Source organism: Vipera ursinii, assembly GCF_947247035.1.
Source record: "Vipera ursinii genome assembly, chromosome: 10".
NCBI lineage: Eukaryota > Metazoa > Chordata > Lepidosauria > Squamata > Viperidae > Vipera > Vipera ursinii.
This window is the reverse complement of record NC_139520.1, coordinates 19,577,619-19,703,015: the sequence shown is the minus strand read 5'-3', so window position 1 is coordinate 19,703,015 and position 125,397 is coordinate 19,577,619. Positions and strand designations below refer to the sequence as shown.

Genomic DNA, 125,397 nt, shown 5'->3' with positions numbered 1-125,397 from the left:
GGAATTTAAGTACAGTTTGCAACAACAACTACTATTAATGGCTAACGATCCTTCTCCTCTTTCCTATTAGCTTCTCTTATTATCACTTTGCTGTGTGTATGATTTATGATTGTATTTCATGATTTATTACTTTGTGGTTTGCTTGTACGCGGAGAACTTCTGCACCAGAGACAAATTCCTTGTAGGTCCAATCACACTTGGCCAATAAAGAATATTCTGTCTTCTACTGATCACATTCAATGTATGAATCTGCACATCAGCAGATGTTTTCCAACATTTGTAAAAACAAAACAAAACAAAAAAAACCAGATGGACAGGTTTGTCTGTCTGGGCTTGGAACAAGTCCTTTTGAGGTCACTATTGACACAATGCAATGTTTAGAATGACGATGCTATTGATAGTCACCATTATTTGTAGCTACATTTTTTCTTCCTCTCTCTTCTGTTTGTCCTGGTTACATCCCCCAGTTCTTTCAGCATCCATGGTACAATATTCTACAGTCATTTGCTCAAGAGAGAATGCCTTGCACTGTCTTTAACCAGGTTTGTTAAAATTAGTGCCAAATGTAATTTTTTTTCCTTCTGAATTCTTTCCACCAATTGTTATTCAATTTGACAAAGGACAATTGGTTGTTAGCTGTTGTTGTTTTTTAAAGGGCAATGGAAACTACTGTGAAAACACATTTAGCTGTGAGATGGTGAAGGATTGTGTGAACTGCTGGTCTTTATTTTATCTCTCGGGTGGGCCTGCAGCCTCTCTAGCTTACACATCACCCCAGGGAAGAAGAAAATATTAAAAGAAAACGCTCTTGTGGTTATTTGGTCCCTCCCCCCACTTGAGGAGGAAAATGGAGAGCTAAGAAGGCTGCAGGTGTGATGGAAAGAAGCGCGGCAAGCAAAGAAAAAACACCCATCCTTTCTGAGAACAATGTTAAAAAGCTAAGAAATTGCAAGCAAAGTTTTTGCTCAACATTGATAAGCATGGCTGCCATCTAGATACGATAGAGAATGGTGAAAATTGTGAGAATGGTGAGCAGTCCTTGCAATGAATTAACAGGTACAGTATTCACGTTCAACAGTCTTCTAATGAATCTCAAAGCCCTATATAATCCTCCTTCCTTCCTTCCTTCCTTCCTTCCTTCCTTCCTTCCTTCCTTCCTTCCTTCCTTCCTTCCTCCCTCCCTCCCTCCCTCCCTCCCTCCCTCCCTTTCTTATATACCTTCCTTCCTCCCTTACACTCCTTCCTTCTTTCCTTCTCCCTTCCCTCCCTCCTTCCCTCCCTCCCTCTGTCTCCTCCCTCCCTCCCTCTTCCTTCCTTACATACCTGCCTTCCTCCTTCCCTTACACTCCTTCCTTCTTTCTTTCCTTCTTCACTCCCTCTCTTCCTCCCTCCCTCCCTCCCTCTCCTTCCTTCCTTCCTTCCTTGTTTTCAAATGAGGGGAAGGGGAAAGGATTGCATTTTTAGGAACACTGTTTGATGTGGAAAGAAAAAAAACAAAGAACCGCAACCGAAAGTGTAGACAGGGTCTGCCTTGAGACCACCTCTTATGCTGCTCATAACAAATCAATCATTGTTTTAGCCCCGAGTGGGACGATTTGCTTTCACTTAGACACCCAGGAACATCAATTGCTGTTTACAAAAGGACAACTTGCAGAGTTTATTGATACAGAAGATATTCTTTATTGTTATTATATATATATATATATATATATATATATATATATATATATATATATATATATATATATATATATTTCTTCATAGTGCATATTTCAAGGTAAACTTAAATAAGACTTTGAAACACAGTATTTGCAGTGCACAGCTTGAAAACGAAGCCAGACATAACCCATTTATCTTCAGGGATTCACAGGACAAGGGGACATGGGGGGAGGGGAAGACAAATATTTTGATACTCAAAAACATGACCGAACATTCTGGATATAGTCAACCGGTGCAAGCATCACACTTAATGTCCATAAATAAGAAAGAAAAGAAGCTATTTCTGTCTATATATACTTTGGAAAGAAGGGTTTCCACGTCATGAAGGGAGAGGCTGTGGTGGTAATAGTGTGAAATAATAAAATGCTGCTTTCAGACACCCCAAAATATGAATTGGGATGGATTTATAAAAGGGAAGTGCTGTTGAGCCATCTGCAGAAAACCAAAGTCAATAAAAGAAAGTGCGAATTGAAGATACTTGGTTAAGCATGCTCGGATTGCATTTTTTAGTGGCGTGTGAGCTCTTACTCACCTCCGGACTGAATTTAGGTTTATTTGAAAAGAAATCAGAGGCTATTGCAAGAGAAATCTCTGTTTCTGCAAACTCTTCTTTACCCATTTACCCTGATTTCCACCTCTCACATTAGTGGCTGTCTTTTTGCCCCAATGAATCTACTTCCAAATCTCATCCACCTCCTCAAGGTGAAAATCTACAGTGTCCTTCTTCTTAAAATAAAGAATTTGATATATGCCATATATCAATTTGACAGATAAAGATTGGGCTCCTGTGGTTCAGTTCATAGAGAATCACAGCCTGGTGTGTGTTTTGTGCACGCGGGTGGAAAACTAGACCAGCATGACACCTGAATTCTCTCCACCCATTTTACGACTACAAACAATTTTCGACAATAAGCTTACACGGGGAGAATACTTTTCGGGCATCTTGAGATTATAGCATACACCCACACAAAGACTATCTATCTGGTTAAGGCAGCTTTGGAAAACATTGCACAGTGCTGTCAATACAAACAGGTTATTCTCCTTTTATTACACTACACCAAGAATCAAAAGACAGTCCATTCCTCCAAACTAAATTTACCCTGGCAGGATTCAATTTAGAAAGGAGGGACAGATTTTATTTTATTTTTATTTTTTTATCGGAACATATTTTTCCTTCATTTGTTTTACAATCTACATTTCCCCCCACCCACCCACCCACCCACCCACATTTTATGAAAAAGAACAGAAAACAGACTTTGAAAAGATTGATATACACAGATGTACCCTTACTTACCCTTTGGTTATTTTTTTTTTAAAAAGGCATTACAAATCAAGGATAAGGAAACCAAAGAAACACAAATAGTAAAGTTTTCTTTGTAAGGCAACCTTGAAAAATGTCAGCTGAGATAGAGGGGACTTCTGTTAACCATTACGTCAACACCCAGCTTCTAGCTATTAGCTTTGGGATAGTTTTGGATGGTGGTGGCATCTATCTCTGAAAGATGCATGCTAGCATAGAAAACCCTTGTCATAAAACTTTAAAACACAAAACAAAACCCTGTGATTTGGATTTACCCTTTCTCCAATTAACAGCCACTGAAAGTTGCTAAATTTTTAACTTTACTCTTTCCGGCTCCTCTGAAAGTTAATTAGAATTTAGCTATACTACTTGACGGCATAAATTACTAAAATATGGTTATGGTACCAGACTGATCAGCGTGTCTGTTAAAAAAAAAGGAATCCATTCTGTGGATTCTTTATTTGGCACAAATATGAACAAAACATAGCTAGAGGATGGGACTGCTCTGAAGCTATTCATTCATTCAATCAATCAATCAATCAATCAATCAGACATTGCAAGTGGCAAGAGTTTGAAATTGAATTTCCTTGTAGGCTTTTCTTAAGGAAAACACTGTATTTGGTATCTGAATAAAGTTGCCTAATCTATGCAATAAATCTACGCAAGAAGTTTGCCCAATCTGCTTGAACAACAGAAGAAATGTCTTCATGATGGAAATTAATTTGACGGTTGGGAACCTTCTTACAACAGTGCAAGCTTTTCCCTTGCCCCAGAGACTTTGAAGCGCGTGGGAAAGTTTTTCCATTAGAAATCTGACTCAGGACTTCTCCACTGAACCAGGTTTGTCCAAGATTGTCCCACCAGCTTGATGGGTGGATAATCAGTTGGTGACCATGTCTGGGTGAACCTCCTTATCCAGCAGTTTTTCCTGTTATTTTCCCCCTTGACTAAAGAAACATAATCATTTCTTTTCTTTTGAACATTCCAAATATCTTCTTGATGTTGTTTTTTCCCTCTCTCTCTCTCTCTCTCTCTGTCTGCTCCCAGTAAAATGGCCTCTGAGCAAAAGTAGACATCTCCAGTCTTTGCTGCTGGCATTAGCAAGCATTGTCCTTTTTTTTTTTTTAAACCAGGAGCACGTTTAGCTTGTTGAAAATTAATCGTTGCATTTTTCGTTATTGTTAAATGGAAAAAAATAATAATTCACAAAATCAAGCTATCAAGAAAGTTCATCTGGGGGAGAAAAAAAGCATGAATTATTAAGGGCTTGAGTGGAAGATGAATCTTCGCCCGTAGAAATTTGGAATTAATAATCTGAATCAGCCTGCTAGCCAGTCAGTTAACAAACAAGGATGACCCAGAGTTCAATCACTGATTTCTCAGATATTCCCAACTATGTTTTACAACATATGGACTTTTCCTGTCAAATTCACAGTTATCATATGGATATCCAGTGTTGAAGCTGCGAAGAGAAGCAGGGAAAAAATTAGCTGAAAAACATGGTTGCTAATGCTTCTGGGATTTTACAATGAATACATTTAATTAGTTCATTTATTTTATACCAAGATCTAGCATTACCAGCCATGTTAGATACAGTTGAGCAGCAAATACATGAATTGATGGAACAGTCTTTACCTTTGTTGACTGAAATCTGGAGAAAGCAGAGAACTTCAGATTTTTGAAATACTAGAAAATACTTGTAGCTCGGGTTTTAGATCTGGGCAGCGGTTTGATCTCCAAGCTTGTTTCAATATAGTTTCTGAACGTTTTGTTAACAAACTAGGTAACACCAGGAGCAGGATTTTCTTGTCCTGTTCTCCTTAGCGTATAAATGTCTTGCGATCTTCAGATGTCTTTAGTTCTGGGCATTCACGTTTCTCAGAAAAAAAGGTACCCACAAATATTTGCAACGCAGATGTACAAGCCACCCTAAATTAAAGCCTTGCTGCATCCTCTAGGGCAGGGGTAGACAACCTTGGCTCTTTTATGACTCATGGACTTCAACTCCCAGAATTCCTGAGCCAGCCATGCTGGCTCAGGAATTCTGGGAGTTGAAGTCCATGAGTCATAAAAGAGTCAAGGTTGCCTACCCCTGCTCTAGGGCAAAGGAGCACAACTTTGTATGGGCAAAGTGGCCTGAACAGTGCTTCTGAGAATGGACCCTCAAGAGCCACAGTTGAAGCCAAGCCCAGAACTAAAAATCAGTTCCACTGTAATTTAATTTAAAAAAAAAAAGTTTCAGAGCAACGTTCTCCTTCTCTCCCAGTAAGCACTACAGTTGGATTGCTACCTCCAAGTACACAATCCAAACCAGGGTTGTGGAAGGTCTTACAATCTTCACATTGCACATATACATGGACATGGCCGAAAGCCAAACGGACCCTCTTTCCCCAGTTCTATCCCTCCAACCCACCAGAACTGGGAGGCAGGGAATGTTAAGAGACCCTTCTCTTTAGGAGGTGTGTCTAGTGGGACCAAGAAGAAGGGAAGCCTTCTCTATAATGGCTTCCTCCCTGTGGAACATCATCTCTGCAGAGATAAGATTGGTCTCTACTGTGCACTCTTTTCTCAAGGCCCTGAAGACATGGCTTTGCCAGTGGGCTCGAGGACACCAGAGTGGCATGGATCCCATCAAAGGGTTGATTGGAATGTTGTCCCAAGGAGATAAGGATTCATTGGGGTATTTTTATTGGGGTTTTATTTCTGCCAGGCCCCCCAGAGTCCTAGTGAGTGACTTGGGCAGTCAAAAACATTTTCTTAATGAGAAGGATCAATCAATAAAAGAGTGCATGGATATTTTGCCCCGGGTTTTACATGCTAAGGAACTGAGAAGACAAGAATACGTACCTTAAACTGTCTCACATTTCCTTGAGCTACTAGATGCTGCTCGTTGTGAGGGGTGACGCAGTACGCTATTTTCTAACAAAAAACAGAAAGGGGGGGGAAGGTGTTTTAAGGAAATTGAACCCGATACTTTCATGATGGAATGAATGCTATATAGGTCAAGGAATATCTGGGGATAGATGATGAAGATTCATAGGAAGAAACTTTCAAATTCCTTGAAAGCAAGGAAGGAGTTTCAGAAATAAGCTAAAGCATAACCTCAGGAAATATGTGATTTCCCCACCCCCCACCCCTTCCCCGCCCCCAAAATAATTTGCTCAGGAAACTTGCAGTCTCATGATGCAATCCAATTTTTTTTTCTTGGCCCAAATCTATTCTTACAAAGGAAGAGGACCTGTAGGCCTTCTCAGGCAAAAATTTACACCACTGTCTCGTACTTCCACCTTTCTGAAAAACAATGAATCCCTGTTTGGATCACATCAGAGTAAACCATTCAGGATAACTCAGAATTTGGAGCTGAGTATGAATGGCCTCTGCCATCAGAAATAGTAAGAGAAAAAACATCCTCTGTAAGTTTTAATCTGTTTTATAATAGGGTACGTGGGAATCTAAAAATCCCCAAAGGTTGATACCTTACTGAAAAGTAGAAATAAAACAAAAGAATGGATCTGTGATCACTTGAATTTAATGTCTTTCTAGAATTTAGAGTGCAAGGTTTTTCCAATGGCAGTGACAAGAAAATTATTGTGATCACCCATCTTAATTCTGGGCAATCTAGAACTGGTAATTGGGATGGGGGATGTGCAGAGCAATTGTGAGGTATATCAAGAGGAGGCAGGTTTTTACCACAGAATAAACATTTCTGCAAAAAATGGTTCTGCAGAAACAAAGCTGCAAACTGTTTTGCCGCTTCCTCCTTCTCCTTCCCCCGTTTCCCTTCCTCCTCTTCCTCCTCCTCCTGTATCTTTTTTTTTAAATCCCATTTATATCCCGCCCTTCTCCAAAGACTCAGGGCGGCTTACAATTTAAGCACAAACCAATGTGCTTAGCAATATCTTCTCCTCCTGCCCTCCTCCTTCCCTTCCTCTTCTTCTATCTCCTCCTCCTCCATCATCATCATCATCATCATCATCATCATCATCATCATCATCATTATCATCATCATCATCATCAAAACTAAGGGTTCCTGTAGGGTACCAGACTCTGGAGTAATGTCCAGTATTTTATCCCTGTAGCACCACTGAGAAGCAGCACGCCTCCAGAGACCACTTCCTTAATTTAATCTGAACCCCTGCAGTTGTGTTGATGCCAGGGAAAAGCCATTGGGAAATACAATTTTTGATTTTCTGCCTCATGTCTACTTTGTCCCTTAATAGATCTGGGGTGGCTTAGCTTCTAAATGTCCAGAAGACGAAATACAGAAGAGTTCCAAATCCTTTTCTTGAAATGCAAAATTACTTTTAACGCGGCTTCCAAAAGGTCAGCTATCTATGAAGCATTTGTGGAATTAAAGAAAGCAAACTCTTAGCTTAACGCTGGCAATTTTCATTTCACAAAGAACATTTCCATGACATTTCATAGCTCGACCACTCACTTGTTGAAAGGTCCCTGGTGTCCTTAGTAAATTTGTAGAGGATGTATGCAGGCACAAGGATCATGGAAGATGATGCAATGGCCCATCCAACAGAATTGGCCCAGGCAGGGAAGGTGTATTGGTCATTAGGTCAATGATTTGGAATTTATGATACTCACTAAGATTACAAACTATAAGGGGGGAAAAAGCAGGAGGAGGATGTAAACAAAAATTAACTTCATTTGAATCACAGGTGAGATGGAAAGAGATTCACATCAGATTCCTGTTGCATAAAAGAAAAAGAGTCAACATTTTTCTGTTTATCACTACTTTTTAGATGGTTGAGCTGGCAGATAGATGGTAGATAGATAGATAGATAGATAGATAGATAGATAGATAGATAGATAGATAGATGATAGATAGATAGATGATAGATAGATAGATAGATAGATAGATAGATAGATAGATAGATAGATAATAGATGATAGATAATAGATGATGATGATGATGGTAGAGAGAGTAGAGTAGATAGAGAGATAGAGAGATTATCATGAATAGATGATAGATGGGAAGAAGAAGAAGAAGAAGAAGAAGAAGAAGAAGAAGAAGAAGAAGAAGAAGAAGAAGAAGAAGAGGAGGAGGAGGAGGAGGAGGAGGAGGAGGAGGAGGAGGAGGAGGAGGAGGAGAGACAGTGGGGATAGAGAGTTGATAAATTAGAGAGTGAGGTGATAGTTACTAGATAGATAGATAGATGATAGATAGATAGATAGATAGATAGATAGATAGATAGATAGATAGATAGATAGATAGATAGATAGGATAGATAGATAGACAGACAGACAGACAGACAGACAGACAGACAGACAGACACAGACAGAGCAGCAATAGCTAAGCGGTGCCATTACAGACATTACAAACATATTTTATTTTAATCCTTAAATAAATAAATGAGTGAGTGAGTGACATACAGAGACACTTTCCTCCTATCCTTTTAGAATCTGTGTCTTATTCCCAAATTCAAGCACCATTTTTCTTTCAGAATTCTAGGAGATTCTTCAAGCCCGCTCAGCTTCTCTACTTTATCAAAGCCTTTGCATCTACTTAAAATCAAAACAAGTCACACCACTGGACGGGAGGGCAGCCCTTCCCATTTAATATTGAGTGCCAAGTCCAATTATGTTGGACAAAAAGGCCCAAAGTGTTTTGATCTGCCTGTAATGTTAGTTATTTGACCCATCACTCAAATATCAAGTTAAAGATGTTAACCGTGGAAGAAACGGTTTTAGTAGCAATGCTCTGTAGTTGTTTTTTTTTTTCTAATCTCCTTTCTAATGGAATAAAAACTGAAATTTACAACCAGGTTTCCCTGAAATAGGTGACTTTATTTTAATGATTTTTTTGTAGAAAGACGATGGATTAAGATTACTTTAATATGAAAAAAGGAGCTTAGCTGAACACTACTGTTTTGACTTGGGAGCCTCATGGACCTTCATGAGCAAAGGGTGAGGATGAAAACCTGATTCTACCTCTTTCCAATATTCCCATCCATCCGGAACATTCCCAAATGCACTGTTGCTACAAATATGATGCTGCAGCATCCTACCATTATGGGAAGAGACGGTTGACTTGGAACAATCCCATATATACTGATGAAATCAGCGTATATTTTGTGCGCGGTTTTTTCCCCAACATCTTTCCATGTGCACTGAAAATGGCATCTGATCAGGACGTTTGTATCATTTTAAAGATGTAAAGGCTATCAAAAAGATTCCTGTTAGGAATCCGAATATTCTCCAAGCATCCAAATTTCAATTCGTAGAACTTTCAGCAATGGCCATTCAAGCTGATGGACTATTTCATGGAGTTGAAGCCTGCAGACCTCTGGAGATCACCAGAATTAGATAACCGTCAGTTATCAATAGACATTAAAATGGAGATGTTTGGGAATTCAGATTCTCTACTAAATTCTATATTTCTGTGGATTTCCAAAGTGTAGTGTGCCTTTGGAGTTACTCCCATAAATCTAAATTTCTTTTATTGCTGTTCTCTTGGGATGAGAGAAAAATCGGAAAGGACTGCATTTTACGTTTTTAAACCAAGATTTGAATGATTTATCTGAATATTCCAGTGTAGTTTCCCAACAAAAAGTAACCTATATTATTCATGATAATATTATACAAATTTGCAGTCTATCCTAGGAATTTCTTTACAAGGGCTCTACGTTAGAGGCTATAACGTGGAAAAATGCATGTATCTGAAGGAATGTCCCTCAAGCAATGTTAGGGGATGACTTCAATTCCTCCAATTTGGCACATTTTTGAAGTCCTCCAGTTGTCGTGCCCATTTTGTGAGAAGAGAAGCCCAGCCCAACCGGAAGCATCGCAGATAAAAAGCCGAAGATAAATAAAGTACAGAAACATTTCCAAGAAACAAGAAAGCACCATACCAGTAAAAAAGCAGGGCTCACAAATTTCCAACACAATCGCCAGTAGATGCCCGGCTTAAAACCCAGCATTCGCTGGATGTCTTCGCTGAATCTGTCCACACCTGAAGATTGACCACAAGGGTTGAAGAAAAATTTAAAAAAAAAAAAACCACTTTCAGATGTTTTCAAAACATTCCAAGCCAAGTTGCCCCCAACATCTACAGGCTTAGGCATCTGTGCTTCCTGCACCTGGATTTCAGCTTCTTCGCTTCGCCGGCATCCTGCCGTAAAATGCAAGGGAGGGGGAGAAGGAATTTGGGGAAGTAAAGGTCGGGCATGGGAATGGGAGGACAAGCAGAGGAGGGGAGGGACATGCTGACAAGAACCAGGGGTGTCTAACCGGAATGAGCCAGCTGCCAAGGACATATGGCCTGGGAACAGAGTGCCAAACTACATTGTGAGGTGCCAAACCTCAAAGCAGTTCTCAAAAGATCCAAAAGGAAAACTCCTGGATACTGGTGAACTGGTCAAGGGGGGAAAGCCAGGGAAAGTGGGGAAAGAGTCACCTTTGCCTGGGAATACCCGGATCTAGCTCTACTTTGGCTGCAACCACTTATCTTTAGTAAAAGAACCTGAGACTTCAGCCAAATGGAGCCGAGGGTCTTTCTTTCCTAAATGTCTAAGCCCAGCCAGGTCGGTACAGGGCTGAGCCAGTGGAATTAAACTTCCCAGAAGTCCTCCTTGCTAACAACAGAGGAAGAAGGCTTAAGCTGTAGAGTCTGAAGTGTGTCTGGAGAGCCAAACAAGCTGTCAAGTGAGGGAAGGAGAAAACTGAAGCTAACTTTCCTAGCTGAGTCTCAGATGCCCTGCAATTACAGCCATTTACCCAACAAGATAGGAACAGCATAATTGAAGGTCTCATGAAAACCTCAGCTCCCAGTCTCCGAGGTTGCCAGTAACAGGCTTTTATCATTCACAACTTGGCAGGAACAGGAGTGATTAAGGAGCCATTTCCCCCAGGTTTGCCTTGCGGGCGGTTTTGTAAACCCTGCAAATCGCAAGTCATAATGAATACGGCCACTACAATCTAGGTTATCCAAGTGTGTTTATTTCAATTTGCAGAAGGCCTCAGGTGGCCTGAGTTATGGCTTATGTACACATCAGGAAAGTCATGTCTGCCTCTGGGTGGATTAATCTACCAATGCCTCTTTTATACCAGGGGTATACGTTTCGGTCCAGAGACTGTTGACATACAGAAGCCATTCTGAAGGCAAAAGATTATTGTCAGATGTTGAGTGGTCATTTCTCCCTAAAACTGAAATGAAGAAGACTATGCAGTGAAGAGAAGCCCTTCCTGGCAGTCCTTAACTTATGACTGGTTGCTTAGTGACTATTTGAAGTTATGTGAATATTTGTAGCTTAGGGTTGAAATGAGGAGTCTCTGAGCTTGGTGGCTTTCTTGCGGATGTTTCATTAATCAAACTAGGTAACGTCATCTGTGCTGAGGCTCTGATGAAGTTATCTAGTTTGGGTAATGAAAGCACCTGCCAAAAGCCACCAAGCTCAGAGAGCACCAAGCACCCTCAACTGCATCCATCCATGTGACCTTGGATGGATCCTCAACCATACCTCAGATGTATCTTCCTTCTGAGGGAGTCGTGGGGAAGCTTTCTCTGCAGGACAGTTTAAACCCAGCTTTGGGGCAGACTCACTGTTTGTCTGTAGTCGTCAAATAAAAGAGCTAAACTTGCTCTTCTCACCACTCACCATAAAACCAGGAGACGCCGATGGCTTCCACCAAAACAGCAAACAAGATGGAGGTCCCAGCAGCATAAGTGTCCAGCAGAGTCAGAATATAGATCCCCCCCTAAATGACAAGAAGGAAACAGCTTGTAAAAATAAATTGACTATAATTTCAAAAACAAAGTGGAATGCTCCAAGCTTGGGCCAGTTAGAAATTGCATTCCCCAGTTCCTGAAATGTATAAGCACCCATTATAACACTTAGGAGGCAAACAAGAGGTTAGTTCAAATTAAGACACACACACACACACACACAATTTTGCACCAACGTTTATCAAATGCACAAAGAGGAAGAAAGGCTTATTTATAGAATCATTCAATTTATCTGTTTAACACCGTCCTAAGGTGTTAAAACTTAAGGAAGCTATATACATAAAGCATCAGTGAGATAAAATCATTAAACTACAAGCAAATCAATTCCTACAAGGTAAGAACATTCAACATAAAATGCATGCTAGATAGGTAATAGATCGCCACACTGACAGGTGGAGAAGAAAGGAGAAAAACAGGTAGGAAAAGGCATCCGTATTCCCTACACATCTCAAAATGATAAAATGCACATTAGGAAGAAGAACATTGTAGAAAAAGTGAGCACCAGCAACTCAGACAAGCCTAAGGCTAACTTAGATGCTGTGCATCAAACCCATTTTAACTATTGATCAAGCCATTTGAACTGGACCTTGCATACTTAGCACACCTGTATGGGGGTCCCTGGTGCTCTCTAAGTTTTGTGGTTTCCTTGCAGATGTTTTATTACCCAATTAGGTATCATAATTAATGCTACTGGTAGAAGGGAAGAGGCAACCACAGATAATCTTAACCAGTTGAGTAATGAAACATCTGCAAGAAAATCACCAAGCTTATAGAGGACCATGGAGAAGGAAGGGAAAGAAGGCAGGAAGGCAGGAAGGCAGGAAGGAAGGAAGAAAGGAAGGAAGGAAGGGATATTACACATAACGTTGCCAGTTGGGTAATGAAACATCTGCAAGAAAATTACCAAGCTCAGAGAGGACCATGAAGAAGGAAGGAAGGAAGGAAGGAAGGAAGGAAGGAAGGAAGGAAGGAAGGAAGGAAGGAAGGAAGGAAGGAAGGAAGGAAGGAAGGAAGAAAGGAAGGAAGGGATATTACACATAATGTTGCCAGTTGGCTAATGAAACATCTGCAAGAAAACAATATTTGTTTTCAGAGAGCACCAAGGATCCCACAGTTCAACCCTGAGCTACAACTATTCTCTTCTATTGTTACTAACACACCTCCAGCTCCATTTCACTTCATTTGATTGGCAAAGGAATGCCTTCCAAACAGTGCACTTACATTTGATACGCACAAGAGAGAAAGGAGGAAAGTGCTAATGCAGACAAGAAGCGTGAAAAGCTTTCTGTTTCTCTTCAGGATCTCGAAATCATCCGCCAAGCCGGTAATGACGGCTTCCATGCCACCCATCTAAGTTTGGGAGAAAGAGAAGAGACACATCTCATCTAAAGTTGGCAACCTAAGAAAGGTTTGGCTGGAACAAACCAACATTCACCTACTGTGTCATTCAGTTTTAATGCTGGCTAGTCAGAGTACCAAGATGGCCTGTGGAATGTCTCTAAAGGGACTTCGTTAGGGTTGGTTAAAACAATAAAAACGGCAGCCTGAATACTGTGATAGAAGTTCTGGATATGTATATATAGTGCACATCCACACACACAAAAACAGAGTTTCAACTACACCATTTAGCTATATTCTGCAAATCCTCCCTCTCCTGTCTCTTTAATTCTAGAATTTAAAGAGTTCAGAACTGAAATATTTCCAGAAGGAAAAATAAAGAAAGAGCAATGAATAGCAGTAGCACTAGCACTTAGACTTATATACCGCTTCACTGTGCTTCACAGCCCTCTCAAAGCAGTTTACAGAGTCAGCCTATGTTCCCCCAACAATCTGGGTCCTCATTTTACTGAACTTGGAAGGGTGGAAAGCTGTGTCAACCGTGAGCCGGTCAGGATCGAACTGCTGGCAGTGGGCAGTGAGTTAGCCTGCAATACTGCATTCTAATCAGTGTGCCACCACACAGAATACTTACAGAGCTGTCTATGCCCAGGCTAAGCAGCATTATAAAAAACACAATTGCCCAAAAAGTTGATCCGTTGAGGGTTGAAATGGCTTCTGGATAAAGGATGAAAACCAGCCCAGCTCCTAAAAAAAACAAGAAAATTTGGGTTTCCTGATTTTGATAAACTTAAGATATTAAAACATGCATTTTTAAGCTCTATGCACTTTAATCAGTGTAAATGTACAAACTTAAGATATTAAAACATGCATTTTTAAGCTCTATGCACTTTAATCAGTGTAAATGTACATGACCATTCCACACCATCTTTTCTCCTTGCCTTGATCTGACCGAATAGCGCATAATATCCTTTGTTGTAATACTGGTGACTGGTCCATAGGTGTCACTATGCTCCACCCTTCCAAAAGGTCACTGCCCTGAAATCTCTCACTCTCTCTCTAAATCCAGTTTGGAATCGGATTTTGCTTTGTTTTCTTTTGCGTCTTTTTTTAAAAAAGAAAAAGAAAGAAAACATAGACTTAAGACCCACAAGCAAGATTCTCAGAAATTTAATTCAGAGGACAAGTATCTCTTCAACCTTTTCGGAGACGTCTAGTTCATCTCAGTAGGCACTCTTCTTATATCACAAAGAGAAAAGAAGAGATGAGCCATGGATAATGCAGGATATTGTATGGGAAACCATTCATTGAACAGACGGGGTTGTATGGAAGAAACCTCCTTACCTTCCGTAGCCACATCGTTAATGCTGACTTTGTATATATGAGCCATGTAGCCCAAGATAGAAAAAATGGCAAAACCAGAGATGAAGCTGGTGACACAGTTGATTGTACTAGTCATCAGTGCATCCCTAGGAGAAACAAACATTTGAGTTGGGGGGTGGGGGGAAGGGGACAATAAAGAAAAGGCATTTTTAATATTTTTAAATTAAAAAAAAGCTGGATTCAGTGACATTTTTGTAGACCCAGAAGCAAAACTGAAATAGATGAATCTGCTACACGTTTCTCCCTTTTTCCTCCCCACATTTACCTAGCATTTTAGGGACCAACCAGATTTTACGACATCATATGTGAACAGGAGTTTAATTCTGGATTAGTTTGCCAAGCAATATTCAAAACACGGGGCTAAAGAAAAAGCGAGAATTGTGAGTGAAGCGAGGAACAAGTAAGATCTGGGATGAAATATTGTTTTTGTTTTTATTTGATTTGATTTATTTGATTTTGTTTCACTTCATTTACTTTGATTTCAGATTGTAGTTTTGAATCCGAATTTAAAAAAAAACCCAGATCCATTAGAAAAAAGTACCTTGGTTTAACTAGACTCACCCTCCATTTGGAACAGACCTGATTAAACAACTAAAGACCCAATCTTTGCCCTTGTCTCGGAAGCAAACATTGTTTTCCAGGGTTAAAGAGAAATAAATATTTCCGAAAGAGAGCAAATTACTCTGTTTGGCAAGGAGAGAGAAACGCTAGCAAAATGCCAGAAGGCACACTGAACGATCACCAAACAAGTTAACACAACTGGGAAAACGGCCTTAAGGGAATGTCATCCTTCTTTTCATTTAGATCTCGGGTGAAGTTGCCTTTTCATTTGGTGGGTGTGTTTTAAAATGTTGCATGGTAAATTTGCTCCGATTGCAGGATAAAAGCAATTATGCCGGAAATGTTTCATTTCTCTCTCCTTTCCCCCCCTCCCACCCCCACCAGCGTGCATCCTAGTGATTGGCTACAATTAATGGCAATCTATAATTCCAAAGGCAGATGGCTGTCATTTGGATAAGCATGTGTGATTAGAAGTGTCACGACTATTGCATGATGCACATTGAAAGAGACCCAAGCAAATTCTAATGGAAAGCAAGCTATCAGGATGCTAAAATGAAAACATGGATTCAGTTCTGCATAACAAGTGCAGGAGCTGGTTTCTGGTTTCATAAACCCATGTTTGAATGAAGAGATGGCTCGCGTGCCCACCCACCCTAACCCTAACCCTAACACTTTTCCCCCATTTTTTTTAATGTGATGGAAAATAAATGGCTTATGATCCCTCTTCTTGGGGCGATCTTTGGGGCTCGACGTTTTGGTGGAACAGTGTTCTTCAAATCTCATAGTTATGGGGTGTGTGAAGGGGAATGTGTCTAATCAATCAGATAATAGTAGAACAGAGTTGGAAGGAACGCTTTCATCATTTCACCCCTTTGCTCTAACCATCGAATCTCCATTCAGTGGTTAGAGCATCTCCATTCAAGGTGGTATGGGTCATCATTTAATAACTGGAGGCATAGAACACAGAATAATAGGATTGGAGGTCTTCTAGTCCAGGCCCCTGCTGAGGCAAGAGTCCCTATACCATTCCAGACAAATGGCTGTCCAGTCTCTTCTTAAAAGCCTCCAGTGATGGAGCCCTCACAACTTTTGGAGGCAAGTCATTCCACAGATTAATTGTTCTCACTGTCAGGAACTTTTTCCTTAGTTTTAGGTTGGGTTCTCTCCTTGATTAGTTTCCATCCATGGTTTTGTATCCTTTCCATCCTCAAGTAGTCTACAGTCTTCCCATCTTCTTTTGCTTCCATGAAATCCCAATGCGTGGCATTGTGAGAAAGGTCCTCCCATGAGGCTTCTTTAGAACAGAAATGGTGAACAAGGATGATGATATTATCCATCAAATATTCCAGTATTTGAGGGGCTGCCACAAAGAAGAGGGGGTCAAATTATTCTCCAAAGCATCAGAGGGCAGGACAAGAAACAATGGTTGGAAACTGATCAAAGAGAGAAGCAACCTGGAATTAAGAAGAAACTTCTTGACAGTGAGGACAATTAACCAGTGGAACAGCTTTGCCTCCAGAAATCGTGGGTGTCTCCATCACTGGAGGTTTTTAAGAAGAGGCTAGACAGTCACTTGTCTGAGATGGTATAGGTTCTCCTGCTCGGGTAGGAGGCTGGACTAGAAGACCTCCAAGGTCCCTTCCAGCTCCACTCTATTCTATCCATTCAGTCAAGTCCATTGGTGATTCTATGGGTCAGGCCTCTCCACTTCTTCCAATCTTGCACTCCTTCTTTTGAGTTGTTCTACGCCCTGGCTGGTATCGGCTTTGATGGTGTCCAGCTACTGTGTTCTTTGGCAGTCTGCTTTCCCCTTTGGTGCACCCTTATTTTCTAGGTGATGTCTCCTTGTATGAAAATAGCTTTTTTTTAAAAAAAAACCCAATAGAAAGATGAAAGACCCGCCCAAAGTTAAACCAGCACAACAACTTACCTGTAACAATTGTTGTGGAATTCATTGTAGCTTGCAAAGGCAATTAAGACACCAAATCCAGCTCCTAAGGAGTAAAATATCTGGGTAGCAGCATCAATCCATACCTAGATCAAGAGAATTGTGAACGTATTTTTAAGGAGCTTGTTTCTTGGTTAAGAGGCAAGAAGAATGGACAAGAATACAGGTTTGTCCTGGACTTACAACCATTTGTTTAGCAACTGGTTGAGGTTACAATGGAACTGGGAAAAAAGGGATGTGTGACTGGTCCTCACAATTACAACCACCGTAGCATTCCCACGGTCATGTGATCAAAATTCAGGTTTTTGGCAACCGGTATGTATTCATGACGCCTGTGGCATCCTGGGGTCACGTGATCTGCAACCTTCCCTGCCAATTTCCAACAAGCAAAGTCAATGGGGGGGGAGGCTTAACTGCTGTGTGATTCACTTAACAACCGCAGTAATTTGCTTAAGAACTGTGGCCCAAAAAAGGGTCAGAAAATAAGGTGTGAATCATTTAATTGCCGCCTTGCTTGTCCTTGCTTATTCTGCTCCCAGCTGGGATCGTAAGTTGAGGACTGCCTGGTTCAGAAATCTCCGAAATTATGGCGAAGATTTTTTTCACCGCCAGCCGTGTGCGGCAGCAGCCAAAAAAGCTAATGTAATCCTGGGTTGTATAAACAGAGGCATAGAATCAAGATCACATGAAGTATTATTACTGTTTTATAAAACCCTAGTGAGGCCACACCTGGAATACTGCAGCCAGAGTTTGGAAAAAGTTCAGAGAAGAGCAACATAGATGATCAAAGGCCTGAAGACTAAAACGTACGAAGAACGGCTACAGGACTTGGGTTTGGCTAGTCTAAAGAAAAGAAGAAATAGGGGAGACATGATATCAGTGTTCCAGTATTTGAGGGGCTACCACAAGGAAGAGGGGGGGTCACATTATTCCCCAAAACACTAGAGGGAAGGATGAGAAACAATGGTTGGAAACTGATCAAAGAGAGAAGCAACCTGGAATTAAGGAGAAACTTCCTGACAGTGAGGACAATCAACCAGTGGAACAGCTTGCCACCAGAAATCGTGGAGGCTCCATCACTGGAGATTTTCAAGAGGAGACTGGACATTCACCTGTCTAAGATGGTATAGGTTCTGCTGCTTGAGCCGGGGGCTGGACTAGAAGACCTCCAAGGCCCCTTCCAGCTCTATTCTATTCTAAACTTTGGATTTATCCCTTCATCTGGAGAAAGTCTAATTCTTCTGTCACCAATCCATCATTGTTCATCCATTCTCAGCAGGAAAAATATCACATTATTGTTTCATCTTTATCCTCTGCAGTCTGAACCTTTACATTAACCCCATGAAGAAATCTTCTCTGCTGATCATGTACACCAGAACGTTCCCCTCCTCAACTCTTTACTCTGCACAAATGCTATTTATTGACTTCACCAGTGAGTTGTCCTGCCCAGGGTGACTATCCCAAACTATTTCTAGTTAACTAAATATTTTTACAAGGAGTGCCAGCCAGCCAGTCGGTCTCTCCTCTTAGCTCCAGCGTCGCCTTGCTACAAATATTGCTCTGGCACAGGGCTGGTGTGTGATGCTTGCTTGCACATAATAAATTATAGATTTACAGTCGAGGGAAAAGAAAACAATTGGAGATCATCCACAGACGCCCAGATGTTTGCAGGAAGCTCCTTCTGGAGAACAATGGCACAAAGCCACTTCCTGATTTGAGAAGCAATGGCTCCTCCTTCTTCTGAAGAAGAAGACATTCAGTGTCAAACATCAGACTTCTGCTCCACTAATGTTCATTTCCTGCTGGAGATTCAGTGGAAATATAACCCCCCTTCTACAGAATCCATTGTCAATTGCTTACTTCAGATACCTTCAAGCGTACAATGTCCGTTCCTAACCACACAACAAGATGTGGGATGCGATGTCACAAGGCGAGCTCCCTCTTTCATACTTGGGTTACAACATTGCACACAAGAACCTAAAGGCTAGGCTTTCCATCGCAATATTGTGAAGTGTGTTTCATCATTTCGCCCCTTTGCTCTAACCATGGAATGGGCTCCTGTCCAATCAAGATGTTATGGGTCATCATTGAACAACTTCAAGCAACTGAAGACATAGAACATAGAATAATAGGCTTAGAGGTCTTCTAGTTCAACCTCCTGCTCAAGCAGGAGATCTCATACCATTCCAGACAAGTGGCTGTCCGGTTTCTTGTTGGAAACCTCCAGTGATGAAGCACCCACAACATCTTGAGGCAAATCATTCCATCAATTAATTGTTCCTACTGTCAGGAAATTTCTCCTTAGTTCTAGGTTGACTCTCTTTTTGATAAGTTTCCACCCTTTACTTCTTGTCATCCCCTCAGGTGCTTTGGAGAATAGGTTGACCGCCTCTTCTCTGTGATAGCTCCTTAAGTCTTGGAAGTCTCTTTCATTTTTACCCTTAGTCTTTCTCTTCATTAGACTAGACAATAAGGTAGCCTGAGAAATTATTATCCAAACTAGAATCGGAGAGGTTCATATTTTAATCCATACTGTCCTTTGAACATTTGGTCTCTTCATGAGAATCGTAACTACAATCATCTCTGGAGTGGGAATTTAATAACTGAGAGAGAGCAGAAAGTTGGAGGGTAGAACACTTACTTGAGCTTCTCTCAATCGTCCAAAATCAATGTTGAGATAAGCCTTGATTCCCTCATAAGCACCCGGCAAAGTTAACCCATGGATTAGCAGTACAGACAGCACAACGTAAGGCAATGTAGCAGTTATCCATACAACCTGTAAGATCAACACATTAAAACAAAAGGATCCATCTGTCAACAGTAAATGTTGATTAAAAATGCAAGTCTCTATTAGGAACACAGAAAGCTGTTATCTCTTGAACCAGATTATTTGTTTTACCTTGTCTAATATGGCTGATAGGGGAGTCTCCATGGCTTCCAGAAAGAAAATATATCTTCCATAATTTATTCTGCATTACATCTAACATAACACATCATTCACACCCCTTGAATAATCTCTGGTACAGAGTTACCATATCTGGGATACCAAAGTCCTAATCTTCACTTCAAAGCTGTTAAGAACAGCCTTCCACCATTGACCTCTGTGGAGATCCTCAACCATCTGGGTTATGATTGTCAAAAAGGTACTTTTTCCAAAAGGCAACATGGACTTTCTTGGTTTTCTTTGAAAGCATCTTGCTTCTCATCGAAGATGCTTCTTCAATTCTAACTGAAGAACAGTTAAAACTAAAGAAGCTTCTTGGATGAGAAGCAAAATGTTTTTGAAGATAAAAACCAAGAAAGGCCCAAATGCCTTTTGTGAAAAGCATCTTTGGGGCTACCACCGTTGAGTGTTCACCTGGACTTTGGCAGCCCTGATCTGGTAATCCTAATTTATTAGGAAAATATCTACCACTGGTATTACTGCGTTACGATAATTCCATACCGCTCCAGCTATCCAAATGGAATCACAAGAGTACATGAAAGTTTTAAATAAAAAACGAACATTGTCCTACCTTTCCAGAGGTCTTCACACCTTTCCACAGGCTAAAAAACAGGATTATCACTACCACCAAGAGACACAACACCAGCTGCCACCGTGGCTGGCCGATTTCATGAATCCCGTGGCTAATTTGCAAAACTCTCCGCCTAGCCAAAGAAAGACAGAAGAGGAAGAATTAGGTCATCTAATATGGCGGGGAATGTGGCTGCCTGTCCCTCTTCTCCTGCGGAGGTATCACCTACTTTAACTGGGATGAGCAAAACCATTTCCAGAATCAGGGCTTCCCTTTTTGAGAGAAACAGAAAATAAAAGAGCAGAAATGTGATATATCTTCCTGTTGATTTGGGTACCAGTCCCAAAGTTTCCAAAGAGGAGGAAATTTCTCCAAGGAGCTTAGGATGGTTGACACGTTGATTTAGATGCTACAAAGATCGCCAGGGTGCGTTGTGAAGCACTAGAACACACCCAGGAGATTTGCTTAATGCAGAACTTTTAAGGCAACAGAAGCCAAACTTTCTGTATAGGTATCTTCTCCCACAGGGATTCTCTTCAGTTAAGGAAGTTAAGCATGACCTTTTGTGGGAAACTGCCATTAAAGAGTCTCAAAGGTGCTTTTCCAAAAGGCAACTGGATTTCCTTGGGGTTTTTTCAGTGGTGGGATTCAGCCGGCTTGCACCACTTCGGCAGAACCGGTAGCTCATTTTTTTGTTGCCCAGGCCCAAAATGGACTTCCGGAAGCAGCATCCACAGAGACAACCGGTTGTTCACCTATTTGAGTCCCACCACTGGTTTGGTTTTTTTTTCCTTGAAAACATTTTGCTTCTCATCCAAGAAGTTTCTTCAGCTCTTCACTGAAGAAGAAGCAGCTTCTTGGATGAGAAGCAAAACGTTTTCAAGAGGAAAAAAAACAACAATAAATTCCAGTTGCCTTTTGGAAAGGTGCGTTTGGGATAACCATGAGCTGGAACGATTGAGGACCTCCATAGGAATTTGCCATTGAGAAGATGCTATTCCTGGCCAGTCTTAAATCCTACACAGGGATCTTGAGCAGAAGACCTCTTGCCCCCCCCCCAATAATCTTTGTTGTGTGGCGTTGCTTATGAGGATCTCTTGAGGGTAGACAAAATCCTCCAGCATTTCTAGAGATATAACAGGGTTCTTTCAAGAATACATCAGAATGATGTAGTCTTGACAAACAAGACTTTGTTATCGGAGGTAGAAGGGCTGGTCTCTTATTGTCTCCCCGTGGTGGGTTCTCTTTTTCTTTGTGACCAATATTGAAAGCCTACCCTTTTAGGAAGTGAAGCCTAAACAGGAAGCAGAATTTAAAAGAACATGACGTGCCTGCGTGGGTTGGACCGCCTTTGTTTTTCCCACCATGGTCTTTAGGATGGAGCCAGAAATAATAAACCTAGACACTCAGAGAAGGGCAGAGGTCTACAGATCCCAGGCATCCATTTAGCAAGGTCAGACCTTGAGGTCAAAATATTCCCAAAGATCATCTTCATCCTTCTGGATCCCTCCGAGAAGGCATGACGCAAACTATGGAGCACCACTAGGTGGGTAAGTTTGAATGACAAACTGTATAGGTGCATTCATTTTTATTCCCTGATATGTTATTTCTTCTCATTCTGTTATTTTTGGATGGCTCCCCCTCTCTCTCTTTGCAACCTCTCTTCCACTCTCAATGCTCTCTCTTTCTTCTAAATTTCAATTTCAGAAAGGGATCCATAAAGTGTGGCAAACAAACAAAGCATTGTTATAAAGAAGAAATAAGCAAAAATCTAAACTGGATAAAGCAAGCCAGCCAGAAGTGACGTAAGACCAAAGAAACACACAAATGCATCGGTAGATATAAATACGTTTGTTTTGAAGTTTCTCAGACAGTCTCCTTCCCCCCCCCCCGTGAAAAAGTTGCTAGGGTTGTTGAGTTGCCCTTTCTTCTGGGGTACCCGGACTGACTTTATGGCTGAGAGATGTGACTTGGGGAGTTGCTTTGTGTTACACAACACTGACTTTCAGAATCCAGCTGGGAACATTTCATTGTGATGTCTCCCCTTGGGGATTTAATGGAAGTGTGGGAAGCCACAAGGATTAGATAGTCGAGCTCCACAAATCTCTCCCACACTATTTCTGTAATTAAATAGATGAAACTTACGGCAACGTTTCTCAATCTTGAAGTGTGGATTTCAACTCCCAGAATTCCCCAGCCAGCTACCAGGGATCTTATAGTCATTCCCCAGAAAAGAATGAACATCTTTTCAGGGTTTCCTGCCTGGGCAGGGGGGCTGGACTAGATGACCTCCAAGATCCCTTCCAACTACTACTACTACTACTACTACTACTACTATTGTTGTTGTTGTTATTATTATTATTATTATTATTATTATTATTATTATTATCATTATTATTATTATTATTATTAATCTTCCTTCTAGAAAACACAACCTCTGCCAATATGCAGGTTGTCTTTTACTTACGACCATAGCCAACCTCCAAATTTCTGTTGCCAAGTGAGACAGTTGTTAAATGAACTTTGCCCCATTTTATGACCTTTCTTGCCACGGTTGTTAAGTGAACCACTGCAGGGGTTACGTTCGTAACACGGTTGCTAAGTGAATCTGGCTTCCCCCATTGCCGTTGCTTGTCAGGAGGTCACAAAAGGGGATCAGATGACCTCACGGCAACTGTCATAAATATAGGTCAGCTGCCAAGCATCTGAATGTTGATCACGTGACCACGGGAGAGGCTGCAACGGTCGCAAGTGTGGAAAACGGTCCCAAGTCCCTTTTTTCAGTGCCGTTATAACTTGGAAGGGTGAATAAATGAACTGTTGTAAGTTGAGAACTATTGGAAGCCACAGACTTACTCGTAAAATTCAGCCGCGGGAGTATTCTTGAGCTTGGAGCTAATGTTGAAAAAGTCAGAGTTATTGACTTTAGGGTCTGTGCAGTTGGGGGTATTCCAGTGATTATTACAATGATTCCAAGGAAGCTCCCCCATCGAGAAGGAGGCAAACAGGTAATAGAGAGACCAGGCAATAATGACGTTGTAGTAGAAGCCAACGTAGAGTGCTATGAGGATCACAGCATAGCCCACACCTGAAGACAAAGGGAAAAAGAGATTATACATGAAGTCGGTCACTGAACTTCGTTGGGATCGTCTCCTTCGTGAAGATTAGAAAGAAATATCATTGGTCTCTGGCACCTGGCACAAATCTGGCACAAAGCTATGGGGGTTTGGTGTAGGGAACAGGATGGCTTCCCTTTTAGCACTGATGATGTTCCCTAGTTGGGTCGTGAAATGTTTGCAAGGAAACCACCAAGCTCAGACAGCACTGAGGACCCCGAAGTCCTTTCCTCCTCCTCCTCCTCCTCCTCCTCCTCCTCCTCCTCCTCCTCTTCCTCCTCCTCCTCCTCCTCCTCCTCCTCCTCCTCCTCCTCCTCCTCCTCCTCCTCCTCCTCCTCCTCCTCCTCCCTGCAAAGCCCAGTCCCTTCTAACACTGATGACATTACATAGCTGGGTCATGAAATGTTTGCAAGAAAACCACCAAGCTTAGACAGCACTGAGGACCCCACAGTCTTTTCTTTCCCTCCTCCTCCTCCTCCTCCTCCTCCACAAACCCCTGCCCTCCTAGCACTTAGGAGGTTCCCCAGTTGGGCCGTGAAATGTTTGCAAGAAAACCACCAAGCTCAGAGAGCATCCTGAGCTACCAAGATTCTCCGATTGGTACGTAAATAAATGCTGAGATCTCCCTGAACCCAACCATGAACAGATAGGTGAAACATCCTCAGTACCCCAGGTAGGCTGAAGACTGGACTTACCTTTAAACAACGGGCAGATTTTCCATACCGTAGCAGCCCCTTCCCTGTTATATTGGCCTAAAGCAAGTTCCATATAAAACAAAGGCATTCCTGCAATGATGAGGAAAAGGCAGTAAGGGATGAGGAAGGCACCTGGAAAGACAAAAATGCATAGAGATAAAAGGGCTGCTGGCTTGCATTCTTACACATTAAGCTCTTTTTTTTGTTTTCCAGAGGAGGATTGCATTAAAGAACTTGGCTGGATTTTCTTTGTTTGGGTTGTTCTTAAACTCATCTTAGACCACAAAGAAACAGAGAAAGGAAGAAAATTTAGAGCATCATGTTTTGTTTTTTTCTAGACCTAACCTCTTCATCATTCCCCACCTCTATAAGACAGACTTTGGTGGTCTTTCACAGCGTTCTGCCGTTCCTCCAATGTATGGGAGGAGGAGGAGGAGGAGGAGGAGGAGGAATAAGAAAGAATTCCCATCAGTCTAACAATGGAGACAGGCAAAACACTCTACTCCAAAGATACTAGAGCCACAGGAAATACTAACTTCAGGGTGAGGGAATGAAGGATCTTTTGTGGCTATAGGTCACATGTCCCAGGTTGGCTGGGGACAGTGATATGGAGCAAGACATTCTCTGCAGATGGATTGAATGTGACTGTCAGTGGAAAACCTGCCACTTTTCCCAGGTGTGCCCTTAAGCTCCAGCACCACACGTCCAAGATCTTACAAGCTAGTCCAAGATACTCCAAATTCAGCCCAGAGTATCCTTGTTTCCCAGTTCTCTTCCTCTACCCAAGTATAAACTCAGTGTTGTCCTTTCGTGACTATTCAGTGATGTTTGCTAAGCTTTGTGCAGTCAGACAAAATTCAATTAAATGTGCAGTCTATAGGATATGAACTTTGCTAAGCTCTCTCTCTCTCTCTCTCTCTCTCTCTCTCTCTCTCTCTCTCTCTCTCTGTGTGTGTGTGTGTGTGTGTGTGTGTGTGTGTGTGTGTGTTTGTGTGTGTGTGTGTTTAATTGTACAGCTGTACTGGAGTGATAGCTCCAGCACTGAATTGAGTGAATTTATCAGCAGCAGCCCTGGGAAAGCAAATGCATTTCTCCATCTGGATACAGCTAATTAAAATATCAAAGTGTAGCTACAGCTAATGGGAGATGTTCAAGTTCAAAGAAAATAAATCTGGGAGGGAAGGAAGGAAGGAAGGAAGGAAGGAAGGAAGGAAGGAAGGAAGGAAGGAAGGAAGGAAGGAAGGAAGGAAGTCTGCAGGATGTCAACCCCCCCCCCCCAAAAGGAACAACCAGATGAAAACTCTAAGAAAGTACTGATGGCCATTGTGGCTTATTTATATATTGAAAAACTTCTGTCTTTTAAAGTTCTTTCCTGATTTTTATTCAAAAGCAGCAGACTTTTCCACGCGAGCTTTTAAAAAATCAACTAATTCACATCTACATCTTCAGAGGCCCCAAGAAGTTGGACTTGGTTGATCTCACAAAGCTAAGCAGAGTTAGACCAGGTTAGTCTTTGATGGGTGGCCACCAAGATATTCCACTTTTGTTTCCCAGGTTTGAAAAGTATCAAGTAAAGGAAGTTCTGGTCACCATAATACAAACAAAGATGTTGAGGCCCTAGAAAGAGTGCAGAGAAGAGCAACAAAGATGATCAGAGGTGTAGAGGATGAATTGTACGATGAACAGCTAAGGAAACTAGGTATGTTTAGACTTGGAGGAGACCTGATAGCATCTTCCAATACTTGAAGGGCTGTCACAGGGAAGAGGGAGTTGATTTGTTCTCTAAAGCATCTGAGGGCAGGAGGAGAAATAATGGGTGGAAGCTTAAAAGAGGGAGATCCAGTCTGCAACTAAGGAGAAATTTCTGACAGTAAGAACAATTATTATTTTTTAATTTTTATTTTAATTCCATTTATATCCCGCCCTTCTCCAAAGACTCAGGGCGGCTTACAAGCTTAGCAGTAGCCTTCATTCTATGTACATGCCTGCTTATTAGGGCTTTCACACACACCCCAAGCGGCATTATTACAAAGTCAGCTTAATTGCCCCCAACAATCTGGGTCCTCATTTTACCTACCTGGGAAGGACGGAAGGCTGAGTCAACCTTGAGCCTGGTGGGACTTGAACCTGCACTAATTTCAGGCAGCTGGTGTTACTTAAGGAGGCATTAGCCCACTGCTCCACCAAGGCTCCTTAGCCACTGAAACAGCTTGTTTCGAGAAGTTGTGGGTGCTCCATCACTGGAGGTTTTCGAAAATAGACTGGCCAACCCTTTGTCCAGGATGGTATAAGGACACCTGCCTTGGATAGTGGGTTGGACTAGAAAACCTCCATGGTCCCTTCCAGCCCTATGATTCTATATCTCTTAGACATCTTGTATGTCTAAGGTACACTAATTTAATATCCTATTTCGCTTCCTTGATTCACACTCCTACAATCTCCGCATTAGAAACAGGTCTTGCAAAGATGCAAATTACACCCAGCTGCTTTGCTTTGATCCCACAATCTCCCTCATGTGTTTTGCCCAGCGCTTCCTCCTCTTGTTATTCCAAACCACGTGACTGGACATCAAAGCATTCATTTGTGAGCTCTAACCTGAAAAAGCAAAACTGTGCACAAAGAGAGAGTTTTCCTCCACACCTCAACATTTGGGAAGAGCGCTTGGGGACTTCCCCAAAAAAGAGAACACAAACATTCATTTGTTCTTTCTCCAGCTTAAATTCATATTTTTTGTGTGTGTGAAGAGAGAAGAGGCAGCTTTCAAGATTTCGTAGGCTTCAGCGATGGCTGAACATCTGGCCAAATCTAAGAAATATTATGAATATTTCTTACCTTTGAACTAAGCCATGATTTTTTTTTAAATCACAGGAATGTGAATAAGGTACATATATATATACTGTATATCACTAAACCATAAACAAACCACATTGGTTATCTCTATACAGGAACTAAGCCAGATCCAAAACAAGCCAGGAGCGAGTGGTTTCCAAGTGATGGAGGAACTGCTTTTAATTATGATCGATAGACTGTTTACTTTGGGAAGGCGAAATCTGAATGCTTTGCCTCTAAGCAATGTTTCATCTTTTTCTCAGAGTTGTAAAAGAACATTGCTAGTTATCTGAAGCATCTCTTTTAACAGAGCAACCAAGTTGTTGAGTAGCTTGGACTTTTTCGATCACCGGATGCATAAATATTTATTTGGGGAAAAGATTCGGTGCTCCACCTTGTGGCCTGAAGCTCTACACATATGCAAGATGTATATGGGTAGACATAGGCTCCCACAGTTATTCTAGCAGCCCATTATCAGCGGTGGGATTCAAATATGTGAACAACCGGTTCTCTGTGTGGATGCCACTTCCGGAAGTCCATTCTGAGCCTGGGCAACAAAAAATTAGCTACCAGCTCTGCCGAACTGGTGCGAACCGGCTGAACCCCACCACTGCCCATTATAGGTACATGTTGCACGCAGAGAGCAAAAGGTCCTTTGATATTCTCCAGCAGTGGTGATTCCAACACACCTGAAGGATTCTAGATCGGGGGGGGGAAGCCATTTCATAAAATAAACGTCAATAAACTGATTGGAGTTTGATGTTCCTCCCTTTCTCTTCTTCACATATGTATGTACTGTTGTGGAACAGTGTTGTATTTAAAGTCAAAAACTTCAGTCCCAGACCAGCCTCAGCAGACAAGGCATACTGTAAACGGAGTCTTCAAGGAAAGAATTCCTGAGTTAAAGAGATACTAAGATTGTCCCTTTGTGTAACTAGATATCTAGAAGTAGGTCCCATTGAACAGAACATGACTTCTTAATTAAGAATAATTGGTTTTCACTGAACCTGACTCTGTAGTTGTGGTCTGATACACACAGACAAAGACACAAACACACACACATACAGTACACACAAATATATATATAAGACACATACATACACAGAGAAACATATATACACACACACATAAAGACATACACACATACACACATACATACATACATACATACATACATGTGGCTGGGTATGGGTGTGTGGGTGCAGAGGTTCAGGTTCAGAGAAAGCAAACAATATCTATCCATTAGATCCCAACTAAATAACAGGAGATTCCCCAGATGTTGTGCAATTGGCAAAACATCAGAAACAAATCCGGTTGTATCAACAGCTAACACCAGGGGATCTCTACAACAGGGGTCCCCAGCCCCTGGTCCGTGAACCAGTACCAGGTCGTAGCATGCCAGCAACTGGTCTGCACAAATAAGCAAAGCCCCATCCACAGGATGCAGGCAACACACAAAATCACATACCCTGCGATCCACGGAAAAACCTCTCTCCACGGAACCGGTCCCTGGTGCCCAAAAGGTTGGGGGCCTCTGCTCTACAACTCTAAAGTTGCCATCAAACGTTTGAGAACACAAATGTCTTTTTTTGGCACATACACACAAAACCTGCATTTTTTTTAGGTTTAGTTTCAAGGTTTGCCCAGCTAATCAGTCAACGTGCATCTACATTTTGCAAAGTTTTCAGTGCTAGCTACCAATTTCTCAAATCTGTGTTCCGCTTCATTTGCGATCAATGTTCCTTATTACCTATGTTCGATTATCCCCAGCCAACTAAGCCATCCAAGCACCATAAAATAGAAGCCTGCCTAATCTTCTCTGTTGGCCAAACTTTCTGGTCCACCAACAGAGAGCAGGTGCACAACTAGGTCTACAGATGGTGTCCCTTCAGGTAGCTTGTGGATGAAAGCCTGTCAACAGGAGGTTCAATCTCCTAGGGCAGGGGTAGGCAACCTTGGCTCTTTTATGACTTGTGGAGCATGGCTCAGCTTGGAAACCTCTCCTTTTCTCCTCAGCATGGCTGGCTCAGGAATTCTGGGAGTTGAAGTCCACGAGTCATAAAGCGGCCTAGGCCTAGGGGTAGGCAACCTTGGCTCTTTTATGACTCGTGGACTTCAACTCCCAGAATTCCTGAGCCAGCATGGCTCAGCTTGGAAACCTCTCCTTTTCCTCAGCATGGCTGGCTCAGGAATTCTGGGAGTTGAAGTCCACGGGTCACAAAAGAGCCAAGGTTGCCTACCCCTGCTCTGGGGCAGCGGCTCCCAGCCTTTTCTATACCCCACACTCCTAGAATGCTTCTGATATATTCTCGCACCCCTTACAAAAGTTCAAAATAACGGCAATGAATTATGCATATTCACTAGAATTTTGAAAACCCAGGGTTTTGCACCCCCTGGAATATCATCTCGCACCTCCAGGGTGTGCGAGCACGTCCAGTTGGGAACCCCTGCTCTAGAGTTTGGCCCTGTCTCTACTTGTGCTTTTCCAAAGACTTTCCCATCTTTGCCCTCAGTCGCGAGACTGTAGCTCTCATCCATCTCCAGACCATTTCTGGAACCACCTTAAGAGACCGCAAAGTGGCTCCAGAGTCCACGTCTCTCTTCAAGCGGGCATGATTTCAGCAGAACTTTAAAACTGCATCGCTGTTCCTCTCACCTCTCTTGGAGGCGAGGTCACATGACTTGGCGTCCATGTGATCAGAAGGTGGACCTATCTGGGTGAACTGGAAGACATGGACTCGGACCTTCTTCTAGTGGCAAGCTCCCCCAAATCTGCTTTCTCCACGAGGACTTTGTCTCCTGAGCTCCTTTCATGCCCATCACCTTCCCCAGATCGTTTAAGGACCACCTTCTCTCCAAGCTTGAGGATACAGCAGAGGAGAACACACCGAGCTCCACTCTTGGATTGGAGGAGAAGATGGAATGCATTAAGGAAAAGAACTGTGAAATGGTTGGGGTCAGAAGCCCACATCCCCCGCTGCTATGCCTAGAAAAGGAGGCAAAAGATGGAAAGAAGGCAAGGCTGGCTGATTTGTCCATGCCTCCAGTTGTGCCACTTTCAGTCACTTCTTCCCATCCTTGAAATAAACTATCTGGTGGCTCAGGAGTCTCTCTCTCTCTCTCTCTCTCTCTCTCTCTCTCTCTCTCTCTCTCTCTCTCTCTCTCTCTCTCTCTCTCTCTCTCTCTCTCTTGCTCTCGCTCTCTTTCTCAATCTTTTGCTGTGCTTTTCTTTCTCTATATCTTTTGCTCTCTTTCTCTTTTTGCCTTTCTTTATCTCTCTTTCCCTCTCTCTCTCTCTCTCTCTTTCCCTCTCAATCTTTTGCTCTCTCTCTCTCTCTCTCTCAATCTTTTTGCCTTTCTTTATCTCTCTTTCCCTCTCTCTCTCTCTCTCTCTTTCCCTCTCAATCTTTTGCTCTCTCTCTCTCTCTCTCTCTCAATCTTTTTGCCTTTCTTTATCTCTCTTTCCCTCTCTCTCTCTCTCTCTCTCTCTCTCCCTCTCTCTCTCTCTCTCTCTCTCTCTCTCTGATTTGACAAGTTTCCACCTCCTTCTGTGTTGGTGTCTTCCTATTTGCTCCTTTATTTCAACTTATTTTAACTTGGGATGTATCCGTATGTAGTATGGCAAAACCAACCCAGAAAATCCTAGGCAGAATCTGAAAGTCAAACCAACTCTAGTTTTCCTGCAGAACCTGGATTGGAGAATGACCTCCCCACTTGCTGGTGACCCACCTAAAAGGTTTGGCTGCAAAGCCAGATGAGACAACCCCATCACCTTGTCTATCAACAGTGGCACCTCTAGAAACCTCGACCATTCTGTTTGGCCATGGTGACTCAGAACAGATGCCAAAGAAGGAAAGTCAGATTTAGCAATAGGGACATCGCTCTTTATACCAATCGTTCATTCTGGAACAATTCAAGGAGAAGCTAACCACAGGCAAAGTCCTTAGGAGGGACAAACCTATGGAGAGGGGCCAGGCTTAACGTGAGCGTACATGAGAACACAGGAAGGAACATCAGAAACTGTATTACCAAACACTAGTCCGTTTAGTCTGCATTTTCTACATCGATAAATAAAATGTACTAAAACTCCAGGATTTCAGAAGGAAGACATGCATAGAGTTCTCTTTGGAGAACATGGGGTTTTCTGAAGCCACTGTGGTGAACTAAATCCCTCGATCTTCTACTACAGCTGTAGTAACTAGCAAAATCCAGTTTCTTCTTAACCAAAGGACTACTCCAAGCTTTTTTTTTTAATACCAGTCTTTATTTTCCAAGTGGTTGTGCACTTGAAAACAAACAAACAACCTGGTTGCTGTATAACCTTGAACTGGGGAAGGGGTGTGTGTGTGTGTTTGTGTGTGTGTGTGTGTGTGTGTGTTTGTGTGTATGTGTGTGTATGTGTGTGTGTTCATTGCTGGAGCCCAACTTCCCCAACCCAGCAATTTCCAACCAACCCCAAATTTGATCCAGGCTGGCTGGAAAACTTGAGAATTGCATCTGGATGGTGCAAGATGGATGTTGTTCTAACTCACTTTCTGGAGTGATTGTGCTGAGGGTGGCCCAAAGAACTTAATGCTTTCTTAGAAGATGACTACAATGTTCTCTCCCCAGGCCACAGAAGAAGGAAGTGTCTTTAAGCAGAGTCTACAAAGCTTACCACATTCACCAAATTCATGCCAGATTACAATATGGAAGCAGTTAGGATCACAATCCTCCCTCCGCTTCCCTTCTGGGACAAAGCTACTTTTGAACACAGTTCAACACTTCGGGGCAAACCAGCCGAAACAAACTTGGTTGCTTCTGTTGCCACCAAAGTAGAAGACCACTCAAAATTTGGACTGCACAAAAAAAGCAGTCCAAAAATACAAAAAAAGTGCACCAGGAGGCCTGCGAGGGGGAGAGAAGCGGCTGAGTGGCAATTATTGGAGCTTCTATGCTCTGTAGCAGTCTATCACCATCTCTGCATCCATTTCAAGAGGAGTCGAGCTGGCCAGAGCAGGAAGTGTGCAAAATTGCCTTTGATCTGAGCTTTGTTTTGTGGTTTGCAAAAGAAGCTGGGAAGGAAATCAGAAATAAAGTCTAGCTGAGCTTTTAAATTTGTCCTGATGAGGTAGGTTATGAGTTTAGAGCCGGTAGCGATCGAAACCATGAAATCCTTGTGGATTTCTGTTCTTGGAAGCAAAGTTCCTTCCAACCAGGGCGCCATCTCTGGATCTTCAGCCCAGAGGAGAAAAGTCACAACTGGAAACTATAACTTTCTTCAAAGCCTCCTGCTGGCATATCCCTCCCAAGGAGAGTGGGATCTGCCCCCCCCCCAGGTGTGCCAAACACACCCACACACACCCGTCTTCCTAAACCAAGAACACCAAGAGCCAAAGTGGAATCTTCCCTTGCGCTTCCTTCCGTCTTCCCACTGAGGGGGAGACGATGGGCTATACTGACAGGTTTGGGGGGGGTGGGGGAAAGGCAGCAGATCAGGTCTCTCCCCTCACTCCCTCCCCACTGGCTGAACTCGGCTGTCTTCTGACTTACCTCCTCCGTTTTTGTAGCAGAGGTAAGGGAAGCGCCAGACGTTGGCCAGGTCCACCGAGAAGCCCACCACGGAGAGCAGAAAGTCGATCTTCTTGCCCCAAGTCTCGCGCTCCTGAAGCGAGGCGCCGGGCGAGCTATAGCCGGGACCGGCGTGGTCCAGGAGGTGGCTGCTGGTGTATTGCACCCCGTTCTGCTCCTTCACCAGAAGGAGCTCCACGTCTTTCTTGGCAGGAGGCGACGGCGGCAGTGGCACCGGAGAAGGCGCCCCGGCCGAGCCGCGCTCCTCCGGCTGGACCAGGGGCTTGATCATCTTCACTCTGGAGGTGCGACGGGGGTGGGGTGGGGGGGGGAAAGAGAGCAACTCAGCGGAGAAGAGCGGGCGATCGAGCGAGCCAGCGATCCAGGAGGCTGGGGAGCCGCTGCTCCGGACACCCCCTCCTCCAAGAGACGCGCCGCCAAAGGGAGGAGGGCGCAGGGCCAGCAGAAGCTTCGGGCCAGAGGAGCGCCCGCCCCGCAGGTCCGCCGCCCCCCCACCCGAGACCACCACCCGACCCCGGGGAGGGGGCTTCCCGGGGGAGGGGGGGCTTTCCAGGTCGGTCACTTCTTTCTCCCCAAAATGAAGAGGCGAGGCGGAGCTGACCCCCCTTCTTCTGCTCTTAGCCGAGACAGAAGGTCCTTCAGACTTTGGGGGGGGGGTAGGGACTCGAGACCGCGCTATCCTGATCTAACACAGCGTTTCCCAACCTTAGGAACTTGAAGATGCGTGGACTTCAACTCCCAGAATTCCCCAGCCAGCATAGAATTCTGGGAGTTGAAGTCCACGCATCTTCAAGTTCCTAAGGTTGGGAAACGCTGATCTAACACACACACACACACACACACACACACACACCCCGTTGCTCAATCTCAGCAGCGGACTCCCTTCGCCCCTGGGTCCGAAGGAGGCGAGCCTGGCTCTGGGTCTTCGTGGCACTTAAAACTTCGGCGCGCCGGACCGTCAAAGGCAAACTTTTTGGCAAAGTAACTCGAGTTGGTAAATTCTCCAGGGCTGCAGGAAGGTGTGTGTGTGTGGGGAGGGGGGGGGAAATGCGGGATTTCACTTTCGGCGGGAGGCTTGTATGGCCAAATTGCTACAATCCGATTCGTAATCTAGAATTTAGGTGTGGCTTTTAAGCCACCTCTGGACTTAATTCTGCCAGCCTGCCAGGTGTGTTGGCGTTGTTCCATTCTCTCCTAGACAGAATCTGTCCGGCAGAAATTCACAGAGTGCCTAAATTTGCAATTGTATAATGAAATAATTTCCCAATCTGAGCTGTAAAATATCGTTCACATGTTTTCTATATATACAAGTCAGAAAACAATACAAGATAAGAACCCAAATAGCTCCAGATTCACCTGGATCAAGGGCAAGAAACAGTGAAACCAACTTTACTGATATATATTTTTTAAAGTGCATTCCTGCATTCCTTAAAGTCAGTGTAGTCATTAGATTTCTTTCTTTCTTTCTTTCTTTCTTTCTTTCTTTCTTTCTTTCTTTCTTTCTTTCTTTCTTTCTTTCTTTCTCTTTCTTTCTCTTTCTTTCTTTCTTTCTTTCTACCATCAGGTTTAATGATGGATGCAAAGCGTTTTTCCCACTAAAATTATTTTTTTAAACCTAAAGGTTATCTCAACAGGATCAATTTTTTGCCTTACCGGACAATTATGATGATCAAGACTCAAGCATCACATCACTCCAGGGCTTGGTGTAAATCTTTTCATTATATATCTATAGATATAGTTAGATATAGCTGTAGATGTAGATATAGATATATAGATATATAAATATATAGATATAGATGTAGCTTTTGGAGTGATCAGAATGTGGTTTAGGATGTTACCCAGGTTTCACTTGCAAATAAACTACTCTGAATTTCATCTTCTTTTCTTTCCTGTGAATCAGTTAGGGACAGGCTGGCTAAGGTGTCTTTAGTAACTGCACACACACAGAGGTGTGCAATCCAGAAATGCCTAAGAGACTAAAACAAGCTGCAAACCCTTGTGAAAAATTACGACTAAGGTCGTTTTTATAGAAATGTTGGCAGTCCAGCTGGCTGTGAGCTGAAAACTGTTCCTCAATTGCTCACACCTGTGTGTGCAAATACACACACAGAAACACCCAACCACTGCCTGTGGTTTCGGCCACCCTCTGATCTCTTCCGCCTGTTCTTACTGAGAACTTTCTTGTTGGCGTCACCAACAAGATCCCAAGCTGATCCCAACCTCACTTACCTTTCCTGAGGACACCAAAGAGAAATCTTTACCAAAGACTCACCGTTAAGTCTGTTCCGCTTTTTTCAGGAGATGCTAAAGAATTGGTCCATTCCCCCAGTTGGAGATGGGGGAGGCAGAAAGCAGAAGGATGCTTCCTTGCTGAAAGGTTTTCTTCTTCGTCTTCCTCAGGACCAGGAAGAGACTGTAGGCAAGGCACCGTAGGAGCATTTTAAACCTCTCCCCATGATTGAATTACTGGATTGATAAAGCTTCACAGATGTTCTGCCCTGCAGCAAAGCTTCTTCCAAAGAAGGTTTTAGCCTTGGGCAGCTGATTCTCTTCTCAGCTTCTCCTGAAGGCCGCCGCTACATCTGATTTTCAAGGCATGGGAAGAAGAAAGAAGGGGGAAGGAAAAAAAAAACCTTGGCTTCTAGACTTCTTGAATTCTTCCCTTGGTTTCTTTCGGTTAGGAGTTGAATCTCTCTGCTTTGTTTTCCCCTGAGCTTCTGGGTGGGAGAACACAGCAGGCTGGTAAATGTAATATCAGCTGCCCCCTGAAGGTACAAAAAAAAAGTCCTCAATTGGATTTGCTCCCACCCACCCACCCCCAAAGTAGGCTTAATCTTGAATCTGTCAGGACCACATTGCCCTTAATCGGGTTTGACAAGAGTTTCATTTGTTGGCTTATTTACGTATTTACATTTAGGGGCAGAGATTTAAAGAGCGACCAACTTCAACCAACTCTGGGCACTTTTCCCAAGAAAAAGCCAGGAGAATAAAATAAAGTGAATAATAGATGCTATGCACTCAGTCTGGGGGGGGGTTGGGGAAAAAGGGGGGAAAAGAATCATACAAAACAGGAGAAAAATTTGTGCCCAGTCTGCTAGGCAGCCTGGGAGAAGATCTGAGTCTTTTGTGACTTCCTAAGTATCTTTATGGGGGGGACCCTTTGTTATTGTTTTTTTTTAATTAAATGTTGTTTGCTGCTTCTTATGAAATGGGTAGCCATATAAATGTGATAGATGGATGGACGGATGGATAGACAGACAGACATATAAGAAAGAGAGAGATAATACTTGGATGATAGATAGATAGATAGATAGATAGATAGATAGATAGATAGATAGATAGATAGATAGATAGATAGATAGATAGATAGATCTGATGGATGGATGGATGGATGGATGGATGGATGGATGGATGGATGGATGGATGGATGGGATGGATGGGATGGATGGGATGGATGGATGATAATACATAATAATGGATGATAGACAGGTAGGTGGAGATAGATAGATAGATAGATAGATAGATAGATAGATAGATAGATGATAGATAGATGATAGATAGATAGTTGGTGCCATTTAGCATTGCCCACAAAGTCATCTTGCTTTACTAGAGAGACAATGCTACAGGTTGTAAAGCTTCCTGAACAGCAAATCAACCTGGGTGATTCTCAGTGGTGTCAATGATTTATGTTCCATTTACATGTATAGAATGGGAACAAGGAACTTTTTTTTTCTTTTTCCAAAACTTAATATAACAGCTCAGGGCTATTGCAATTATTCTAAGCTCTTTCTTCTCACCGCTTCAAGATTGACCACAATTTGAATGTGGGTCATTATGATTCATCTTTAACTGCTTAGAAGGGATTGACAACTTAAGACTGTACAAAGAGTACACAGTTGCGAGAGGGAAAATGGAGAGACCTTAATCTCTTGGCCAACTCACAACTCCCTTGTTTTTTGATCGTCCTACCCCAATGCTTCTCCTCAGGAACATATTGATGATGAAACCCTTGGAAGTCTTCACAGCACCACCCCAAAACTCAACCATAACCATTTCCAGAATCTGCAATATGCCTTTGTGTCTTCCATCTCTACAACGTGCTGTCTCTTTACTCGGACGAATGAGCTTGAAACAATTGAAAACAATTCCATAATTTTGGATGCTCAAAGGCTGAAAGATCAAATAAAATCCCAACAGGGAAACAGATCCAAGAAATCATTTTAATCTAACAAGACCTGCTGCATTGTTCTGCAAACATTAAATGCCAGGGGTGATAAAGTCAACTGGCTTTTGGCTAGAAAGGTAGCAGCTGTTTAAACACTAATTCTTAAGAGTTAGAAGAAGCTTTAAAATGAATGAGACCCCCCTCCATTTGATACAAATAGCAGATGATAAGAAATGATGTTTCCTTGGGATGGAATTTTTACCATTTGCACCAAAAAAAAAATCAGGCTGGATAGATAGATAGATAGATAGATAGATAGATAGATAGATAGATAGATAGATAGATAGATAGATAGATAGATAGAAGAATAGAGATGATGGATGGATGGATGGATGGATGGATGGATGGATGGATGGATAGATGGAAGATAGGTAGGTAGGTAGGTAGGTAGATAGATAGATAGATAGATAGATAGATAGATAGAGATAGATAGATAGATAGATAGATAGATAGATAGATAGATAGATAGATAGATAATTATTTAACTCTATTTATGCATTTGGAGCAGAACAAAACTGAGATCAGTGCTAAGAAATATGGACCTCCTTGCAAACATCTCCAGTGGACTATGAGCTATGCAAACCTCTGGAGATTTGGACTGAAACTTCATTGAATTTCCAAATCAAACGTTAAGCCCTTGTCTGTCCTATTTATAATGCCTGAACATGTGTTAACAATGGGAGTAAAACATGAATGTTGGGCACTTGACTTTTTCCTGAATTAGAGTGAGGGTAGAAATACAGTGCTAACAAATTGCAGAGATCCAAGTTATTTGGGGGGGGGAAAGGCGATTTGGCTGCAAGTGATGAATTTTACCCTCCTCTATCAAGGATTGGTGCAGAGATTGTTTCCTGGGGGGAAAAACATCAACAGAAGGGATCTATTAAGGCATGACATCAAGTCTTGTAAGATGGGGGAAGATGGCTTGGTTTCAGCCCAACCTCTTTGGCGTAACTTTTCTTTTTTAAAAGAAGTTGGTGTCGTTTTGTCAAAAAGACGTGCATAATGGAAAACACAGCCCTTGGCTGACAATGATGTTTGTGGTATGAGGATCTTTGCTGTCATCCATATTTTGACTCTTGGCTGAAGGACAAGGTTCTTGATGAAAGAAGGGGGGGGGGGACTCAGAATGCTGCGTAGCTTCCCTGAATTTCCTACAGTCTATTTTTTTTTCTAACTCAACATGGACATTTTGCACCATGAATCCTTCATCAAACTGAGATGATTTATCATTTTCTCTTCCTGGATCCTCCTCTTTAAAGCAGGACCGAATTGTTTCTCCTGCATTTTTGAAACTGCTCTTCCACTCCCTGGAAATAAAATGATTTTTTATTTTATTTTTGCTCTTTGTTATTTTGTCGGTGTGTGGTTTCTCTCTCTGGCTGCTCAGCTTCTTGGTGTTCTATCATTCATGACCTTTCAAAGAAAAGCTTCAGTGAGGTTTTTCAGGTCACCCCAGGAACCAGAAAGAGCCACCTGACACTGTGCAAAGTGAGGGAGAAGCTTGCAATGGAGGAATACCAGTTTTTTTCCCATCACTTGGAGTAGAAAAGTAGGAACCAAGCAGTAAATTTGGTTCTTCACACATTGACATTCAGAAGAAGACCTTGTAGAGAAGCTTTCCTAACTTGGTAACTTTAAGATGTGTAGATTTCAGCTCTCAAAATGTTGGCTGGGAATCCTGCGAGATGAAGTCCACACATCTTAAAGTTGCCATGTTTTTAAAAATATTGCTTTAGGAGTTCCAAGAGTAGGTTCATCTATAAAGAAGTATGTTTCATAGAAAAAGGAAGGAAGGAAGGAAGGAAGGAAGGAAGGAAGGAAGGAAGGAAGGAAGGAAGGAAGGAAGGAAGGTTGGTTGGTTGTGGGGATTTGAAAGTCTTTGGCTGTTGAACAACAAAAATCAGTATGAAAGAATCAAGTTGTTATTGCAAAATACAGAGTTGGAACAAAGTCAAGCTGAACAGTTTAAGAAGGGAATGAGAGTAGATAGGAAAGCAATTTCATGTTTCTGATTCTGTGGTTGTGTGTCTCTGTGATGGAATCAAGGCAACAAGAAGGATGATTGATTGGGTAGTAAAGTTCTGGATGAAAGTGAAAAGACCACTCTTCTTTGGCCAAGGGCCATATTCCATTGGGTTCATTTATTGGGGTCTCCATGCAAGTCATGGGTGGAGACGAAGCAACAGGGGAATAGAGGCAGAGCCAAAGGTTGGTGAGATCACCTGTTCCCTCTCCTCTTTGACATCTCCAGCTTCTGATCTTTGCCATGTCATTTTTTTCCTGAAACAGGGAAGACACCTTTGCTGCTTCCACTGGCCTGCACTCCATCCTTGCTTTCAACGTTGAGTTGAAGGGGAGACGCTGCCCACCTTCAAAACTAAAGACAGAACAAATTGTTGTATTGTGCTGGCAAAGCCCAGATGCTCTTCTCCTCAGCTGTAGCCATGCCAGTCATATCTGTCTCCTGGAGAGCAGCAAGTAAATTGTTTCTCCTCAGGTTGATTGAATTAAGCCCATCAAGGCTGAGAAAGAAGCTGGAAATACCCCATCCAAGGTTATGATGAGTAAGCCATTCGTCAACTCGGGCTAGGACCAATATTTTAATAACATTTGATTATTTCTAAACAGGCGTCTTGACTCTCCTTGGTGATTGGTGGGGGGCTGTGGCCAAATGAAGGGAGTGCAATTGAATTAGAGATGCTTTATAGGTTTCAGGTGGACAACTCTGTCCTTAGGGCTGATGGGGAACCAGGATACTACCCTTTTGGGAAATACACAGAGGATTGAGGAGGAGTACAGCTGAGCCAAAGAAATTTTGGTTTATGTTAGATTAAGGTGGATGGATGATCAGAAAAAGAGTTAGAAGGAAAAGTCATTGCAAATGTAGTGGACCTAAGAAATGAGCATTTTCAGTACAACAAGGAAGAGTCCTGAGTTTTTTTCCAAACTCTCAACATCTTTTTTGTGATATGGTGACCAGAATTGGCTGCAGTATTCCAGGTGTGGTCTTACTAGGGCTTTGTAAAGCGGTACTAGTGCTTCTTGTAATCTTGATTCTATGCCTCTGTTTATACAACCCTGGATTTTATTAGCTTATTTGGCTGCTGCTGGTTCGTGGTCAAGTGATCGTCCACTAGGACTCCAAGGTCCCTCTCACAGATGCTGGTTTTAAGCCAGGTCTTGCCCAGTCTGTATTTGTGCCTTTGATTTTTCCTGCCTAAATGTAAGACTTTGCTTGTTATGGTGAGCAATCCCAAATGCAGCAGTGAGTGGGACGGTTGGGGTTTGAGCTGTGTTCTCCGCTTCTCCAGGAAAAGCGGAGATATAGCGAAGAACAATCTTAAGATTGATCTTAAGGTGGATTATCTGCCCTGTACACATCCGATTCTGTGCCATCAAGTCATTTATGACTCTTAGTGATCACATAGATTTTCTTCATGATGATTTGTCTCTTAGTCTTCAAGTCTTCTATTGTAAAGGTAAAGGTAAAGGTTCCCCCGCACATGCGTGCTAGTCGTTTCCGACTCTAGGGGCCGGTGCTCATCTCCGTTTCAAAGCCGAAGAGCCAGCGCTTGTCCGAGGACGTCTCCGTGGTCATGTGGCCGGCACGACTAGACGCCAAAGGCACACGGAACGCTGTTACCTTCCCACCGTAGTGGTCCCTATTTTCCTACTTGCATTTTGACGTGCTTTCGAACTGCTAGGTTGGCAGAAGCTGGGACGAGTAACAGGTGCTCACTCTGCTACGCGGCACTCGGGATTCGACCTGCCAAACTGCCAACCTTCTGATCGACAAGCTCAGCATCCTAACCCACTGAGCCACCGCGTACCTTCTATTGTACTGATATTAAAAAAAAAAAATCTGGGAAACTAACAGATGCAATTCCTGATAAATGGCCACGAGAGGGCAATGGTGCCTTACTTCTCTTAAGCATTCAGTCCCATATTCTGCTGATGGGGGATAATTAAATCAATTCCTTTAAGATAGATGCAGGATATTTCATTCTCCATCATGACATCGGGCCTAAAAGCTTCTAGTTCAGGGATGAGAATCTTCTGGGCCACATTAATTACATCAACATCAAGATGCAACTTGCATTCAGTTGGCTTTTCCCTTTGCACCTTGCCGAAAGTTGCAGAAAGCAGAGGTTTATGACTCAGCCCATGATAATTTATTGGCTAATTGATTATTTCTTAAATAGCTTCGGGTGATAAATGAAGCTGGCTCGCAGAGTTTTAGACGGGTAGTAAAACTACTTATCTAGTCTTGGCTGGTTTCAGAAGATAAGCAGGATAAAGGCTGCTAAGTACTTTACAGCAGGAGATCTCACAGCTGATGGCTAAACTGGGAAACTAAACTTTTTTTTTAAGAAGACAAATATGGTAGTAGTGACTCACTTCTATAATGGTTTGGAAATGTGAATTTTTTTAAAAAAAGTACTGTGCAGTCCAGTATTTCTCGATTATCTCTTTCTCAGATGGCGTGTCTTCATTTTTCCAATATCGAGCAAATACAATTCTTGCTGCTGTTAATATATGCAACATTAAATATATACACTTTCTTTATCATATTTTCCTGATAATATACCTAATAAAAATAGTTCTGGTTTAAAGTCTACATATTTTGTTAGCATCTTTTCTAACCAAGTATGAATTTTTGTCCAAATGTTTTGGGGTTTTTTTGCTTTTGGTCACGTCCGCCAAAGATGAGAGCACGTGCCTGGTTTTTGATTGCAGTTCCAACAGTTATTAGAGATATTCTTAAGCATTTTTGCTAATCTCGCTAATCTTACCAGTTAATCCTTCTCTTTGATAAGCTAGACATACCTGGTTCCCTTAACTCTTCTTCATATGACTCCTCATCATTATTCATTGTCAGTTTTCAAAAGTCCAAGCTGCAGCTCGCAGAAGTATGGTCTTTGAATGAAATGTGTTAGAAAAGGTGTTTCTGATTTGGGTGTTAGTGAATGGCAGACCTTTTCCCTCCCAATTTCATCTCAGCGTCAGTTGTTCTGGAACAGAATCAGCACAAATGCAATACAAGTAGCAAAGTAAAGCTTGCAAGTATGTATCCGAATTATCAGCCCAAATGCTGGAGGTGCTGAAGATGCAACATATTTTCACATATGGTGGACTTGTAAAAAGGTTAAGGCCTTTTGGATAAAAATTTGGTGGAACATGCAACAGATTTGCAAGCAAAGGATAAAGTTTTGTCCGCAACTTTTTTTGTTGGGTATAATTACAGATGCTACGGTTGTGGACATTAAGTTGATGTTGAACCTAATTACAGCAGCAAGACTCTTAATAGGTCAATATTGGAAGAAGGAGGAACTGCCGACTATAGAAGAATGGACTTTAAAGGTTTCTGACCTGGCAGAGATGGCGAAGATCTCGGCTTATTTGAAAGATCACTCGCAAGAACGTTATATTATGGAGTGGAGAAAATGGATTGAGTATATCCAGAACAAATATGGGACTAAAAAGTTTCATGTAGCATTTGAATAAGTCTTCCTTTCTTTTTTCTTTTTTATATTTAATATTAATAGTGCTTGTAGTTATCCTATATGAGCTAGAGAGCAATAGATTTTAGAGTTTATGGTTGTTAGCAAATGGATGTTTATGATTGTTTTTTTTTGTTTTTATACCTTGTACTTAGCTCTGGGAAGTGGGGGGGGAGGGGGAGGGGTAGGGAGGGATGGGTAGGGGAGGGGGAGGGGGGATTGTTAAAGATAAAATGTATGTTAAAACTTTTCAATAAAAAAGTAGCAAAGCATTTCCCCAACTTTATTTATTGAAAAATACTTCTCGACATACAGTACACGAATGCATGCATTCCGAAAGCAAAATGTTGCTTTACTCGGTCTGGCTTCCCACCAAGATTTGGATTTAATAAAAAGGAATCCTTCTGCAGCTTAAATAAATGTATAGGTTAGGCTTTTTGAGAGTCAGTCTTCTTTTTTATCTGAAATGTTTAAATGCTCGTCTTCAGTCGGTAGGGGGCAGACTTTGTTCCTTGGCACCGGAGTTGTTTCAGAAGAAGGTAGAGAACTTGGGCTGACAGGGCTGACTTCCCCGGAAGCGAATTCCGCCTCTGTCAACAGCTGGCAGCGTTGCAGCTCAAGATACGTTGTAAACAGCTTGGCATATTCAGGATGCTTCTCGGCGAAATCCTTGAACTCTTCTAAAAAATAATAAAGGAACGAACAACACTATTTAAAACATGAGGGCTGGTCTGAGGTTCACACTAAACCAGGAGAAGGCAACACGTGGGGCAAACCAGCTAGGAATCACAGTTGAGCCAAGTCAACTTTATTGTGAGGCTACGTTGACGGAACTTTGCAGGTCTGAAAAATAAAATCCTTCCCCCATCTCCTTGACAGCTGAAAAAACTAGGAAGGGTCTCTTGCCCTGCCAGTTATACAGCTGTGGGCTATGCTGCCTCTTATCTAGCTTAATGAAAAAAGGACCAGGGGTGACACAATAGCCGTGTTCCAATATCTAAGGGGCTGCCCCAAAGAAAAGGGGGTGTCAATCTATTCTCCAAAGCACCTGAAGGCAGGAGAAGAAGCAATGGATGGAAACTAATCAAGGAGAGAAGCAACCTAGAACTAAGGAGAAACTTCCTGACAACGAGGACAATTAATCAATGGAATAACTGGCTTCCAGAAGTTGTGGGTGTTCCATCAGGGAGGATTTTGAGAAGAGATGGGAAAACCATTTGCCTGAAATGGTATAAGTTTTCCTGCCTGAGCCGGGGATTGGACTTCCAAGGTCCCTTCCAACTCTGGTATTCTGTTATCTGATTGTTCCCTTTGCAGCATCTCTTCACCCAAGTTCTTTCCCTCATCACGCCATTACATCACACCCCAAAGTCTCCTCCCAATGGTACTCCCGAAACTTGATTTCCTTAATTCCCACTTGGCCTCCTTACCATAGGAGAGTTTGTTAGAGTGATCAGCATCAATCTCCTTGAAGAGGTTCGAAACATCAAGGTCAGGAAGACCAAGTGATGAACGGATAATTTGGGCGAATTCGTCTTCTGTTATGCTGCCATCTTCATCAATGTCGAAAAGCTGGAGGATAAAGGAGAAGAAGAAAAGGGATTTGACGGGTCTGTTGGGAAGGAGGATAAAGCTCAGACATCTCCAAGTCAACCTTTGAATGCCTGGAAAACTCTTCCCAGATTTCTTCTAAAGCCATCACAGGAATGGCATTCTGTCCACCCCTTTGGAAGACTCTGCTATTCACCTTGGGGTGGTGGAAGACTTGGGTCCCATAAGGACCGCCTTCCCTGCTATTAACTGCTCACTACTTTAGAGTCGCGTAGCCCCATTCTCAGAAGAACACCTAATACCACCCAAATCATGGCTTCCCCTCCAGAAATCAGGAAGAGCATCTTTTCCGATCAGAAGACAGCAGTGTTAACACATGTAGCAGTGCCAAGGGACAACAACGTCAGGAAGGAGGAAAAGCTGGAGAAGTAACAGAACCTGAAGGAGGAACTAAAGAGGATCTGGGAAATCAAGGCCAATTTGGTCCCAGAGGGCAGGAGCACTCAGGACTGTGTCTCCTAAGCTGGGAGATTGGATCCAATAGATCCCAGGAACACCTTCAGGACTTTCTATCCAGAAGAGTGCAGGGCTGGAAACAGCTAATACACAGTCTAGAACCCTCCAATTCCCAGGATCCTGGTAGAGGATCCCAGATGGAGGAAGACACAGACCACCTTAGGACTGAGAACGGAAATAAATAAATATATGGCACACCGTTTTGTGAAGCTTTCTCCTAATGAGATCTAGATAATGAAAGTTTATATTTGTTAGTCGAAAAGGACGCTGTCATCCCCTTTGGAGTGCTTTAGACCAGGGGTCTCGAAACTCGGCAACTTTAAGACTGGTGGATTCCCCAGCCAACCATTCTGAGAGTTGAAATCCACAAGTCTTACAGTTGCCAAGTTTGGAGACCCCTGCTATAGACTAACAAGGTTGCTCTCACCCAATCTTTCCCAGGGATGATCTGACTGGTGGCCGGGCTCTGCACAGAATCTCTCCACCCACAGATATGCTCTACCTGTAATTACAGATCTGTGCTGCACCTGGAGTCCTCAGGTAAGTGGATTTACCTGAAATGCCATCTGGATTGTCTGCTCCGTGTTGGCAGGATTACACAGGATGGACAAACCAATCACGTATTCTCGGAAGTCTATGGTCCCATCGCCGTTCTGAACAAAACACAACAGTCGCAAACGTCGTTGAAGTTACTCAGTGATGCTGGCGTGTCTCTTTCCCACACCCGTTTGGTTGATGCCCTTCAAAACATCCATTGCAACAAGAAAGCAATCTTGACTTGTTGACTTCCATTTTCTCCCGTTCTACTAATTGTGGTTGGCCAAAGGTTTCTAGCTTCCCTAAATGGTTCCACCATTTATCTTGACTCAAGGAACTGCAACAGAGGCATAACACCTGACTACTCGAATTTACCTTCCAGGCGAGCTTGTGAACACCCCTCCATTTCATACACCCTACTATAACTAAGCTCAAGTAGGTGCAGTTGAAATACTCAAACTAATGAACAGCAGCGAGAATTGCATTTCCACAGAATTGGAAAAATGAAGAAACACCATCAGAAGAAGACATAATTAGGAAAACCGTAGATTGTGCGGAAATGGACAGGCTCACACTGAAAATGAAAGGGAAAGAAGATACAGACTATTTCCAAACATGGGATATTTTTTATAAATGGCTGGAAAAATGGAGTAGAAAGTAGAAATGGAAGCTGTATTTACTATTAATGTTAAGTATGTGAACCCCAATCAGGTGTCACCTTGTTTTGGCAATGAGCCGATCAGATCACAGTAGGATGCAGTTACTGTTGTCATGTGTTGAAGCTGAGAGGAGGACATTTGTCAGTGTGTTATGTGATCGCTATTAAGTTGGTTGGGGGTTTTTTTGTGTTCTTTAAGTGAGCCTGTAAAACGTAATAAAATCAAAGTAATAGTGCAAAGAGTTGACTGGTTGCCCAAGAAAGCGATGTAAAATAGAATTATTAAGTTATAAAGAAATTAGAAGAAAAAATGGTGGCAGCTTAACCAAAGGTGGCATTTCTACTGTACCCTTTTCCCAAAAGTTTTTCCACCATATCAATGTAAGCAATATAATGAAAAACAATCAGAATAACCAATTCTGGCTGCCTCCACTTTGGTTGCAGTTGTCATCCCTGAGAACAATTCATCACAAGCCCTCAGATGTTACATGCGGACATGATATCATGGGACTTGCATGCCTCTGTGCAGAGAACCTGCGTAACGTGTATATCATTTGGACAGATTCAGTATTGGATTTGACTCAGGGGCAACCGAGGAAGGTCCAGGCAGAGGCAGACCCACCACACAGAATGGACATTGTATGGAAAATACGTGGTGGGAGCACTGAATTGTGCAAAATAAAAACGGGATATTAAAAATCATCATGGTGGTAATGAAAATAGCAGCAGTAAAAAGAGCAACCCAGTGAGAACAGATCCTTGGCAGATCCCAAGAGTCTGAACCAGATTTTGTAAGAGCCAAGAAAGAGACATGGTATTTTGCAGTTATTCACTACAGACTGGGGGCGGGGAGGGGCGCCCTTGAAAGGACTTCCTGGCTTTGCATTCATGCCCAGAGGACTATACCCTGTTTCAACCTGCCAGCTACAGCACAGGAAGGGTTAAGCTTACAGACTTGCATACCAGCCTTAGGGAGAGGATTACATTCCTGGTGTCAAAGGAGAACGGAATGCAACCCACAGTGGGAGCAGCACTTCAAAACTTCCAATTTCCTTCTTGAATGTAGGGAGAATCACCTCTGCTAGGGGTGGGGGGGGGAAAGGAGGGCAAAGAAAAAAATAAAGCTTTTGCTTTAAGAAAAATAAAGTTTGGTTAACTTTTCGAGCAACATAGGCTTGGACTTTTATCCGATCCGGTTCCTTTTCTGAACGGAACCCCTGAATGCAGACAAAAACACCCACCTGGATCATCCTTACAAGGTTGCAGGTAGTTCTCGACTACCTGGGCTGGTGAGGCTTGCGAGGCCAAACGTGGACTAGGACACCTTCCAGATGGACGCTCTGTCTGAAGCCCTCTCCTAAAATTTTAATTCATCCCCCTACCCTCCGTCCCCCAAGTCCATTTCCATAAACACCCAGAGTTTATGACCGTGTGGTCACATTTCCCTGCAAACTCATGACAGAAAGGAAGCCTTGATGCAGATGTTAGCTGCCGGGGAATCTGTGCTTCTCTTCGCCCTCCAAAATCAAGAGTGTTTTGCTTTGAAGAGATGGAAAAACCTGGTTATAAACAACAACAAAACACCCCACCTCTCAGGAGCCGGGAGTGGGGGGGGGGAGAGGTCACGGCAACTGTTTGTGGTGTTGAAATGAACATCCTTAAAGCCTTCAGGATTTAAAGAGGTGTCCAGGAAGCCCGCGGTTTTTCCACCTCCCTTGATCTGCCAGGGCAAATTCTTGACTCTTCTTTGGAAAGGAAGCAGCTGGCTCAGGACTGCCATCCACCCACTTTCTCTGCTCCACGTGACAGTCCTGCCGCTTGGAAGCTTCCCTTGAAGGGAAGGGAAGGGAAGGGCTGGATTTGTTGCTGGGTGCATTTGTCAGCAATGCTGATTTTGGCCTACAAAGATCAGCAGCCGCTCTTGTGACGCAGCAGACAGCAGCACCTGGCTGGCCACAGCTGATCCCAACCGACCAAGGCAAAGTCAGACCAGGCCACGACTTGGCAAGGGTAGCACTCAGAAGCCTCAGAGCTGCAAGCGAGAGCTGTTAGGCAGACGACATCTTAGCCCCAAAGCAGAGGGAGGCTCTTTGGATGTGTTGCCAAGAAACCAGCCCAGGAAATGATCAAGAGTGCTATTTGACTCTCAAGGGAGACTTGGTTTTGCTTTCAAAGAAATACGCAGGAGGGAGAGAGAGAGAGAGAGAGAGAGAGAGAGAGAGAGAGACAGACAGACAGACAGACAGACAGACAGACAGACAGAGAACCAAAATGCGCATGCATTTCTGTCCTTAAAGCAGGGACGAGCAATTAAAAACAAAGTAGTATTTGAATATGGCTCCCCGCCTCTTCAAAAAGATTTGCACTGGGAACTTGGCAAGGAAAAATTAAACTTATTCCTTGGCTAAAGCAGCTCTCTAAATACACAACTACATTTGCATCAAGTTCACTGGGTGAATCTTTAGCTCCTTGTAAGATTGTCTCCTTTTTTTTTCTTTTATAAGGCCAAGCTTAGGATCTGTTCCAGAGATGTTCTATTTGGGTCTGTTCAGGTCACCACAAGGACAAACACTTCTAAAGTAGTTTTCCAGGTCAAAAACAAATAACCAAGTTTAGCCCAGGGTCTCATTTCTCCACCTGCCGCAGATACTCACAGCTTAAGATGGTCAAGAGTCTTATGTCAACCCACACATACAAAGCAGGATTTCTTTGGAAATCTGTAGGCTTTTATTATTTAAGAAAAGTATAATAAAGCAAAGTGTATTACTCCCTGCCCCTTTTGACCAGACAGCTACAAAACAATCAAACAATCCACAGTGTTCTCTTTTCGTTATAATCCAAGTTTATTTTCTCTTCTTTGCAACAGACGGACAAGTCAGAAAAGATCTACTTGTGCTATGATTCTTTTCTGCAACAAACCGGTGCTCAGCAAAAGCAAGTTAGAGAAACTGCTAACCCAGAAGCTGCAAACGCCATCTTCCTCCGGCTGGCTGCGTTTACACAACCCGTTGTTTTTTCAAATCTCCCAGAGTGCTATTTCCATCACCCCAAAGTGACCGTTACTGAACTATGATGGCAACGTAGATGTACGACTCTAAAGGCCAACAAGTTGGGAAAGCCTAATCTTATTCCTTCAAAAATGAGTTCAGGGTCCCGAGTGCCCATCCATGATCTGAGGAGAAAGGAGCTCCGTGGATAACTGAGATTCCAGGTTATGTCCAATAACAGAAACATCTGTAAATTAAAGTCAGTTAGACTTTTCTTGTTGTTTTTTTTAAAGAACTATCTTAACAAGACCAGGGATTATTTGGGGCTTAGAATCCCAAAATATCAATATAGGAGGAGAGGATAAGAACAATAGTGGGAGCGAAATAAGGAAAGGAGATCAAAACACGCTCTCCTAAAGCAGAAAGGGGGAAACAATTGAAATAATGATAATAAGAGTTGCTTCATTTTCCATGACATAGCCTTTAACCTAAGGAGAGCAGGCTATATTTTATTTGGCAATAAAACACTGGGTTTTCCTCCCAGTTTCCTATGAAACAACCCACAGGTTCCCGTGTACTTCCAACATTGCTAATGTGAGTTTGCAACCTTAATACTGTTGCAGAATTCAGGCACAGCCATGAACGAACAAACCGGACCAAAACATAAGCAATAAGCAAATACTCTTAGAAAAGGCATGCATCGGCTAATCTCAATATCTCAAGGTGCTATCAGCCAAAAAGCACTCCCTGTAAGCAAGAAGGTTTATCTCAAGTCTGGGCAGAAGCAATTTTACTTCCCATCTCTCCCTCTTCCCTCACACCCCCCCCCATCAATGGTACGGTCCAAGGAGAGCCAACCACTGCTTTGACATTCCACCACCCCTTGCTGTTTTAAGAGTACATGGTAAGTTGCAACCACTCTTCTATGTTCATCTGGACTTTTCCATCACCACTTCGGTCCAGGGATTTGAAGGCCCGGAACATTCCATCCAGACGGACTAGGCAGCTGATGAAGTTGTTGAAATCCATGCTGCCGTCTTCGTCGGCATAGCGACGGATCATCAGGGCGTAGAGTTGCTCGTGGAGGTTAAACCCCGCAGTCTTGAAAGCTGTGGGCAGATTCCTCATCTCGATTCTGCCTGACGGGCTGGCGTACTCTTTGAAGGCGCACTGCCACTTCTTGATGTTGTTCCAGAGATACCTGAACTGGTAGAAGTCCAGCTTGCCGGTGGCGTCGCTGTCCATCACAGCCACCATGCTTCGGCAAGTGTCTAGGCTGAAGCCTTCGGATTGCAGATCCTGATGGCGAGCCATCACCTTGTTGAGGATGTTCATCAGCTCGGTGGCGCACACTTCCATGTCGTCGCCTGCCAGTTGGGCGAAGAGTCGGCGGAACTGGCGCATTTCCTCGCTTTCGTTGGCTTCCACGTTGGCAAAATGGCTGCGAGGGGCTGGTGGGGGCTCTGGTTTGTACTGAGCTGCCGCTTCACTGATGATGTTCACAAGACCTCCGAGAAGACCCATAACGTTGCTGGCTTTGCTGCCACCCCCACCACCGCCACCGCCACCACCACTTGTTCCTCCTCCACCACTACCTCCTCCTCCTGTCAGGAGTCCACCAAGGCCTCGTATGAGGGCACCTCCAGTGCCTCCACCACCTCCCAAGTTCTTCAGGAAGGCTCCAGCACCACCACCTCCTCCTCCTCCTCCACCACCACCTCCTCCTCCTCCTCCTCCTCTTCCACCACCACCGGTGGCGGCATCTAGCAAAGCTTGAGCAAGGAACATGGCGGAGAGTCCCAGAGCCTGCAGCGTCTTTCAGGAGCTCCGAGTGTGTGTGAAGAGAGCAGAGCTGGGCGTGTTCTGCAAGAACGGATTTGCTGCCAAAGGAAATTGCAATCCCTCATGTCCGCACACGTCATTTTTCCACAGCTGGAATCTATTGTGGGCACGGGGCCTCGCCCAAGCCAGCCAGGGTGGAATTTTCCTTCTGCAAACTTGGAAGGGGGAAGACTTTTCAAGCAAACCCTGATCTTGCCTCCCTCTTAAATCTTTTCTCTAGTTTGTTGGCTCTTTTTTCTAAGAATCCTAGAGCCCACCCCCTCAGCTCAATAATTGCAGAACGTCTCATCTGTTTTATATTATGTGTTTAAAATTCTTTTTTCTTTATACACAACACACAGGATCTCTCTCTCTCTCCCCCCCCCTCTCTCTCTCAGTCACAAGCTTCATTTCTGCAAACACTGCAACACTCGTTTGTTTTAACCCTTGGGAGGAAGAGACGCCAACACTTACTCTGTCAAAGAGAGTAAACAGCTCTCGCAAGACATCGGAGACTGGCAGCTTCAGATAGTTAGCAAACTCTTCGATCCCGATCCGACCACCTTTGGACATGCTGGCGATCCTTGCAAATTGATCCAGCTGCTCGCGGATGCTGTCCCATTTGAGGCTGTCCGAAAAGAAGGAGAGGAAGAGAAGGGGTGAAATGAAACAAGGGGAACCCAGCTCTGGAAGCCAGAATGTATTATTCACTAAGCGTGAACCAATTCACATTTACCAGACAGAGACCTGTCTCTGAGAGTTATCATAATCAGAAACACCCCTTCAAGCAGCAGTTCGATCTCTTTATGGCATACATGCACAAAGGAGAAAAGTAGCAAAAAAAGAAGAAGCAGCTTCTGACCAGATATATATGATGCATAACAAATCTGTGCAATTATGCAATTCATCACCTTTGCAACTGCTGTGCCTGAAAACTCCGCTCTTAATGTTTGCCATATCCATAGTTTATTGGATCTTTAAATGTTTAAGCCAGCCTTCCTTCCTTGCTTCCTTCCTTCCTTGCTTGCTTGCTTCCTTCCTTCCTTCCTTCCTTCCTTCCTTCCTTCCTCTTTCCTTCCTTCCTTCCTTCCTTCCTTCCTCTTTCCTTCCTTCCTTCCTTCCTTCCTTCCTCCTTCCTTCCTTCCTTCCTTCCTTCCTTCCTTCCTTCCTTCCTTCCTTCCTTCCTTACTTACTTATAGGAATCTGGCCTTCTGAAAAGCCAAGTGCTGGTCTTCGCCCCCACCCCACTCTCCAAAAATCCATCTGCACCCCACAGAAGCCCTTCTGGCCTTGAAAGAAGTGAAAAGAGACACCCAAACAAAAAGCAAAGATCAAAGGCACTGCGGTCCAAAGCTTTGCCTCCACTTGCTCCAGGGAAAAAAAGGGAATACAGTATTCCTTCCTTCTCCTGTTTTTCCCAGGACAGGCCGCCCTGTGAGGTGAGCTCTCCTACTTACTTCAACTTCTTGCTGATTTTTGTGAATTCCACCAAACCAGCTTCCATGGGGAGAGTTAACTGCCCTGCCGAAATCATCAGCCGACAATCTTCATAGGTGTGATCTGTGACAGGCACATCCAAAGCGCTGCGATGGAAAGACACGTCCACAAAAATCAGTTCAGCACCAAACTCAAAGCAGCCGCCCAAACACCATGGCTGAGCTGACTGTTGCGAGGAGACACCTGGAGAACTTCAACAACGTTCAGATAAAAAGCATATTTGATATAAAACTATAAGAACATATTAAAAAAAATCGCAAGGCTCTCCAGGAAAAAGACCGATGCATTCAATGCAGTCATTTCGTTGGTCTTTGCAAGAAATTTCTCGCCTCTTCAAGCGGTAATTCTTCTGAATGACAGAATAAAAGCATTGGAAGGGACCTTGAAGGTCTACTAGTCCAACCCCCTGTTCAAGCAGGAAGGCCTATATCATTCTGGACAAATCACTGTCCAGTCTCTTCTTAAAAGCCTCCCATGATGAAGCACCCGCAAGTTCTGAAGGCAAGCTGTTCCAAATCTATTGATTTGTTATTTCCCACAGTCTAAAAACGTTAAGCAGGGAGGGAGGGAGGAAGAAAGGAGATAGAAAGAGACACAGAGACAAAGAGGAGGGAGGGAGGGAGGGAGGGAGGGAGGGAGGAAGGAAGGAAGGAAGGAAGGAGACAAAGGGAAAAGGAAGGAAGATGAGAAAAGGAAGGAAGGAAGGAAGGATCTTCATTAGTGCTCCCAGATCCAGACTTTCCACCTATCTCTAGATAGTTGCAGTCAAGATGCAGCAACCTGCACGCAGATCTCCACTGCAAATAAAGAAATAGGTAAAGGTAAAGGTTCCCCCGCACATGCGTGCTAGTCGTTTCCAACTCTAGGGGCCGGTGCTCATCTCCGTTTCAAAGCCGAAGAGCCAGCGCTTGTCCGAGGACGTCTCCGTGGTCATGTGGCCGGCATGACTAGACGCCAAAGGCGCACGGAACACTGTTACCTTCCCACGGGAGTGGTCCCTATTTTTCTACTTGCATTTTTTACGTGCTTTCGAACTGCTAGGTTGGCAGAAGCTGGGATGAGTAACAGGCGCTCACTCTGCTACGTGGCACTCGGGATTCGACCCGCCAAACTGCCGACCTTCTGATCGACAAGCTCAGTGTCCTAACCCACTGAGCCACCGCGTCCCTTAAATAAATATTCCCCCACAAATACTGACCTTGCCATTTCGTTACGGACTTTGTTAGCGAAAAGGGCGGGGTCTTTCTTTTCTGCCTCAGATGGGACGTGAACAGGAAGAAACTGAAAAATAAGGGCAACTTCAGTAAAAGATGCATAATGATCCAACAGTGTGAATTCATTTCTCAGTCAGGGAAGATAATTCTGTCTGCCACAAGAGGGGGCTACATACTTAAGAAAGAAAAACCCGTTGCTTCAAAAAAAAATGAGGTTTTATTTTGCACCATGTTGAATTAAATCTTAGAATTAAAACACGAAAAGAGAATAAAAAGGTCTTTCTTTCTTTCTCTTTCTTTCTTTCTTTCTTTCTTTCTTTCTTTCTTTCTTTCTTTCTTTCTTTCCTTTCTCTTTCTTTCTTTCTTTCTTTCTTTCTCTTCCTTCCTTCCTTTCTCTTTCTTCCTTTCTTTCTTTCTCTTTCTTCCTTTCTTTCTTCCTTCCTTCCTTTCTCTTTTTCCTTCCCTCCTCTTCCTTCCTCTCACTTCTCTTTCTTCCTTCTCTTTCCTTCCTTTCTCTCTTTCTCTTTCCTTCTCTTCCTCCACGCCCCCCCCCCCCCAATAAGCAAGAAATGGACGCAATTTATTCTGCTTAACCAGACTGAAGAGCGATCTTTCTTTCCTACCTCCACTTCAACTTTCGTAAAGACCTGGCACAAAGTCAGCACCAATGCCTGCTTGCTGAAAAAGAAAGAAGGGAAATATTTTAAAAAGTTGCTCTGAAGCATTCAGCATTCAGAGGAGGAGGAGGAGGAGGAGATGGAGATGGAGGAGAAAGAGGAGAAGAGGAGGAGGAGGAGGAGGATCACCTGCTCCATCATTATCATTATTGACAGCTGCCACCACAAACCCTTTGATCTGTGCAACTACTTTCAAAAGGCAACAAAGCTCAAAACTGTTGCATTAAACTAATTCAACCGAACACGAATGAGTACATTTCTGTTCAAAAGATTTGACTTACAAGCTGTATCCTTGCCAGGTCCATGTCACAGTGTCCTTGGAGGAATTAAATGACAGGGAATAAAAGAGAGAGGATTTATTAGACAATAAGAAGACATGATCGCAAAATTAATCAAGGCTGGGAAGTAAAGATTTTTCAACAGCAAACCGGTGGCTAAGCAGAGAAGCGGAGCATAGCTGTGTCTTTTGAAGGCCTGCACCAAATTTAAGGGCAGAAAGTTTGGGTGGCCAACTTTGCAGAATTATTCAAGGGATAAAGAAATTCTTTAACAACTTTTTTTTTGCAGACAAGACTATTTCAGTAACAACAACAGGTGTGTTGCTGATGTATCTATCAGTGATTGAATTTTAACATCAGAAGACAAGGAGATGAGCAGTAACTGAGGAAGCAATAACAGAACGAAAGGCATTCACACAAACATACATTTGACTTCATTGTCAACAGTGAAGTCATTCCATTTGACGCTGCATCACTAAGTAAGTCAAAAACCCCACACTGAATGTCTCCGAAATTTGGTGCAAAATGATATACATTTTAAGGGAACCCTCAGCCACCCTGCATCAAAAACTTTGTGTTTCAGTGGTGCCAGAATGGTAATTTAAATCACAGAATCGCCAGCCAGCACAACAGAAGGAAACGCTTCCATAGGGTGTCCTTGCAAGCAACAAAATTTAATTATTTGTCCAGTGGTGGGTCTTTGAAAGGGGCAAACATGATTTCTTGACTGAACTTTACATCTTATTTTATCTTAGACTTAGACTGACGATCCTAATGGATCCTGTACATCACGGTCTTAAAGTTGTGAGGGTTGCAAAATGGGTCAGCCATGTGACTAACTTAAATTTTACAACCAATTTTGTGGCAGTCCTTAAGCGAACACCACAGCTATTAAGCGAACCAATGATCTTGTATGGGTACGGTTTTGCTGAAAATTGGAAGAGCCGATTTCTGGTAAAATTGCAGTTAAAAACCAGTCACATGAGCAACAGACACTTCAAACAGCATCCATAAACACAGTTGTGTTGCCGAGTGCTTGAGGTTGGTCACATGAATTTGAATCTTGGGTCAGAGCAGTCCAAGGTACAGCAAATAAAGAGTATAGTCACCATGTGCTTTACTGCTCAACTATATTACTGCAACAGAAAACAGGAAACTCTAACAAATCCGTTGCAACTCTGAACGGTTGCTACGCAACTGGTCGTAAATCAAGGACTACCTGCATATTTGAGCTAATTTCCCCAGTGACCAAAGCCTGCAAAGGAATTTCAAGAGAGAATCTCCTTCTGTCTGAATTCAAAACTTACCAGCTTGTTGGGGTAGCGAATAAGCACAGGCTGAACAGGAACCCCAGGAATAAAAGCTCCTGAAAATAAAAGCAATTTGTTGGAAGGTCCCTGCATCTTTATCTTGGGAAAGTCACAGAAAGTAAATAATATCTATTGACCTCAGAATAAAACAAACATGACAAAAAGTTCCCCAATGTTCACGAAGGAGGCCATTTTTTATTTGACCCAGCCCCTCATTCTCTCTTTCCCTTGTGGCATCCTATTAGAAATTCTGTTTATGTAAAGCACCACATAGAGCAAAGAAAGAGTACCATCGCCATGTGCTTTACTGCTCAACTACATTGCTGTAACAGAAAAACAGGAAATTCTAACACATCCATAACAAACTTTGAAATGTCTGACATACAGCCTGAGCTATTCATTCTGGTTTTCCAAAATAAGTCACCCAGCAAAGCCTTCCTCACCTTGTTTAAAAGTGATCAAACACGATCGGTTTGTGCATGTCCCTTCTGGGAAAATCATTATCTGGAATGCAGGGGAGAGAGAAAAAGAAAGAAAGAAAGAAAGAAAGAAAGAAAGAAAGAAAGAAAGAAAGAAAGAAAGAAAAACAGAGATATCATTCATGTTTAATTATTCTGCAAATTTGGCCTGATTGAGTGATAATTCCTCAGCTTCTTTTCCCCTCTTCTCATATTTAAGCTTCAGCTTCTCTGTCTTTCCAGAGAAGAGTCAGGTCCCCTGCTTGACCACCTTAATTCCACCATAAAGGTAAAGGTAAAGGTTCCCCCGCACATGCATGCTAGTCGTTTCCAACTCCAGGGGCCGGTGCTCATCTCCATTTCAAAGCCGAAGAGCCAGCGCTTGTCCGAGGACATCTCTGGTGGTCATGTGGCCGGCATGACTAGACGCCAAAGGCACACGGAACGCTGTTACCTTCCCACCGTAGTGGTCCCTGTTTTTCTACTTGCATTTTTATGTGCTTTCAAACTGCTAGGTTGGCAGAAGCTGGGACGGGTAACAGGTGCTCACTCTGCTACATGGCATACAAAGTGTAAAAATCCCCCAGAAGGCAGGACAAGAAACAATGGATGGAAACTAATCAAGGACAGAAGTAACATGGAACCAAGGGGAAACTTCCTAATGGTGTGAACGATTCGGAAAGCCTTGCCTTCAGAGGTTGTGGGTGCTCCATCCCTGGAGCTTTTAAGGAGAGGCTGGACAGACACTTGTCTGAAATGCTTGAGCAGGGGGTTAGACTAGAAGACCTCCAAGGTCCTTCCAACTCTGTTGTTGTGTTCTGAATGCCACGTCAACCATGATTCAAGACCCATTTGTTTTGCTTCCCTCCCCCCCACACACTAAACTTGGCTTGTTTTTGCAAACAGGATGGAAGAAATGCAAAGCCAATGCAAGCTTAGGGAAAACCAAACGGTCAGGTTCAGCTAGGCCCAGCCAGGAGGGATTTGAAACAATGCCACAACCTATTTCTTCCCCAAGAAAAAAAAATAGTTCAGCTATTTTCTGCAGGAAAGCAAAGCTTCCTTCCCCTGAAGCTTTCCGAAGCTCCTGAGAATACGAAGAGTGGCTGAGTTAAAGAAATGGGCCATGGTACCTGAGGCCATTGTTCTCCTGAGGTTGCCCGTTTCGTTATTTCGTGGATAGTATGCTTCCGAGAATCTGGGTCGCTGCGTGAGACCAGCACAGGCTGGAGGGCATCAAGGAACCCTGTTCAAAATAATAATAATAATAATAATTAATAATAATAATAATAATAATAATAATAATAATAATAATAATAATTTACAAATAAAGTGGTGAAGAGAAAGGAGGGTAAGGAAAGGTGCTGCTTTGCTCCAGTTTTGCCAGGTCACTTACGGCCAAAAATGGGCACCCAGATATTCTCTTCCTTGGAGACCACGGAGGGCAAGCCTGCCACGGCACAAACGATGCTGTCGAAAAAGCTCGAGTGCGGAGCTACTGCCAAGATGGGTGCCTCTTGAGGACTAGCGACTTTCCCTTTGACTTTGACATGGAATCCCATTGCAAAGAACAAGGCTTGGCCAAAGATGATAAGGCCAGTGTTGGATAGTCTCCTTGCAGAAAAATAAAGAGAGAGTTGTTATTTTATCGGTTCCTAAGCCATCCTTCCTTACATTCATCTTCCATCATTCCAGGGGACTATTTCCCATACACCAAAGTCAGAAACAGGGACTCTCTTCTTTGAGGTGTACAAAAATTAATAGATAAGGTTGTCTGAACGTGGTGGCTTGCTTGCAGACATTTTATTCCTAACTACAGGTTTACAACCATTTGTTGAGCAACCTTCTGTGTCCACGATGGCACTAAAAGAATGACTGGCCCAGCTTGGCAACTTGCAGTTGTTTACAATGGTTGCAGCATGACCAGAGTCATGTGATGACCATTTGCGACCTTCCAGGGTGTGTGTATGTGTGTGTTTCCAACCAGCAAGGTCCATATGGAGAATCAGATTTGCTTAATAACTGCTTGATTCATTAGCGACCACGGCCAAAATGGTCATAAAAACAATCACACAACGACTCATTTAATGACCTTAGTGATGGAAGCGTCGTCTGTAATTAAAGGGAAGAGGTGCAACCCAAAGCCAGTTTGGACTAGTGGTTAAAGCGAGGGTGGGCGGGCAATTATGGCCCCTTTTTTGACTTGTGGACTTCAACTCCCAGAATTCCTGAGCCAGCGTGGCTGGCTCAGGAATTCTGGGAGTTGAAGTCCACAGATCGTAAAGGGGGCCATAATTGCCCACCACTGCTTTAAGGCATCAGGCTACAAACCAGGAGACTGTGAGTTCTAGTCTCGCCTTAGGCACAAAGCCAGCTGGGTGACCTTGGGCCAGTCCTTCTCTCAAGAAAGGAGGCAATGAAAATCACTTCTGAAATTTTGCCAAGAAAACATCAGGGAGAGAACCTATCCAGGAAGTTGCTCAGAATCAACACTGACTCAAATGTAAATATGAATTGTATACACACACAACACACACACACACACACACACACACATACACACACACAGTATTCCTCTATTTCCCCTAACTCTGTAAGACATAGCTCCACGCCAGATTCCTCTCCCCATTTGTACAAAAGCAAATCCTGAAGCTATTTCCGAGATTTACATAAGCTCGACTGGCACAATCGACAAATGCAATTCCCACCCAGTGAGTCAGTATTTGTCCTAATTATTCATTTGCATCTTTATTTATTTACTTCCAGACCTTTTCATTGGTTGGGGTGTTGGGGGCCAGAGAACAGCCTATCACACTATTACCAAACTATTTGCAAACAAAACTTACAACTCAAACAAACCCACAAAGCTACGCAGGTACAGTATAAAAAGTATAGAGTTGGCCATAAAACCATAAAACGGGGCAGTAAAATTCAAGGCAAATAATAGAGTCGATATTAGCCCTCGTTTACTAGACTGGGCAAAAAACTATTTTTTTAAAAAAAAATCTGATGTATTTCGAAGGAAACCAAGATGAGGCTCAGCAAGGAAAAATTAGTCCCTCCCTCTGTCCTACAAAGGAAGTATAAAATGGATCACTCAATCTCTTCGGAATAACATGGTGGGAGCCACCACGCTGTGCTAGCCAGATAAATCTATCGGGTGATCGTGTTCCAGAAAGATTGGGTAGAAAATAGCAATTATTAAGCTCACCGAGAAAGCGATGTTCTCTACTCATTATGCCAGTCTAGTCTATTAAAGTCATGTTGGGGGTTACTGAAGCAGGAAACCTCAAAACTCAGGAAACTAGGAAGAAGTTGCCACCTTAGCAGAGATCTCTGCTTTTTCTGCCCTGCCGTTATTTTATGATCCATGTAGAAGATCCCTTTTTCTATATCGAATTCTCCATTTGCAACAGGGAAAAACTCTCCTGGGTTTTTACATAGGGAAACCGAGTCCTGTAAAGGTAAGTCCTCGACTTACGATGTTAACGGACCCCAAGATTTTCTGCCCTAACTCGTGACAATCCTAAGTCAAAGCACCCAGGCGAGTGATACAATTTTACCACCATTTTTTTGTGGCAGTGGTAAAGCAAACGACGGAGTCATAAAGTGAATCCATGTATTTCCATGGAGGTGTTTGTTTGGGGGGGGGTTGCTAGAAAACAGACAAAACAGCCAACTTCCAGCACAGAAAAATCCTAAATAGCGTGAAGTGTCTGCAGAATATTGTAACCGATCATAAAAGATGAGCTGGTTGTCAAGTACACAAAATGCGATCATGTGACCACCAGCAAAGTGGGTGGGTGTACAGCTGTCAGAACTCCAGAACTGACAGGGGGGGGGAATACTCTGTCATTAAGTGATCAGTCGTTAAGTGAGGACCACTTGTATTTATGATGCTATTTTAACACCATAACAGCACACGTCAACTAACACTAAAACACACATCTTCCAGTTTTAAAACAGGAAGTCTAGCATCATATGGATTCATTCATTGTTACGTTTATATAATACCATACAAAGTATGGTATTTCTTGCACTAATATTTATGTATCATTGCAAGAGATCAGTTAACAAAGTCAAAAGAAATGGGTGGACAGACAGAAATACAGAGTTTTGGGACAGATGTCTGAATACTGGAAAAAAATAAACATAGTTATCAAATAAACATTGTTCTCATTAACACCATTACAGCACACGTGTCATCTAACACCGAGACACACGTCTTCCAGTCTTAAAACAGGAAGCTTAGAGTCATATAGATTCATTTTTCAGAAGGAAAAGAAAAAGAAAGCATTGCAATCCTACAGTTCTGCTTGCTATAAACAGGACAAAATGAAGTCCAACATTGCATATTTGTGAGCTTTTAGTCCAGTGCTGGTCCTAAATGTTGGAATTGGTCCAAATTTCTCGTTACCTGTAGGCCTCTGAGCATCATTGGGTTCCTAAGCTACATCTACAAACATAAATAGGAGGTGATTTATGCAGAGTCAACTTCAATTTCATGGCAGAATGAAAATTAAGACGTTACTGATAATAAATGATCCAGGAAGATTGCAGACGTTAGGTGAATTGTTTCACGCCTCCATGAAAAAAATAACAACAGTCTTTAGACATTTCCCATATTACCTTCTCCATCCTCGAAGTGGCACCGAGCCTTTTTCAGTGGCACGGGATGTCACCAGAAGTACAAAAGGCCATGCCAGGATTATAAGGAGCAGGACCAACACAATGCGTAGAGGAAGGAGAATAAGGCCCAAGAAGAACGCCTGGGAAAGACGGGACAATGTTAAAGAGACATCTGGACAAGTTCTGGAATTCTTAAGAAAAATTAAAAATTCTCAACTAGAATCACTTCCTACAGGGTTTCCCCCCCCCTAAAAAGTGATGTTCCTGGAACAGTATGTGAGAGTCTGGGAACTGAGCTCAGCTCAGCTTGCAAGACCACCTTCTGCCATTGTCAACCTCTCATCGCCCGGTTCACTTCCACAGAGTCAGCCTCCTCAGGGTGCCGTCGGCCAGGCAATGCCGGCTGGCGACCCCCAGGGGGAGAGCCTTCTCTGTGGGTGCGCCGACCCTCTGGAATGAGTTGCCTCCAGAGCTGCGGATGGCCCCTGACCTTTGGTCCTTCCGCCGTGACCTGAAGACGTGGTTGTTCCAACAAGCGGGCCTGGACTGACTATGATTTTTAATTAGGCTTTTTACTGGGTTAAATTGTTTTGTAATTTTGTATTTATTGTTTAATTCTCTTTTTAAATTTTTTACTCTATGTTTTTTAATTTTTATTGTTGTGAGCCACCCTGAGTCCTCAGGGAGAAGGGCGGCATATAAATTTAATAAAATGAAATGAAATGAAACGATCACATCACATTTGAATGCAGGTGATGCAACAACCAGAAAGATGACTGGGATGAGAAAGTTAAATTCTTGTGGCTCAAAATACATTGCAAATCAAACTCCTTGCCACCAGATTCTGTGAATGTCATTAGCTTTAAAACCAGAGTTTTGGGGAATTCATAAAGGAGAGAGTTATCATCAGTGAATGCTGAATACAGTAAGTAAGTTACAGGCAAATATTGATTGGACAAAAACTTGGAAAATGTAAGTAGCTTTTTAATGACTTGAGTTAAGTCACAATCCACTAATCAACCAGAGACACATAGAAAACAGCATCCTGTTAACAGTAATTTAATGGGCAACCTTCCCTTGCAAAGCAGGTTTAATGCAAATTTCAGAAACCTTCTCAATAGTAGGATGCTTTGTTTCAGAATGCCTTTTAACTTGGCAGATGTCAAAAGTAGTTAAATATTAATTTAAAGGTATACTAATATGCAGTCCAGCACCTCCCCCAAAATAAAAGACTTTTTTTTCCTTTTGGCAATGCTTAAGGCAGACAGTATATTGCCAATTCATGGCGAGCCTTTTTAAAAGGACAGAGGCAGAGGGGGGGGGAAAAGAAGGGAATATTCTTTGAAGTGTCAGATGTGATTAGAAGGCATCTGATCGCAAAAAGTTAAGTTCAACGTTGGGTTAAATGAAGGGGTCACAACGGCAAGGTGAGCACGAAGAAAAGTTCCTGATGTTCCATATTTTCAAGTTTAAAAGGATCAGATATGGGAAGTAATGACCCAGCATACTAAGGGTTTTTCTTCAAAAGAAAAAAAAGGGGGGGATTAAATCATATTATTTTCTTCCTACAAGCCAGTTCAAATCAGCTACCACTGCAAAAGGAAGGGTAGAGCAAAGCTTTCATTCTTTGCAAAAGATGATGAGGTAGCCCTGAAGATGTTGTTAAGTGGAATCTTATAACCACAGGTAATCCTCAACTTATGCCCAACATTTCTGTTGCTAATCAAGACAATCGTAAAGTAAAATTTGCCCCATTTTATGGCCATTTTTGATGGTCAGGAGGTCACAGAAGGGGATTAGATGACCTCACTGCAGCCGTCATAAATATCAGTCAGTTGCCAAGCGTCTGAATTTTGATCGCACAACCAAGGAGATGTTGCAGCAGTGCTAAATGTGAAAAATGATAAGTCTTTTTTCCCCCCAGCGCAGTTGTTACGTTAAACAGTCACTAAACAACCTTTGTAAGTTGAGGACTTTCTATATATTCCTTCAAACAAGTCTGGGCATCATATATCTCTGTGTTCCTCAAGCTCAGTGAGTTTAAGAGACATGTATTTCAACTCCCAGAATTTGAAAATTATTGCAAAGCGGTATGGATTTCAACTCTCAAAATTTGCAAAACTATTACAAAAAAGTACGGACTTCAACTCCCCAAATTTGCAAATTATTAGAAAGAGATATGGATTTCAACTCCCAAAGTTTGCAAATTATTACAAAGAGGTATGGACTTCAACGCCCCAAATTTGCAAATTATTAGAAAGAGATATGGATTTCAATTCCCATAATTTAATAATAATAATAATTTTATTTATATACCGCAAATTTGCAAATTATTACGAAGAGGTGTGGAACTCAACTCCCCACATTTGCAATTGCTTGGAGATTTTGCGAGGTGCGCCACATCTGTTTGTAACCTGCAGCTAAAGCAGCAGGTTGTCTCTCTTCCTCTAAAGATAATACATCACCAATGATATTGCTAAGTGGAATGCAGATTGCTCACAAGGGAAATTGTGAAATGTCCTTCTGGCTGGCAGGTTTACAAGATCTGCCCAATCTCCTGTCTAAAACAAACTTCAGGGTTTGAGGCAGAAGGATTGCCGGATGCCAAAGGGTGTGTTCCAAGACAGTGACAACAAGAAAACACCATCTCTTAAGAGTACAAAAGGCAGGCTTTCAATTGCATTGCCCCTGGCCCAGGAGGCATTTTTCAGAACTGTTTGCTTGTGGCTGATTTTGACCTGCTTTTTTTTTGCGCTAAAAAAAAGCAGTATGAGAATCGTATAATTCAGAGTTTCTGAAGCTTAGCAAGTTTAAGACACGTGGATTTCAATTCCCAGAATTCCCCAGCCAGCATGCTGAACTGAACTGAAATCCATACATCTTAAAGCTTCTGCACCCGACGCTGCTATAACTGGAAAGGTAAAACCACTTGCAGTAAAAACTTAAAAAGAGGAAGGGGGCATGAATTGTCCCCCTATGAATTACAATAAAGTCTCGTTTATAAGCAAGCAAGCAAGCCAAAACCGCTAGCAATTAAGTTCAAGAGAAAACTTTTTCCTCTTTGCATTTATCAAACAGATTTCTCCCCTCCACCCTACACACACACTTTTATTTCAATGGGAGATGTTTAACTTGGTGCAAGGGCTTCGTGATTAGGAGGCTGGCAAGATTTTAAGAATTGAAAACCTTCTGGGAGAAAAACCCGAAAGGATAATCTGGAAGCATTGAAGAATGTGGACTTACTTTCTTAGAATATCAAGTTATACCTGCTTTCTGAAGAAAGCCACAAGCGAAGAAATAGAGGAAACCGCAGCTTCATTAGAATTAAATCTGTGTTTTAAAACTAGCCAGAGTTTGGAATGGTCCCTGCAATATGTAGCTAATATTAGCAACAAAACTAGCCACATTTTCATGAATTTTGGTTTTGCTAAGCACCCACTCTGCAAATAGTCCTCATCTTACAACAGTTCCCTTCGCAACTGTTTGTAGTTACAACGGCACTGAACAAAGTGACCTAGGACTGTTTTTCACACTCACGACTGTCATAAGTATGAGTCAGTTGCCATTTGAATTTGTCATGGTCATGTGATCAAAATTTGTCAAGGTCATGAATTTGTCATGGTCATGTGATCAAAATTTGTCAAGGTCATGAATTTGTCATGGTCATGTGATCAAAATTCAGACGCTTGGCAACTAACTCATACTTATGATGGTCCTGGGGGTGGTGGTCACGGGATCCCCTTTTGCGACCTTCTGACAAGCAAAGTCAATGGGGAAGCCAGATTCACTTAACAACCGTGTGACTAACTTAATCACTGCAATGATTCGCTTAATGACTGTGGCCAGGTCGTAAAATGGGGTAAAATTCACTTAACAACTGTCTCCCTTAGCAACAAAAAAATTGTGGTTGTAAATCGAGGACTACCTATATTCTCACCCAGCTTTGTTTTCAAAAACTTCCCTGCCAGAATTTAGGCTGAGTCAACCAAATTTAGAATCACATGGGACGGAAATGACAGACCAAATGACACTCTCTTTCTGTAAACTCTTGTTAAGACTAGTATTTGTGTAGCTCGGGGGTAGGCAACCTTGGCTCTTTTATGACTCATGGACTTCAACTCCCAGAATTCTTGAGCCAGCCATGCTGAGGAAAAATGGAGAGGTTTCCATACTGAGCCATGCTGGCTCAGGGATTCTGGGAGGTGAAGTCCACGAGTCATGAAGGGACCATCGTTCCCCCATGCTGGCTCAGGAATTCTGGCAGTTGAAGTCCATGAGTCATAAATGAGCCAAGGTTGCCTACCCCTGGTATAGCTCAACTGTGAACCAAGATTTCATACGAGATAAATCTCACTACAAGCGTGAGAAATCCTGGCTGCAGAGATTCAAAACCAATAAGTTTCAACTGTCAATAGAGCAGAGGAAACCATCCTCCTATCGACTGATTAAAACTGAAACATAAGCCAGGGTTTGAAGCCCGACTTGCATACAGAATGAATTGCTATTAAAAGAGGCAGACCAGTCTAACTTCCACAGTAATTCCTGTTTAATAAGTTCTGCTTGCTGCTAAACGAGGAACATCCTGTCCTTGGCTATAAACATTTGCAAAAGGGGAAGTTCTAAAAAACATTTGCAATTCAGAAATGGGGAAACGAAGACCAGATAAAGCCCAAGGTCAGAGGTCAAGCTACATTAGAGACAACGGCTGAGCATGCTGTATTGTTAAGTCTACTGTAAAAGGGCTTATTCTATCAGAATTTTTTTTTTAAAAAAAGTTAAATATCGAATTTAGGACTTTTGGAATTCAGATCTTGTTCTTCTAAGGGTCTGAGTTTTTGTTCCCTTCTTGTACCTTCTTCAGCAAAACAAGAACATTTCTCACATTCGCTTCCATGTGTGTCGATGAAATTGTACGAAAAGGCACTTATTTCATAATAGTGTTGCAAGAACCGTAAGCAGGAAGGGTGATACATTTGGAGATCAAAAGGCTGCACTGTCCTCAGCACAAGTCCAACAGGTGCAGCCCTCCTCATGAACAAGCTGCAGAAAGGATATTTGGTTTAATCAACCTTTCTTTTTAAAGAGTGGAGCAAGTCAGCAGAAACATCAATCAAAGGCTATTAATCACATGGAACCTCCACATGCTGAAGCAGTCTATCTCTGTTAGATTGTACCTTTGGAGTTGTTGTTTTTTTTAAAAAAAAAATCCAGAACTTTGGACCAAATTCTAGCAAAGCTTCTTGGCATACTCTTGCACAAAAGGTATATCTTTGAAAATGCAAAAAACACAAAAGTGAAAATCAAACACTGTGAGGAAGGACTGAAAAATAAAGACAGGCTGAACAAGATCTGGAGAAAACACAAATAAGATTTTGTCTCTATCTGTTCCAGAGTCATTGGCAGCTGCACATTTAATCCATATATGAAAAGTTATACTGGCCAATAACAACAGAACAGACTTAAAACAGGTGCAAAGGCAAACAAAATAATTTTTGATGTCTTTGTATCATTCTTCACTCTATATCTTTCGCTTTTTCTCTGCTTCTCTTTTTGCACTTTTGGTTTTTTCTTCTCTTTACTTTCATTCTGTGGTCTGTTTTTAGTTTATCTCTGATGTTAAAACTCTCAAAATTATACATGAAAGAATAGACAAAGCCTCCTCTAAGGGCTGCCCTCTGCACTGCAATCCTGGCCAGAGCCAGGGGCTGGACTAAATGACCTTTAGACACCCCCCCATCCAACTCTATGTTCTAAAGAAGGCTGTGGACAGAAGTCACCAGGGCCACGGCGAGGGGTGTTGCTAAGCGGACTCAAAGAGTAAAACTTTGGCCAGCATAGCTTCAATAGTACCCTAAAAGTTTTTTCTACTCCCCCCAAAAGTCCCCTTTTAATTCAAAGCAATAAAAAACACCTGCCAGTCAAAAAATCTCTTCCTCTCAAGCCTCCTTCACTCCTTCCCAACTCCCCTACCCCAATTACACACCGCTCAAAAGTCAAAGCAACCACCAATGTCTACGGAGATTCTCAGCCATCCGGGTCAAAGCTATCCCAAAGGTGCTTTTTCAGGAGGCTTCAAGGAGACACGCAGAGCAGTCCGGGGGTGTTTTTTTTCTCCCCCCCCCCGACTTTTTCAGGCAGATGTGTCAAACACAAGGCCCTGGGGGGCCGGATCCGGCCCGCGAAGTGGTTTCATGTGGCCCGCGAAGCCATCCTGGAAACAGTGAGGGAACAGCCCCCACTGCCTTGGCCCTGGCCCAGAGACCCTCCTTCTGCCAGAGACCCCCAGATCTGTCCCACTCCTGCCCAGGCCCCCATAGGCACCCTTGATGCCAATGATGTAGAGCTGGCCACGCCCACCCAGCAGGCCACGCCCACCCTGGCCATACCCACCCAGCCCCCTGAGGGCAAGTGCAATGCTGATGTGGCCCTCAATGAAATTTGAGTTTGACACCCCTGTTTTAGGGCCTTCCAAGGAAAGCCATGAACAAGCAACAGGGTAGTCTCCGAGCTTGGGTGTTTTTGGTTCTTTTTTGCAGACTTTTCGTGACCAGGAAACTAGGAAACATCAGCAGCACTGATGAAGTTACCTAGTTTGGGCCATGAAACGTCTGCAAGAAAACCACCCAGGCTCAGAGAGCCCCAAAGGATCCCCTCAAATCCAGATGTAAAACGGTACGAGATGGCTAAAGGTAAAGGTTCCCCCGCACATGCGTGCTAGTCGTTTCCGACTCTAGGGGCCGGTGCTCATCTCCGTTTCAAAGCCGAAGAGCCAGCGCTTGTCTGAGGACATCTCCGTGGTCATGTGGCCGGCATGACTAGACGCCAAAGGCGCACGGAACGCTCTTACCTTCCCACCGTAGTGGTCCCTATTTTCCTACTTGCATTTTTACGTGCTTTTGAGCTGCTAGGTTGGCAGAAGCTGGGACGAGTGCTTTCAAGCTGCTAGGTTGGCAGAAGCTGGGACGAGTAACAGGCGCTCACTCTGTTACGCGGCAGTTGGGATTCGACCCGCCAAACTGCCGACCTTCTGATCGACAAGCTCAGCATCCTAAACCCACTGAGCCACCGCATCCCTTCTACGAGATGGCTAGGAACCGCCTTTTACCCCTTTGGCTCTCCCTCTAGCCTTGCTCCAGCTTGGGGCACCAGCTTCTCCCCCCCACCCAACCCCCCAGCCCACTTGTTTTTCCACACACACCCCCGCAAGTCCCCTTCCTTTTTTCCACCACCCCCACCCATGCGCCTTTCTTTCCGCGCCTGCCCCAAGCGCTCTTGCCTCCCGACCCCCCCCGTTTCCAAACTACCCAGGTTTTTTCCTTGGCGTCCAGACGCGTCTCTTGCACGAAGGGATTGAGCACCAAGGGGGAGGCCAGCGACTGCTGCCTGGGCAGGAGGAAGAGCCGCTGCTGCTCCGGCGGGCTGGGCGAAGGCAGCTTCCCCATGGCGCCGGCTGGCAAGGCGCTTTCCAGCGTCGCCACCGCTTCTGTGCCAAGCGGCATCGGGTGCTGAAAAGAAAAGAGAAAAGGCGCAGGCGGCGCCGGCAGCGCCCCTCCCGGGCTGCAAGGCGCTTGCGCGGCACACCTCGACCTGACCCGGTCCTGGGGTGGGGGGGAGGGTAGGGGTGGGCGAAAGGTAAAGGTGGAACGAGGAAAGCCTTTCCCTCCCTACCTCCCAACTCCCTTTCTCTGCGAGTCTTCCTTGCAGGATGACTAACTTCGTTCTGGTTGGAAGGCAGCCCGGAGGGAGAAAGCCAAGATCTGGGCTGTAGGAAATGGGAACTCTTGGCTGCCCGCTCTCGACTCACTTCGGCGAGGGGAAGAAGGTAGGAAATGGTAGGAAAATGGCTGGCATTCTGTAAGGCAGGGGTCTTCCAACTTGGCCCTTTGATGACTTGTGGACTTCAACTCCCAGAATTCCTCAGCCAGCGTGCACGCTGGCTGAGGAATTCTGGGAGTTGAAGTCCACAAATCATCAAAGGGCCAAGTTGGAAGACCCCTGCGGTAAGGGGTAAACGTTTGGAAGCCAGAGGAGGAAGCCTCTGAACGCTCTGGAGAAGGTTGGCTTTTGCCAAAACACTTGACCCAAAGTCTATGGAGATTCTCAATCATTTTTTTTTCCTTTTAATCCCATTTATATCCCGCCCTTCTCCGAAGACTCAGGGCGGCTTACAAGCTTAGCAGTAGCCTTCATTCTATGTATATGCCTGCTTATTAGGGCTTTCACACACACACCCCCAAGCGGCATTATTACAAAGTCAGCTTAATTGCCCCCAACAATCTGGGTCCTCATTTTACCTACCTGGGAAGGATGGAAGGCTGAGTCAACCTTGAGCCTGGTGGGACTCGAACCTGCGCTAATTGCAGGCAGCTGGTGTTACTTAAGGAGGCATTAGCCCACTGCTCCACCAAGGCTCTTTTGCGAGGGGAACAAGGTAGGAAATTGTAGGAAAATTGCTGGCATTCTGTAAGGGGTAAATGTTTGGAAACCAGAGGAGGAAGCCTCTGAACGCTCTGGAGAAGGTTGGCTTTTGCCAAAACACTTGACCCAAAAAGTCTATGGAGATTCTCAGTCATCCACGTCATGGTTGTCTCAAAGGTGCGGGGTTGGTTTTTTTTTTTTTTCCTTTCAAAAGGCAACCGGACTATGGTGTTTTTTTTAGTTCTTCAAGAAAAAAAACATACTTCAGTCACCTTTTGAGGAAGAAAAAAAAAACAAGCCCCTTTGAGTCAGTCTTGACCCAAAGGAGAAGACCTCCAAGGTCCCTTCCAACAGTGTTATTCTGTGGTTCTGTTATTTTCAGGTTGAAGCATCTGCACTTGCCCTGTGTGTTGGTTCCTTCTTTAGGATCTGCAAAGAAGAACGTCAGGTATCTTTTAGTGCATACTTAAAGAATACAGAATAACAGAGTTAGAAGGGACCTTGGAGGTCTTCTAGTCCAACCCCCTGCTCAGGCAGAAAACCCTATATACCATTTCAGACAAACGGCTCTCCAGTCTCTTCTTTAAAATTTCCAGTGTTGGAGCATTCACAACTTCTGCTCTGCTGATTAATTGTTCTCACTGTCAGGAAATTCCTCCTTAGTTCCAGGTTGCTTCTCTCCTTGATTAGCTTCCACCTGTTGCTTCTTGACCTACCTTGATGTGCTTTGGAGAACAGGTTGACCCCCCTCTTCTTTGTGTCAGCCCCTCAAATATTGGAAGACTGCTATCCCGTGACTCCTGGTCCTTCTTTTCATTCAACTAGACATACCCAATTCCTGCAGTGTTTGTATGTTTTAGCCTCCAGTCCCCTGATCATGTCTGTTGCTCTGCTTGTAGTATTCCAAGTTTAGTTTAAATTTGGAGCACGTGGAAAGCATGGGAGCCAATATAGTTGCAAAAGGGGGGGGCCTAGAGGGGTCTCCCTTTTCCCCTCCCCAGTTTAAATCCTACATCCCTGTAGCCACTCCCTGTTGCTCAGGATGGCAGCTGTAGCTAAGGCAAACCTTGCACCTTTCGATAAATGGGCTACTTGAAAAGGGTGCCAGTAAACCCCCTGGGATTTTGTAAAGGTAAAGGTAAAGTTTCCCCCGCACATGCGTGCTAGTCGTTTCTGACTCTAGGGGCCGGTGCTCATCTCCGTTTCAAAGCCGAAGAGCCAGCCCTTGTCCGAGGACATCTCCGTGGTCATGTGGCCAGCATGACTAGATGCCAAAGGCGCACGGAACGCTGTTACCTTCCCACCGTGGTGGTCCCTATTTTTCTACTTGCATTTTTATGTGCTTTCAAACTGCTAGGTTGGCAGAAGCTGGGACGAGTAACAGGCGCTCACTCTGTTATGCGGCACTCAGGATTTGACCCGCCAAACTGCCGACCTTCTGATCGACAGGCTCAGCGTCCCAACCCACTGAGCCAGGAATAGCAACAATGGCAACTTGACCACCTCTGGACTTCAACTCCCAGAATTCCATGCTAGCTCAGGAATTTTGGGAGTTGAAGTCCACAGGTCCAGTGCCATAGTTGTCCACCCCTGGACTAGGTGAAACCTTTCTTCTGTTGGCCAGGTTTAGCTCCAGTGCCATCTGAATAGAACAGATTTTGAGATGGGAGCAAAAAGAATGGATTCTTCCCTTTGCCCGCTCTCCTTTATTGGGATTTTTCCAGTCCAGTTAAAGAGATCTTCAGAGGAGGGAAGAAGGAGAGGTTGGCCACTGAAGGCAGCAACTTCCTCTCTGGATTTCAGATGCTGCTGCTGATGATGATCATAACTCTGAGTGCTGGAAGAGTCACCCTTAGGTGTGAATGGAAAAGGAAGTGGGAAAGGGCTGTTCACTTTCTTGGGACACCTGCTTCTCTGCTGACTCAGAGACACCATGCTCAAGTCCTAAAAATAGCAGTTTTCAAGCAGCCTGGGCCCTTAAAAAAACACAACTTTCTTTTTAAGATGAGTTGGCATCTGCGTCTGAACTTTTCTGCTTTCTCAGGGAGGGAGAAATATCCGTCTGGGTTATTAATAGAGTCATTGCCTGGATCACCTGCATTTCAGCAGGGGACAAAAGCCTTCCAAGAGGGGGGGGAAACCCAGAAAACATGAAACAGCAAGGTTTTTAAAACCTTGGGTTAAGGTTATATATATATATATTTAAAGGTTTTATTTTCCCCCCCTAAAAATAATAATAATGATGCTTAGTAATTAAATCAGCCCAAAGGAAGTACTAAATAACAAGGCTCAACCTGTGAAAAGCCCTCTGTCTTGCTTAAGAGCCGTTACATAGCAGGATTGTAAGATATAAATAAAAATGTCACTCTTTGCTGCCATCTGGCCTCAGTTCTGCAAGAAAGAATGAGAAAAATGGTCAGAAGCTAAAGTAAAAAGCCTCTTAAAGCTACTGAAAAGGAGTTGCTTCTCCCAAACCATTGACCCCGAAGATGTTGAAACATCTGCACTGCCGTGTTTTCTTATTTAGGATCCGCAAACCGTTGCACATGCCTAGCAAATAACTTTTTAAATTTGCAGAAAGACGCCTGGTGAATGTGTGTGTGTATAGTAAAGGTAAAGGTTCCCCCACACATGCGTACTAGTCGTTTCCAACTCTAGGGACCGGTGCTCATCTCCGTTTCAAAGCCGAAGAGCCAGCGCTTGTCCGAGGATGCTTCCGTGGTCATGTGGCCGGCATGACTAGACGCCAAAGGCGCACAGAGCGCTGTTACCTTCCCACCGGAGTGGTCCCTATTTTTCTACTTGCATTTTTACGTGCTTTTGAACTGCTAGGTTGGCAGAAGCTGGGACGAGTAACAGGCGCTCACTCTGTTACGCGGCACTTGGGATTCGACCCGCCAAACTGCCGACCTTCTGATCGACAGGCTCAGCGTCCTAACCCACTGAGCCACTATATATATATATATATATATATATACTGTATATATATGCATACAGAGTCTTCTATGAGGTAGATAGGTGATTGTGTGTGTGTGTGTATAAAATCACCCATCTACCTCATAGAATGCTGTATGCTTATTGAATAAATAGGTATGGATAATTAGTAGCAACACCAGCATGATATATTATTATGATAATATATATTACAGCGAAGGTTATTGATTTGACAACAATCCTCCATAGGTCCAAAGCTATTGCTGCAGCCTTATGAGTAATGCCATCAATAAAGAAAAATGTATGCCTCCATTATTCCTTGACCATCTTGATTCAAAAGCAAAGGGATGAATAGCTTGAAGCTTCACTGGTCCAAAATCAGTTTGGCATTTCCGATCTTTGCCCTTCAGCTCCAAGCGTTGGCCATTGTTCCCTTTGATTGTCAGATGTTTTAGAAGAGGTCAAAGGCACCGTGCTATCAAGTACCTCTGTTTCCTGATGAGTGTCTTGAAAGTACCTTCTAAGTCCTTGAAGTGTGAAGGAAGAGAAAATCCCTTGAATGACCAGTAGACCCAACAGAGTTAGGGCAAGATCCCTTTAGGGCAGGGGTCTTGGCCCCTTTTATGCCTTGTGGACTTCAACTCCCAGAATTCCTCAGCCAGGCACGCTGACTGAGGAATTCTGGGAGTTGAAGTCCACAAGGCATAAAAGGGCCAAGTTTGAAGACCCCTGCTTAAGGGTCTGAGTTTGCCTTAATGGAGCAACAGTGGAGTTCCTCTCTGGAACCCCACCTGCTGAATATCAGAGGTGCTGTCCAAGGTGCTACCCAAGCTTTCCTTGGCAGATTCTGGGTCTCGTGGGGATATCCTGCTTCGTGCAACCTTCAGACATTCTGGCAGCCATACTCCAGAAAAGAAGGAGGAGTGGATGGCATCAGATCCAGAAACTAAAAGTGACCTAGTTTAACTTCCATTTCTTTGAATGTAATTCCCATTCCCTTAATGCATTCAGTAGGATGACTTCCAATAGATTCGACGATGCGTCCCTTTTACCATGTTCAAAATCATACTCTTGGAGCGAACTGATGGAGAGACTCAAGGCTACCGGTCCTCAGGCTGATGAACCTGTATGAAAGCCCTTTTACCACAGTGGATGGAATAGCTTGCGTAGACTGCAACATCACAAGTTCACATTTGGACACCACTGACTCTGACTTGATACTATAATTAAACTGCCAATTGCAACCTCAAGGGTTCTTTCTCAATTACTCATAGCCAGACTCCAGTTCTCCAGCTCCAGATATAACAGGATGAAAATGAAGAAGCTTAAAAACATTAAAAGGGAGTCTTCAGATATCCAGCTAACTAAAGGTGGGAAGGAGGAAAGCAACAGCCATTTGAAAACTCTGAAAGCTTCAATTTCAGCAGTTAAACCACATTTAAACATTCATACAAACAACACAGTAAAAACTAGAATGTTATTTCTGAGCAACTCAATTGAATATGTCAGATAATGTCATGCAAAGTTATCGTTCATATGCTTAGTGTTTATAAGCAAAGTCTTTGTCAGTTAGATCTTGGTCTTAAATTTGTGAAAATAATGTCTCGAGCTGGCTGAGGAATTCTGTGAAATCAAAATGCACAAGTCTTACGGTTGCCAAGGTTGCAGATTCTTGACTTATAGAGCAGGGGTCTTCAAACTTGGCCCTTTTATGACCTGTGGACTTCAACGCTAAGGAATTCTGGGAATTGAAGTCCACAAGTCTTACAGTTGCCAAGGATGAAGATTCTTGACTTATAGAGCATTATCTCCAGTTCTCAAAATGGCTGGGAGGATCTCTGGGTAGCCCCTATACCAGTGTTTCTCAACCTTGGCAACTTTAAGATTTGTGGACTTCAACTCCCAGAATTCCCCTGGCTTAAGATACTAGAACGCCACCTATCTTGAAATTGCCAAGCTGGAGAAACACTGCCCCACAGTGGCAAAAAGTCACAAGTTGCCAGAAAGCAAAGCTTACATCAGTCCTGCAGATGGCACTGTTTGCTCATTTTACTTGCTTGGACTGCAAAGAAGAGGATGTCACGCTGGTCTGAAAGCAACTGGAGGATTCTGGGAGATGGAGTTTTCCTCTTTCCTGCAAGCCTAGATCAAGGAAGGTAGGTTTAGAAACACGCCAGTCTTTCCTTCAAGCCTTCTGTGCTTGAAACCTGACAATGAAATATACAAGTAGAATGGCAGAATCTTAAAACTAATAGGGACAAGTGCTCAGAGCAGGAATCCAAATTCAAGCATCCCCAAGAGGTTGGAGGTGATAATTAATAATAATAATAATAAGTTGGAAGGGACCTTGGAGGTCATCTAGTCCAACCCCCTGCTCAGGCAGGAAACCCTATACCATTTCAGACAAATGGCTTCAGAAAACTTCAGAAAAATATCTGAAAAATAACCCACAATTTTCAGAGGGGGATGTTATTTAGTGTTTTTAGGTTTTGCAAGGTTAACTAAGTTTTAGTATATACTTGTGCAACTAGGTATATAGAATGAAATGTAAATAGGATGTCAAAGTGGGCGTCTCAAGGGAGCTTTTTTCTTCAAAAGGCAGCTGGACTGCTTTTTTTTTTCCTTGAGGAAGAAAAAGATGTTTCGCTTCTCATCCAAGAAGCTTCATCAGTTCTGATGGCAGCGGGGATGGGGGTGGAGGGGTGGGAAGGAGGATGGAAGGATATCCGTCAGAACTGATGATGCTTCTTGGATGAGAAGTGAAACAACTTCCTCCTCCTCCTCTTCCTCCTCCTCCTCCCTCAAAGAAAAAACAGTCCAGTTGCCTTTTGAAGAAAAAAAAGCAACTTTGAGACAAATATGACCTGGATGATTGTCTTGTGATTTTGTGACATTTAATTGCTGGTCTTTGCGCTTGTTAATTTCTGTGTGGGCAATCTGAAATTTAAGGTCTTACCTATTGCAAAAATCGAGAAGATCTGAAGTTGCTAAAGAAAGGAGCTCCGTAAGTTAGAAAGATATCTGTCCTGTTGCCAAATTCCTGGCCAGACATTATTACCATTAATTATTCTTTCAAAGCTGAGGTTTATGTTGGCTCCAGCAATAGTCTCTTTGTGGCCAAACAGGTTAGTCATTGTCTGGAATGAGCTTGTTTTCCTTCCCTCTGGAAACACGTCTTTGAGGCATGGAATTGGACAATGACAAGCTGTTAAGAGAGTTCCTGGAAACAATGCCCTGTTTTATTGACTTTCTTGGAGGAGGGTAGAAAAGTTGGTTGTTGGCCTCTCCATCCTGCTCTGGTAGACACGCTCTCTCTTGGTTGGGATGAAGAAAAGGTAGGGAAAGTGTTTGGAAAGAATTGGGAATTCATTGGGAAGAATGTTGGTCTCAGGACTCCTCATGGCAGGCTGGGGAATTCTGGGAATTAAAGTCCATAAGTCTTAAAGTTGTCAAGTTTGTAGACCCATGAGTTAGATTTCTACTTGTGTGGCCCTGACCAAGATGTCCTCCTTCACCTCTTTCAAAAGTTAATTGGATCAATTATTATTTATTGATTATGCAATGGCTAATACTGCCTTTTGATTTATTCCAACATTCACACTTCTAGCAATAAAATAATAATGCCAACTATAAATGAGGGATAATTAAAATCCATGAGAATCAAAGCCAATGTTAACATTGGTCATTAAGATAATTAACAATGAAAAGCTTGGCAAAAGACGTGTACTTTGACCAACTTCATAAATGCTGGAAAGCCTTTGGGAACGTTAACACCACGAGCCACACAGGAGAAGGACTGGTTAAACTTCTGGTAATGAGCTGTGAAAGTAATCAAATGAGACTTCTAATCTCCTTACACACTTAGAGCAGTGCATAAGTGATGATGGAGGAACAAGAATAAAACTCTTCCCTTCTAAATCAAGACATCAAACAAGAAACAGATCGACCCATTGCAATTTCAGTATCTGGGTGACAGTTAAGCAGAAGGCACGGCCAGCAGGCACCTTGACAGGAAGCTGTAGACAAACAGGTGGAATAATTTGCCACCCACCCCCACCCACCCGTCATTGCACATTTCAATTTCTGGCGTGGAATCATAGGAATGGCACTGTGGAACGTTTGAATCCAGGCAGGCGAGGTAAAGGTGAACCAAGTCACTGGCAACAAACTCACTTCCTGTAGAACCTTCCTGAAGAAGGTCAGTCCTGATGGATGTTGAACGGAGACAAGTGTGGTGGAATGTCGTCTGGATTCCTGGGAGGAGGGGCTGCTTCCCAGAGGGCAAAGAAGCAGTGGAACTTGGAAAGCTCGGTAAGGGCAGGTAGAGGGTGAAGGCCGTTCCTCTCTGGTAGTTCGAGACTATATTTACAGTTATGGCAACAGTGGCTTTAGTTTGGCAAGATTGAGTCTATTGGTAGTTGAAGAACAGCAAAAGATGCTACTCTTAAGTCACTTCACATGCCATTTTTTTGGTTCTTGAGCTTGACACCAGGACAGGTCAGTATTGAGGAAGTTAGATGATTGCAGAGTATTGGTATTAGGATTTGCATCCACGCCAGCATCTGCTATCCAATCAGCAACCAGTTCCTAGCCAAACCGTGACTGGTTTTGTTTTGTATCCCATCGATCAAGTCATTCGGTACCACCTTCAGCCAATTACAATAGAATAGAATAGAGCTGAAAGGGACCTTGGAGGTCTTCTAGTCCAGCCCCCTGGTCATGCAGGAGAACCTATACCGTCTGAGACAGGTAATCAAGATTTTCCCAGGACACTCAGTCATTGGCCCGAACTTCAGACTGAGAGTCAGTTTGGTGTAGTGGTGAAGGCACCAGGCTAGAAACTGGGAGATTGGGAGTTCTAGTCCTGCCTCAGGCATAAAGCCAGCTGGGTGACCTTGAGCCAGGCACTCTCTCCCAGCCCTAGGAAGGAGACAATGGCGAACCACTTCCAAAATCCTGCCGAGAAAACTTGCAGGGACTTATCCAGGCAGTCACTATGAATCAAAACTGATTCAAAGTAAAAAAAAAAAAAGTTCAGAACCCTGGCAAGGATTGTACTGTATGTTTGTGCATTTTATGAAGCAAAAATGAATCCCACCCAGGAAAATACTAGCCCAGAATTGTCCTAAAAATTAATCCCCTTCATCTTTATTCTACCTGCAATCCAAAGCTGTACCCTTCACGTATAATTCTAACCCTTTGAGGTACCCTTTGTTATGTATTAAGCTTATTGCAACACCTAAAGCTGTGTATAAGAATCACCACCAGGAGGCGTTGAACTGTAACTGTTTTGGCAGGAAGCATTTTGGCAGGAAACAGAGGTTCAAACCGATTGGTTGGTTGAGTACCTGGCCAGGTACTGGCCAGGTTTATATAAGAGTGCAGGCAGCCCCTATTCCCCAGTACAGTCACTTCTACCCAATAAAGAGCTGATATGTTGTACTCATCGTCTTGGCGTCCTTCCTGCGCTCCAGAACCCACTACACAACACCCTTCACAAGCCCCTCTCAACTCACTTAAGAAACTGGACAACACACAGAGCAGATCGGTTTTCTTCCTTTATTGGTAACGCTGATGTTTGGTATGTACACTTTTCATTTCATTTTCTCTTTAAAAAAAATCCTTTCTACGAACACCATCCTTCCAACGGGGTCTACAGTGGAAGGTTTGCATTGCCTGATGCTTTAAATCTAACCATGAAGAAATGGGTGGATGAGAGAGAGGAAGGAAGGAAGGAAGGAAGGAAGGAAGGAAGGAGAAGAAGAATAAATCGTGAAGTGTTCAAACTTGGCCTTTCTTATAGCATGTCAGTTTCAAATGTCTGGGTCACTCCATCTGTGTTTCTTTTAAGACCTGTAGATCACAAAGTGCGTGAAACATGGCTGGTTTTATGTAAAGATATGCCTTTTTTAAAAAAAGGTAGTCCTCGACTTACAATCATTCATTTAGTGACCATTTGAAGTGAACACGGCACTGAAAAAGGTGACTTTATGACCAGTTTTCACACAACTCTTGCAGCTTCCCCATGGTCACGTGTAGGCTGCTTGGCAACTGGCACATACGTGTGACGGTTGCAATGTCCTGGGGGGGGGTGTTTCCTGTGATCATGTCTGATGACCTTCTGGAAAGCAATGGGGAAGCCAGATTCATTTAACAACCGTCTTCCTAAACCGCTGCTGGGTTTCCCTTAACCACCGTGGCAAGAAAGGGCATAGAGTGGAGCAAAAGTCACGTAACAGCTGTCTGGCTTAGCGATTTGAAATTTGAGGCACAATTGTGGTGATAAGTTGAGGACAGCCTGTAGTTTAAAAATAAGCTTCTTCCCCCGGCACTCCATCGCCTGCGTTTCAGCGCTTTACACAATATTCCCAGGCAATCTGGGCCACTGCGTTGGCCTTTTTGTTGTTGTTGTTGTTGTTGTTTGCAACACCGTGTAAAAAGAAACAGGAGTGACAAATGAACCAGTAAGGGATGCCAGAGCTCAAAGCTCTTCATGGAAGAAAAGCAAGGACCCCTTTGGGCGAATCTGACTTGAAACTGATAAGACCCCTAATGCAATGTGGAAAGTTCAGAGGGCAAATTCAGAATATAAAGTTCTCCCTTTCAACCGTTGAGTTACAGGTTGGGAGGCCTGAAGGCTTTTCAAAGCTTCCCTCATTGGAACTTTCTCAAGATTCAGGATGGTGGTAGAATTTCATTTCATGTCCAACCTGACACGAGGAACAAGACCTGTGCTTTGCTGGACCTGATTCTTTCAGGCCATAAAAGTCTAAACTCTCCATTTTTCTCCTCTCTAAATTTAGAAGCGTAGCACGTTGGGAGTCGGTGCTGAAGGCTGAAGGCACCGACTTCCTGGCATGCTAACTTTCTACATTGAGGGGCAACGGCAGGATCCAGCCAGTTCGCACCGGTTCGGTAGAACTGGTAGCTAATTTTGTGTTGGCCAGGTCCAAAATCGACTTCCAGAAGCGGCATCCACACAGAGAACCGGTTGTTCACATATTTGAATCCCACCACCGTTTAAGGGGGAATATTTTGATATCTTCCTATAGTTTGCTAATGATTGGTTTCAAAAAGGGGAACAAGATTGCTGTGGTATCGTATCTTTAGCCGTAGCCTGCCAATCTAGAACACTGAACAATAATATCAGATCCAAATAGCTTAAATGTTGAGATGAAAGGAGAAGAAATCTAGCAAATTCTGAATTCTGCTTTGGGAGAAGGAAAGATTTGACGGGACTTGCTTCCAAGTCAAGGTGGTTTATCAGATGAAACTGTTGTTTCAAGTGGTGGTATTGAATAGGTTGGGCTGGTACCAGACAAGCCCTGAATTAGGATATAGCTCTATTTCTAATGGTGGGTAAGGCATAGGACTCTTACACATCAAAACATATATAAAATGGCGGGTTAGGAAAGGGATCAATGTACTCAGCAAGCCAGCCAGTCTGATTTCACATTGCCAACTTTAACAATCTTTAAGCTTTGATCTTCCAGTTTCAGGTAGTACCAGTCCTTGAAAAAGTAGCTGTGGCCTGTAAGAAGAAAACAAATCTCAGCAGATTTACATGATGTCACAGTTCTGCGACTCCCTAGAAAAGGTGGCTACCTAACCTGGGAGTCAACCCAATGGTTGGGTTCACACATCCCTAGGGAATCCAGATAAGCAACTGTTGTGTTTACAGGCCTCCAAAAATAAATCATGGTATGAGTTGCCATGATGGTACGAGTCACAGATTAAGGTAAGATCCCAAACGTGCTTTTTCAGGAGACAACTGGACTTTCTGGTTTTTCTTTGAAGATGTTTTGCTTCTCATCCAAGAAGCTTCTTCAGCTCTGCCTGGATGGTGGGCCTCAAGGACTCTCTAAAAAAATTCAAATGACCAGCTGTGTGCAAGGAGGATAACTCCTTCCATTCCTCAGTGGTCTCGTGAAAAAGCATCTTTTGGATAATTATGACCTGGTTGACTGAGAATCTCCATAGACATTGTGGTAAGATGTTGCTGAACCATCAGCTCCACTCTAGGGAAACGTAATGTAGAGTACTGTGGGAACTCTGTGACTCCTCTTCAGTCTCCATCTGACCCACCAGGTTTCTTCATGTTCCACAAAGATGTTTAAGGAAACCCTCCACTTTTTTTTTTCCTTCACCCCAAATCCCGCCCTGTTCTTTTCAGACTTCTTATCTCTTATCTCCAGGTTGGGCTACAAATTGCCATCATTTCCAAGGTTACATCCTGTTTTTGTGACTTGCGAACGCAAGTAAATATACAGGTCCCCAGGGTAATGTTGCAGAATCCAATCTGAGTGGATCACTGGGAGCAAAGGTTTATTCTCCCAAGGGAAATTGTTTTTGTGATTTGTTGAAAGTCACCCCTCCCGAGTAGGACAAGTTGGGTTATACCAGGGGTCGGCAACCTCGGCTCTTTTATGACTCGTGGACTTCAACTCCCAGAATTCCTGAGCCAGCTATGCTGGCTCAGGAATTCTGGGAGTTGAAGTCCACGAGTCATAAAAGAGCCGAGGTTGCCGACCCCTGGGTTATACAGTTCAGCAGAACCTGCGTGATTTGAAAGATCCATTCTTTGACCACCATCCCCGGTTCCTCTAACCACCACCATCACCCCACCAAAAAGGTCAAATTTTTCTCCCCATCCATTCTGGAAATGCTGCATCTTTTATAGTTGTGCCACTGGGGACAGGGACAGGGCGGGTGAGAAGCTTTTTCCTATGACTGATGGCTAGGCAAATCTCCATCCCAATGCATAATCCATAAATGAAGGCTTAAAGGAATCGGTCCATTGCAACTGTAAAACCTTGACCGAGTGAAGGCTATTCTTTCAAGAAGCCAGTAAGAATCATGTTACGGGAAATATTTTTCCCCCTCTTCCCTTCTTTTCAAGCATGCCTTTTTTTTAAAAAAGTGGGGGGAGGGGGGAGAGATGGGGACAGAGAGTTAAAAGCTTGAATTTGAGCTTCCATTCCACTTTCCCAACTCAACCCATGTGAAAAGCTCTCAACCGTTTAAGGACATTCGATTCAAAGGAGGGTTTTTTTCCCCCTGCTCAACCTAATAAAGGCAGGATTCCTTAACCAGAATCTGGGCTGCATTAAAAAGGGGGCTAGGCTTACTCTGCTGGAGACGAGTTATTCAGACAGCCCAGCAAACGTTTAGCAAAGGTCACCCTTCCTAAATTTCCTTACAGCAGTGGGAGATTTTCACCAAAGAGAAATTTACTCTGGAAGCAGGCAAATTGCCAAAGCGGTCGGCCTATTCAGTGACCGCAGCAGCCGACAATGTCTCCAAAAATAACGCAGTAGCAGACTGAAGTACACTAATCAATCTCCCACCCACCCCCTTCCAGATATATATTAAAAAAGAAATTTTTTTAGAAAACAAGATGGCAGCTCACCACTTCCGCTGACTTCCAGGGCAGCATCTAAATTGTCTGGGACGCCGTTCCAAGCATCTGCAATTAATTTAGGGAACCCAGGATCCATTTTCTTCTTTACTTCGTTGTATCTGTAAAATACCCAGGAACAGAAAAACACAGGTTTCTTTCTCACCTATTATCCTGGTCATCTTTTCATCTTTCCTACTGTATTGCCTTTTTCCTTAGCTTCTTATGACTATAAGTTTCTTGTTTGTGTCTCATGATTTATGTTGATGGACTTCATGTAGTATCCTGTTATGATTTATATTGTTTGCTTGTTTAGCATCCTATGACTGTCACTGAGCCTGTATCTTATGATTTATGATGATGGCATTTTATGATTATGATGGTGATCTATCACCCGTTGCTTGTATGTACACTGAGAGCTTCTGCACCGGAGACAAATTCCTTGTGTGTCCAGTCGCCCTTGGCTAAGAAAGAATTCTACCTTCTATCTTCTGAACTTAATTGGACATGGGGGGAAAAAAAGTGCTGGAAATGTGTGAATCTGTGCAATTTTCCTAACTTCCTGATGCTTCGGTTTCCCAGCACTGGAGCTGCAGGATTTCTTACCGCCAAAATTTGTCCCCTGCAAAAATGTAAGTCTTCTTGTTTTTGCTCCAGTTAAAGGCCGCATTGACACGTTGAACATCTGGAGGCAGCCCGAGATTGGTAAGCCTCTTTGGATAGCCTCTTTCCAAAGTGCTGGCTGTATAAACCCAGTATTCATTTCCTAGGAAAATAAAGTATCAAGTTCTCACCATCTCTCTTGAGATTAAGAAGTAAGGGAAAGAGGTTATCTCAGTCAAAGGGTCTTGGATTTCAGGAAGTGAAGCTAAATTGTGTAAATTAGGAAGGTGAATTAGGACAGACCAAACACTCCATTTCAAAATTAACCCCCTACTCTTTAACATTATCTCTGCATGTGACAAAACTGGGCATAACATAGGAAAGTGTTCTCCTGCTTCGTTTGTTCCTTTCTGTTGTGGCCTGCTTTGTGCAAATTATTATTTATTTATTTTATTTATTTATTTTAATTCCATTTATATCCCGCCCTTCTCCGAAGACTCAGGGCAGCTTACAAGCTTAGCAGTAGCCTTCATTCTATGTATATGCCTGCTTATTAGGGCTTTCACACACACCCCAAGCAGCATTATTACAAAGTCAGCTTAATTGCCCCCAACAATCTGGGTCCTCATTTTACCTACCTGGGAAGGATGGAAGGCTGAGTCAACCTTGAGCCTGGTGGGATGCGAACCTGCACTAATTGCAGGCAGCTGGTATTACTTAAGGAGGCATTAGCCCACTGCTCCACCAAGGCTCCACCAATTAAAGGCTGTGGATTTGACTAGAAGGTGACTAGAAGACTTGTTGAGGTTGGGCTGTAGGAGGTGACCAAGCTGAGTGTGTGTGTGTGTGTGTGTGTCAAACTCATGAAATGAAAAAAAAATAACTAGGGGTAACATGATAGCAGTGCTCCAATATTTGAGGGACTGCCACAGGGAAGAGGGGGTCCTGTTCCTCTGGTTAATGGTACTCACTATTAGGAAGTTTCTCCTTAGTTCTAGGTTGCTTCTCTCCTTGATTAATTCCCATCCATTGCTTATTGTCCTGCCTTTGGGTGCTTTGGAGAATAGGTTGAACCCCTCTTCTTTGTGGCAGCCCCTCAAATACTGGCATGTTGCTATCATGTCACACCCAGTCCTTCTTTTCTCTAGATTAGCAGTACCCAATTCCTGCAACTGTTCTTCATATTTTAGTCACCATGCCCGTAATCATCTGTTGCTCTTCTCTGCACTCTTGCAAAGTCTCAACATCTTTTTTTTTATAATGAGGTGACCAAAACTGGATGCAGTATTCTTCAAGCCACCAAGGTTGAAAAACACTGTCCTAAATTTAATTAACCTATACATTTAGTTAGTAATAAATAAATAGTATTAAAATCTTTGTTCCTCCTAAAAAAAAAAACCCAGGACGTGAGGCTATGAAGCATGGACTGAAGTGTTTAGACTATATCCAGCTATCATGTAATACGATGCACAATCATGATTAAAATGCCATTCAGCTATAAAAAAATCACTCCCCAAGACTTCCCCCCCTCCTTTAAATAAATTTCACTGCATTCCCGCTTGTTTTATTCTCCTTCACTCTCTTGTGTTGATTGTGTGTTGTCATGTAGCAGATCAGAGCAAAAAGATTTGCTATTTATTTTGGTCTGGCTGGGGCAGCCACTGAAAACTATTTCCCAGATCAGCTGGCATGGCTGCGTGAAAATAGATCATCTGCAAGTAGATGAAGTTTCATTTTGATTCCATTTCTCATTTGGAGTGGTTGAAACTTTGGTTCATTGCATGTCGCCCCACTCCGAGATATACAAAAAGTCCATTTTCACATAAAAACACTTTGCATTCAAATGTGAATGCGATTTTGTGCCGGTTTCAACAACATACTTTTAAAACTCTCCTGTGTAGTTTACTGTACAAAACCTATCCGTTCCTTTGTAAAGATTTTTCTCTAAAATATAGAAGAGGGGATGTTTGGGTTGTTTGTAACCGAAACGCAGCCCTACAAAATTTAAAGCAGGGCAATTTTTGAAAGACAACCATGTTTGGGTCAAACCACAATACAGAATGACAGAGTTGGAAAGGAATTTGGAGGTCTTCTAGTCCAGAGGTCCCCAACCTTCTGGGCACCAGGGACAGGTTCCGTGGAGAGAGGTTTTTCCACTGACCGGAGGGTGTGTGGTTTTGTGTATTGCCTGCATCCCACGGATGGGGCTTTGCTTGTTCATGTGGACTGGTTGCTGGCATGCCGCGGCCCAGTACTAGTCTATAGACTGGGGATTGGGGAGCCCTGTTTCTAGTCCAACTCCCTGTTCATGGCAGGAGACCCTATATTGTTCTGGACAAATGGTTGTCCAATCTCTTTTTAAAAACATCCAGTGATGGATCACCCACAACTTCTGCAGACAATCCATTCCAGCTTCTTCAAAAATGGGGCAATTGAATGCCACTTTGGATTGACCTACTAAATAAATGAATTGCTTCCTTCTTCCTAGTATAAAATAAACATGGACTAAGCAACAACGTGACATTAGAACATCTTCCCAGTTGCAATTTCCAGTTGACCCTGGAGGCCAAATCTTCTGAAGAACATCTAACTGGGGCAGTTAGCTTTACAGACGTCCGTGTGCGTATTTGTGTGTGTGTGTGTTTAGATGATTTCAGCCCAACCCTACCTGAAAAAAATACCGACTTCTCTTCTTGAGGGGCTTCGTAGACAGCGTCAATTTTTTCTGGAAGATCAGACCAAAAAACAGCAACAAGCAAAGGTCCCGTTGGCCGGCTCCTTTCGTTAGCTGTTCTCCAGAAGAATCTAGCCGAAAAGTTACAAGCAACTTTATTAGCAGATGTGCTTTTTAATCCAACTGAGCAGAGTGCATTCATGTGTACATACGCGCACACAAACACACATCTTCAACAATGTTTACATTCTACTAGTAGCATAAACATTGAAGTACAGAGGTCTTTGTTATTATTCAAAGCATCAATCTTTTATCGGTTGTCCCATGAATTTCTTAATGTGTTGTGCCCAGACGTTTACCATTTATAACAATTTTCTCCAACACTCACATTAATTCTTAACAAAGAACAACAACAACAAAAAAGCAAGCAAGAAAGATGGAATAGCGGGTGCTTCAATTATCCTAGCAAATAAACTCATTTACAAGGCACTTAAATTCTTTCAGCCTTCTCCTTCGCTGTACGCCGAACAGATGGATATGCGTTTGGCAAAAGCCAACATTTGTATTGTATTCCATTACTCTGGAAGATTATGATCATAGCGACTAAAAAAGATCAAATCTAATAATCATCGATCAAACAGCTTGGCTGTAAATGAAACCCGGGAACATTAAAACTGTTCATCAGAGGAATGAAAGGAACAATTTAGAAGCTGTTGAGCTTAATGCCCTCTTTCGATTTATGAACATTACAAAAAAAAAAAAACTAACTCTGGTTTGGTATCCGCAGCAGTATGTAGGAAATTATGGGACAGGATGTTAATAAAAACGTTATTGTGTATTTTTTTTTCCCTTCTCTCTCCCTCTCTGATGAGCAGTTCATTTTGTTTAAAGAACTCCAGAACTAATAGCTGGAACCAGCTGGTCCATTTTTCACACAACAAGTCTGCAAAAGCTGTACAATAAGACAAAGCTGCCATTTGATAGATATTGAGCAAATGGCTCGTCAGATTACAGTTCTTAGTTGCATTATCTGTTTTTTGTTTTCATTTTTAAGTGAGAGCTAGTTCTCTGGATGAGTGGGGAAAAAACCCCCAACCCCAACTTTATAGCTGTAATAGTGACATGACCACAGTTGAAAATTTCAACACGTCGGTCCGAGTCACACATTAAACTTGGTCGGGTTTTTTTGTAAGCACTCTTTCATTGTGCATGTTATGAAACTATCTTGAATTTAAAACTCAACTCTTCTCCCCAAACAACCAAGCTTTATAGTAACCCAGCTTAGCCTGATGTGCAAACGCAACTGTTAGAGCTTTCATTTGGGAATTAAACATGGTTCCCATCCAGCTGTTGTCACACAAAGCGTGGGTCCTTGTGCAAGTAGGTAGTCCTCGACTTATGATCACACTTCAGCCCGAAATTTCTGCCAGTAAGCGAGACAATTATTAAGCGAATTTTGCCTCATTTTGCAATCTTTCTTGTGGCACTTGTAAAGTGAATCTCTGTGGTTGTGAAGTTAGCAACACAGATGTTAAGTGAATCCGGCTTCCCCATTGACTTTGCTTGTCAGAAGGTCGCAAAAGGGGATCCCACGACAACCGTCACAAATATGAGTCAGTTGCCAAACGTCTGGATTTTGATCATGTGACCACAGGGACGCTGCAGTAGTGATCCTAAATAACTTTTTCCAATGCGGTTGTAACTCTGAATGGTCACTAAACAAATTATTGTAAGTCAAGGATTACCTGTAAGGGTATGTGAGAATGGCCTACAGAGCTACAGACTAACCAGCATATAAAGCCTGTCTCCGGCCACAGAAGATTGTGGGAAAAAGAAGGGACTTTCTCTAGTTTTCTGGATATTAAAGGGGGAGATAAATACTTGATAGGCCCTTCTCCGGCCCCCACTCACCTGTCTTTGAAGAAAAAGATTTCGCCCCTTATCTGAGCCACGGCATCAAAGACAAGATCTTGGCCACAAAGTTCAGGTGTCACCGGTCCAAGGGTTGGCTTTGGGCCTGGTCCTGGTCCAACATCAGTAGAACCCCCTGCAAATCAAGAAAAAGTCAACAACAAAGCAGCAGACGTTCTTGTTGTAAGCTTAGAGATCAAAAAGGGGAGTTAAAGCACATTATGAATTTGGTTAATTTTGTAACGGATAATTTTAGTTAGAATATGATTATTATATCTATAACCCTGTATTCAGCTCTGGGAAGTGGGGGAGGGGAAGAGGGATGGTTTGGGGTGGGTGGGTTTTGGGGATATGTATTGTAAACAATTTTTTAAAACTCTTTAATAAAAAAAGAGAAGCAATATCAGGAATCCTTTATTCTGGTACTGCAAAAAAAAAAAGAAAGAAAGAAAATTAAGCCTCTCATAACACAGAAGAAGAAAAGTAAAAGAAGGGGGCAGTTGGTTTTCTTTAAGTGATTCACCAGGATTATTCTACCATTTTAGGTTCTCCTGGAAAAGCTTGAACACCAAGATTAATAACGATAGGGAATCAAATGTCTCAGATATGTTTTAACCAACTGGGAGCTTCACCGTAAAGTTCCTGGATTCCTTGAACGTCATCTTGAGAAAGACGGAAGTGCTTGGTATAGGTGTAAATGGGGGCCATGAGCGCGCCAGGATCTTCAGAATGCTCCAGTCCCATTGCGTGGCCAAATTCATGAGCGGCCACCAAGAAAAGACTGTAGCCTGAAAGAAAATAAAGTCAGCTTTTTATGGCTGCTAGATGGCATTGTCCATAGATCTCTTTGGGTAGTGAGTCTAACCTTTTTTTTTTTTTACAAGCAGTTTATGGTGTTTTGAAGACATCTAAGACAGAAGATGTAACAACTGCTCTGAAGAACTGTCCACGATGTTTGGATGCTATAGCTCATATTTAAACAATTTGTCTGCTCAGAAGAAACGGTTACAGGACTGAATGCATGATATTCTGTTATTCTGTTATATCGTAATGGTGCAAATGAATCTAACAGAGAAAGGACTATGATCAATATCAAAATTTCAGTTTACTATTTCTAGTGTTTCAGACTTCCCCCCCCCCCAATAGATAGGAAGGGTACAGGAGAAACATGAAGACTATTCCTATCTCTGATCTATGCATACCTGAACTGAAGACCATAACATATAATAAACCCCTTTCATGCAACGGCACATGCAATCTTGGAGAAAGCATCATGTATGTGTATATATGTACATTTGTAGAATTCGTTCCAATCTTTAGCTGAATGCCAGATCCTCAGGATGTGGGGATTGTCTCCCCAACTATATCCTTTCCTCCCTGCTTCATTTTCAAGCAAGCCCACCTACACCACTAAAAAAAAAAGTGTAACCATCAAACAAAATTGTACGTTTTTGGTGTTAAGCCATGTTTTGCTGATAAACCATAGTTTTTTTATTTTTTTTTAATTTTAATTCCATTTATATTCCGCCCTTCTCCGAAGACTCAGGGCGGCTTACAAGCTTAGCAGTAGCCTTCATTCTATGTATATGCCTGCTTATTAGGGCTTTCACACACACCCCAAGCGGCATTATTACAAAGTCAGCTTATTGCCCCGAACAATCTGGGTCCTCATTTTACCTACCTGGGAAGGATGGAAGGCTGAGTCAACCTTGAGCCTGGTGGGACGCGAACCTGCACTAAGTGCAGGCAGCTGGTGTTACTTAAGGAGGCATTAGCCCACTGCTCCACCAAGGCTCTTAGTTGGTGGTATTCGTAACTTGCATGAAGTCATAAACCCAAACTTAGAAGTGCCAAAAGCTGGGTTCACAAAATATACTGAGTACTGTAAAATTCAAAACTGTGAAGATTAAAAGGCACATGGTATCTAAACTCTGCTTTTCAGCCACATTCAAACATCCCTGATCCAGCTGTTGGGAAACTTTGTGAGAAGGAATGATTTATGGCTAACTTCACAGTTGACTCATTTGTGAGTTTCTTGGGCTGCTTTGGCATTTTGTTTTTGCAATCGTTTCTGGACATTTGATGATCTCAGCTACACTTCTGAGAATGAAGGAAGCTTGGAAGTGAAATGTTTTGATTCACCAAGGATGTGTTGAGATGCAATCTAAAACTTTAACCGATTTTGCTAGCTTTGAAACATAAGAAAACAATGCAAGAGGGGGCTGTTTTGTAAGCACTATGTTTTTTGATTGTTTGACCTCTTCCCCTGTTTAGCTCCATTAAAACTACGGTCCATTCCTGGCCACGTTTTTGATTCCCTCGGAGGAAAATGGAAGAAATGCTGTACATTTATAAAAAGGAGGAAGAGGAGAAAACTCTCTACCTTGATCTGGGCAAAATCCCCATTTGCGATCTTCATCATAGTTACTAGTTGTAGAGCACCACATCTTTCCGTCTTGACGTCCCGAAGTGGTACAAGAATCATATTTATTCCCAAGGAATATAAAAGGAAAGGCACACGGTTGCCCTTCAGAGTTCCCACCAACGGTAGACATTGCTGCATGAAAATCATCAAAAAGAAATTGAGGCAGGAACGGTTAATAGTATACTATCGAATCCTTGCCTTGTCATTCAGAAGTTTTACTCTCCTTATTATGAATTATTGCTTTGATTTCTAGGACCCTGTAATATGTAGCTTAAGGGACGCGGTGGCTCAGTGGGTTAGGATGCTGAGCTTGTCGATCAGAAGGTTGGCAGTTTGGCGGGTCGACTCCCGAGTGCCGCGTAACAGAGTGAGCGCCTGTTACTCGTCCCAGCTTCTGCCAACCTAGCAGTTCGAAAGCACGTAAAAATGCAAGTAGAAAAACAGGGACCACTACGGTGGGAAGGTAACAGCGTTCCGTGCGCCTTTGGCGTCCAGTCATGCCGGCCACATGACCACGGAGACGTCCTCGGACAAGCGCTGGCTCTTCGGCTTTGAAACAGAGATGAGCATCGGCCCCTAGAGTCGGAAACGACTAGCATGCATGTGCGGGGGAACCTTTACCTTTACCTAATATGTAGCTTGATGACGCTGAAGAAAGGGATGGTAGGATTGCGTTCTTCCAAACAAACTCATGCCAATTGTAGCCAAAATCCTCTTACCTGTCTCTGGACAAAATCCAAATTTCTTGTCCCGGTCATAATCTTCAGTAGTGCCACACCATCTATATCCATCTTGTCTTCCTTCTGTTGTGCAGCTGTCAAAGGATCTTCCCTCAAATATGAAGGGGAATTTGCACGGTTGCCCATCAGAGTTTCCAGCCATGGTGAAAAGAGCTATAAAGGATAAGAGGCATGCAATTAAAACCATGGCAACATCTTTCCAAGTTGGCAACTGGATGCTAGAGACAAGACATTTTGTGAAATGTATCTCATTCTGAAGAGTCCCTGATTAACATATGATTTACGCACAAAGCAAAATATGGTGGGAGTTCTTCCCCCTTTCTGTTCTCTCTAGATATGGAATTTTTGAAAGGTTTGGAAGTCTTCACAGCAGGAGCCAGAAAAGTAGTACAAACTAACACAAGCTATGGGGGAATTTTAGGAGGTGAAGTCCATGGGTCTTAAAATTCCCAAAGTTGAGAAACACGGCTCTAGTCAATATCCAGCCTGTACCTTTTACCCGTCTGTTTCTTCAAAAAGCTGAAGCTAGTTAAGCGTATCACATCCACGCACCACCACTATTCTTTACCACAACCTGTTGTAGCTGGTTGACCTTTCTAGATTCCTAGCGATTTGAGAATGGGTTCCCCCAACCATTCATCTACGTTCTTGTTTGGGCAGAAGACCCCTCTAGCAATGCTAGTTAAGGTGTCTGAATATAGCAAGCATCTGAGTTCCAAGACTTTGTTTACAATAGCTTTTCTTTGGAGAATGGAAAGGGAGCAGAGGCTGTTTAAGACAGAGATATTCATTTGCTAGGGAAGCAGCTTTGGGCTATGAACTTGGTCAGAGTTGGCCTTTAACAGCATATCTTATTAGCTTAACCACTGAACATTTCGGGAGGAAAAGTATGGAAACTTAATGCAGTGTTTCTGGAAATAGTCATTGCCTCAACGTCCAAAGATGGCTTTTTATGTTTAGTAAGCACAGCCACCGAACGTTTCCAAATCCTCTGTTTTTCCATTATTCTCTTTAGCAGCTTTCGACTAGCTTTGATAGCAGAGACAACTCTAAAACTGGAATAACCGTAACAATAATTAAAAAGAGGATCTTCTTTATTCAGTGCTGGAAGGCAGGATCTCAATTCCCAAAGGACAAAGAGGCTTGTGGTTTGTTCACAGAATTTCCCCGTTTCACCTTTCCAAGGGCCGTGAGGTTTTAGGAGGTTTCCCAAAATATTTATCCGTGAAAAGAAAAGGCTTCTATCTTTCTTACTTTCCTGTTTCACAAGTGTTTCCAAGTTTAGTTCTAAAGTAACACACACAACGGATAGATCATCACACGGCCACAAGACGTAAAACAAAATAGGCAAGGAAAGAACAGGACAAATTAGTAAGGGTCTTTCATTCATGGGGAATTTCAAGACAAACACTTTCTCAAGTATGCGTGTTTTTATAAGATTTACAGAGAGATAGGGCTTGTTTTTCTTTCTGCCAATTACATCAAAATGTCTTCATTTACATTCAGCCCAGCTGGAGTTTCCATGGCTCTCCTTCTCCAGAGTTAGTCAAAAGTCAGAGGAAGGTTGGGGGAATATTTTGACACACAGATTTGTTTATATATATATAGTAGAAAAATAGGGACCACTACGGTGGGAAGGTAACAGCGTTCCGTGCGCCTTTGGTGTCTAGTTATGCTGGCCACATGTGTGTGTGTGTGTGTGTGTGTGTGTATCCTGCCTTCCTATAGAGCGCAAATCAAAGAGTAAAAGCTGAGATGCTAGAACTGTAACCAGTAATACATTACGAGTGATAGCCACACCATCATCCATGGGAATTAGCGATGGGAGCTGGGACTTGTGAGTGTTGCGGTACAAAAAAAATTGGATTGAGGGGCTGATTTATTGTTACATTTACCTGTGATATTTCTTTAAAAAGGGAAGGGATTGATGAAGAAGGGAAGGGATTAGTGAAGAAGGGAAGGGAAGAAATGAGTAGGGTAGGGTAAGGAAAGGAAGGAAGAAAGGAAGGAGAAAGGAATGAAGGGAAGGAGGGAGGGAGAGAAGCAAGGAGGAAGGAAGGAAGGAAGGAAGGAAGGAAGGAAGGAAGGAAGGAAGGAAAGTGAGGGAGGGAGGGAGAGAGGGAAGGAGGGATGGAAGCAAGGAGAAAGGGAGGGAGGGAGGGAGGGAAAGAGGGAGGGAGGGAAGCAAGGAGGAAGTGAGGGAGGGAGGGAGGAAGGAAGGATGGTCTCACATAAAATAGCACTTCCTAAGGGTTTGGGGTTTTGCGTCTTCAGGGAATCTATATAACCTTGGAGAAGAGACACAATATGCAGTGTTGAGTAGGGACCTTTGAGTGAGATGAACTCTAACACCTTGACATTTAGAAGACTGGCTCTTGTCTGCTCTTGTAACATCTGCATTTATTAGGCAGCTTTTAGAAAACAATGTTTTGGAATAATAATGTGAACAATGCCACTATTTGTCTAACAAGGACCATCTGTGGGTTTGTTGTTATTCAGTGACTCCAACAAAAAAATGCGTCACACACAAAAGCTCCCAATCTGTCTCCAAAATCCCAGCCCTGGTGTTTCCAGTTTCTTCTTCGTTACATGCAAATATCTGCCAAGCCTCGCTACAATCTTCTAATTTTATGAACTCATTGCAAAAAACAAAACAAAAAAACACCACGCAACATAATCCCTAGTTCCCAATATATCAAGGGGAAACCCTCTATTTTTAATAGAAAAATGTCCTCACGGTAGCTCTAGTGTATGGCTATCTTTGGTGTTAATATTTATTATTTTCATGTTTAGTCTGGTTCTTTTATGGATTGTAAGCTACCTAGAGTTGCCTCTAGGCACAATGAGTAGCATATAAGTCTAATATTGATTGATTGATTGATTGATTGATTGATTGATTGATTGATTGATTGTTTGATTAAATCTTTGTGAGGTGGACAAGGCTGAATCTCAGTGGGCATTCCCACATTCGATGTCTGCCGGTCCAGATAGGGCACACAAATGGGCATTTGCAGGATCCAATCTGGGTTGGTCACCAAGACCAGAGGTTTAGTTTCCTTCCTATGGGAACTTCTCTCTCTCTCCATTCTGGTGAGGGAGAAGTTCCCACAGGATGGGCTCCAGTATGAATCTGAAAGCTCAGAAGACTAAATCTTTAGTCCTGGTGACTGACCCGGATTGGATTCTGCAACATTATCCCCTGGGTTTTGGCATGAATTCTGGTTTCCTCCCCACTCATGACTCGTTGGCTTTGTCTCCTCTCTATTGCAGGGAAGGCACCATAGTTTCACCTCATTGTTTCCCTGAGTTTTTAAATTCAGTGGCGTTTTGCAGCTCCTTCTCACCGCGCTGACTATCTTAATCACCTCAGACAAATTGTCCCTTGGGAGATCAGATGAACTTATGGAAACTAGCCCACGTGAAGATTGAGAAGATTCAACGGTTCGTGTCTACCCTGTCGTGAGACTACAAGACCACCATACCCGATGAAAGCAGCCTGCTTAAATCCCCACAGCCATCCTTCAACTTACACTCATGGGGGCAGAATCCATATTTGCCATCTGTATCAAAGTTGTAGGTGGTCGAACACCACAGAAATCCATCACTTCGCCCTGCATCGGTGCAGCTGTTGTATTCCTTCTCACTAAACAGGAAGGGGAATTTGCAAAACTCTCCATCCGCATTGCCGTATTTTACCCTGACCACTTGGAAGGAGAAGACAGAGGATCCATCAGCAGAACAAAAAGAGCAGCCAATGACAGTTGAGTATGTTCTGAAGCCAAAATGGCTGTCTTACCTTGGCCTTCACCCAGAGTCCAAAATTCATCATCATCAAAATGGGAATCACCTCCAACCCCTGGTCCAGGAGCAAAAGCATGGGCCAGAAGACCATCCTTACCATCAAAAGGATACCCATCACCATGCTCTGCAGAATAAGGAACAAAAGCAAAATGGTGGATCCTGGTATCATGATATCTTTTGGACAGGAGTACTAATTTAAGAGTTATTCCTGCGGTAGGGGGAATCATGAGAATTGCACTGATGTGTGGGTAAATAGGATTCAAATTTACTAGCCCAAAAGGAGATGGATCAGAAAGGTACACATCCATTCACTCTTGAGCTCTTGGGTAGAAGGGCTGATGAGAGAAAATGGATTTTGAAGGATCCAGCAAATAATCCAGACTGTGATTTCTGAGAGCAACAAATGAGTTAACTTCATGAGATCTTAAGCAACACTTGAGAGAGGTGGAATTCCCTTATTTTGATCTTGTTTGTGCCCAGGATTGAGTAAAGCCATCCATTCCAGTGTCTATCAGTGATTAAGGAATCCACTTGTTAATAGAATAACTAGAGTTTCACTAAACTAGACATACCCAACTCCTGCAACCGTTCTTCATATGTTTTAGCCTCCAGACCCTTAGTCATCTTTGTTGCTCTTCTCTGCACTCTTTCCAGAGTCTCAATATCTTTTTTCTTCATGTTCTTCATGTTCTCCTTGGACACAGAAACCTCCTTTTTTTTACAGATTTTTTTTCCTTTGAAAAGGAGGGCCCTTGTAAGGGCATAACCCTTTTATTCACCACTTTTCTACTGGTGGCTCCTGAGGTTGCCTGTGGCTTCTTTGCCATCTTGATTTGACTTGGAGCCATTTGAAACACACACTAGTGGGTCTTTACAATGGGTTACTTATTCACTGGGGTCAAGCCAAGGCAAAATTTCTCAACCCAGAAGATCGCGTAGGAACCGAGATGCTGTATTATTATTATTATTATTATTATTATTATTATTATTATTATTATTATTATTATTATTATTATTATTATTATTATTATTATTATTATCGGCCTACCCCATCGTCCAAAGTTGATCATGATATCTGCCTCTCCATCATGAATTCGGGAGAATTCCAGAGGCGTGACATCACTCCAGACTTTGAAGGCTCGGGCAAACGCATCATCAACCGTTTCAGAATCCAGATCTGGAGTATAGCCTAAAATTCTTAGGAGAAAAATAAGGGTCATCAGCAACAATACAGAACACAGAGCTCCGACTTAATTCTCTCTCATCTGGGCGGCAAAAAAGCTGGACGGCCACCAGAGGGCAGCAGAAAAAAAAATTCCTCTGGGTTTCAAGCCCTGGAGGGGACCCACTTTGTTCCTGCAGAATTACAGTTCTCAGTAACTCTCCCTTAGTAGCCAGACAAGAGAAAGTTTAACCCTTTGGGAGGATTCACTGGGGTCTTTGTGATAGACCTCACACACTTCATCCTGCACACAGACCCATTCGTTTAATGGTGCAATGGGCCAGAGTCTGCAGATAGCACTAACAGATGCAGAAAGGGAATTAATTTCCAAAGCTATTCCTTCTCTTTATCTCCCTTCCCTTCACTCCCCTCCTTCCTGTCTCCATCTTCCTTCCTTCTCCTTCTTCTCTCCATCTCCTTTGCCTTCGCTGTCCTTCCTTATCTCCGTCTCCCTTCTCCTTCTCCATTTCCCTTCTTTCTTCTTCTCCTTGTCTCCCATCTCATTTCCCTTCACTCTCTTCCTCCTCCTCGTCCTCCTCTCCATCTCTTTTGCCTTCACTTTCCTTCTTTCTTTCCCTATCCCCCTCTCCCTCTCCCCATTTCCCTTCCTTGTCTCCATCTTTCTTCCCTTCCTTCTTCTCCTTCTCCTCCCTTTCTTCATCTCCTTCCTCTTCACTCTCTTTCTCCTTCTCCACCTCCACCTCCTCCCTCCCCCACTCCTCCTGTTCTATTTTTTTTAAATTCTGATGGTGAATAGAATCCCTTCCTTCCTTCCTTCCTTCCTTCCTTCCTTCCTTCCTTCCTTCCTTCCTTCTTTCCTTTTCCTTCCTTCCTTCCTTCCTTCCTTCCTTCTTTCCTTCCTTCCTTCCTTCTTTCCTTCTTTCCTTCTTTCCTTCCTTCCTTCCTTCCTGGGGGTGAGGGGAGAAGGAAACTGCATTCTTTAAAACATCACTCTCTAATCCTCCTGTACCTGCGTTTGCAAATTTATCTGCTGAATCATCCTGAACTCACTAGATCTGCAAAACTTGACCAGTCAGCTTGGAATAACTTTATGCATCCTAACATTTAACCCTCTTTTCAAGTAAACCAAAGAAAACTCCCTTGTTAGCTATGTGTTATATACAAAACTCTTGTTTCATTGGATTTGCTCCCAAATCAGCTGGCCAATTGGCTTTTGTTCCACAGCTAATTCCTGGCCAGTCAAGTCATCTGAATGAAGTGCAGAAAAGGAGGACGCATGTAAACACAGAGATGGAACTTAATTTTTTTTAAAAAAAAGTATATTTCTTCTGCCTGAACCTTATGCAACCAATGGGCTACGAAGAGCCGTTTCAAATATCTCCTGCCCTCCTCACCCTGTAATTTCTGCTCAGCTTTATTGCTGCAGACACAACAGGGCTGCAGGATTAATATCATCTCCGGCTCAAAGTGCCAAATCAAAAGTTGTAAGAAGAGAAAGGCAGACATATTGGAGCCTGTGGTGTGCTGTTCCATGGAATTCAACAGAATGCAAGTTTTAGGGGTTTTTTTGTTGTTGTTAAAGAAAAAAGAGAGAGCTTCTACTCTTAAAAATGAGTGTTCTGGAAGGATGCTGCAAGCTTTCAAAGAAGAAGACAGCCATTTTATTAAAAAAAGAATATTTGGTGGAAGGATGAAGGTGGCTCTCTAGAGTTTCTGGAAAGACCTACAGCCTACAGAACGTAATATAATAGAGTCGGAAGGGACCTTGTTGGTCATCTAGTCCAACCCCCGGCACATGCAGGAGACCCTATATCATTTCAGACACATGGTTGTCCAGCCTACAGTGATGGAGCACCCACAACTTCTGAAGACAAGGTGTTCCATTGGTTAATTGCTCTCACCATTAGGAAATTTCTCCTTAGTTCTAGGTTCCAGTTTCCAACCACTGTTTCTGCTCTTGCCTTTTGGTGCTTTGGGAAATACTTTGACCCCCCTTATCTTTGTAAGAGCCCCTCAAATATAGGAACAGTACTATCACATCCCCTCTATGTCCTTTTCATTAAACTAAAAGGTAAAGGTAAAGGTTCCCCCGCACATGTGTGCTAGTCGTTTCCGACTCTAGGGGCCGGTGCTCATCTCCGTTTCAAAGCCGAAGAGCCAGAGCTTGTCCGAGGACGTCTCCGTGGTCATGTGGCTGGCATGACTAGACGCCAAAGGCGCACGGAACGCTGTTACCTTCCCACCGTAGCGGTCCCTATTTTTCTACTTGCATTTTTTACATGCTTTCGAACTGCTAGGTTGGCAGAAGCTGGGACGAGTAACAGGCGCTCACTCTGCTACGCGGCACTCGGGATTCGACCCGCCAAACTGCCGACCATCTGATCGACAAGCTCAGCGTCCTAACCCACTGAGCCACCGCGTCCCTGTTTCATTAAACTAGACATACTCAATTCCTGTAACCATTCTTTTATACGTTTCAGCCTCCTAATTGTTTTCGTTGCTCATCTCCGCACTCTGCAGTTTCCAACCCCTTGCATAGAGTTCACAGTTGACCTACAGATTTGTGGGCTGTCACATAAATGTTGTGAGTACTATGAGTGATTCTGTCTGCCTCTAAACACTCTGAGAAGAATAAACAATAAACAATAGAAACCTTTACTTTTCTACTGGTTTCCTTGCTGGACAATTGCACGCATAGGACAAGTGGAGAAAACAAATATTGGATCTTCAAGAAACACTTTCAACCTCTACCAAGTCATAGGTCACTACATTTGGAGATGGAAGCTCCTCTAAAAGCTGATGATCTTTCCTCCATGTGGTTAGAACAACTAGCAGATCCATGTTTTCCTTCTTGGGGTAATTATGTTCAGAAGACACTGTGCCAGTTGGTACCTACCTGTACGTGATCAGGTTTTTCTCCCATTTTGGTTTCCTGGGAAAGAAATTGTAATTGGCCACATCCGGGTTGCCACACCTGGGCCTTTTCATGGTTTCTATAGTGTTTTGGTCCAGTTCACCAGTCTGAGGAAGGCCAAAGAACTTCTGCATTTTCACCAAAGTGTCCTTCAGGACTAGTAGGTTGCAATTATCTTTGGGACATCCATAATACTTGTTGAGGTATTGCTTTTGGAGAGAAGAAAAGACGGGCAGTGAAAATGGAGAGAAAGAGAAAGGAAGAAAGAAAGAAAGAAAGAAAGAAAGAAAGAAAGAAAGAAAGAAAGAAAGAAAGAAAGAAAGAAAAAGAGAGAGAGAGAGAAAGAAAGAAAGAAACAAAGAAAGAAAGAAAGAAAGAAAGAAGAAAGAAAGAAGAAAGAAAGAAAGAAAGAAAGAAAGAAAGAAAGAAAGAAAGAAAGAAAGAAAAAGAGAGAGAGAGAGAAAGAAAGAAAGAAAGAAGAAAGAAAGAAAGAAAGAAAGAGAGAGAGAGAGGGAGAGAAAGAAAGAAAGAAAGAAAGAAAGAAAGAAAGAGAAGAGAGAGAGAGAGAAAGAAAGAAAGAAAGAAAGAAAGAAAGAAAGAAGAAAGAAAGAAAGAAAGAAAGAAAGAAAGAAAGAAAGAAAGAAAGAAAGAAAGAAAGAAAGAAAGAAAGAAAGAAAGAAAGAAATGGATCTAAATCTCTACCTCTCTTGTTGAAAAAAACAAACACAATTTTCAAATGTTGACTCCCCCAACCCAAAGATCAGCCTTACAGTTGCCTAATTCTTCATTTGTCTTTGGCCCAATTGGCTGAATGTGAATGTGTCTCATGTTAATTAAGTCATCTCTGAAGCTGATGTCAGCCTCAAGATTAGGATGGGCAATGTAACTTTTACTTTGCATAATAATATGATTGGTGTCCGGTGCTGGTCAAAAAGTAAAGAGTGGAGCCAATATCCTGCACAAATCAATCCCAAACATAAACCAAACAGGCAGAGGTTCAGCCATTCCATCATGACTGCCACTTGAGCTTTTGACACCTTGATGATATCTACGGTTGGGAAATAACAGCTAGGTCAACGGCTTTGAACATGAACAGAAGGATTAAGTCTAGTCTTGAGCTAGTCTTTCATTCTTAATGTTCAGCAGTCTTTACACTGAGACTTTGCAACTTTCAGCCTTCCATGAACAACTATAGCAGGGGGGGAACGTGTTGGTCTTCAAACTACAGTAGTCCTCGGCTTACGACTAGACTTGGGACCAGAATTTCCATTGCTAAGCAAGTCAGTTGTTAAGTGCCTGACAAGACCTCTCTCTCTCTCTTTTTTTTGCCACAGTTGTTAAGTTGTTATTGCTAAGCACATTGATTTGTGCTTCTTAGATTGTAAGCTGCCCTGAGTTTTCGGAGAAGGGCGGGATATAAATGGGAATTTTTTTTAAAAAAAGTGAATCACTGCAGTTCTGAGTGAATCATGTTGATCCATGAATCCAGCTTCTCTCATTGACTTTGCCTCTGGGAAGGTTGCAAACGGAGATCACGTGACCCCCAGGATGCTGGACGTGCTGGTTGCCAAGTGCCAAAATTTTGATCACATGACTGTGAAGAGGATTCAATGGTTGTGGATGCGAGGACCAGCTGCAAATCACATTTTTCAGTGCCATTGTAAATTTGAGCAATGGCCAAATGAACAATCATTTGAGGACTACCTGCTCATCATTAATATATAGCTTCTATAGGACAGCTTCTGTTGCTTGCCCTCCTCGGAATGGTGAGAACTCAAATTCAGTGATAGTTAGAAGGAAGGGGCATTTAAAAATGGTATTTAGCATCACTTTTCCTCCTAAAAGGGCAGGTTATCTACACCCAGTGGTTCATGCCTATAATCCTCAGAGCTTTATTCAGAATTCAATGCAATTTAATGATAGAGGTAAATTAATAGAGCTTGCTTTTTACCTACAAGCTAAAGTCCAGAGTCCAATTACCCAATAGGACTAGGATCTGAGAGGTTCTTGGTGTTCTTTGAACTTCGTTATTTTCTTGTGAATGTAACATCATCCGTGCTAGTGATAAACTAGCAACTAGCATCGATCATGTTGCCTAGTTTAGGTAATGAAATGTATGAAAGAAAACCACCAGGCTCAGAGAGCACCAAGGACCTGACAGTTCTTCTCCTCTTCCTCCTCCTCCTCCTCCTCCTCCTCCTCCTCCTCCTCCTCTTCCTCCTCTCTGCAAATCCCTCTCCCTTCTAGCATTGATGATGCTACCTAGTTTGGCTAATGAAATGTCTGCAAGAAAACCACCAAGCTCAGAGAGCACCAAGGACCCCACAGTCCTTTGCTTCCTCCTCCTTCCCCTCCCCCACAAACGACCCTCCCCTCTAGCACCGATGATGCTACCTAGTTTGGGTCATGAAAAGGAACTGGATGAGGCTGTCGGCAGGCCCAGAGGAAGAGAGAGAGGCTTTTGGAGGAGTTGGTGGCGGCGGCAGCAGCGTGCTCCAGGGGCGAAAAGAAGCAAGGCCTCTTTAAGGAAAAGGTGGAAAAGTCAGGATCAGAAAAAGGAAAGAAGGCAAGGTTGTCAAATACAAGCTAACCTGAGGGCTAATCCACACGGAGCCCCATTTCCATCTGTCCTGTTTGCTATCGTTCACTCCCTAGAGACTAAAATGGACAATGTGAAATTTGAGTGGGCCACGAACAAGGAGTATATATCGGAGGCGGTGACCCTTTGAGAGCTGTATGCAATGAAATTTCATTTTGATGTATGCCGATTGGTGTACATTCAAAGTGACCATAAAGTTATCATCTATGAAACATCTGCAATAAAACCACCAGGCTCAGAGAGCACCAAGCACCCCTCAATTCAACCCGGAGCTATAAATATTCTCCTTTATCGGTACTAGGATTTGAATTCTACAGTTTGGCTGCAGTGGTATATCATGATGAAGCTCAAGAGAAAAGAGAGGAATTTACACAATAAAGTAAGCCGCTCTTTGTTGGGGTTTTCTTATTTTTATTCTTTTTACATTGGGTTTTTTTATTGTTTGCAAGCTGCCCAAGAATCACTTGTCAGTGAGTGGGCAGGCATATACGTCTTCTAGGTAAATAAATAAACTCTCAGCTACTTCTGTGCAAGTCACTGGAGCGTGTTTCTCCTAACTTATTTTCTAGACAGTCAACTTTTAAAGAGTCACTGAACAGGCAGATGAGGAATCGTAATTATCATACGAAACATTTTATAGCCCCCTCTCCAACAGATTTGCTGCAAACATAACCCTGGCAGAGCTCTAAGGAGCAATTACTGCCTTTCAAGATGAGTTTGAAGACTCCTTAGTAAGTTGGCTGAAAAATTAAGCTTTAAATAGTAAGTGGGCCTCTCTGACTATGTATAAGTAATACATTAAGAAAAAAAACAGAGCAAGAAAATCATCCAGACGGAAGTCCCGATTATTAAAGCTTATATTTTATACACACATAAAAGAAGAAAAAAGAAAAAACAACTTACAAGCAAATTGCAGGTTATCCTGAAAAGAAAAAAAAACTCTAGGGTTTGCTTCAGATTTGTTTATTCAAGCCTCAGAAACCTCCTGATAGACTTTCTGGAATGAGATTGCTCAAAATTACACTGTTTTGACTTGGCTTTACAAGAAAGGAAAGAAAGAAAAAAGAAAAGAAAGAAAGAAAGAAAGAAAGAAAGAAAGAAAGAAAGAAAGAAAGAAAGAAAGAAAGAAAGAAAGAAAGAAAGAAAGAAAGATTGCTTTTCTAAGACCAAGAAGTCAGTCGGTCTGCCAACATTTTTTTTTTATCTCTGGTCTGTAACTTTGGAAGGAGATATGGATCCATATCTTGCACAGACATTGCAGACTATTTCAACAAAAAACAACAACAACAACAAGGTCAACTTACGAATGCCAGTTCTTTGTCAGTTTTGGGGGAAACGTCACCTGGAAACTTAATTATGGGCGATGGGATTAAGGCTGCATCTTCCGATTGCCTGAAGGTGGGTGGTGGAGGTGCAGAAGCTGTATTTAAAATGGAGAGCAGGAGCAGAAGGATTTTTAAAACGCAGTCCACAATCCTGAAAGAAATGTTCTCCTTCATCTTCTCCAGCTTTTTTTCCTCTTTCCTTGTAGCCCTCCTCTGTCAAGGATACCTTGGGGGGGAGAGAGTGGAGTTGTAAAACCTCTTTGCTCCGTTTTTTTATGAGCACATCCTCACTCTCTTCAGAGCTTTTTCACTTCTGCTTGCTCCAGCAATTCCTTTGTATGCTTTCAAACATCCCCAGATGCGCAGGCTCCTAGACTGCTGCCAAAGGAAGTCTGAAGGAAAGAAAAAACCAGATGTGGACTTAGTCAGGCTGAATGTGGTGTTTTTTTTTTCTTTCCACTTTTTAAGGTAGCTTGTGCAAACTGTTATCTTAAAGGAAAGCCAGGAATCAGGAGAGACGAGAAGGGCATTAATTAAGATTAACCGGCAATGAATGAATGAATGCCAGGGGAAAAGTTGCTCTTTTCCTGCAATTAGATGTTAAATAAGGTCGCAGGCTGGGAGAGGAATCAAGGAATCTTTCCATTGTGTTTTTTTAGAAGCTACAAGAAGCAGTTTTAGTCTGACACCAAACTACAGGAGAGTTTGTCTTCTCTTGTGACCTGGGACAGATCAACTGAAACCAGATCAAAGAAATCAACTACAGGGTGGGTGGGTAGACCTATAGGTTGAAGGTGTCCTTAAATGCTTGAATTCTTGAAATAGGCATTAAGGTAAAGAGTAGCTGGATCAATAGCCCATTTGATTGTCTTTGTAACTTCTTTGTAAACTTAACAGGAAATGCCTTTCCCTCTTGCTAATAAAGAGCCCAAAGAATTGTGTTTTGTTTTGTTTTATTTTATGGTAGGGCAGGAGCCTGATGGTTCAATGGTTAAAGATGCTGAGCTTGTCAGCTGGAAAGCTGACGGTGGAGGTTTGAGATTGGAGCGTTGAATGACAAGGTGAGCTCCCGTTCCTTATCCCAGCTCCTGCTCACCTAGCAGTTCCAAAACATGTAAACATGAGTAGATAAATAGGTACCACTTCGGTGGGAAGGTAACAGTGTTCCATGGACCTCCGTGTATATAGTCACGCTGGCCACATAATCATGGAAGCGTCTTCAGAAAAGGCTGGCTGAAAAACAAAAATAAGCACCTTTCCTTTCCTTTCCTTTCCTTTCCTTTCCTTTCCTTTCCTTTCCTTTCCTTTCCTTTCCTTTCCTTTCCTTTCCTTTCCTTTCCTTTCCTTTCTGTCTTTCACCTCTTACAATTCTGCTACCTAATTTGAAAAGTCAAGACATTTCTATTTTTCTTTCTTTCTTTCTTTCTTTCTTCCTTCCTTCCTTCCTTCCTTCCTTCCTTCCTTCCTTCCTTCCTTCCTCTTACAACTCTGCTACTTAATTTGAAATGTCAAGACATCTTTTCTATTTCTTTCTTTCTTTCTCTTTCTCTTTCTTTTTTCAACCTCTTACAATTCTGCTACTTAATTTGGAAAGTCAAGACTTTCTTTCTTTCTTTCTTTCTTTCTTTCTTTCTTTCTTTCTTTCTTTCTTTTTCAACCTCTTACAATTCTGCTACTTAATTTGGAAAGTCAAGACTTTCTTTCTTTCTTTCTTTCTTTCTTTCTTTCTTTCTTTCTTTCTTTTTTCAACCTCTTACAATTCTGCTACTTAATTTGGAAAGTCAAGACTTTCTTTCTTTCTTTCTTTCTTTCTTTCTTTCTTTCTTTCTTTCTTTCTTTCTTTCTTTCTTTCTTTCTTTCTTTTTTCAACCTCTTACAATTCTGCTACTTAATTTGGAAAGTCAAGACTTTCTTTCTTTCTTTCTTTCTTTCTTTTTCTTTTTCTTTCTTTCTTTCTCTTTCTTTCTTTCTCTGAGTTATGTTGCCTGGCTTTGGTAAGTGAGCTAACAAGGTCAGCATTTAATTGTTTGTTATGTGTCTCCCACAAGAAACTATCCAGATCACCATCTGATTTTAACTGGACTGGCTGAAAACTTCCCAACTTCTTCATAGTCTTCTGCTTCCTATTGCAACATCAATAGAACATTAAGAAAACAGAACTTAAATAGAGTAGACTTCTCAAGAGGAAAAAAAAAGTCTGGTACAACTATTATATATTTTCTGGCATTCTTTCCATTTTACTTTTTAATTATTGTTTCACTATTTCTAAAGAACATGCCCTAGAGCTTATCAACACAGTCAGGAAGAGAGGAGGTCAAGATGATAACAGTGACAGAAAATAGTTTTTTTATTCCCAAGAGTTGACATCTGGATTTAAAGGCCACCAAATACCCAGGGTCACTTTTTGGTTAGTCTAAATGCTTTACATTCCCCAGATGACCACATCTGCTTAAATCAACAACAAATTGTGATGTATTATGGACTATCAGGACATATTATCTTGAAATAACATAGGGCTGTCACTTGGAGCATAAAGCAGCTGGAGGACTCAACGCTACCATTTTCATTTCCCACAATGCATTCAACGATGCAGTTCACCAGAGGATTCTGGGAAATTAAAGCAGTGGTTTAACTCGGGTTGCTTCAGTTCCATCTTGCTGTGGTTAATTGCTGGCTCATCAAGGTTGAAATCCTCTCCCTAAAGAATATTTAAACTGCTCATTGATAGATTCTGCCTATTCAAAGTCTTCTTTGAGTTAAACTCAGATCTTGGTGACTTTGTACAGAAGAACAGAAGAACAGAGTTGGATGGGACCTTGGAGATCTTCTAGTGCAACCCCTGATAAAGTAGGAAACCCTATACCAGGGGTAGGCAACCTCGGCTCTTTTATGACTCATGGACTTCAACTCCCAGAATTCCTGAGCCAGCCAAGCAGGCTCAGGAATTCTGGGAGTTGAAGTCCATGAGTCATAAAAGAGACGAGGTTGCCTACCCCTGCCCTATACCATTTCAGACAGATGGCTGTCCAATGTCTTCTTAAAAACCTCGAGTGTTGGAGCATCCACAGCTTCTAGAGACACATTGTTCCACTGATTCATTGCTCTCATTGTCAGGAAATTTCACCTTAGTTCTAGGTCGCTTCTCTCCTTGATTATTTATTTATTTATTTATTTATTTATTTATTTATTTATTTATTTATTTAATTATTTAATTAAATTTATATACCGCCCTATTCCCGTAGGACTGATTAGTTTCCATCCATTGCTTTTTATCTTGCCTTCAGGTGTTTTGGAGGCTGACCCCCCCTCTTCTTTGTAGCAGCTGCTACATATGACCGTGTATATGTATATGTATGTACATATGACCATTTAGATATAGTGTCATGTCACTTTCCCTGCCCCCTCTGAAACAGTTCTGGTTCGAAACATGTTTGGAAGGGGGAGCAACATAAAGCAACTTGGGTCTCTAAAGGAAAGCTGTTGCAGAGGACAGGTGTGGCCACTGAAACATAGCACCTGTGAACCTCAGCTCTGTTGCTCCTGGAGTGTTGATTGTTCAGTTGGGTTACTTGTGATTGGAAGCCTTGAAAGAATGTCAGTGCCATTATATTCAATGCTTCTCCATCCTCAAGTATGGCCCAACGATGGTCAGGTAACAATCTGAATCTGAACAAAAAGAGAAATCAGGAAGGAAGGAAGGAAGGAAGGAAGGAAGGAAGGAAGGAAGGAAGGAAGGAAGGAAGGAAGGAAGGCAGACAAGGAAGTTCTCTGATGTATCAAGTCTAAATTGACAGGCTTCTAGTAGTCCATCTAAAAGATGCAACCGTGAACAGGAAAGAAGGAATTGTCCCCAGTACATAAAACTCAACACAAAGTTCTTATGAAATGAACAGACGCTTTGTGGCTTTTCATAATGAGTCACAATGGTAACAAGCTCAAAAGCCAACAAAAAGGGTTTTTCCAGGAGTCCCTTGGCACCCTGTTTGGGTGAAAGCATGAGAGTTATCCAATCCAGCTGGAAGATAGTTACATAACTTTTTTTTCTTTTTTGCTAATCAAAATTGATTAAGTTGAGCAAATTTTAAAGGGAAGGATCTGTTGCCTTTGGAAAGCAATTTTTTCCAAGGACCAGCATCCAAGATATTTTTTTTTCATTGTTCCACTTCCTGCTTGTGCTGGCGCCAATGGCTAGGGACATAAGTTTCATATTTATGGATTAGGATGAAAGGAAGAAGAGGAAGAGGAAGGAGAAGAAGGCAGAGAAGAGAAAGAAAAGAAAGAAAAAAGAAAGAAAGAAGAAAGAAAGAAAGAAAGAAAGAAAGAAGGAAAGAAGGAAAGAAAGAAAGAAAGAAAGAAAGAAGAAAGAAAGAAAGAAAGAAAGAAAGAAAGAAAGAAAGAAAGAAAGAAAGAAAGAAAGAAGAAAAGAAAGAAAGAAGGAAAGAAAGAAGAAGGAAAGAAAGAAAGAAGAAAGAAGGAAAGAAAGAAAGAAGAAAAAAAGAAAGAGAAAGAAAGAAAGAAAAAAAGAAAGAGAAAGAAAGAAAGAAAGAAAGAAAGAAAGAAAGAAAAGAAAAAGAAAAAAGAAAAACTCTCTACAAATCTTCAAGAAGCCCATATCTACTTTGTTACTTTGCTTTGTTTTCTGGACTTCCTTTTCTTGCTTATGAGTTACAACATACACAGATGGACACAAAACCTGTATTGTTTAATCATGAGATGTAGAAAGTCTCAGGAAAGTAGCTGTTCTCTATTTCTGAACGAGTGGTATATTGTCTGTGATTTGGTTAAACAAGTCCTTAGATATGCTAGCCTGGGAGAGAAGCCAGCACATGCAACATTTTCAGGTTTTTGAAAAGTTTAGTCAGCATCTGGGAAAAAGTGGTTTAAATCCAAAACTGGTGGAAACTTTTTCTTCCAGAGCAAAGAACAGTGAAGATCCACCCACTTCTTTTCTTTTTTTTTCCAACATCCTGAATACTAATAGCAAATTTAGATGAACAAATGTCATTGATTCAGCACACACACACACACAAAAACAGCATCCAAATGCTCAAGAAAGGGATACGTTGTTTGGATTCGAAGTCTCCCATATTTTAAGGAGAAAGAATCTGGAAAAAAAGGAGAAATGGCCTTTAAATCCAATAGCCAGGAAATCGGTTTCAAAAACATGATCTACGTGTTCTCCTCTCTACCTTTATAGTTCCACATTTAGTCAGCTGATGCAGTCAACTGCTTTCCTAAGCAAAACTGGTTAAACATGGAAAAATGGCATAGAACCAGATCTTTCTCCCGACTCTTCTCTTCTCTGCTTGAACTTGGACATCTGATTTTAATTAAACCAAAAAATAATAATAAATTTCTTCCTCACCAAGCAGATATCCTACAACAACAGCAGTGAAATTCAAGAGCTTAGGTGGCATTTAAGCCTATGTCAGACGTAGCTGTTTATTAGCTGGATCTTTTCTTCGCCGCTTGAAGGAAACCAACTCTTAGGGACTTCAAGAAAAAGGGTGAGAGAGTGAGAAAGTCTCAGCAAAATTAGGTAGGTTGTGTTACATGCCGAAAAACCTGGAGGTCAAAACTTCTGGGGGAGGAAAGGATAAGTTGAAGGAAGAGAGAAGGTTTGTTACCTGCTTCCCTTTCCAGATCATGTGTTCCCCATCTGGGGCTGTTTTTTTTTTGGGGGGGGGGGTTTCCTTTTTTCTGATTTTCAAATCTTGTTTGGAAAAGCCAGGTTCAGAGATCTGATTCCTTCCTTCACTTTCTAGAATTAATTTGAAAATGCTGTTTAATAAGAAACGCCACCTGGTGGGAGTTGAGAAATTTTTAGCAGTGGTAGAATTGGGTTAGTTCCATTCACAGCCAGACAGTCCTAATTTTTTATTAGGACAGCTGTTAGTTAATATTTATGATAAAAGGAGGCGTGCCAAAACCGTTAAATAAACAATTACGTAATCAGGGAACTGGGCAGATTCCTGGGGGAGAAATCCATGGAGACACTTGATTACTTAATGATTACTGCTGAAGCCTAAATATTAGGAAAACCGATCCTTTGATTAAGCTAAATGCTGAGTTGAATGGAATCTTGAAATGATCTATTGGGTGTTTTCCTTCTTCTTCAAGAGCAAAACAGACTGAGTCTCAGATTTTGACCAGCATATGTTTCCTTCCTCGTCCAACAAAATCTGTTTGGCAAACTCAAAAATACTTCCAAGAGACTTTTCTGCTGGAAATAGACTAATACTTGTTCGTGTCCACGCACAAGTGCCAAAGGAAATTTCTAGTGCTGCGTATTCGAAGTATATCACATTTTCTGCTTGGCTTGGTAACCCAGTGACCTGATGAAGAGGGAAATAAATAAAACTCCTCTATTTTTTAATAAACCTCATTGGCCAATGCATTTCTAAAGCTATGACTCTCCATTTGGGATGCAGAAAAGTTTGGGGTTCTGGATGATCTCAGATGGGATGACTTCTCCAAGTATTCAGGAGCCTCGTCGAGGGGAAGCAAGAAATTACCAAAAAATAACCACCCTCTAGCTTGAATTAATCATCTATGAAGTCATACTAATATTAGTAAATCTTTATGATGATTATGATCATGATTTATCACTTGTTGCTTGTATGTACACTGTGAGTTTATGCACTGGAGACAAATTCCTTGTGTGTCCAATCACACTTGGACAATAAAGAATTCTATTCTATTCTATTCTATTCTATTCTATTCTATTCTATTCTATTCTATTCTATTCTATTCTGTTCTATTCTATTCTATTCTTCATTCCATTATTCTATTCTATTCTATTCTATTCTATTCTATTCTATTCTATTCTTCCATTCCTTATTCTATTCTATTCTATTCTATTCTATTCTATTCTATTCTATTCTATTCTATTCTATTCTATTCTATTCTATTCAATATTTTGTATTCTATTCTATTCTATTCTATTCCATATTTTCTATTCTATTCTATTCTATTCTATTCTATTCTATTCTATTCTATTCTATTCTATTCTATTCTATTCTATTCTATTCTATTCTATTCTATTCTATTCTATTCTATTCTATTCTATTCTATTCTATTCTTAAACAACATTCGGACCCAAGAATTTCTTCCAATTTTCTGGAATGGCTGCAGACCACATATAGTGAGCCATAGGAAGTTATTGCAGGTGAATATGCCACATTAAAGATCTTATTTTATAAACTAATTCTCCCTGCTTATTTGTCTCTTCTCATCTTATTCACATGTAAAAACATTTCACTTTTTTTAAAAAAAATAGTTTTAGGTTTTACGGCCTCGATTCTGGACTTATGTTCAGTCTAGATCAGGGGTAGGCAACCTCGGCTCTTTTATGACTCATGGACTTCAACTCCCAGAATTCCTGAGTCAGCTATGCTGGAATTCTGGGAGTTGAAGTCCATGAGTCATATAAGAGCCGAGGTTGCCTACCCCTGGTCTAGAGGAATACCAATTTAAAAATGCAAGGACAAGTGCTCTTCCTTCTTTCCAGTTTGAAGCATCACTGTTTTTTGTGTGTTGGGCGTGATTTACACACTGCATCTTGGACAATCGTAGTTTAGTGACAGTGATTGTGAAAACAAGCGGGAGATTTGCACAGGTGTAAAATGCAATCCAAAAGCACATCTAAAATGAATGCCAAAGGAGTTGTGGGAATTTTCATTTTTTCCAAGCTGAAGTTAAAAGTTCTGGAGATGGCCTATAAAATCCCTGCTCAATTTTCTACTTCAAAAAAAAAAAATAATGTTGCAAAATACATTTCGGTATGTCATCCAAAAACTACACAATTCTTACTGCAAGGGCGGGGGGAGGGAAACCCCGCTATTTTGGTTGCAGCCTAATTGAATTGGCTGATCACTAGAATAATTGAGTGAGATTCCTTGGTGTGGGGTGACTGGCTTAATTATTTCATTATCTTCTCCGCATTAGCAGCGTTAAATGTTCTCTGTGGTATTCCTAAACTCCTCTCGCTTTTGCAAGCCTTACCCGTTGCAACAAAAGTGATATTGGTAAGGCTTCAAAAGGAAACCACTCAATTAGGCCTTATACAAGTCTTTGTCTTTGGGGAATGCTCCAACTTCCCAAGGCCATTTTGAGTTATGTGTGTTTGTGCCAGCGGGTGTTTAAGAGTTCACTTTGCAAGAAGTAGAAGATGATTCGATATCTCCATCTAGTGGACAGACATTGTAATCCACTTTTTAGTATTTTAACTCTTTGTTTCATTCGATCTCCTCCAACTGGTTTCCCTGTAAGGATTTCAAGACTCCTTTTTTTTAAGCCAGCATTTAGCATGACCACTGAGCCAGCTTGTCTGGCTGAGGAATTCTGGGAGTTGAACTCCACAAGTCATAAAAGGGCTGAGTTTGAAGACCTCTGTTCTAAGCAATAGTACTGTAGATCTTAGAGCTTTTTTTTTAAACCAGCATCTCGTAACAGAAGCTTTTGAGAGGAAGCCTATCAGAGATCTGAAAGCAAGGTTGTTTGTTTCGGTGTCTGGCTGGTTGAGAGGTAGAGAGGATTTACTTCCAGCTTTCAAAGATAGTAGAGAGTAGTAGTGTCATCACCAGATGAGATGAGGCTAAGCTTTCCTCTGATTTTTGCAGGTGGTTCTGTCCTGCCTCCCTTGTGTAACACATTTAGGTGGTGCCAGTGCCAAGATGGGGTGACTCTAAAGAGATGTTTGCTGTGGAAATTTGACAGCAAAACCTTGGGGAGGGGTGGTGGTCCAGGACTTCTGGAAGGGAGCTGGGAGAGGGTTTTGCCCCATGGCTATATGCTGCCCTCCCATGTCTTTCAATGATGAGGTGCAGCGTTGCCTCGCCACCCAAGGTTCCCTCAAATTACGATATGGAAGGCATATGAACTTAATAAATAAATAAGGCTGTAGGGAAAGCTGTGCTGAATCTAATCGCAGCCCAGATATTGAACGTGTGGAATAAACATCATGTCAATTAAAAACCAAAATCCATGAACACCAGTTGGCAGTCAAATGCCACGATCCCAGATCCTAATCTCTATTCACACTGACATTGTTGCATGAGAGGTTGAGGTGGAGGACATACAGCATTAATACACAGTGCAACATAGGACAAAATAACTGATCTAGGGATCCAAGATGCAAACTCCTTCCCTAGTCCTCTGAACTGTTTTGGCTTAGTTCATTTCTTTCCGTCTTTTCCTACCTTGTTCAGTTGTTGGGAAGATGGAATAGAATGGGAAGAGTTTCTTAGGAACAGGGAAAATAGAGATTTTTGTTTGGTTGACATTTTAATGAGAAACTAACCACCACCAAGCCTTGATGTGGATTGAAACTTGGTTATACAGCCAAATCTGCACTTCTTTGGATTTTGCAGAAACCTGGGAGGAATTCCTTTTTCACAGAAGGTCTCTCTCACTAGGGTGACCAGGAACATCCCACTCAACCTCAAAAAAATAAATAAAAAAATAACCCAGAATCTAAGATCTTTTCAACTATGATAGCTGCTGCAGTGTTCAAAGTCCAGATTCTTCTTCCGGGTTTGAAATGCCTCCCTTCTTTTCTGAGCTTTGATCTCATTTTCTCTGGAGCTCAATTTCAGAAGCATTTTACAGAAGCTCTTTTGCACAGCTTCGTTTCCTTGGCTCCTCAAACCCAAACAGTGCCCAGAGTTGCTTAGTGACTTCTGACTTAGGAAGGGTTTGTCTCGACCACTGGGGGGGGGGGTTTGAAGCCTCTAGTCAAGCATCTATCTTTCTGCCCTGATGGCAAGAAGAACATCTAGGGAAGAGACGCCATTGGATTAGCCTTGGAGGAAGGCCTGCCCAAATCGTGCAAACAATGGAAGAACTGGATCGGTGTCATCTCTGGAAATGCTGAGCTCTCGTTTTGGCGGTGTCCTTTGTAATAGCACAAGACGCTCGATGCTCTGGCATGGAAATTATGAAGGCAGGATGCCTGTTGGGAGGCACGATGTGGAGAAGCTGATAGAGCTAAGGCACCATCTGTTTGAAGGGGATAAGCACTCTATGGAAAAGGCCTAGGAGGTATCACTCTGCTCTGAATTGGCTGCCATGGCAGGGATCTTCTTAAAGTCAAACCAACCGTCCATCAGTAGACTCAACCTGGCTGATGTCCGGGGCTTGCTGACAATACAGAAAAAGCTCTCAGCCAGAAATGGAGACTATACATGTCAATCCATAATGTCAGCTTCTCTGATGTCTAAGGCCAAGTGCTGATGTTTGAAAACTTCTTCTGGGTTTTGTTCTATTCCCCAACGAAATAGGCAGATTGTATGATGTGCTGGGTTACTTCAAGAACCAAAGAAGCCAGCACAAGTCATTTCGATGCTGTACATTCTTAGGTTATTTTGTTTTAAATGCTTTCCTCTTGTTCCATAGGGTGTATCTATATTTAAGGTGAAGAATGGGCTAATTGTGTACCCCGATGTACACGTTGGGTCTATTTTTTTTTTCTTACAGACTTACCTCCAAAACAACCTTGACTGATCCTGGAAACTATGTTTGTCTTCATCTTACTCCGAGATACAGGATTTAACAATGACTAAATTCTCATCTCTGGTTGAAAGGTAACATAAATTGTCCCGAAACTGAAGAAAGGATCTATTACAAAGGGGGAAAAGAAAGATCTGGTAGGGAAAAAGAAATTCCACCGAAGCCAAAACCTGGAAGTCAAGAAGCCAAGTTTATTTTGAGAGAAGATCTTCAGAGACAAAGAAGATCTTCTTTCCAAAACTAGGATTTTTTTTATTTCTTTGACCTCTCCCAAACAACATGGTTCTACAGATGTAAAGCAATGGCAGGCCTTAAGGCATTAGCTTCTGTTTATGCATTTATTTGTTTAACATACCAGCAAAAATAATGTTTACCCCACGCTTGATCTTAGCCCAAAGGTCGAGAAATGATGGGATGTTTTCCCTAGAGGGCGAGTCTAAAGTGAGATTGATTTTGATAGTTGGCAGGAGGCTGCTGGTTACAATAGTGTGTGTGTGTGTGTGTGTGTGTGTGTGTGTGTGTGTGTGTGTGTGAACAGCATTTAGTCTCTTGCTCCAAGGACAGGAGGACACACAGTTGGTAATGGTAGATATATTTTATTAGTAAATGAATAGTCCATTGTAGATGTTTATTATTTACTGGTTATTGGGGTTCTGATCTTTTTTTTTAAATTTTTTTTAAAGAGGTTTAGTTACAAAGGACATAACTTACCCTTTGAGGAGGATGTTTGTGAAAAATACTGAATGGCAAAAAATTATAAAAATAATCAAATACTGACCTGGTTGCTGTATGATCACTGTGAGATAAAAGAGCCATGTAAGTAGATTGAAATAGATAAATTGATTGATTGATTGATTGATCTAATTTGTATAACTGCCCATCTCTCAAAAATGACCCAGTGGGCAGTGTATAACAATGAAGTGAATTTCTTTTTCTTTATTTAATTTCAATCAAATATCAATATGATTTCCCTTTGGGCGACCCCTTTAATAGGTCCGCATAATTTACCTACAGAAGCTGAAGCTACTTGAAAGAGTTGCAAATGTCAAGCCATTTTTCGGGAAATTCAAAATACTGTACTGCTAAAGTATTGAAAAGATCTATCGTATTAGACATTACAATTTAGCAGAAAGTTCTTTGAGTTCCGTGTACCAATCAAATCACCATGAATAGATACGTAGAGATAAATCACACTTACCTACCATGCGAAAGAGACAATTAAAAAAAGCTAAGAAGGAACCAGAAAGATCAGAGCACATCCTTGCCAGCTCCCAGAGAAGCAGGGATTATCTCAGACAAACCATCGAGGAGAAAACAATACCCTAATCGAGGAATTATCAAGGAGATAACCCCACACTTACTTGCACTGTGATATCTAGTTGAGTAGTGAAATTCTGCAAGTTCAGAGAGCAACAAGGACTTTATTAAGTGCCCAGGAGTTCCAAAATAAATGCACAGCCCATCTGTTTCCAGAGCTATAGAAAATAACCCTGCAGCATATCACCCGTTGACTTGTGCTCCTTCTTTTTCTTATCTCCCAAAAGATAAGGTACAGAAGAATTTTATGACTAAAAATTCAAATTCTTTTCCTAGATTCTAAGAGCCCATCAGGATATAATTTTCACATTAGGCCATGAAAAAATATATTAAAAAAAAGCATTTTCCAGCTCCAAAACGAGTCGGATTTTGCACGCATCTGCTTGGAAAGATACTCTCTGTTGTGACTGTCCTCGTTTTTTTGTTTTTTTGTTTGTTTGTTTGAAGAACTCCTGTTACAACAGCTGCTGAGAATGTTCAAAGGCCTGGCGTGTGGTTACATTTGCAATCCGACTGCCTTTGTGACTCTGACTCCATTGTCAGTAACAATAAGGGCGACAAAAAGGAAGTTGGAGGCAATTCAAGCCCTGATTTGGTCTTTAAGCTCTGCAAAGTACACTGGCAGCTGGGTGATCTTTGTTGAATTCCAAAAATGCAAAAATTGTAGCTTGTTCCTGCGAATCAGATGAGATGATGGAGGCAGATGCTTGGCAGAATGACACCCCCCCCCCATGTAAATGGAGCCCTCCCTTCCACTCTTGTTCAAATATTATATTGACACAGGCACTTAGTCCCTGGGCAGTTTAATTAAGTTGGGATTCATCCTTGTTATATAAATGTGACATTGCAGAAAGCCTTGGAGAATAAACCCGAAAGATGGTGGGTTTCCCCCCCCCCCTCAGACCCTAAGGGGAGTGAATCTCTTCCCCCTCCTCCCCCACACTTTTCAACAAACACACACAAACACAATTCTCTTTTGAAATCAAAGTGCATGGTTGATAAATACCATTCTAACAGACTCTGGTGGGGTTAATCTTTCTGGAAAATGAATGTGGTTTCTGAATGTCGTTTAGCCTCTTGGGAAATTGGGTTGCTGGTTGGTTTCAGTTAATTAGACTCACTACATTTCTACCAGTATCTCATGCTATCCTTTTCCTGAAGAGTTTAAAAATCAAGGTTGGCTTATACAGCTGGGATGCTGGTCCCCAGAGCCCTTTCAAAGAGTTGCCAACAAATGGCAATTTTTTTCCCCCTACAAACATCTACTCAGCAACACCCAGAGCTTAATTTTATTCAGTGCTTTTTTATTTCTTCTTAGTTCATGATGATAATGTAATGAATTCAAATTTCAGTTTGAGCTGGTCGAATACAGAATAACAAAATTGAAAGGAACCTTGGAGGTCTTGTAGTCCAACTCTGTGACCAAACAGGAGGCCCTCTACTACTCTGGACAAATCGCCGTCCAATCTCTTCTTAAAAATCTCCAGTGATGGAGCACATGCAACTTCTGAAGGCAAGCCGTTCCAGTTTCTTCCAAAATAAGGCAAATTGAATGCAAATTTGCATTGAAATACTAAATTTTTCTATGTTCGGGGACTTGACCATTGTAGTAGTTACATCTTTCCAATATGTACAGAGCCACCTGTCATTTATAACAGCCCTGGAAAAGTGCCACGTTGGATGCATTTCTCTCTGCTATCCTATTGTAAAGGTACAAAAATGTTCCCTTTCATTAGGACGCGTGTGCTGTTGACGATGGTTCCTTTGAGCCATATTAGTCTACATTGTTCCCTCTAGAGGAAATCCAGAGTGATCCTCATTTATCCTGTTCCAAAGACATCACTCCTATTTGTCACGTCTCAGGTGTAATCATTGTTTGGGTGTATGCTTCCCTGTTACACAATTCTGATTCTTTTTATCTACTATCAGGGACCTACATGTAGAAGGTCAGAAATCAAGTGGAGCTGATGACTGCAGCAAAGACCAAGCATCCTATTAATAGACCACTTCCTTGGAATTTCTCTGGATAAAGAAAGGACAAGAGATTGCCCATATATGCTCCAGATGGCTGGTCCTTGAAAGGAGACTGCAGGACAGCAGCATTTCATGGATTCGAGCCCCAAACAATGAGAGCAGTGGGTTGGACTAGATGACCTCCAAGGTCCCTTCCGACTTAATAATAATAATTATTTTTATTATTATTATTATTATTATTATTATTATTATTATTATTATTATTATTATTATTATTATTATTTCAATGATGTTGGTTACAACTGCTGCAGAGACTTTTAAAGGACACTAAATTCAAAAACCTCACTTTCTAATCACTTTTGGAAACTGCCTATTAGGCACCCTAAAGTTATTATAGACTGTTGGAATAATAAGTTTGAAACACTCATTGGGCGAGTGTTATCTTATAACTCTGAACAAAAGAAAAATTAATTATAAGCTCCAGAACTTAAAAGAATTTGAAATAAGGCAGCAAAAAGCCAAGTAAGATTTTGATCTAAAAACCTATATGGATTATGAGTCCAAATAAACTTGGAATATTGACTTTTACCAAGATTTTGGAATGAACTATAAAAATAAATGTCTTCCCATGGGGAACATACTATATTTTAAGTAGGACGTGGACCAGCAGATATGTCCACGAGTGACTTAAGGTTAAATACAGAATATAGAATAACAATTGGCAATAAGCCTCATGCTTCAACTTACAGGAAATATCATGGACACAGTTGGTTTAAAAACTGATTGGACAAATTCATTTAAACAGGTTACCAGAATCCCAAACCTTCATATTGAGTGTATGGTCAAACATTAGCAAAGGTCTGTTTCTACCATATGTTGCTTATGACCTCTAAAGATACTAAACATATCTTGATATAGAAGGCCATGTCGATCCATATGGATTGCTGGTTAATTCATTCAAAGTATATCTTCTGCTCTTAAGGATATCCGAATCTCCTAAGTATTATATTAATCCTGCAGGAGGTTACAGAGATAATAATATCTGTGCTCCCGTAACTGAATCAATGAATGTTGACTTATAAAATGTCAAACTTTAAATTTTAAACCTAAACTGGATTTAGGTTTTTTTGCTCTACCTTTAGCAAACGCTTCAAAGTCTAAACAAAAATCTGAATTAAAATAATGATCGCTCCCGCAAGATCAGATTTTCCTGGTTCTAATAGCTCTGGTTATAATCTCCTTGGAAGATAAATCATATTTTTCCATTGCACAAGAAGAGTATAATATAATTCTTTTCTTTCATATTTGCCTAATTTTTCCGGCCTGACCATCTGTACTATTATGTCTTAGCAAGATTTAATCTTCTGATATTGGAAATCCAGACAGGATGTTTTCAGCTGAAAATACATATAAATAACTTGAATTTGTATCAAGTTATAATCCAGAGAGGCACATTATAACAGTTTAACAGAATCCCTTTTTAGTTTATAGGAGGCACGTTTTGTAATATTTAACGATGGCAAAGATGGAGGCTGTAGTCAGCCAGATGAAATGGGACACTGGAAGAAGGGCACTGAGATTAATTTTCCTCTTTCACTCTTCCTTTTATTTCTTTATTTGCAGCAGAAAGTCTTAAATCATTGAAGAATTGGTACATATCCAAAATGCATCTGTTGACCCAGATGCATCCCTCCAGTAACAAGAATAAAGGGATTGTTTTTCCAAGAATCTAATAAATCTTATCCACATTAGCATGCTTGCCAATAAATACTTGGGTCTTCAGAACTCATCTCTGAGTTTGGTAACACAACCCAATGTGACCCACAAACTACCCATGAAAGCTACACCATTTTGAGAGGTCTCTCTGGTTAAATTGTTCACCATCTCTCAAAAGTTGAATTCAGTGACTCTCTCCACCTTTGATTCTACAGACTTCATCTCTTCATCAAAGTTTCCAAGCCAGTCATGAAAAGTACAAGGGTCCATATAATAACTGATCTAGTCTTGAAAAAAATTCAGCCCAATGAGTTGGGTAGAGAAGGGAGTTAAGATCATGATTTCCCTTTTCAACTGGGTAGATTTCCCTTAGTCTGCTTATTATATTCAGTGGAGCCTAAATGAAAGTGAATGGGTATCCGTCATCCCACAGTTCTCTGCGGGAACTGATGAATGAAAGGAAGTTGAGTACCTAGATAAATATGCCTTTATGTCCTCTGTTGCAATGTACAAAGAACAGGATGTTGGGACATTTTGCTTTTTCCACATACGGAGATAGATTTATACTCCTGGTACATGTTCTGAGTAAATGGGAATGCCAGATGTTTTTCCTTTTGCATAAAATTTGTACTCTGCTGGCTTCCAGGTTGCCAATGAGCCTGGAGTCCTGTGGTGGGTTATTTCCGTAGTTGGGACAAAGAGAGAGAGGGAGGGAGGGAGGGAGAGAGAGGGGGGGTGGGAGGGAGGGAGGGAGGGAGGGAGGAAATGGGACAGCTTGTCTTATTAAGACTCCATTCATCTCCCCTTACCAACTATGGGTTGTAATAATGCAACTATAAATTAATGAAGGAATACATGCTTTGTATTCCTGCCTTTGAAAAACATCGTTGCAAGTGCAAAGGTCAAGCAACTAACCATGATTACAACTGAAACCACTTCAATCTGCCTTCCCCCCAAAAAAGAACTAAAAATAAGCCGTGTTCACCTGAGAATGCTACCAATCCAAGCCTTTAAAAAATGTTTAATTAACTACTACAAGTCGTTTTGCCCACTGACCAATAAATATACAATCAGCAAAATAAGCAACATGAAATTATCTCCTAGCAGCAAAGACTTATTAGCGACCAGTCATGGGTGATGGTCATTTGGTAAAATGTTGCTACTTTTAGAGGAATACATTTAATTGAGTTATTTATAAATTCCTATTGCAAGTTGGGTTTTGGCCTATTTTGTTCCACACAACTTAAAAAAAAGAAATCCCATTTTTTCCCCCTCCAACCTTACCCCTCACTTTGTAATGAACATGGTCAACGATCCGTGATAAACATCAACATGTGTTATAAGAATTTCTAGTGTTGTGTACCCAGAAGTGTCACACTGCTATTCCACAGTTGCCTAGGATTCTTCCTGTTGTGTGTCGGCATCAATTGACATGAAGTCTGTGTTATTATTCCCACAATCTCACCCCACCCATCAGAAGACAAGCTGAGTTCACAGCCCGTCTAGGACGTTTCCTTTCTTGTGCTTTAGTTTTAGGCTTATGTATTTGGAGAAATAATAAAAAGAATAGAACAGAATGCAGAACAGAACAGAATAAACAACAGAAGAAAAAGACTTTATGAGAATTATAGTACATAGAATAATACGGTTGGAAGGGACCCTGGAGATCTTTAAGGCCAACTCACTACTCAAGCAGGTGACCCTATGTCATTCCAGGTTGTCTAGTCTCTTCTTGAAAACCTCCAGTGATGGAGCACTTTATCTTGTCCAGGTTCTCTTAAATTGATAGGTTCTCTTTAATATTATTTCATATGATCTCTTTAATATTTAAGAGGTTCTAATTAAGGTGATTAATTAGACTTTTTCTCTAGTCATATCTTTTTTTTTTTTGTTTCTTATTTCCTCCACACAAACCAAAATTCAGGCAAAACTGTTAGAACTTCTGTTGAAGAAAACAAATTTTGCAGGGCATATCACTTCAGTCAAAGCCGAGAACAAAGTTCCTCAAACTTAGTATTACGGGACTATCAGTTCATCTGAAATTCTTCATTTTAGACGTCTATGGAGATTCTCGGTCATCTACGTCATGGTTGTCCCAAAGGTGCTTTTTTCAAAAAGCAAGTGGATTTGTTTTTCCTTGAAGGTGTTTCACTTCTCATCCAAGAGGCTTCTTCCGTTCTGAAGGAAGAACCGAAGACGCTTCTTGGATGAGAAGTGAAATGTCTTCAAGGAAAAACAGAGAAAATCAAGCTGCCTTTTGAACAAGGAACCTTTGGGATGATCTTCATTTTAGATTTATTTTCAGGAGAGTTTAAAAGCATCTCACTTTTGGGGTGTGGGGGGGTTGAGGAATGAGAATTGGGGCTTATGTCTATTTCCGATTGATGGCCTAAGCATCTTAAACTTGTACCAACTTATTGTTTAATATTTGCAGTATAGATCTGCTTTGTTGATTTTTAATTTTCTGGGACATTGATACTTCATGTCATTTTCTCTTTAAAGATTTCTTAACGACCAGGGATTTAGATTTTTTTTTTTAATAAATCATGTTCTGACAGCAGCTTTCTAGAAAACGCCACAATCCACGATCTGTTTCATAAGTTATCAGCAATCTTTTCTCATGTCAGAGAATAATCTTGCAAGGACCCCATGAAACAAAACAGCTTTCGCAATTATGGCAAACTGCCCTGGGTTCTTGCGAATATATACAAGCCTTAACCAAATCCTATTTTAATAGAAGATGCTAATACTAAAGCTGGGGGATTTTGCTTGCAAAACATGTGTTCTGCCACTCAACCACACTAGTTGCTTCTGAGGCTGATAGAAGTTCTGTCAACAGCCAGCTTTAAGCTTCTTTGTTAATGATGAAAAGATCTGCCTTCTTACCGACTCTCGGGAAGATTGTTAGAAAAGAAATTTTGAAAAAAAAAATATCCACACTTTAATGCAGGCCAGAAATATCAGTTCTAAATGGCAAATGTGGTCAATACTTTAGCTACTATAATTCTCATAACCCCTCTCTTTCTGTTCAATAAATCCTTTCTAGCACTGATGATGTTGCCTAGTTTGGGTAATGAAATGTCTGCAAGAAAACAACCAAGTTCAGAGGGCACCAAGGATCCCACAGTCTTCCTCTTCCTCCTCCTCCTCCTCCTCCCCTTCCTCCTCCTCTCTGCAAACCCCACTCCCTTCTACTGCAGCATTGATGATGTTTCCTAGTTTGGGTAATGAAATGTCTACAAAAAACAACAACAACCAAGTTCAGAGAGTATCCCACAGTCCTCCTCCTCCTCCTCCTCCTCCTCCTCCTCCTCCTCTCTGCAAACCCCACTCCCTTCTAGCACTGATGATGTTATCTAGTTGGGCAGTGAAACATCTTCCAGAAAACAACCAAGCTCAGAGGGCACGAAGGAGCCCACAATAAATCTTGCTAAAGAGAAGTTGGTGAGAAGCATGCTTGGCAAAGAATCAGTGACTCCCAGATTTAGACTGCAGTTAAAGCTCCCATTAGGATTAATCCTTTCATGCTTTGGAACATGTTGATCCTTGTGAACATCTTCACACCAAGATCGTTCCACACTCATTATCCAGAGCATCCAAACGACCGTTTAATTTTTGGAGGGGCGGGGGCTGTATCGGACTGCATATTCGATAATGAACTCAAGATACGTTACATGTCATGATGGGTTGGACCATTGCAAGCTTATGCATACTTCATAGTCCCAAAGAGGAGCAGAACCTGCAGCTGTAAGGGACAATCTTGCAGGGCTTTAAGGCAATATTGCACTGATTTCCATTTCTTAACACAACAACAACTCAGAAGCCTTGCGATGGTAAAGCACGAGATAAACTTTCATGGAGAGAAACACCCATCGCTGCTGCTGCGTTTTTTACTGTAGTTAGCAGAAATCAGAATCAAAACTGCTATGTCCTGGTTGACCACTTTTTCAACCACCAGGAGGGACATTTCTTCTTTTTATTAATATAAAACCACAATGTCATTATGTCACCCATGCATCCAGTGTGTAATTATCCCATTTTAAAGATAAATCCATTGTCTGGGAGACATCCATCATCTTTGTCACCTTTAGCACTGAAGGTGAGACAGTAAATGGACACTTTTTACTAATATTAATTTCTATATAGTTATAAATTGTGAGTAGACTATCCATTGTTCTCTTTGACAGAGACAGGCCAATGACAGAGATTAAATTATCTATCTTCGTAGAAGCAGCAAAGCTGCTTTGAAAATGTTCTTACAGATCTCAGGTTTCTGTATATTGGAAACCAAAAAAAAAAAAAAAAGATTTCCATTATGCTTATCCTTGAAGTCTCTTTCCAAAATTCTGAAGGTTTTCAAGAAGACAATGAGGTTGTTTCTCAAGAAGCAATGAGAAAACCCATCCATGATATGCATTCTCAACATTGAATTAAAAGCGAGATTGAAATAAAATTGGAGTTCAAGATTTAGCAATTTGAAGCAAAGGTTTTAGTGAAACCACATCTGTCTGTCTATTTGTCTATTTGCCTGCCTACCTACCTACTCATCTATCTATCTATCTATCTATCTATCTATCTATCTATCTATCTATCTATCTATCTATCTATCTATCATCTATCTATTTACTTACTTACCAATCCATCTATCTACTTACCTACCTACCTATCTATCTACTTACCTACCAATCCATCCATCCATCCATCCATCGATCTATTTGCTGTAGTTTCTAGATTCTCATAATAGGTTGAATCTTGAACCAGCCAACAAGCTAGGTTTTCAGAAGATGCTAAATCATACACACATTCACACATAATTTTGTATCATTATCACCCTACCCACCTTTCCCTTTCTGCCCTTGCACCCGAATAAAATAATGTAATACCCATAGAAATAAAACCTGAAGAGATTGGTGAGAGAGATAAGTTTGAAAGGTCCCCGAGAAAGAATCTCACCGTGGGGCAACTCACCACAGGACAAGAGCGAGATTAATGTCCGAGAAATGGTGAGACAGAATCATGAAAGGAAGGATGACGAAGGAGGGACAGAATGAAACGGAAATGACACAGATGAAAATATTTTTAGAATTATTTTAAATAATTAAGTTGAATGGTTGAATTGTCCCACAGCAAGTTGTCCTGCGTTGAGTTTGCGGTGGTGAGTTCTCCTGTTCAAGACAAAGAGATCAGAACTACGGACTCCTTTTGAAGGACAAGAAAATGTTCAAGAAACCAGGAGAAATTTCAGCCTTTGCCAGAGGACATTCCTTCTTTCATAGCCACTTGACCTACAGTGGACAAGTACTTCCGAAGGACATGAGTTACAAACTCAGTTGGGCAATCCTTATATGTGGAAATAAAAGAGAGAGGAGGAGAGAGAGGAGGGGGGAGAGAGAGAGAAGAAGAAAAAGAAGAAGAAGCTTCACCTGAGTGTAGATCTTGTCTTTAGCCCTAATTAGGAGCACTATCCATCATTCCAGGAAGTTTCCATTCATTTTGGTGATTGCAGACATGACAAATGAATCTTCGAATAAATGGGATGTCGGGGTGAGCCAGAGATGGATGTGTTATGCATGGAATGAGTGTAATAAGTATAGTTAATGTTGGCATTCAGCCAACACCATCGCCTTGTGCTTTGGGGAGGTCACTCCGAGTCTCTGACCGAGGCCAAAACACCAATAAATGATTCCTCGTCTTTCCCATTTGTTACAAAATGAACACCTTGTCGGGGGCCATGTTCTTTGTTTTCTGATCTGTCACTTTGCGGTGGGGATGGCAACTAATTGAGTATTAGCTTAATTGTTCCTCGTAAAATACGGATCCTATCACTTTTTGTGTGTCTCTGTGTGTGTGTGTGTGTGTCCCCGCTTTCACACTCTGGCTTTTAATTCCATTTTCTTCTCCCTGCGTCAAGATTGATTATCTCCATTCAACAGGACAAAATGGCAAGTTCATTGAAGATTAATTTAAGGGGGGGGGGAGAAAATGGTTCGCCAGAGCAACGTATGTGTTTGCGTGTCTGGTTTTTTTTTAAATCCTCCTCTCTTAAATTGAATTTAGTTTTAATTTTAAAGCTTTAGAGGATGTGCGGTGTCAAAGGTTCTTTGGGGATAATTTACAATGTACCAACCAATCAGCATCACTTGAGTTGCCTGGTTCGTGGTGGGTGGACGATACCTGTTGGGGGGAAGAAAGGGTTAGGCATTTGCAAATTAATCATTCTATTATCATCATCAATATAGAGTTAGCATGGGATGGTCAGTAGCAGATTTGACACCTGGGCCAGACCTGGTTGTTTACCGCACGCACACCTGTGGGCTCAGGCAAGCCTGTGGAAGGCATATCTCATCTCTGAAGATGCTACAGGTGAAAAGCAAATAAATTGCTTGCTGTAATGATCAATTACTCCTGTTCTTTTGCTGTCCTATAAGGCACCGCATGAAGAGCATACAAGATCAAGCCACACCCAGCTCCTGTTGTGTGGATTTGCAGGTAGTCCTCGAATTACATCAGTTCATTTAGTGACTGTTCAAAGTTACAACAGGCCTGGAAAAACGGGGCATAGGTTCGTTTTTCACACTTACGACCGCTGCACCATCCCCAGGGTCACATGGTCAAAATTCAGAAGCTTGTCAACTGACTCCTATTAATGACCATTTGCAGTGTCCCCGGGATCGCGTGATTCCCTTTTGGGACCTCCTGGCAAGCAAAGTCGACGGGGAATCCAGATTCACTTCACAGTCGTGTGACTAACTTAACAACTGCAGCGATTCACTTAACAACTGTGGCAAGAAAGGTCGTATAATGGGGCAAAGATCACTTGATGGCTGTCTCGCTTAGCAACATAATTTTTGGGCCCAGTTTGTGGTTGTGAGGACTGTCTTTATTGGGAATCAATGCTTACTCTCTTTGAAATCTATTAGTCACTGCAAAATTTTATGTAAAAAGTAGTCTTGGGGACCTGCGCTTCTCTCTCTCTCTTTTTAAAAAATGTTTCTTCTGTGGTTGGATATTTTGGGATATAATATGGCCTATTAAAGACCATGGACCAAGGACCAATGAACAGAAAATAAAAGAAGAGCAGACTTAGCCTCAGGATTTTTTTAGGCTAATGTAAGCTGAAGGGACGCGGTGGCTCAGTGGGTTAGGACGCTGAGCTTGTCGATCAGAAGGTCGGCAGTTTGGCGGGTCGAATCCCGAGTGCCCCGTAGCAGAGTGAGCGCCTGTTACTCATCCCAGCTTCTGCCAACCTAGCAGTTCGAAAGCACGTAAAAATGCAAGTAGGAAAATAGGGACCACTCCGGTGGGAAGGTAACAGCGTTCCGTGCGCCTTTGGTGTCTAGTCATGCCGGCCACATGACCACGGAGACGTCCTCGGACAAGCGCTGCCTCTTCGGCTTTCAAACGGAGATGAGCACCGGCCCCTAGAGTCGGAAACGACTAGCACGCATGTGCGGAGGAACCTTTACCTTTTACCTTTACCTTAAGCTGAACATGAAGACTTCCATTTCAATAGCCTTGTTCATAATTTCTGGCATGGTTCCTTCAGGCCAAACTTGATAAATACCAAAATTTGGTATTTATCTGATGCCTTTCCTATTTTACTGTCCTGAAAAATTCATTGTCAGTTCAATGGGATCTGCTTTCCTTCCATATGTTGTTGCAAAGTAAGGAAAGACAATAAATAGCAAACAGCATTAGAAATACTAAGTGATAATTTGATATTTATGGGACTAGTGTATATTCCTTAACTGTTTTGCAGGAGAAACTAAATATAAGTTGAATAAAGTATATTTCTCTTACTAGAAAATAGATTTGGGACGTCTGAAATAAAGATGGGCCGTGTTAAACGAATGTAAACAAATTAACACAGTGTCACTTTCCACACAAATCTCTCTCTTTTTATGTCAGGAGGATTAAACTTGTTAAATCCAGCAAGAATACCCTATAATCATATATTTTTTTTCAAAAAAGCAAAGCCACAATAATCAGACATTTACAACTAATAAATTACTGCTGTAATTCCTTTGCAATAAGGCTTTGAAATATAATCTGTCATTTCAGATTTACAGAACATGACTCTTCATAATTATAATTCTCAGACACACATTACCGGTTATAATTAAATTCAGTTTCAAAAAAATTCTAATGTATTTCTATGGATTATCTGTTCATATTATGTTCTAATAGTGAAATTAATGTATAATCTGTTGAATAAATTTGGTGAGTCCTTGAATGTACCTTCACAAGCTGCTGTTGATCAAACGCTGGGAAGTTAGATAAGAACAAAAATGTATACAGTTTATCCTATGAAGACTCACAAAACCAGCCTGAACTCAATTACAGGCAGAAATGATGAACTTTTTTTGAATAAAGGCAGGCTCTG

General features: G+C 42.2%; 4 protein-coding genes across 5 annotated transcripts; all 4 read right to left on the bottom strand.

Moving 5' to 3' along the window:
* Nucleotides 1-4,457: 4,457 nt before the first annotated feature.
* Nucleotides 4,458-41,813, bottom strand: SLC6A2 (solute carrier family 6 member 2; the record flags this gene model as incomplete). The annotated part of the gene is given in 18 exon segments (XM_083370236.1): nt 4,458-4,481; nt 5,867-5,938; nt 7,458-7,487; nt 7,489-7,584; nt 7,586-7,627; nt 9,883-9,983; nt 11,629-11,728; nt 12,978-13,106; nt 13,729-13,841; nt 14,439-14,563; nt 16,969-17,072; nt 19,628-19,762; nt 20,502-20,634; nt 23,358-23,589; nt 24,313-24,444; nt 32,674-33,355; nt 34,942-34,946; nt 41,768-41,813. Coding segments are annotated over 18 exon segments (2,301 nt in total).
* An 887-nt stretch (nt 41,814-42,700) lies between these two features.
* On the bottom strand, nt 42,701-68,097 carry LPCAT2 (lysophosphatidylcholine acyltransferase 2). Of its 2 annotated transcripts, XM_083370641.1 has the most exons (15): nt 67,879-68,073; nt 65,427-65,614; nt 60,575-60,714; nt 57,342-57,559; nt 57,079-57,191; nt 55,931-55,991; nt 55,485-55,543; nt 54,181-54,215; nt 53,846-53,900; nt 53,207-53,289; nt 51,969-52,094; nt 50,986-51,139; nt 45,063-45,161; nt 43,872-44,013; nt 42,701-43,121 (listed from the first exon to the last, which is right to left on the bottom strand). In XM_083370641.1, exons 2-15 carry the CDS (start codon nt 65,466-65,468, stop codon nt 42,886-42,888), a joined length of 1,563 nt encoding a protein of 520 aa, XP_083226767.1. In that variant the 5' UTR covers nt 65,469-65,614; nt 67,879-68,073; the 3' UTR covers nt 42,701-42,885. The 2 variants fall into 2 exon arrangements, with proteins under 2 accessions (XP_083226767.1, XP_083226766.1); XM_083370640.1 differs by lacking the exon at nt 65,427-65,614 and having other exon boundaries at nt 67,879-68,097.
* On the bottom strand, nt 45,174-50,951 carry LOC310645148 (calpain small subunit 1-like). The gene has a single exon (XM_083370642.1). It carries the CDS (start codon nt 50,476-50,478, stop codon nt 49,582-49,584), a length of 897 nt encoding a protein of 298 aa, XP_083226768.1. The 5' UTR covers nt 50,479-50,951; the 3' UTR covers nt 45,174-49,581.
* A 9,134-nt stretch (nt 68,098-77,231) lies between the features above and the next one.
* MMP2 (matrix metallopeptidase 2) lies at nt 77,232-102,075 on the bottom strand. Its single transcript, XM_083370605.1, has 15 exons — nt 101,478-102,075; nt 97,557-97,783; nt 94,526-94,674; nt 93,473-93,601; nt 93,207-93,380; nt 89,656-89,829; nt 88,895-89,068; nt 87,144-87,299; nt 86,512-86,647; nt 84,595-84,731; nt 81,930-82,089; nt 81,336-81,445; nt 77,914-79,457; nt 77,439-77,856; nt 77,232-77,394 (listed from the first exon to the last, which is right to left on the bottom strand). The coding sequence occupies exons 1-13, from the start codon at nt 101,670-101,672 to the stop codon at nt 79,354-79,356; spliced, it is 2,025 nt and encodes a 674-aa protein (XP_083226731.1). The 5' UTR covers nt 101,673-102,075; the 3' UTR covers nt 77,232-77,394; nt 77,439-77,856; nt 77,914-79,353.
* Between the last annotated feature and the right edge of the window lie 23,322 nt (nt 102,076-125,397).

Bases quoted from the DNA above. Each gene is read 5' to 3' on its own strand.
- MMP2 (XM_083370605.1), bottom strand. From the start codon at position 101,672: ATGAAGGAGAACATTTCTTTCAGGATTGTGGACTGCGTTTTAAAAATC. The intron at 87,300-88,894 runs GTAGAGAGTTTT...ATTTTCTTTCAG, and splicing joins GGGATTTTGCCCAGATCAAG to GCTACAGTCTTTTCTTGGTG. The intron at 79,458-81,335 runs GTGAGCTGCCAT...TTCTTCTTACAG, and splicing joins CCTGGAAGTCAGCGGAAGTG to GCCACAGCTACTTTTTCAAG.
- LPCAT2 (XM_083370640.1), bottom strand. From the start codon at position 68,073: ATGCCGCTTGGCACAGAAGCGGTGGCGACGCTGGAAAGCGCCTTGCCA. The intron at 55,992-57,078 runs GTACCATGGCCC...CCTGCATTCCAG, and splicing joins CAGGAGAACAATGGCCTCAG to ATAATGATTTTCCCAGAAGG. The intron at 43,122-43,871 runs GTAAGGAGGCCA...ATTATTTTTTAG, and splicing joins CTCTAACAAACTCTCCTATG to AAGAGTTCAAGGATTTCGCC.
- LOC310645148 (XM_083370642.1), bottom strand. From the start codon at position 50,478: ATGTTCCTTGCTCAAGCTTTGCTAGATGCCGCCACCGGTGGTGGTGGA.